This window comes from Danio aesculapii, chromosome 23, assembly GCF_903798145.1.
Source record: "Danio aesculapii chromosome 23, fDanAes4.1, whole genome shotgun sequence".
Taxonomy (NCBI): Eukaryota; Metazoa; Chordata; class Actinopteri; order Cypriniformes; family Danionidae; genus Danio; species Danio aesculapii.
This window is the reverse complement of record NC_079457.1, coordinates 27,168,300-27,306,795: the sequence shown is the minus strand read 5'-3', so window position 1 is coordinate 27,306,795 and position 138,496 is coordinate 27,168,300. Positions and strand designations below refer to the sequence as shown.

Here is a 138,496-nt window from a genome sequence, read left to right as displayed (position 1 = left end):
CAGCCTCCGCTTCCTAGACTGCAGCTCTTTACAGGAAGTTTGGCCAGAGGAGAAAGGGTTGTGCCCAACTGAGCCTTGTTTCTCTCAAAGTTTTTCCTTAACTTTCATCAATTGGTGAAGTTTTGTTCCCCACCACTGTCGCCACTAGCTTGCTTGATTTGGGACTTGTGGAGCTCTGCATCAATGGATTTGCTCTTCAGTGTTTGGATTTTCAGCAGTGGAATTAAATCACACTGAACTGAACTAACCAAATGTCAAATCTAAAAACTGGACTGACACAGTTTCAATTTACTAGAACTTCTATGTTAAGCTGCTTTGACACAATTTTCATTGTAAAAGTGCTATAGAAATAAACATGAACTTAATTATCATGTGCCTTATATTCACGTGCCTTGGACAGTCACGAAACATTGTTAAATTGAGCTGAAAAAGTGAGTTTCTTTACACCTTTACAGTTTGATAGGTCCATTCAGAAAAAACTTTATAGCGGTCAGCAATCAATAATCTGAAGGAGCACAACACTAAAACCTTTGTGTAAATAAGTCATGTGCTGCATTTGTCCAATCAATGAGCAGCGTTTAAGACTATGGAGTATAGAACCACACCATGTGAATAGCCAGGGTTCGTTGTTATCCCCGGAGGAAATTATAAGCAATGTGAAAGGTGAAGAAAGATTGAGGAAAGAGTAAAGAAGAACCCAGGGTCAACTATTTTAAGTGTGAAAAACCCTGCTGAGTCTCATTTTAGCAAGAGAGGCTAAAACAAAACACTGGCTACACGATCACATTTCCCATATAACCAATTGCAAGAAAACTAAAGGGTGTAATAAAAAACAGCACAGTCTGACATTTTTAAGAGTAATATGTCACTTTATGTAAATAGAGAACTAAATTATGTATTGACTGCTTCTTATGAAATGTGTTTGTCTGATTCTCAGACTCTGGCCCTGTAGATGTGTTGTCCTTTGTGAGATGCCTCTTTCAACACCTGAAGTAATCGCATGAGGACAAAGCTGTAACATGCTTTTAACTAAAAACAGCCAGCTGCCAACAGCCGCTGAGTACTTTTTGGCAGAGAACATCCTTCTGGCAAAGGCGTTAGCAGACATAATTCTTGCTATCTGCTAATGGTGTAGGGAGGCATTTCAAGCAGGGAAACAAGACTGACAAGATTCATTTTGAAGAATGGAAAGGATTTACATAGAAGTCCAAAGATGCCTGTCTGGGGAAAAAAAATCCTGGTTGCAAAAGTAATGGAAAGGAGGAAGGAAGAAATATAAGGAGTCGCATGAGAAAAGTTGAAGAGTTGCTTAAAATAGAATGAAAAAACTAAGACTGCATGGTCCAAAAAAGGAAAAGTAAATAGACAGACAAGGGAAGATGAGAATCGAAGTGAAAAGTCCAGACAGTGTTTTTAAACAGACAGTCCTAGATTGGCCAAGATACCACAGCTAATTGCAGATGAAATCAAATTAAATGGAAATGGTCATTAGAAACATGTTGGAAATCTCTAACCATTGACTTCCATAGCATTTGTTTGTTTTAACTTTGGAAGTCAATGGTTATAGGTTCCTACCATTTTTCAACAGAAAAAGGAAACTCATCAAGGTTTGGAACCACTTGAGGGTGAGTACATCTTAATTTTGAGGTGAACTATCCCACTACGCACAACAGTCACTGTGTCAGATTATGTAACTTTGTCTAGAATAAATGTTGACATGTCATGGTTACAAAATACACCAGCATACATGTTGCTTTTCTATAAATCATGACATGACATCTACGATATGTCATCAGGAAGCCACGTAAATTACAAATGTCTCTGTACAACATTTGACTTTCAAGTGTTTCTTACAGATGGCAGTTCCTTTAATACACAAGTGTCAAACTCAGTTCCTGGATGGCCGCAGCTGTGCACATTTTAGTTCCAACCCTAATTAAACACCTGACCAAACTAATTGAGTGCTTTAGGCTTGTTTGATATGTACAGATAGATGTGTTGAAGCAGGGCTTTTTGCAGCTCTCCAGGAATTGAGTTTGACACCCCTGCTTTAATATATGAACGAAAACCGTAGATAGGTGATTCCTTTTGTGGCAAAAAAAAAGATCTTTTGGAGCCAGCAGTAACTGTACACAGAGCAGCCCGACAGTCACAAATGCTAGCATTGCTACAAATGAAAATGAAAACAAACTTTTCAGTAGACAGCAAGTTACCTTTAAAGATTCATACAAAATTGAGGTTGCTGACGTGCCTCGTCTATCATTCATCAACATTTATCTTTTTATTCTGTCATGGTATTCCCTTGATCATACAGGCAAGCACACCTTTGCCATATGTCTTACTCTCAATCATTGTTGACCCATGTTATGATTTGCTCTGTAAAGACTGATGCCTAATTGTACACATAATAAAAATATGACACTTTGAAATCTGGATGCACACATTTCCTTAAGATAAAAATGTATGCACTACTGTTTTACATTTGGACTTTAACCAGTCTAAATGAAAGGACTTGGGGAAATCACCCTCCCTAGACACTTTGGATGGCAGTAAATTCCTAGCAATTCCCAAGACCTTCATGGTCATGACTTTTGGGCTCTGTGGCGCACCTGCATCTGGCTTGCAGGGGAGCACGGGGAGGAATCATCTCAGACCAAAGTAAGTAATACGAATCAATGCCAAAAGTATTGAATTAAAAGCTTGTTGAATAGCACAAACTGAAAAAAATAATATTAACTGAAATAAAATTAGCTCAAAATTGCCTTTTGAATACTATACATCGTGTTTTTAAAGAGTATTAAATATTTTGTCAGTGAAATCTGGAAATTGAATATGAATTATAGAATTTATAAGTATGAAAATGTGTTTGAAATATTTTAGTTGAAATATTCACAGCTCAAATAAACAGCTTTGTTAAATTTCAGGACCTAAAAATACAAAGCCTGGAATTCAAGTCATTAAAATGCAAGCACTTGTTAATTTGGTGTATTATTTTTTTCAGTTTGTGCTATTCAACAAGCTTTTTAATTCAATATTTTGGCATTCATTTTGTTCCATATAATACATTCAATATGAAAGAAAAAAGGGCCATTATTCTGCAAGGTTAAGCTCTAGTAATGAAATAAAACTGAACCCTTTAATGACAGTTTCTACAAGCTGGTAGAAATGTTCAAATCTACAGGATGGAGGTAAGCTCTCCAATATATTATGCCTCCAGAATGACAAGACATCCCTGGAATAGCCTATTCAAAATGTTCCAAGGGCAGAATATTTGAGCCTGAGATCTGCAATCCTGTTCCTGAATAGTAAGCGTTTTGTACAGTTTAGCTCCAAACTGCCCTGACTCACTGGAACTGGAAGTTTCTACTAGTCCTAATGACTTACATTAGCAGGTTCAGTTGAACATTTAGGACTGGAGTTAAACCCTGCAGGATAATGACCCTCAATCTCAGCCTAATAACACTTTATAGCAGGGGTGTCAAAAGTATTCCTGGATGTCCACTGTCCTGCAGAGCTTACCTTCAACCCTAATTAAACACATCTGACCCAGCTAATCAAGGTCCGCAGACAGACTCGAGACTTTCAGGCAAGTGCATTCAAGCTGGTTCGAGCTCATTTAACTTTTAAAGCAGTCATGCGGCCCTCAGCATTTGCTCTAATAGCTAAAATGTGGATCTCAAAACAGGTCCCACTTACAGAGGGTGTGTGAGAGACTCTCAGTAGGACATCTATTGTTTATACAACACATGACCTCAACACCCTCGGAGTTTACAAGAAAATTTCCAAGTTTACCGCATTGTATTTCACAGTCTCCTCCTAAACAAGTGGTCAGTTTTCACATGCTGTCCTGCAATCTTCCAGGGCTTGGTTTGCTTCTGTATTTTTAGACCTCTACACCCTTGAGCACGCTGACTTAGAATGAAACCAATTGTGCCCAAAACAGGGTGGGTGAGTGAGATCTCAAAGTCCATAATTTAGTCACTTTTTCATAAACAGGGGAGACTAAGAAATCTTGCCAAGTTCTAAGAAATGTTGCACCACACACCGCTGACAAATAAAGCTTAACACGCCAGGCATTTAACCTCACAACAACACACTTTTAGATGCACCAGAAGTAAAACGTATTTTGTTACCTCACAAGTTGTTTGTTTACCTCCTGTAAGCACTTCCACCGTCAATAATAATAGATTTTAAAGACATACCTGGTCAACAGAAGTGACTTTGTGGTTTCTGTAGTTTCACAGGCTATATACTGTTAGCAATTTGGGGCCACAAAAATGGTTTCCATATATATGGTGACCAACTTCAACTGATTAACCTGTAAGTGTGTCATAGAACAATCAAGCAAAATCCTTTCAGCTCCATTCACTATACCGAAAATAGTGCTTCCAGTACACTTTAGAGTTGAAGATCTGCACATAGATTAATTGTAGGCTGCTGCAGGAGTGAAAAAACAATGTTTGAATTTGCTTAAATATCAGCAGCCTTATCAGATGAAGATACAATCTTGTGGTTTAAGGAAATTTGGCAGAAAACTGCCTCTAAAACAGCTAGAAATCAGATCTGAGTGCCAGGAAGGAAAGGAAAAAAAGTAGTTGGTAATACTCGGTCGCTAAAGCAGAGCACAAAAGATGCGTTGTGCTTCAACTTAAGAGTACAAAGGGAGGATGTGCGGCATTTGGCTATTAATAATGTCTTAAGAGAAAACATGCAGTGAGGGAGATGTTGGGATGCTACAACAAACATCCGGTGTGAGAGCTAATTTTTGCACATGGTCAGAAGTTTTTGGATTAAACTTAGTTTGGTAATTCGGAGGAAGGAATGGATATTTGATTAATAATAATGGTGTTGGTTTTATCAATACGGCCTAAACTAATAATAATAATTCCTAACATTTATATAGCGCTTTACTAGACACTCAAAGCGCTTTACGCATTGGGGAATCTCCTCATCCACCACCAGTGTGCAGCATCCGTCTAGCCAATTATAACATGGGGATGGTTAGGAGGCCAATATAGACAGAGGCCAGTGGGCAAATTTGGCCAGGATGCCAGGGTTAAACCCTTTTTTGAAGGACATCTTGGGACTTTTAATGGTCAGGACCTCAGTTTAACGTCTCATTTGAAAGACGCGCACAGCCCTGCTCAGCTTCAGTGGGTGACCATTTGAGAGTTGCAGAGAGCTAAGTTTGATTTGAGTTGGTTTCGGTAGTTTGAAACAACTCACCAAAGATATAATTTGGAGAAGTTTTTTTTTGGCTCCTAAATACCTTTGTGCTACTATTGGTTTGTGACAATTACACAACTGGTGGGTGTGTTCTTGAACTCCGCATTCTTTGACCTGTGATTTCTTTTCCCCAATTCGTTTCTCATTCCACAGGGAGAACAAGAAGACAGGAGAACAACATCAAAAACAGCACTATCCACATGAATACACTGGAAGGTAGAGTGGCAGAGCAGGCACAGATGTATCCACACCTGTACAAATGCTTGTGTAGAGATTTTAAAGACTCAGAGGTGGTCACACCAGATGATAAAACCACTTCGTCGCGCCACATTCGTGGGTCCATGGCAAATAGAAAACTATGTAAAGCTTATCATGGAGTAGGCTGTTGTATGTTTATGAAGCTGTTCTTCTCTCTCAGCTGCCATTGTACACTCTCAGAAATAAAGATACAAGAGCTGTCACTAAGGTGGTACCTTTTCAAAAGGGACAAATTTGTACTTGAAGTATTAATATGGAGCATATAAGGCCCATTTCCACAGAGTGGTACGGTACCATACGGTACTGTTCGGTATGCTTTTGTGGTAATTTCCACTGTCAAAAAGTACCAAAAAGTGAACCATACCACTTTTTGGGTTGCCTTTGCAAAGGGTACCTAACACAACAAAAGGATACCAAAAGGCGGCGCTAGACATGCAGCTGAATGCTATTGGTTTACAGGGAAACGTCTCTAGCGTGCACAAGCCAGGAGAATGAAAATAAAGGAAGCACCATTTTTAAATACACAGCAGAGACATTACATCGTTATACTATATACATATAATAACAAGCCATGGTCGACCCAAGCTCAAACAAACCTTGTTGTCGTCCTGGTGAACAGAAACAAAGCCAAGAAGAACAAAATCTACAGTGTCCTGTTTTTGTTTTACAAGCTGTCTAAAAGTGTAAGTGGTTTTACTTTCTCCTGAGAGCTCGTGATCGCTTGGTTGCGCGTCTTGAAATAACAAACTTCTTGAGCTGATGATAATAATCGATCCTTTTAGAAACTGACAAACGTGAGAGTAAAGCATGAAAAAATAAAGCAGAAAATGATTCTTTCTGCAACCTAAAACATGAACAGACTGCCATGTTTAACTATTATCATCACCTTTTGGATTATTATGAACTCAGAATGATGGAATTACTTTCTAAAAGGAGGTTACATGTGCTGCTGAAGATTAAAGATACAGATGATAGGTTTGATACAGATGTTGCATGTTCTTTTTTTTTTTACTCAAATAAGGACTAAATGTATGCTGTGTGTAGTTTTCCTGCAATTGGTAACATATCGGAGACTGTAAGGGGTTGTATGTGTTCATATATGTTGCATTTATTTATTTATTTTATATAATCGCAGACATTGCAGTGGGCTGTTTCGCACTGTCATTGATCTGCAGTTTTAATCAAATCATGTTCATAGAAAGGTTAGTAATGAACATTTATACACAAACATTTATGTGTATAAAGCAACTGTTTTGTGAGAAGTGCTTTTCATATGATATGTGAACGACCAGTACAGCTTTTCTGTAGACATGTCCTTGAGCGAGAATAGCGTCGACTGCAACTTTTTGTCATACAACACACCCACCAAAAGGGTACCATTGGTACCCTTTAGACAGTGGATACGCAAGCCTGATAAAGTTGACAGTAGAAACGGGCCATTAGGTACAAGTGTGTCCCTTTTGAAAAGGTACGACCCTAGTGACAGCTCTTTATTTCTGACCTTTCAACCTTCATTTCTGAGTGTAGTATTTAGGAGTACATGTGAGCACCCGTGGCACATTTACAACCCTGCCTACTGCAGAATGGGGGTGTTGGAGTGTTCGAAAACAGTATATCACCTTCTTGAAGTTTTGTTTTCCCTCAAACTAAAATATAACAAGAACTTAATTTGAAGTATATCGACCCTTTAGTGAAGACATCAGAAAAGTTGATAGTTGAAATACTGCAAAGACAAAGGATTTTAACATTTAGAAAGAAATACACTGATTAGGGTTTCTGCAGGTTTCATCAAGTCAAATTTAAAACTTTTAAAGACCATTTTAAGACCCTTGTATAGTTTTGACTGGGAAAAAAGTGTAACAGTCAATATGGCGAATGAAGCCCCACCTTCTAGTACAAGAACCAATCAGCGATCGATATAGACTGACATTTCTCCAGGGCAGGGTCTGGGACTAGATGTGAATTTCTGCAGATTCTGTGTGACTCAAACGTTTAACACTGAAACTAAAGAGACAGATGTTGCTTAATGTATATAGAAGCATGTGAGTAGCATAATTCATTTCGAAATGTAATATGCAAAATGGCAATGCAATATGTTAAATGGCAATGTATTTCTGTATTTCAATTTGCATTTTCTAAGACATATGTGCAATGTTTAGTGCAGAATGAAAATGAAAATTAAATCCCATCATTTGCATTTTTCATTTCAAACACGGTTTAATATGTAAATTGGATCCACATTTTAATGCTTTATAGGTTGCGTAAGAGTTTGATGTGTATAAAGTACAAGCAGAAACCATAGCAAATGATCATTTAAATGTTATTTGTCCTAAAATTCATTTTGAAATGTAATACACACACGATTATGCAATATGTTAATGAAAATGTATTTCTGTATTTCAGTTTTACAGCTTTACTTCATCACCACAGCCACGTGTCAGAACAATTATAAAGAAAGACACTTCAATCCCGGTTTGTGGAGGTTGAATCAGGTTTATTTTGTACATTAACATAACAGATATCCATACAGCAGTGGAGATTAACCTGTAGCCTGTCACATATGCGTGCAAAAAGAGTGCAAAGCTAAAGCTAAACGAGCGCACTGTCTGTGTCTCTGCGTGTTGTGTCCGCGCTGTCTCTGTGTGTGTGTATCTCTGTGTGTGCGTGTCGTGTCCGTGCTGTGTCTGTGTATGTGTATCTGTGTGTGTGTGTGTGTGTCGTGTCCACGCTGTTTCTGTGTGTGTGCATGAACTTTGTAACGACATTGTGTGTGACTCATCGTAGCAACTCTACAACAAATACTAATTGGTAAAGTTCTCACTGTAGTATTTCTCACAAACGTTACATAAGATCTTCTTTCTTTATGTCTGTCTGTTGTCTGAATCTGCCGAGGGAGGAGATTAAGGCACGCTGAAAGGCACATAGAAACGGTAGGCGGGGACAACTAGCCTTAAAGGAGCAGTACACCAAAACCGCCTCCTGGTGCAAAAATGTATAAATTAGAATTTAATAAAAGGTATAATGAAAAATCTGATGGGTGTTTTGAGCTGAAACTTTACAGACACATTCTGGAGACACAAAAGACTCATTAAATCTGAAAAAGTGGTAACCTAGGTGCCATTTAAAAGGTAATCATCTTTGAAAGTTGTGATTTCCACACATAAGTTCTAAAAATTCATTATATGTACTCCAAAAATATCCTAAAAGTGTCTAAAAATATATAAACTTAAGAAATTATCTCAGTATATTCATGAATAAATAACAAGCTGTGTCATATTTATTATGTGAATGATCAAAAGTTGATATTTCTCAGCAAACTGTCCATTCAGACTGCAGAAATGCATGATATGAAATCATTAGTTTTGCTTTTCTACCTTTACCATAAAGTGACAAATCAATGTCACTAAAGTGACAGATTTCAATGTAGAAGCAATGTTGTTGACGAATGCTTTTGATTGAGTTAGAGACAACTAGTGGATTTTTTTGACATAACATACTTCGACCAAGTGGTAGAGATGGCTCAATCAGGTTTAGTTAAGTTAGGTACTCCTCTCAATAAGATATGGTCAGTCAAAATACGGTCAACCATTTGGTCGAGCAGGCAGTTAAAGGGATAATATATAAATATTTATATATATATATATATATATATATATATATATAGATTTTAATAAAAAAAAATATTGTGTTGTGAAGAAAAAATCTAATTATGTATGGAAAGCATCGTCCAAGCTTAGATATCGAATTGAACTGAATCGATGGCATGATAATCGTTACCGAACCAAACCATGAGACCAGTATAAATTCACACCCCTACTCGTTACAATTATAGACCATTTTCTTGGCTGCTGCATGGAGGGCGCCATAGCGACCAGCGTCTTCCGGTAGAATGTTTAGAACTTCCGTTTACAACCGATAATTTGCACTCCGAAAATGGGTTTCAATAGCGTTTTGAGTGAGAGAAAAACAGTATTGTACGCCAGGTTACTTTTCGTTCTGCTTAATGACGTGCCCCCAAAAAGATATTTACAATAAACAAAACAATATGATGCTTTTGACTGCTTTCTTTAATAATTACATTACACAATACTTGTGCATTTACTTTCAGTATTTGAGTAGTAAATTTTGAAATAAACTACTTGCAATACTTAAGTACAAAAAATGTTGAATACTTTAGTACTTCCACTTAAGTATGGTGCTTAAAGAGCACTTCAACTTCTACTCAAGTCACTTTTTGATAGAGTACTTCTACTTTTACTTAAGTCTGGGTCTCTAGTAATTTATACATCTCTGATAGAGTGTGTATGTGTATCATGTGTGCAAGCAAGTTGCCTTTCGTTGTATGTGTTCATCAACTCTCAGTAGCTCAGTGGTTACGTGACTCATCTCTCACGCCAGAGACCCGGGTTCTATCCCAGACCCTGACTTGTGTGTATATGTATGGTATATCATGTATTTGTATGGAGTGTATCATGTGTGCATAAGTATGGTGTGTATATGTATAGAGTGTATCATCAACTGTATGTATGGAGTGTATCTTGTCTGCATATGTATAGAGTGTATCGTGTGTGCATATGTATGGAGTGTATATGTATAGAATTTATACATGAGTGTAACATGTCTGTATATTTACGGAGCGTATCATGTGTGCATATGCATAGAGTGTATCATGTGTGCATATGTATAGAGTGTATCATGTGTGAAAGCAAGCCTTACGTTGTATGTGTTCATCAACTCTCAATAGCTCAGTGGTTACGTGACTCTCACGCCAGAGACCCGGGTTCTATCCCAGACCCTGAAATGTCTGTATATGTATAGAGTGTATCATGTATGCAAGCACATTACTCAAAAAACATTTAGGTGCTTTAGCTGATGTGTATGCTTATGACAGGAGCTATTGCCTATTTCTGCTTTGTATGTACAGTATAGTGAGAGGTATAGTATCCTTGCTATCTGTAGTAAATCAGTCTGGCCTCTAACCATTTACTGGAATCTTCTAGAAATACTTACTTCTGCTTTGCGTTACTGTGCGTTTTGGTTCTGTCAATGCAATTCGCAGATGATCCCTAAAACTGCGTGCGCGATTGTCTGGCCAATATCAAACCTAAAACCAACTTTTCTGAGCTAGGAGGTGATTGGTTTTCTGAAGTATTTCCCAGTTCACGCTCGAGGGCGTGTGCAGCTTCATGAAGCAGCTGAGGAACAGACTTCACCCTGTTTATGCTGCCAAATGTCCCAAATAGACCTCGCTGCAGCCTTGATGACATAATGTAATACCCGTCTTGCAGCAATGACCGCCATATGTGGGCGTGGCCAGGCCAGAATGCATTTTCAATTTCACATCGGCTTTCATTCATCGCGATGTATTAAATGAAAATTGATTCTCTTATTTTTTCATTTTAATATTCATTTTGCAGCAAACATTGCACATATGTCTTGGAAAATGCGAACTGAAATACAGAAATACATTGCCATTAACATATTGCATAATCATGTGTGTATTACATTTCAAAATGAATTTTGCTACATGCATCCCACAGTGTTATGCTGAAAATGCAATCCTGCGTTTCCTACACATGAGTGTAAATGCATTTAGGACAAATAACATTTAAATGATCATTTGCTACAGTTTCTGCTTGTACTTTATACACATCAAACTCTTTGTTTGTGTATTGCATTTTCAATTTAATTTTGCAACCTATAAAGCATTAAAATGTGGATCCAATTTACATATTAAACCGTGTTTAAATGAAAAATGCAAATGATGGGATTTAATTTTCGTTTTCATTCTGCACTAAACATTGCACATATGTCTTAGAAAATGCAAAAATTAAATACAGAAATACATTGCCATTTAACACATTGCATTGCCATTTTGCATATTACATTTCGAAATGAATTATGCTACTCACATGCTTCCATTAATGTAACTGTTGTTTCATAATATGAAATGTAATAGTAAGCTTGGCAAGCAGTTTTGGAGAATCTGATGTTTCTCCATTTAAACAGAATGCTTGAGCATACTTCCCGAGAGGTTTCAAAGATGGCCACCAAGTGAAATGACTTGCCTTAAAAGAACTTTGCTTCCACAGGGCTAAATGCTTAAGATTTTTTTAATGGCCATGTTCAAACCTTAAAAAAACATTAAAAACAAATGTTATTGTGAGGAAGATAAATAATCCATATGAATAAGTAAATAGAGTTAATAAATAAACGTTTCTTAACTTTCATTGAAATATATTGTTAGTGAATAGATGGGTGTTGGCCCAATTGGGTAGCCTTTGATGGACATAGGAAGTTAAGACCTGTTTAAAATGATTTAAGACCTACAACCCAATATTTTAGTGGATTTAAGACTTTTCTTTCATTCATTCATTTATTTTCTATTCGGCCTAGTGCTTTATTAATCTAGGGTTGCCACAGCGGAATGGACCACCAACTTATCCTGCATATTACACAGCGGATGCACTTTCAGCATCACTGGGAAAAAAAGGCCTAAGATTTGTTTTTAAAATGTAAGACTTTTTAAGACCCCATGGACACCCGGACTGATAAATAAACTGAAACAATTTTTTTTTCACATGGAATTCCATCGGGCCCAATATTTACCGCTACTGAAGGAGAACAAAGCTGACACTCTCCACAGAAAAACCTTTCATTTTAGCAAATGATACGAAAGACAGAAACCGAAAGATGCGGAGAAAATGTCAAAGAGACAGACCACATGCACAGATCTTCAGAGAACATGGAGTTCCTGTTCTCATGTCCGCATCCCACGGCTCTGTCTGCTTCCTGTCAGGGTTTTTGTGAACGAGGAACAGAGACGACCCTTCAGGGCCAGCACTTATTTAATGAGGCCTGAAAGGTTGGGGGTGAGGGGCACATTCTTTGGCTTGCGTCCAGCAAAGGTCACAGGATAAAGGCGGTGTGCACAGCATGACCGAAGTACTATTTTTCATAGTTTAATGCATGACGTTGAATAATTCCAGGAATTAAACATCTTTTCAGCTTCCTGTAACTCCCTACAGCAAATCCATCACTGCCTTCAGCTAATTAGTGAGTATAAACCTGCACCAGCCTCATGGTGTATTTTAATTGAAGTACTTAGTTATGCTTCAGGGTGTTATTTCTTGTTCATCCTGTAAACGTTTGTAAAGTATTCCCTAATTTATAACATCCTCATAACGCTGTGATTAATGAATCCATGTTCCAATGGAATTTTCATGGGAAATGGGAATTGCCAGTCCTCCATGTTTGTATCCTGAATACACACACAAACAGTGACTGCTGGGGTTGTTGCAGACGTCATGCCTTGCAGCAGAACATTTTTTGGTCCTTTGAACTTAGATGCAGGCCAAAGCCAGACTGGACGACTGGTGACTTTTGACCTCAGAGTATGCCAATGGCCAAACAGACAGAGATTTAGTCTAAAAGTAGGACTAAAAGAAAAAAGTAATTCCTATTGATCATTTGTTTTAGCTGAATCAAACTTTTCTGGTCATCTCAAACTGACTAAAATATTAGGTTAAACTTAAACATTTCAATGAAACCTGAATAACTGAGTCAAATTCAACAAAACATTTGTTGTAGTGACTTTGTCATATTTTTTTACAGTATAAGTGCAAAACGTAAAAAAGAAATTGTTTAACAAGAATATTCTTCACATTAAGGATTTAACATTTAATTGACATATTCAGAACATTATAATCAAATATTATAGGTGTTTTGCTTTAAAATATAACATTTAAAAGTAATGGTAACAGCATTCATAATGTTACTAAAGATATCTATTTTTTTTTTATTAATTCCGTTTTTGTGGAATTTATTTTTAACAAAAAATGCTGAATTTTAAAAAAGTCTACAAGTCTAAAACATTATTAAGCTGCACAAAAACAAATCTTTTTTTGAACATCAAATCAACATATTAGAATTATTACCGAAAGATCATGTGATAATGTAGATTGGAGCAATTATAGATATGTAAATAGATGCTGCAGAATGTTATTATTCAAGGAGTTTTCCAAGATGGCACAAAAACGTGTCGCACTTGGTTGTAAAAACTGCAGATATTTTCAATGTGTTAGCAAAGTCATATGCTAACGTTTACTGGTCATGCAGATTTTCACACTTGTATAACTTCGTTTGCAGACACAGACAGCTCTCTATCATTTCTTGGATTGGTTAAAACTGTTTCGATATGACAGACAGTATGCTTAGCGGCCCATAGAAACAGTTGGCAATGAGGCATCTTTGTATATACACATTTGAAGTCAGAATTATTAGCCCCCTGAATTATTAGCCCCCGTTTACTTTTTTACCCCAATTTCTTTTTTTCAACACATTTCTAAACATAATAGTTTTAATAACTCATTTCTAATAACTGATTTAATTTTATCTTTGCCATGATGACAGTAAATAATATTCTACTAGATATTTTTAAGACACTTCTATACAGCTTAAAGTGACATTTAAAGGCTTAACTAGGTTATATAGGTTAACTAAGCAGGTTAGGGTAATTAGGCAAGTTATTGTATAATGATGGTTTGTTCTGTAGACTATCAAAAAAATATAGCTTCAAGGGGCTAATAATTTTGACCTTAAATTGGTTTTTAAAAAATTAAAAACTGATTTTATTCTAGCCAAAAAAAAAAAACAAATTAGATTTAGATTTAGATTAGATTCAATTTATTGTCATCACACATGTACAAGTACAAGGCAACGAAATGCAGGTAAATGGAACCCCCCGACCGTGCACAGACATCACAACTCCAGGGAAGAGGTCACGGGAGGTGGAACAGGAAATAAAATAGTCAGGAAAAAGAGGCAAAAAAAAAGTCCCTCTCACCTTGCTCTTAAGTTAGAGCACCGTGAGATCAGGGATAAGAAAAAGCCCCAGCAATCTAGCACAAAAACACACCGACAAGACATAACATTGCCACAGGGGATGGGAACAGGGGGTGTGGAAATAGTCCGGTAAGGGCGGGCAGCCATCAGGTCCTGCAGCCATGGAGGCGCTGGTCGCAGACCTGCTCACCCCCTCCAGTGGGTGAAAGCATACGAAGGCGTTGGATTGGGGCCAGGAAGTGTCGTGCTATGTATCTGTGTGTGTGTGTGCGTAAGCCTGTATAGTCCAACAGGTGTCCTTGACGGGGAGCAGGAATTTCAGAGCGTCTCCTTATCTTGCTATCCGGGAGAAGTTGTTTTCCTCCAGCCGAGGCCGTCTGGCAGGAGAAAAGAAAACACAGGGAAGCCGAAAGAGTGGAAAGATACTTCAACTTTAGGTCAATACCTGCCAATTTCACAGATATTTAATGTCCATCACATGTCTCCAGATCTGGCCAAATTTTGTTGCAAAGCTGCTAACTTCACCCCGATGTTTTCCAGTTTGCGATCTAATATTGCAGTCTGATTATTAGCAAGCCTGCCCATCAGCGCTTCAATCAAGCCGGCCAGCCTGGTGGGGTTTTGAGCAGCACTGACCGCTTTCATCATTCGTCGATACGCCAGGGCCCCGCATAAGCCCATCAGCAGAAACCCTGTTATCAAAGTTCCGAATAGGTAAATGTCTTCAATATCCTCCAGAGACAGAGCAGCCAGGCACAGGACGCGCCACTTCTCCCACCCGTCCATCACGTATCCAGCTGCAAACGTCCCCGCAGGACATGTGGGCTCTCCCGAGCCCAAACTTCTCGTCGAGAAGATGGTGTCAATCGCATTCAGAGACCAGTTGATCAAATCCATAATTCCTTATTTGTTTGGATAGCAGGGCACGGAGAGTCTCAGAGATAGAATAAGACAAAGACAAGAGGAGCTAGCGAGGAGAGATATGGGACGGAGAGGGAAAAAGTGCGACCGCCTTCGCCGAGAGCCAAAGAAGATTATTTATAGAGCTTTTATAGAGCATAGAGATACATTTATAGAGCTTTTATTTATAGAAATAAAGCTTCCTCCAGAAGAAAAAATATTATCTGACATACTGTGAAAATTTCCTTGCTTTGTTAAACATCATTTGGGAAATATTTAAAAAAGAAAAAAGAATTCAAAGGGGGCTAATAATTCTGACTTTAACAGTATCTACAGAAGCAATGGTCCCAGAAACATTACTTTCAACATTTTTATTGCAGAAATTATGTAATAAAATTTAAAATGTAAACAAAAATTAATACAAGTTATTGTTTTAATCAACTGAAACCTTGATGAGTATAAGATTTCTTATTTAAAGTCCACATGAACCCGAAGCTGCGACAGTTCTTAGAGAAACGAAACAGTAAATGTGAAAACAGTGGGCGTGGCTTGTTTTTTTTCCTACTGCGAGCTGATTGGATGTAGCAAAGTAGACGTTTCATTCAGAAAGATGGGGAGAAGGGTGTGGGGTGAGTTATTACAAACCTAACAGACACCTCCTCTTCATCATTCCTGTTTGTTGTCAAATTGACAGTTGGAGGAGTGTGGTTAGCCATGCCCAGTGCCTATGATATACCTAATCTGAGAATTTAACTGAAAAAAATAAAATAAAAAATCAGAAAGCGCATTTTCAGGTTTCAATTAAAGATCTGAAGGGCAAACTTTTTTTATTTCTTAATGACATGCACAGATTGCACCAATTAGATGCATACTGACTCACTATAAATAAGCAGATTTTTCCACTTCGGTCATCTTCGTCTTGAACAATCCCCTATTCCTCCCCTTCTCCCGACTGGGCAGCACGGCGGCCCAGTGGTTAGCACTGTTGCCTCACAGCAAGAACGCCACTCGTCTGACGCCTCACTGGGCCAGTCGGCGTTTCTGTGCGGAGTTTGCATGTTCTCCCCATGCTCGTGTGGGTTTTCCCCGGGTTTCCTCCCACCATCCAATGACATACATCATAAGCAAATTGACTAATCCAAAGTAGCATCTTAAGACAACTCTTATCTTAGCTATTCCTGACACGTTCACAAACAGGGGAGTTCTCGATACTTACCTGAGCTCAAACTCCGCTCTCGCCCTTCAAACGGGAGGGAGCCCCGAGCTCGAGGGTATTCTGAGCTTGGGGCTCTCTCCCGGGACAACATGCCAAACAAGCTTTATTATCAATCATCAGCCAAGTGTCAACTCTTAAAACATCTTAAAAACACTAATAATTGACATTCTTAAATGTACTATTTAGCAAGAAACCCTAAAGAAATATAAATTAAATAAAAAAAATGCTTTATTTTGACCAAATAGGTATGTATTGTCAATAAGAAAAACCATTGCAAAATCAAACAACAACAAAAATAAAATGATCTGTATTTTGTATTAATAATATATTCCTCAAAAGCTTTCTTCGCACCATTGTAGACTGACAATTTTTTTAGACGCTAGTACATAACAACACACTAAATATAACCCCCTCAGAAAGCTCTTTCTGCAGTATTTCATCACATATTGACTAATAATATTTAAATTCTGGGATGCAACATGATTGACGATGTCCTCCAAACCATACATGACTCAACATAGTCTTTTATTGGTGTGTTTTTTTTTAAGATGGTACAGTTTAAATCAATAAGCAATTCATGTCACTACCTTTAGATATATGCTCAACCCAAAGCTGCAGCAGTCTCTGTTGTTGAAACATGGAGATTCAGAGGAATACTTCAATTCCTATTGCACATCAGTCCAAAGGAGTGGCTTTAAAAAGTCCTCGAAGGATAAATGAGAAGAAAACGGGAGACTCCTGCTTAAAGCCGCACGGAGAAATATCAAACCGAAACTAACAGGTTCTGATCCGATCTGAATGCCCCTGAATGCAAATCACGGGACTGAGACATGTCTTGAGTTTTAAGACATTAAACCAAGGTTGTGAGATTTATAACCAACGCAGATCATAGACCGCTTTACCTGGCCAGAGATCTCGGTAAAGCATCAACTGTAAACGTCCTTTAAGAAAGCTCAGGAAGCCCTAAAGATCAGGAAAAACAATCGTCTTGTGGCACTTTCCCCCTGATTTTACATCTTCCGGCCGGTCAACGTGCGATCAAGCTAAGGAGAAAATGCACTCTCAACTTACGATGTATGCAGGATCCTTTTCCTGTGCATTTTAATGAGTCAAAATCATTCATTCCTCCACACTCTCTCTTTAAAACAAGTCCTGGATTTTCACACAAGGTTTTCGGTTCAGTCCTGAAGAGGAAGGGGTTGCTCTAAAATGTTTTTTTTTTTTGCTCTCAAAGGGCTCATCTGGGTCCTTCGGTGCTGCATGAAACAAAAGCTGTAGGTTTAATTGGTAATTAAAATTGCAGTCTGTCTTAATTTCCACCATCCTCCTCTTCTGCCTGCTCTCCGTCCATCAGCAAGGCTGCGTATTTACTGGCTGAGCTGAATTTCTGTTAAAACAAAAAAGGGGATAGTGAGAGGCCATCAAAACACTGCTGGTATTTGAGGTTTTTCAGGTTATTTTCACTGGAGTTGTTATTTTCAGCAGGTCTTGCACCGCTTAATGTGGTGAAACTAAAATTTTTCAAATCTAAATGATTGTAAGGGCTCAAAATTGGTGTAAAAGTAGCCGAATGTAATATTCATATAAACCACCTGAAATTAAAATACCATACAATATGGAAGCCATGCTGATTGTTTTTAACTATTCCCAAAAATAAATAAATAAAATAAACTTGTGAACGAATCTTTTTGCCTGCTTTTGATGTGTATTGCTTTTTTCCTTCCAAAATATATATATAACTTTTCTAATGCAATGTAACTAGTAGGGGTTTCTGCTGGCTTCATCAAGTCAAATTTAAGACTTTTTAAGACCATTATGAATGAAATTTTAGACCTATACAGGGCTAAACACTAATGATTATTTCTAATGCTTGCCACAAAAAAATCAAATGTAATTTTACTTTAATGTGTACTTGTTTACAATATTTACAACACACACACACGCACGCACGCACGCACGCATGCACACACACACGCACACGCACACACACACACACACACATATATATATATATATATATATATATATATATATATATATATATATATATATATATATATATATATATATAAAACTTAAGTTTCATGCCTATTTATAAATATTATGTCTTCTCGCCCTTATTTCTGTAAATAGTTTTTGTAAGAGTAGAAGATAACGTAAAGGGATAACTTGCTCTTTTATTATCATGAGGAACTGTGTAATTGTTTTTAGTTTTCTTTCCCTGATTGTATTAAGATGGATTGTTGGTGATTGGATGGATGTCGGCCCGATTGCGTAACTTTACTTTGACAGAGAAAAATTAAGACCCGTTTAAAATTAAGACATACAACACAATATTTCAGTGAATTTAAGACTTTTTAAGGCCTAAACTTTTTTTGAAATTTAGACATTTTAAGACCCTGCAGATACCCTGATGTATATATTAGGGTATCTGCCCTGATTTATACATCAAGGTATATATATATATATATATATATATATTTATATATATATTTATATATCAGGGTAACTTAGTCTGAAAAGTTACTTACTTGACTAGATGAAAAAAAAAGCCCATAAAATACATATAAATCTCAGAAATTAAATATAAATAGTTTTATAGAAATGAAACTATTTTCATTCTTAAAATGTGAGTCAAGGGCCTTTTAGCTTAGTTAAAATGTATACTAAAGTTAAACATCATACGTATCAAAACATGAAACGTAACATTTTAAAGTAATGACACAATGTTTTACACCGTGTATTATAATACCATTAATTTCCTACTCAATTCATTGTTTAAGCATGTTTAGTCCTCTTGATCAATGTAACCTTCTTTAGTTGAAATATTTTTGTATAACAAAAAGTACCGTTACTCTTCTTCTCTAAATTGATTTATACAGGACTGTTATATTCACTTACACACTGTGTAATATTATATATGTAATATTATATAATAAAATATTATATGACAAAAAGTCATGACAAAAAGGTTTATGTTACTTTAACATTAGCTGCGTCCCACATGGCAAACTTTCCACTATGCACTTACACACTCAACAGCATAGTATATGGTAAAGTCTAGACCGCATACGCAGCTGGCTGGAGGTGTCGTAGACATTAATAAAATACAATAAATGGGAAATTTAATAAATAATATAAATAATTCTCATTAACTTCCGGCTGCAACTATATCCGATCTAGCAACAGCTATAGTATATGTATGTAGTATCGTCCCAAATAGAACAATAACGTTTTTTTACTAAATGGAAATTCAAACCGTTTCCCTGATGACGTTTGACGACTGCCAAATTAGTGAAATAAATGACCAAACTATCAAATAATACCTGCCATAAGTATAACACCATCAGGAGGCGCTATAATCACTCTCGTAGGAGAATTTTGCTTTCACCATCCAAAATAAATAAAGTAATCTAACGTCAGTGTCCGAAAGCTCCGGCCCTTCTGCTACATGAGCAAAGCTGTGGCCGATGAGTGTGTGAAGTGTTCATCATTCCACTTTTCATTTTAACGGTTGATGGGTAATTGAAGTGCACTTATTCCTTCAAGAGATTTCAGTGTGAATGCACTACTTACACTATTTATCCTACAAAATGACGTAGAATAGTGCATAAGTATGCGATTTGGGACTCACCTTTAATTCACTAATATAATCAGGATTCAAATCAATTTTTTAGCTATACAAAATGTAACTTAATATTTTTAGTCAGTTTGACTGATTTAAGTTTTGATAACTAGAAAAGTTCATTTGGTTCAACAAAAAATAAATTAAGGGATATCCTTTTTTTTTTAACAGTGCAGTACTTTTTTAATGGAAAGTAATTTAATTAAAGTAGCTAATTACTTTGTAACTATTTACAACCAAATCTGAAATGCATGTGATTGCGCATATTCATGTTGATGCAATGAGGTTAAGTGTTTTTTTGTTTGTTTATCTCAAACATTTTAGAGGAAAACAAGCCCTCACTCAGAAATAGCTTGACATAAAAAAAGATCCATTTAAAATGTAAATATCAGTCCTACAATAAAACAAATACATTATAGTACAACTGAATAGTCTAAATCTTTAACCTCTAACCTTGTTAATTCTAGGGTATACAGGAAGGACTCAGCATTATCAATGTTCTTAAGTAAAGAACTCTACTTCAGAAGACATTGTTTGACTGAATGATGAAAAATGGCTCCTGAACACCTGGCTTATTTTAAGGTCTGCTCCATCTGGTCCATTAAGTTAGTTCATTTGGCTTAGCGTGAAAGCCCCTTCCAAATGGAGTTCCAGCTCTGTGTGTTTATGTAAAAAGGTCTGTCATGGTGAAAGCCCAGATGGAGCCCAACGTGAACAGAGTGTAGAGGAACTCGATTACATCTGTTTATTCATAAGCATGCTGCAAGTGATGCAATAGAAATCACAGGAAATGCCCAACAATTACTGAGATGACTCAAGACTTCATTCAATTATAAATGCCACACACACATTCATGAAACATCTTGAAGATTTAAAAGGAAAAAACAGGTAAAAAGGTTTACGGGAAAGTGTGAAATATTACACTGTAAAACCCAAAAGTCAAATTTATCAAATGAAATGAGTGTAGTTAACTCAAACTTTACTGAAAGTTAATTCTACTCATTTGAAAAGAGTTATGAACTCAGTGTTGAAGGTAATGAGTTAATAAATACCTCATTACTTCAACTTAAACAGAGTAAGCTCACAGTACTCCTATAGATTAGTTTTTGAACTTAAATGGTTTGTTGCAATCTGTTTCCTCAAATGGTTTGAGTTGCCTTAACTTATTGAGTTTTACAGTACTCAGTTGGTCTGAGTTCTCTTGATTTATTGGGTTTTACTGTGCTAAAATTGCTTTGTTTACTCAAATTGATTAAGTTCACAGTACTCATTGGGATTAGTTTTTGAACTTAAACGGCTTGCTGCAATCGGTTTTCCTCAATTGGTTTGAGTTACCTTAAGTTTTTGGGTTTTACAGTGTATTACATGAGATTCATGTAATTTTGAATGTTAATGCTGAAGCAAGAAATACCACAGGAAATTCCAAACAATTACAGAGACGACTCAAAAAATGCAAATTAAGAAAATTCTAATTAAGCAGGCAAAACATTTGCATCTTTAAGGCTACATATGGATTAATTAAGATTGATTTGAAAATGAGGTTTCTTTTAACTCTGTATTCACTTTCCAATATTTTTGTCCACAGTGAACATTTTTTAAAAGCTTGTTCACACAGGAATTCTGTTCTCCTGGATCAGTTGGTCAAGTCCAAAAAAGAAACCAAAACTGCCCTGGTTTACTTAGTGTTCGTATCATACTTCTTCTACAGTTGAAGTCAGGATTATTAGCCCCCCTTTGATTTTTTTTTTTTTTTTTTTAATATTTCCTAAATGATGTTTAACAGATTCAGGAAATTTTCACAGTATGTCTGATCGTATTTTTTCTTCTGGAGAAAGTCTTATTTGTTTTATTTTGGCTAGAATAAAAGCAGTTTTTAATTTTTTAAAAACAATTTTAAGGTAAAAAATATAGCCCCTTTAAGCTATATATTTTTTCGATAGTCTACAGAACAAACCATCACTATACAATAACTTGCCTAATTACCCTATCCTTCCAAGTTCCAAGTTCCAAGTTTTAAGCGTTTAAATGTGACTTTAAGCTGTATAGAAGTGTCTTAAAAATTATCTAGTAAATTATTATGTTCTGTCATCATGGCAAAGATAAAATAAATCAGTTATTAGTCTATTATTATTAATCTCAGTTAAACAGAAATTAGGGGAAAAAAATAAACAGGGAGGCTAATAATTCTGACTTCAACTGTATTTATAAAAAAAATATTACAGAAAAAGTATATTTCCCAACAGAACTTGTAAAATATCCAAAGCAATGCTGGTGGCATGATGTATGCATGTATAAAATGTTATTTTTTATTATATGACAACTTGTGACGAGTTAAAAAATCTACAATTTTACTATAAATTGTGAGTATAAAATTGTGCTAAGGAGTCAAAACAGCAGCAATGTCTCTTACACACACAAACAAATGAAGATCTGCTGCAGAGACATTTCCAATGCCTGTTGTGTACTTCAATGGTAAAATAAGTTTGCTTGAGCAAACTGTCCTTATCTGGGTTACATATTGTGACATTGTTTTTCCTTGATTTAGATGGCGTTGGACTGTGTTACAGTCATATAAACCAGCTAAACTGCAGCTATTTTATGGAATTTATTGAAAATGGTCAGAGACCCAACTTACCAGAGGTTTTGGTTTGCTTGTATGGTGTGCATGAGGGTTCAAAAGGCAGCATTTCCACTTATTTAAATGAATCAGACTAGAGCTAGCTTTAATCTGTATATTTTGTTTTCTCTGTATATGTTGACTCTTGGGTTAATTATTCAAAATATATCACTTCTATGCAGATAATAGAAGTATATATATATATATATATATATATATATATATATACACACACACACACAGTATATATGTAGTAATAGCATGTAAAAAAAAGAGTATTAAAGAACTAAGAGAGTATTTTCTAATAAATTATTAAATGATTAAAGCAAAGGTCAACTCTTCATGCATGATTTGGTAAAAAAGTTATTTTTGCTTTTTCATACGTTTTTTTTTATTATTTTAATCCTATGTATGTTGGTATAAATCATTATTTAAAGGGATTGTTCACCCATTGTTCTGTCATCATTTACTCACTCTTCTTCCAAAGCTGTTTCAGTTTCTTTCTTCTGTTGAACATACAGAAACTCCATTAACTTCCATAGTATTTGTTCTTCCTACAGCTCCCTTAGGTTTCTTAAAAAAACAACCTTTATTAATGCGCAACAGAATAAAGAAACTAATAATGGTTTAAGACCATTTGATGAGTAAATCTTCAGTTTGGATGAACTATCCTTTTAACCGCTGCTTTTAACAGGTACTTTAAAGAGACCATATCACCCTCCTGTTTTGAGACTGACTGAGAATTATGAGCCAAAATGGTATTAAAGGTCAGCTGACAATGTCCCCAAATGATTCACAGAACTGAATAGAGTCTCCTTTACATAGGAATGACTTACCTTTCTCTCATAGAGCAGCACCCACAATAAAGTGCTTTTAAATGCCTTAAAAGTTTAAGGAACACCTCCTCACATTAACATAAAATAGGGTAGAAAAACGTCTTTGTAATATAACTTTGGGGTTAAAATGTGTGCGTGTTTTATTTTGTGGTTTTATTAAGGGTGCCAAAATTAATTGTTTCTTTGGTGCACCACGATGCAGAACCAGACAATTCGGTATCGGTTCAGTAGTAATCATAACCGGTTATTATGTACTGACATCATTTTTCTGATATGCGCTATGTAACTTACTATGGCGAGGGAGACGAGCACGAGTATTAACAACACTCCAACTATTTAAAAACACAGAAACTGTGCACAGTTTCACTGCATGTGCGTTTACTGGACAGCCTTTCACTGCCACTTACAGCAGAAGCCCCTATTTCACTGCGATTGAGAGAATGAAAGTAAACTCCATTTCTCTCTCTCTCTCTCACTGTGGCCCATTTGACCTGCTGGCATGACTTTTCCTCTCCTTTCAGCTGTTTTACAGCGATACTTCTGGATACAGACATGAGCGCATGGCTGCAATGTTTTCTCCACCGTGTCTATCAAGGATTAGCTGTGATCGCCACTGCCGTTTATCAGTGTCACTCATCTGTGAAGAGCGCAGCGCGCAAGAGCCAATCGCAGCCCTTTTTGTTGAGCGTGTGACCAATCAAAGGGGTGTAAGAGAACTCGGTAGACAAGGATCAGAAAGCGAGCGGGATATTTATGTGTTTATTTGCTCTAAATGCTTGTGTTGTTTAAAGGTAAAGTTTATAGATAAAATAAATTATATTACAAATAGTATATAAATATAAATATATGTATACATTTTAATGCAAGAATTGCTGTGCTGTGAAGAAAATATAAAACTGTGTGTGGAAAGTATCATCAAAGCACTGAGATGCACCGAGATATCGAATTGAACCGAATCGATGGCATGATAATTGTAACCGAACCGAACCATGAGACCAGTGTAGGTTCACAGATCTAGGTTTTATTGTCTGTATGGCTGTGATTGTTTTTCTTTAATGTGTATTACATATTGCAAAATACTTACACTGACTTTGTTCAACAGATTGTTATTTAAAATGGCTTAAAACGTATAAAAAATACAATCATGTATTGAAGAGGGTTACGCCAGTATTCTCAATGCTAAATGTAACCGATGTTCAATCCTATGGCTATAATTCAGTGCTTGCATCCAATTTAAATGTCTAGACTCAAACAAATATTTACATTTTTCAAGTCATGTATCTTCCAAATGTAGCCCACAATTACAGTACAGTCTACAATCAACAGTGTAATTTCCATTTCAGTAAGTAAAGCATCTAAAAAAAGCCTTCAGTAAAGAATTTCTTCATTTTAGAAAGCCAGAAGGTAAAAGCACAGGGAGCTGGGGATCATAGGATCACACCCAGAGAGAGTGTTAGCTGTCACTCACAGGACTGGGAGACTCCTCAAATTTCTTTGGCTCTGGTGCTGGTCTGAGATCTCGCTCTCTTCTTGCGTCCTTTCTACAAGGAACCCACAACAGAGTCTCACAAGGACTTCTACACTCATTCAGAAAAACACTCCGGAGCAGGGACGCAGACCCCAGTGGGACAAGAGGTCCAACTTTTTACATTACAATCCATGAGGTAAAATGTTTTTCTTGTTGAAATGAGATCAAAGCCCCTGCTTTGGAGAATACACTACTGTTCTTGTTCCTGAGGCCAAATGCATCTTGCCTAGAGATTTATAAATATTCATTTCAAAGCAAAAAACTGGAGTTGAAATAATGTATAAATAGCTGTGTTTCCATCCAAAAGTGCAAATTGGATTAATGCACAAAATCTGACTATAGCAAAGAAAGCATCATTTCCATATCATTTCAGTCAAAGAAAACATAATCTTCACTTTCTGATAAACTGGTGCCAAATATCAAAAAGAAAAATGGAATTTGCTGCAGTAGTAGAAGCCACTGTTGGCCTTTTTCTTCTATAATAAATGACCTGCGCCTCTGAAGATATAGCTGAAATGCAATGAAAGTGTGGTGGCTTTTGGAGGTGAGAGACGGCTCTTTTGGGAGCTTAGACCAGGGGTGGGCAAACTCGGTCCTGGAGGGCCGGTGTCCTGCACAGTTTAGCTCCAACTCTAATCAAACACACCTGCTTATAGATTTCTAGTGATCTTGAAGACACTGATTAGCATGTTCAGGTGTGTTTGAGTAGTGTTGGAGCAAAACTGTGCAGGACATCGGCCCTCCAGGACCGAGTTTGCCCACCCCTGGCTTAGACGCTCAAGACAGTTTTGGAGGTAAAAATATTAACTGTTAAAACAAATTACATGACCTTTATGAAGCGTCTGCTAGAATTTTTTCTGTAAATGTGTTTCAATTGTAGTTTGCGCATTTTTTAATCTAATAAAAAGTTAATCCTATTCAGTTATGCACACGTTTTTATGAACATTTTCAAAATCTATGCACATCTTGGCGTTTCCATTAAGCAATTGTTATGGTCTAATCCAAAATTTGCATAAAAATGGGTGGATGGAAACACAGATAGTGTTTGTTTCACTCCATTGTCTGTGTTTGTTGTAGACATACTGTCCATCTGTGTGTTAAAGCCCTGATATACTCGTATCAATATTTTTTTTGTTTTTCGCAAAGGGGTAAAAAGAAGTTTGAAATATTTATATAGAGAATAACAGAAGAAAAGAAAAGGAAATTTTCACCTCAAAGTACCTTTAAGGCAAGTCATTTCACTCGGTGGCTATTTTTGAAAAGCCTTTTGGGCATGCAAGTGCAGCTTCAGTCTCTTTGAATGGGGAAACAAAATTCTCCAAATCAGTTTTTTTTTTTATTATTCATCAATGACATATAAGCCCAATCCCAATTCTATTTTTGTACCCCTACCCCTTCCCCTTGGCCCTTAAAACCGAGTGTGAAGGGGAAGGGCTTCAAAATTTACCACTAAGAAATGGGACAACACTACAGCACCTGCACATGTCATAGTGATCTCATGCTTCATATGAGATCAGATGATCGCGACTGCTGTAGTTATTCCAGTTGTGTTATTTTTTGGTATTTATCTTCAGGAAATCACTCAAGGCATATATTATGTTATCATGACGATCTAATGTGGCAATAAGATCGTAACTGTACTGTGCATTTACACAGTGGCCATATTCATCTATGTAAACACACCAAAAACAACATTAACATTATAGCAGACACTGTAAAAGGTCATTCCCAGCAACTAGACATTTCTGACAGGGTATTCGGCGTCAATTGAGTGTCAGAATGTTGTGGGACCACTGTACGGGAGTAATGATTATGGATTATAGATAATGAAATTTAGCGGTTTTAATTTTAATTTTTTTTTTTATTACAGTAAAACACAAACACAGTTATGAATAAATTAAAATGTGCTTGTTTGTTGTAAAATTTCGGAATAATGACAAAAAATACTAATTTGTGAATCTCCTTACCTCCGGGTGCAGCGATCCTGCCATTGTGGCTGGTGTTTTCTGGGAAATTTTCTAACCCCTTTGTTTCGAGTGTGGTCCTGAACAATCTACGTTCGAAGGGGTATCTACCTCTTCCCCTTAGACGTAAGGCGAATGGCTAAGGGGTAGAATTAGGATTGGGTCTTAGCATCTGTATCTTAAATCGTGATTAAACGTCATCCTGTCAGTCAAACTATGTTACTACCATTTAAATCAATAACTTGCATGTTATGCAGTTTCATTGTATGAAATATGCCACGTCTAATCGCGCTTATTTTCTAATGTAATTGCTCAACTTATGCCTGAAAGTGAATCTTCTCACAACAACAGCGACCTCTTTGTTTACAAGTTTTTGGCCATTCAAGTGTTTACTGACATTAGATATGCCTTTAAATGTTGGAGGCGGGAATTATTTTTAAATAATGAAGTCAAATGTGAAATATGTATCTTGCGTTTATTTCATACAGATTACAAAACCAGAGAACATTTGTTTTCTAGTGTAGCTGATATGTTTAAATGCAGAGATTTAAAGCTTTACGTAGATATGGATTGTCCATTCATTTAAGAACTAAATTATTTTCTGTGGGTAAGTCCTGTTATCATTTGTAATTAATAGCAAATGTGAAAAAGTTATTAATGATTTTTGATTTTACAAGGTTAATTACTGTAATTCTATGCATGTTGGTATAAATCATTGCATTCAAATGGATAGTTTGCCCAAAGCAGAAAATTCAGTCATTATTTACTCATCCTTCAATTGTTCCCAACCTGTTTGAGTTTCTTTTCTGCTGTTGAACATAAAAGAAGACATTCTGAAGAATGTTGCAAAAACAATAACAATAAAAAACACCATTGGCTTCCATTGTATTTGATTTCCTATTACGGAAGTCAACGGTTTTCAGCTTTCTTCAAAATATCTTCTTTACTGCTCAACAGAATAAAGAAACTTATAAAAGTTTGGGCCCTTTGATGATGAGTAAATTTTCAGTTTTGGGTGAATTATCCCTTTAACCACCATTCTGTCCCAATGGGCCTTTTTTGTTATCACATGATCTGTTAAAACAAAATCTTTATGATGTACATGTTGGAATTGGAATACTTATGTACATGTGATTTTTCAGGTTTTTTTATATTTAATATATTTGCAACAATTTCAAAAAATATTTTGTCACATTGTCATTATGGGTTATTGTGTGTAGAATTTTGAGGAAATAAATTAATTTAATCCATTTTAATTAGGCTGTAACATAAAAAAAAGTGGAAAAAGTGAAGCGCTATCATTACTTTCCGGATGCACTGTACATTTTAAAGCAAAGACAATATTATTTAGCTTAACCCATTGGCAGATAACTTAGCTTGTTTTAAGGGAAAAACTCTTCATTTTGACTTAATTATTGTGAAGGTAAAAACAAAACAATATTTTTACTCGTTCCAAGAATTGTTTGATATTTGCACAAGAATTGAGACAAAGCAAAGTAAGAAAAGCATTTTTTTCAATTGTGATTAACCAATTTCTGTACCTAAATACTGTTAGACCCCACAGGAAACCAACTATCGAAATAGTGCTATTCAAACTAGCTTGTGAAACTGTTTTCATATCGCAGGAAAATAAAATATCGCAATATCTGAGGTTTCTAATATTGTGCAGCCCTAATCATCACAGACTAATGGTAGTTTAAAGGCATTTACCAGTGGTGCAACCTTTCTGTCAAGCGGTTTACGACTGATGCAAACGTGGTTTTAGCCTGATTTGTGTATAATGACATTCCACCAGCACGTTCACTGATTTCACTTGAAGTATATCAGGGCCTTTAGTGCTCTGTATTTTTTCAGTGACTCGTTCTGCAGGTTATACCATCACAAGTGGCTGACTTTCAGAGCTAGTGACTGAAATATCATTCAGCTCATCCTAAAAACGAATAAAGCAGCATTTTAGGCAAGATGCAAATGGACACAATGCTTTACAGGCTAAACTAGCACAGAGACTGTCCAACCACCACCCTACTATGACATTTTTAAGAGTTATTACTAAGTATATCCTTCCAGAAAGAGGTGGTTTCTCTACACTTATGAGCGGTAGGGGTGCCAGAGAACAGCTAACCTGTCTGTCTCCTTCCTTCGGTCTCGGCTGGCTGCGTCTCCACGCCCCCTGCCTGCTCCAGAGCCCGAGGCCCCACCGCGACCCCGAGAGGGGCCCCGATCCCGCCGCACCCCATCTGCTTTGTTTTCATCTGTAAGGAGAGCCCAGTGTTCAGCAGAGGACAACTCTACCAAAAAAGGAGCTCCTGAATGTTACAGACTTCTATAAAAGATTTGAGCAGTTTACTGCTTTTAAACTGAACATTTCTAAGGGGCTGTTTTTAGAAAGGTCATTTTCTCTTGGCCCAGCAGCTGCAAAGCACCAAAACTCCTCAACGTCAATCCACTAAGATGTTATACGGGGTTTACAGTTGTGTTTTGTGTGTGAAAACACAGTATATGCACTGACTTTGCCTTCTACACCTCCTACATTCTTTACTTTTCAAGTTTTAACCAATTTGCACACTTATAGATCTTACCTTTATTTCTTTGAGGAACATCACCTGAGCCTGGCAAGCTGAAAAATAAAGTACATCAAAAATGTAGATCAATAATCAAGAGCTCAAAACATGTTTATGCAGAGTTCAGATGCAAAAACCTCTAAATGCCATCTGGAATTTTCTTCGACAATGAGCATTTTTCTCAACCTCTTATGTTTATGTTGTTATTTTATGTTAAAAGTGATGAAAATAACCTATTCTCTGCCATAAAAGTGAAATTACTGAACGAAGATATAGAAATATATAGAAAATGCTAATATTTGAAGAGAATTTCAGATCTAAACTCTTCATATATAGATATATACTCACAGACACCCTAAAGTTATGCAAAAAGATTTAGCTTAGCGATCATGTAAAAAAAATTATATCTTGTTTTATCAAATGTTTTTTCTTTTTATCTCTATTTTATCTTATTACATCTAATATATTTTTAAATACACTAAAATACTGGTTATAAAACGGAGAGTTACACACATTGATTCTAATTGGTTAAGCTGCGCACAAACATACACCTCTGACTGTTTCTTGGCCAGTGTTGCCAGATTGGGTGGTTTTAATTGTGAGGGTAAAAAATGGCACTGATGGGTTGACAAAATTTGGGCAGTTCTGAAAGGTAAATTTTACCTGGAAATTATTTAACCAAACGTAACTGTGCGCTCCTACTCCATTCGGTCAGTAGTGACCAGTGCGTAGGGCAAACTGTGTGGGCCCGCCCACAAAAAAAGGTAAAGGAAAGCTGTATCAAAATCAGTATCCCCAGACAAATCTGACGCCACGCAGCGCCTGCAGTTAAACTCACAGTGGTTAATCATAAAACTTTTATCGATCTTTTTTACTGCAACTGACAGCAAGAACGAAAATAGCGGCATTGTCTGAAAGAGGCTCCTAAATATGTTCAAAAAAATTTAAACCGTCAAATGGGATGAATTTATACCACATTTTCAAAAGTAAAACATACTCTAATATGTAGTGTAATCCACACAACAATAAGTGCACTGTGTGGGTGAAAGGGGCACAGTGTTTTGATGTGATCCAGTTATGCTGTAATTTTACTATTGTGGTTCTGTGACTGCTGCTGTTGGTTGCTTTATGGTTAAAAATTATGACAAAGTAACTAGGTTGTTTTCTGATTTAAATAAATCAAAATTAAATAAAATATTAATCTAATATTTTTGGCATTTTTTGTGCGTTTGGGTGGGGCTTGGGCAGCTTTGGTTTGGAAAAAGTCAACTGTATCTGACAACACTGTTCTTGGCAATCATTCCGCTATCAGTACAGAGCCAAAGAAATTGTTTTATGTTCAGTTTTAACGTTACATGCAGTTACTACATTATGAGTCACTACAACCCTTGCAACAAATATAAAATAATCATTATATAACAACATTAATCCCCAAGATGATATGGCTTATTGTAAATTTATTACAGCTAAAGGGGCTTTTGTCCCCTCTAACAACAATGCCTCTAAGTAATTATAAACTCACATGGCTTTTTGGTGCTTAATGCTTTCTTTTTATTGTATTATTGATAAATGCAGCATTGGTGACCATAGAGCACTATCAAAAACAACCAAACAAACAATAGTGACTGGCCTAAACAATACTGTCAGTAAATGAATGAATGAATTTATGTTAAATAAACAATATTTTAAATTACACATGCATTACAGGGGTCCTCAAATAAAGTTGAAAGAGGTAAAGCCTCTATATTTTTTTCCCAACAACGGTTAGACCAAAAGATTGGTTATAATAATCATTTACAAATCCTTAACAGTAATCAGAGATGAGGCTATTTGGGCTAAGAATGCAAAGCAGTTGTGTCAGAGATTTTTGCTTTAAAAAGTCATCTATTTCATCAGCTGAGCCTAATTGGATATGGTAAAAGGTAAGAAAAGTTTTATTGTTATTAATTATTATTATTATTATTATTATTATTAAACTTATTTTGTTTATTAATCAAAGTCATATATGAATGAAAACTAAAATGAATGTAAAAAAATGTGTATTAGCTGCATTTGTGTTTTTGTAGATAAATTATTTAGAGAAAAGTATCTATTTATTTATTAATATGGTTTTTGCTTATGTTAAAATAGCATAGCATCGGCATCTCTTGTAGGGTTTTTGATTTTTAGTGGAGGAGAAATGCAACACATAAAGAGAGAAAAGGGTTTGAATCAAGTCCATTTGGTGCTAGATATAAACATTAAGAAGTTGCAAAATCATCACCCTGATCATTTGTGGTGTGTACAGCAGAACAGAAACTGTTGTCAGTATGTCCACTAGTTCAAGATGCTCTTTGTTTTATATACTTCACTAAGATGATTCATTCATTCATTTTCTCTTCGGCTTAGTCCCTTTATTAATTTGGGGTCGCCACAGCGGAATGAACCGCCAACTTATCCAGCATATGTTTTACACAGCAGATGCCCTTCCAGCTGCAACCCATCACTGGGAAACATCCATAAACACTCATTCACACTCATACACTACGGACAATTTAGCTAACCCAATTCACCTATAGTGCATGTCTTTGGACTTGTGGGGGGAACCGAATCACCCGGAGGAAACCCACACAAACACAGTGAGAACATGCAAACTCCACACAGAAATGGCAACTAACCCAGCCGAGACTCGAACCAGCGACCTTCTTTCTGTGAGGCAATTGTGCTACCCACTGCGTCACCTAAGATGATTCTATAACAATATTAATATGAAAAATATGAACTGGGATAGATACCTTCTGGGTGGAGCGGCGTTGCTGGGAGAAACGGCGGGTTTACTATCGCTCTCAGTGGATCCTGCACTAATGGCGCTCCTCTTGGCCCAAGCGTTCTCTTTCGGTGGCGGCGCTGGAACAACTTTTAGCGGCAGAGCTTCCTGTTTGGAGGCAGGAGATTGACTTCCATGAGAGGACGGCTCCTCGTCACGGCTGCTGAATACCTCGTTTTCTACAGAACGTTCACTTTCCCGACGCCTCTGCCCTGTTGGAAGTGAGAAAAGGATTGGATTCATTTTTAGAACCTTCTTCTAGATGAAAAAACGTACAATGTATCAGTATCAGAACTACCACACTTCTATCACTGCTAGACGTTTACATTTGAAGCTTCAATTGAGGTTCTTAAGGAACTTAATAATGTAAGTTGATTGTCATTATATTTTATGATAATACTTTATTTTGAATAATTTTTTATTTTGTAAGAGAAGCCTCCCCCAAATGTGTGTCTCTTAATTCAATGTTTATTGATTTCTCTTCTGCTTTTAATACTATGAAGCCACATTTGTTGGTTGAGAAATTCATTTGTCATTTTTAATTTGGATCTTAATATTTATCGATGAATTCTGGATATTTTATTAGGACGTCTGCAGTGTGTCAGAGTCAATGGTGCTCTTTCTGACGTTCAGTATTGTTCCACTGGTTCCCCTCAAGGTTATTGCCTCACACCTCTTCTGTTCATCATGTATACTAATGATTGTCGGAGTATGTACGGAAACTGTCATATCATAAAATATGCTGATGATTTTGGGATTGTGAGTCTCCTTTACGATCAGGATTTGGGTAACGCCCCATTCACACGGGGCTTCAGCGTCAAAGCTTGATAGAGGGCGTGTCTGAAGTTCGGGCTGACGTCATCGTCATAGCAGCGTCAGCCAATGAAGTTTGTCAGCAATAGGCCACTGCCTGAGCTGGTGTATTTGCATACAGCGATCTGATTGGCTGACGCCTCCGTCGGTGCTTGAAAAGTTGAGCAAGTCCCAACTTCTGCAGCGAGCAATGCCTCTGAAGCGGCGCCGACGGATCCACAATGCAGTTCGGCAACGCCTGACGTCACCCATTCAAAGTGAATGGGAAGCATTGAAGCTGACGCCTCATGTGAATGGGGCGTAATGGTCCAATTGTGGAAGAATTTACTTCCTGGTGTGATAGTTTCTCTCCAGTTGAATGTCAAAAAACAAAAGACATGTTAATAGATTACAGGAAGGTTTCTCATTCCCCCAGCATAACAAATATTAAAGGTTTGGACATTGAAATTGTTGACACATAAATATCTAGGTGTCATTATTGACAATATGTTGACAATTCAACCTAACACCCAGGCTGTCTATAAAAAAGATCAACAAAGACTGTTTTTTTTTTAGGAAAACTTAGATTGTTTCAGGTTTGTACCTCTATGATGACACTGTTTCATAAACAAGTTTTTGAATTTGTTTTATCTTTCGTTTTATCTTTGTAGCTTGGTATGGTAATCTGAGTTTGTCAAATTAAAACAGGTTAGCCTTGTGAAGGTGGCAGGCAAGATCATCGGTTTTAACCAAACTGGTCCAATGGTAATTTACCATAATTATGTTTTAAATAAAGCTCAGTGTATCTTATGCACCCCGGATCACACATTGTATTCTGTATTTCAGCTACTGCCATCAGGACGTCGTTTTAGAGTTCCTATTTGCAAGTCCAGCGGGGAGGGAGATGTGTCTAAAAAATGATGTGCTGTATGTTGTGTGGTAATATTTTGATAAAGTGTACATAGAACTTCGCCTGTGTTATGGCACCTTGCTCCAATTTTAGTTTCCCTAAACAGGATAATAAAGTTGAGTCTAAGTCTGTAGGATATATGCAGGAATCCTAAAGGTAATTTCAATACCTTTTTAAGACTTTTTAAAGACCTCAGAATATTTTAAGACCACATCGTCACTTCAAGTTCTAATCAGTATCAAACCTTTAACTTAATAAACAGTTGTTTATAAACAGTTGTAGTTAAATAAATCAATGGAGCACAACCATGCAACAGAACTCAGATAAGCTCGGAAGAAACAAAGCTAAAAGAATAAATTATGTGGCTGCTTTCAGCAACAGGCTTTAGCCACTGTTTAATTTTGACTTTCTCCAACCAGGAGTACGCAAACTTACATTTTCCCATTTTGCCATCTGTTTCGCTCTATAGTTTCGCTACATGTGGAGAGCATCGCATCACCTTCCTACGTTTGTTGAAAATTATGTGACATCACCTGGACAGAGGGGCTTGGCTGGATGCTACCCGGCCCGAACCAATCGCGTTGATAGAGCACAGCGTTGTTAATATTAGGAGGAAAATAAATATATTTATGCTTTTTTTGGGGTCAAATACTTTGGACAACGCTTGCATAAAATTTAAGACCTCGAAAAAACGTGATTAAGACTTTTTAATACCTTTCAAGGGCCTTAATTTTCTCAAAATTGATTTATCAATTTTTAATAACTTTTTAGAACCAGCAGACACCCTGGTCTGAGTCGCATTGTGTCCGGCAAACAGAAGAACAAAATGGAAACCTTTTTTTGAAAATCTAAATGCCAATAAATATAGACTCAAGCTAGTAGTTTCAGTAGGTAAAATAAACAGGAAGAGTAAAAGAGTAGGGGTTTAACCCCGGCATCCTGGCCAAATTTGCCCACTTTCCTCTGTCCATCATGGCCTTTTAACCATCCCCATATCATAATTGGCTTCATCAGTCTGTCTCCTCCCTAACAACCAGCTAGTGTGTGGTCCTGTGCAATATATCTGCCGTCGCGCCATCCAAGTGGATGCTGCACATTGGTGGAGGATGAGGAGATACCTCCTAATGTGTAAAGCGCTCTGAGTGTCTAGAAAAGCACTATATATGTAAGGAATTACTATTATTATTATTCATTATTTTAATATTATGGCCGTTCAGGATAGAAATCCTCAGAACTCTTGTGTATTTTGTCATATTAATAAAATTGTTAAAATAATGTTAAAAGAAATGAAATGCACATGCAGAAAAAAGACTGCCTTTCTAGTTCTGTTTAAATGTGTCTACATCAGGTTTGTACATAAGCACTGGACAGTGATCACTCACCCCTGCTCGGTGGGTTTCCTGTTTGTGATGACTCACTTCCTGTCCGCGAGCGCTCAGTTCCTTGGTCCTCACTACGCCAGCTGGGATGCCTGAATGTAGTAGAAAATGTCAGTGAAACTATTTATTTGAAAGAAAGGAAGACCTGTGAAAAAAAATCTCCAACAAGTATTTCCAACAAATAGATAATCATCCCAGTAGTAGTATAGACAATATCTGTATCACAGAGAGGTGCGATAAATGAATGAAGTCAGAATTATTACCCCCTTTTAAATTATTTTTTACATTTTTCCTAAATTATGTGTAATAAAGCAATGGAATTTTCACAGTATGTCAGATAATATTTTTTCTTCTGGAGGAAGCTTTATTTGTTTTATTTCAGCTAAAATAAAAGCAGTTTTTAATTTTTTATGAACCATTTTAAGGTCAAAATTATTAGCCCCTTTAAGCTATATATTTTTTTCGACTGTCTACAGAACAAACCATCTTTATACAATAACTGGCCTAATTACCCTAACCTGCCTAATTAACCTAATTAACCCAGTTAAGCCTTTAAATGTTACTTTAAGCTGTATAGAAGTGTCTTGAAAAATATCTAGTCAAATATTATTTACTGTCATCATGGCAAAGATAAAATTAATCAGTTTTAGAAATGAGTTATTAAAACTATTATGTTTAGCAATGTGTTGAAGAAATCTGCTCTCCTTTAAACAGAAATTGGGGAAAAAATAAACAGGGGGGCTAATAATTCAGGGGGGTTAATAATTATGACTTCAACTGTATGTGTTACATGCATAGGTTTTTTTTATCCAAATTTGACCAATTAGATGGGGCTTTAATATCTCTAGACACAGCTCTTGGTGCTGTTATGCTATTGGCTAGAGCAGCCCAAAGGTGAACCTATAGTGCCTCAGCAGAGCGCGGAAAAAACATACTATAGGCCGGGACACACCAAGCCAACGGTCGGCCAATGGGCTTCGTTGGGCCGTCATTCAGCATCGGTCAGATGCCGGCTGAAGAGAGAGCTCTGACTGGTTATTCAGCAATGAATCAGAGCACTAGTGTAACGTAGTGATGTAAACAAGTAAACAATTCAAAAGACAAAGAGGAACATTGACTAATTTTGCTACATTTCTGAAATATTTACAAACAATATAAATCATTAGATTGTCAGACACATTTGCAGGAGAGAATTGAGCGAATTGACCTCCATGGTGAGTGTAAATTACTATGATAATGGTACTAAATGCTGCTTTGTATAGGCCTTTTCTGTGTCTGTCGGAAGTTTCGGTTTCCTTTTGTGGAATAAGAAAACCAGCAGAAAATTTCTCTCGTTCAGAATGCATCTCTCGTTTTAGTCAGCTTTCCTCCATTGAATGTGTTTACAAGCAGCTTTTTGGTCAAGACAGGATCAGACACGAGACAACAACAGTTTAGTTTCATCTGCACTAGTTGTTTGGCATCTGATTGGTGTGTCCCGAGTAGAGACAACAGCAAATAATAATCATAATAGCTAACAAGGTTTTTATATTCAAGGTTTTAAAGTCTAAATGTTTGCAACCTGACAGCTTTTTTTTGCCTGAACTAGAATGAATTAGATTAAAAACATCTAGTCTATTCATATATCTCCTGATTTTAGTATGATTATAACAAATAATGCTAATTAAAAGCTAATAAAGAAAGCATTTCTCTCTGTAAATCTTACATCGCATTGTCCAGTGTTGTGGAGCCCTTATCCCCATGTGCCATTACTTTGATGGTGGGTGGCGAAGTTTTGAATCCCTCAATTACCAATTTAGATGCAACTCAAGTCTTTTGAGCTAATTTCAAACAAACTAATGTTAAATTATAGGATCCTTATGGCTTCTGCAATACTATAAAAGGGGTATTCTGAAAGTCCACGACAGCAGCATTTTAGCAACAACTAGTTTAAACGTAATTATATAATTTAAGCATTCTACAATCTATTCAAATATATTCTTAAATTCAGTGATTCTTAAATGCATTAAAAGTGGCGGTTTACGCAAAAATGTATATTTAAGCATAATTTAAACAATTCACATTGAAATGTTCCAAATCTATTTGACTTTCTTTCTTGAAACACAAAAGATATTTTAAAGAATGATTTTAAATCAACTGTTATTGTTCCTATTGACTTCCCAAATCACTAAACTTGTTTTGTTTATTTTTAGGGACTGAGCACCGGAACGTTGAGGGTCTAAACATAGCCGAAAACTCACAAAAATTAGCACACACATCAGAAGTTGTGAAAATTTACCTTTGTTATAGGTTTCGGAAGAAGGTGTGGCAAAATGACTCGACAGCGCCACCTATGCACTTTTGACGGACAGACACCCGAGCTAAGTTTCACCCACACGTACGAAAATTGGCACACACAATTGAGGCGGCCTCTCAAAAATTGATGATTCATCATTCTAAGGCCACCAGGTGGCGGTGAGCCTGGGTGCGAGGTCCCTTTCATCGCTGCTTGAAGCTTTAATTTTTATTTGTTTTTTTTGCAAAGAGATACAATTTACAATAGTAACAGAAGAATCTATCCCTTTGCATTATCTTACATCATTTCTACCAAAACTATTTACAGAAATACTAAACAACAATTTTAAAAAATCAGCTTTTGCGTTCCACAGAAGAAATAAAGTCCAAGTCAGGAGTGAGAAGAAGATGCTAAAATGATGATAGAATTTCCAGTAAAGCTAGGCTGGACAGTGTGAAGCTGTACCTCTCTCTGGGTTTGCGTTCAGGTCCTCTGTTCTTGTCCTCCTCCAGCTGTCTCTGCAGTCTCTCCTGCTCTTTCTTAAGCCTCTCCTCCACCTCTCTCTCTTTAGCAGCAGTGTCCACCGGTTTGGCTCCACCAAAGATAGACGCGGCCCGTCCAGAAGAAGCTGAAGGCCCCCGGGACTGCTCTTCATCTTTAGGAACACTCCGAGGCTTCAGGTTTAGCTTGGGCCTCTGAGGGGGACCTAAAACATAGACCAGATATGTCTCCATCACTCTGTTTTAATGCACACTTTAAAGCAAGTTTGATAGAAAAAAATCTGCTTCACACTCACTATAAGTGGTTTCTCATAAGAGCTAAAGGGATAGTTCATTCAAAAATGAAAATTTCCTCACACTCAAGCAGTTCTAAACTGTTATAAGTTTCATTCTTCTCTTTAACACAAAACAAGATGTTCTGAAAAATGTTGAAAACCAGCAGCAATTGACATGCATAGTAAGAACAAAAAAAATTCAAGAAGTCAATGGCTACTGCTTTCCAAAATTCTTCAAAAGAAGAAAGAAACTCAAACAGGTTTATAACAATTGGAGGAAAAGTAAATGACAGAATCTTCATTTTTGGGTGAACTATCCCATTAAAGCTCCCATATACTGCATTGATTCCATAAGTTAAATTGTTCTCTGAAATCTACATCTACAAGTTCAATAATTGTCCAGAAACACTACTATATGCTCAAAAAAGAGACAACAGACACATAAAGGGATGTTTTTGAAAGCTGTGATGTAAATGTCAACACACCCAGGAATTAATATCAACCTCTTCATAAACAGATGATGTTTCCTAAAGTGTAGTGAATTGAGTATTGCGAAATGAAGTGAGTATTGAGCTGAAGGATAAAACATGATGCTTAAACGTGCATTAAACACAATTCTTAGCAGTCTATATGTGTTTGTTGCCTTACATTACAATCATATCCGGCAAATTTGGCAATAAACACAAAAAATTAACATAAGGTAAAATTAAACATAACGTATGGCTCTTCAAAGTGGCACTAAATAAACATAATCTGTATATCCTGCATTTTGCATTCTAATGAGCTATAAAGTAATGGCTGATGGAGTCGTTGCTTAGTAACACAGAAAACAAACTTCTTGATTTTTCAATCTTCTTTTTATTATTATTATCTTTAATGATCCTTCATTATTATTATTATAATTACTTATATTATTATTATTGTAATATTGTTTTTTTTTCTTCGTTGTTCTTTTTAATATTATTTTTACTTTGTGTTCTTATTATTCATATACTAATTGTAATGTTTTTTCTTGTTGTTATTCTTATTGTTTTGTCTGCTGCCCCTTATTTTTCGACTTCTTTTCTTCCCTTTCTTTTTCTATTTTCTTCTTCTACCCTTTCTTCTTCTATTTCTTCTTCTACTTAGTATTACTATCATAATTATTTGTCCTCTTCCTGATTTCCCATCCTCCCCTCACCTCCTCAAAATTAGCATTAATATTATTACTTGTACTTTTGTTATCATTATTAGTATTACTGTTCTGACTTGTTCTCCTGTTATCTCCTCATTATTATTAGTATTTCTACCATTGTCATTATTCAGGTTGTTGTTGTTGTTGTAGTAGTAATAGTAGCAGTCGTTGTAGTAGTAGTGATTGTTGTAGTAGTAGTAGCAGTAATAGTAGTAGTGATTGTATTAGTGGTTGTGGTTGTTGAAGCAGTAGTGGACATTGTAATAGTAGTCATCGTCGTTGTAGTAGTATCAATAGTAGTAGCAGTGGTAGTAGTACCAGTAGTACCAGTTGTAGTAGTATCGGTAGTAGTAGACATTGTAGTAGTAGTAGTCGTTGTTGTTGTGGCTGTAGTAGCAGTAGTTGTAGCAGTAGTAGTAGTAGTAGTAGTAGCAGTAGTAATAGCAGTAATTCGTATAGTACTTGTTGTAATTATTATTAATAACTATTTAATATATCCATATAGTTGTAGCAATTAATGTCCTGCGAGTGTTTATAACGGGCGCGCTCGTAAAGGAGGATCTAGCGGGGCTCAATTGTGTTCTGCCATAGAATGTAAAATAAACTTGCAAGTGTCATCATATCAACGCGTTTTGACAGATTTAGGCTGTTTTATGGTATTTTACATTTGTTTGTATATTATTAAATATTAGATATTAAATAGTAGATATTCAGTCAGTCCAGAAGCTGGTCTTTTGAAATAGTTTTAATATATAATATATATTTTATAGTTTTAGTTTTATACATAATTAAATTAAAAAAATTATATATATTTTTTTATAAAATGCTGATATCAAATATATATATATATATATATATATATATTTATAGTTTAAGTCTTATTATTAGCCCCCCTGTTTTTTTACATTTTACCAATTTCTGTTTAACGGAGAGAAGATTTTTTTCAACACATTTCTAAACATAATGGTTTAAATAACTCATTTCTAATAACTCATTTATTTTATCTTTGCAATGATGACAGTAAATAATATTTTACTAGATATTTTTAAGACACTTCTATACAGCTTAAAGTGACATTTAAAGGCTTAACTGGGTTAATTAGGTTATTGTATAATATTGGTTTGTTCTGTAGACTATCGAAAAAAAAATGAGCTTAAAGGGGCTAATAATTTTTACCTTAAAATGGTTCCGAAAAAAATTAAGCCAAATTAAAACAAATAAGGCTTTCTCCAGAAGAAAAAATATTATTAGACATACTTTGAAAATTTCCTTGTTCTGTTTAACATCATTTGGGAAATATTTAAAAAAGAAAAAAAATCAAAGGGGGCTAATAATTCTGACTGTATATATTTCTAAATAATAAATGTTTAAATGAGCATTTCATACAAACATTTTAGAGAAAATGTCAGATAGTGGGGCCTTCAAAAATTGATTGGAGAAAGAAGTGGGCCCTGAAGTGAGAAAGGTTGAGAACCCCTGATTTAGATGATCTGATGAAAGTCTTCCTTCAGGTTGGATTTCTGCAGTGACCCAGATAAAATGTATGCAGCAACACACCTTTGTCCTCGCGTCTCTCATCCCGCCTCTCAAATCTCTCCTCACGGTCACCATATCGGTCTCCACTGCCCCGAAAGTCGTCCCGCCGGTCATCATAGTCACGCCGAAAGCCGCTTCCAAAGGGCCGTCGTCCACCACTGCGTGAATCAAATCCTGAAGTAATGACAAAGACTATCAAAGTTATGAAAATGTAAAAAAAAAAAAAAAAAAAAAAAAAAAAAAAAGAGTCTTTTTGGTTTTAAATGACCAATACAATCATTTTTAAGAAAGCCCTGTTTTTTTATGTTGCATTACTTTGAGCAAATGTGGCAGAACAGACTTTTACACAGTTATAATGGAATTTCTATTTTAAATATATCCTGTTTCATTGCCCTACTTTGGTCCATTCCGCAACTTTCTTTTACTTTGTGAGTAACACCCATCTTTCAACAAAAAAGTGCATTGTAACCCACACGTGAGTTCAGCTGCACTCTCATAGCGGGGAAATGAAAACAAAACCTTCGTTGCAGCACATTTATCAAGAAAACACTGACGACCCATGTCTACAAATTCTTCTTCTTCCACTTGTTTTGGCAACACAACGTGGCGTCTCTCTGCCGTCTGAACACTGTAACAGGTAAAAACTTCCTTCCAAGCTATCGTGCATATTAATGAAGTTGCACCTCATTCAGAATAGAGTGCGCTGATTGGTTTAAACCAAGTCTTTCTCATGAACTAATGCTGCACACTCAGAGACGTTACGATGTACTCGCAGATAGAGACATCCACTCTCCATGCTGGATTACACGCAAGGATCTCATCGCTGTGACGCAGCTTCAAAAATTAGTTTCAAACCGGATGAGCGAATTTGCTCTAAATAACGCAAAAACAACCTATTTTTACTTTTTAGTGAAATATGTGTCCTAAAAGTGTTTTTAGCAGCGTGGGACACATATATGACTGTCAACAGCTCATATTTTGGTGTTTCGTGACCCTTTAAGTGATTTGTCAGTGCAGAACTGTTCTAAAGGTGTTGTATACCTCTGTCGTAGTCTCTGCGTTCTCTGTCATCATATCGTTCCCGGTATCTGTCTCTTCCTCCATCGTAACGATCATTTTCCCACCGCTGGCCTTCACGGTGACGGTCAGAATCATATCGATCTCTGGATCCTAAGAAGTAGATGGTCAAATAACACAACAGATTCCTATTTCAATTATGTTTATTGTGCACGATGACATAATATTAATTGTTTTTCCAATATATAAGCTGACAATTAATGTCCCAAATTTTTTTCTAAGATACGATACAATACAAACAAGTCATATCACACAAGAAATCATCACACAAATATCAATGTGTGATGATGTTATACAGATTTTAAACAACACTTCAACAATCAAGAAGTTTAAGCACAATATTGTGTGTGTCTGTTTTTTTCTGTTTCACCAAAGAAAATAATTCCAAAGCTGGAGCGTAACATTTGTGCATCTCAGAACTGTGATGTTTATATTTAAGTCAATGGTTTAGTGATTTATTCATAAAGGCAGTCGTGTGTTCACTTTCTAAATAAATCAACAACTTTAATCCAAAATGCATGATTCAATCAAGTTTATCCATGACAGGCCTACACCATACAAAACAGACTTAACAAAACATTGTTTACTATTAGAAAAAGACCTGTAACATATTGAGGTTACTTAAACCAAAGTGGCGTGACTGTTATGTAGCTAAAAGCTTTATTGTTGCTCTACTACTTTAACTTTTGAACTTGGCTGAAGTATTAAATAACTACTTACGCTCTGCAAATGCATCATCTCTGCGTGGTCCGTCGTCAGCTTCAGATTTAGGTCTTGCCCTCCAATCTGAATCGGTTTTATCTGGGCCCATGTCTCGCTCACTGCGGTTACGATCCCGGCCGGACATGGAGCGATCGTCTCTCTCTGAGCAAAAGAAAACAAAAATAATTGGAGACGTGGAGATATTGTTTTGTTTTTTTTTGCCCAATAATAGAGCTTCACAAATAGATTGTTTTCTCAGACCTTTTTCATTGGACTGGTCAGCGATGTCTACACGGATCCTACGATTTCCAAGGTTCTAGAAGGACAGTAGGAATACAGGGTACATATGAGAATACTTTTGTGTATAACAGAAGCTGTGAGAGTGAGTGACTCTTGGCTTTTTAAAGCTTAACAGGTAACATGCGCCACCATGTGGCCACCGCTGATATTACATAAACACCCATAGTGAGCGAACCAAATGCATCTATGGAAAAAAATTAAGGATTCTCAGTTTCTCTAGATTTATGATTTATAGTTTTGCTTATGTAAAATGTTTTTTAAAATTCTGTAAATGAATAATAACATTTCTTCTAAATATAAAATAAACATTTTATAATTTGTTTTGTTTAATAAAATATCAAACAGCACCATGTTTATATTCATGCTTACACGCACCTAGGCATGGGACGATAACCATTTTCAAGGTATACTGCAGTTTGGAAATCAAGGTATTAAAACTGCAAAAATGTTTTGCTATGCCCTTTCTAAGGTATATGTAGAGTTTTTTAAAGTGTTTTTTATGTGTTGTACGGAAATCTGTGTTTCTGAAGCTAATGAAGATAGTAGAGGTCAATGGTTTATTTTAATTATGTAGCCTGACATGTTTACTGTTCCAAAATATTATAATTGTTTCCTGAAATGTAATATATTGTGTTAAATGGGGAAAAAAGTAGTTTTTTACTAAGACATTTAAAAATAAATTATTTTACATCAGTAAAAACAATACCGTGAAACCGTGATATTTTTATGCAAGGTTATCATACCGTCAGAAACTTATACCGGGCCATGCCAAACATGAACACAGAGAGTTTTGTGTTTATTTCCACATCATCTTTTCATAGAAGTCCGTTCCCAAAACTGAATTTAAAAAAGTTTTTGCAACTTTTTACCTCAAAATTGGATGATACAAAAAAAATTCCCAGAATTGTGAGAAGTAAACTCGAAATTGTGAGTTATTAGGTCAGAACTGGCAGATATAAAGTCAGAATTCTGAGAAATAAAGTAACAATTGCGAGATATAAATTCCAAATTCTGAGAAATAAAGTCAAACTGAGTGATGCAAAGTCCGAATTCTGAGATAAAAAGTGAGAATTGCATGTTATAAAGTGGTTTCTTGTTATGGAAACTGACCCTTAAATTGAATTCTGACTTAACTCACATTTGCAACTTTTTTCAGATTTCTGCGTTTATATCGGGCAATTCTGACTTAATAACTCGCAATTATGAGTTTGTATCACAAGATTATGAGGAAAAAAAGTCGCAATAACCTTTTTAATTTTTTTTATTCAGTGCCAGGAATAGGCTTCTATAGCTTCTTTGCTATTGCATGGCAAAAACAAATCCAATTTACAACAAACAAATTCTATAATAAATAGGTTTATAACAATAAAAAGACATTAACATATATAACACAGGAAATAAGACAAAAATCTCATCATTTCTCATCATTATTACAAGGCTTTAGCTGTATGTATTTTCTACATGTAAAAAAAATTTATTAATAAATAAATAAAAAACTAGTTGCCCATGACAGGGATCTGAATCTCACCTCTTCATTGAGACTGAGCGCTTGTAACAGAGACTCTACATCATCAAACTCTGCATAGCCGAAGCCTTTAAGCCGCTCTGGGTTACTGGGCTCTCTCGGGAGGCGAACAGCACTGATCTGTATTCAAAAAAGAGACATGTCATGTTATTTACAGTTAGTATTATCTATCACTTTTTTTCTAACTCAATTCTTCCTATTATAATCTAAATGCTGTTTAAAGAGGCTAGTTTCACACATATCCTGAAGCATACGTTGAACTGTGCATTCCAAACTTACATTTAAATGTTTGATTCAATTTAAGTAAAAAATGCTGTGTTTTGAACTCTGCACCAATCAGCTCTTTATGAACAAAAGAATGTAAGAATGTGATGCCAGTTTCACTGAGCCTTCTGTAATCAATGATTAACAGAGTCATTCATTTAAAGTGCAAATCAAAATTAACCATATGATTTTGTTAGCTCACATGGCCGGTTTTGTGGTGAACAATTCATCTGTGCATGTCATTAAGAAAAAAAAAAAGTTTGCCCTAGTAATCTAAGATTGAAATCTAAAACTGCACTTCCTGGTTTTGTTTTCAGTTAAATTTTCAGATAACGTGATTTTGAGGTATTGGGCTTGACTAACATACTTAACCACGCCCCCCCAACTGTCAGTTTTGACAACAAACAGAAATGACGAGGAGGAGGGGTCTGATAGGTTGTAATAACTCTCCTCAAATCCATTTGCCGATCTTTCTGAATGAAATGCCTACTTTACTGCATCCAATCAGCTCGCTGTAGAAAAAGCAAGCCACATCCACTGTTTTCTCATTTAATATTCCGTTTCTCTAGGAACTCCATCACAATACAGAAAATGGTCGCAGCTTCCCCAGATCGCAAAATGTCATAATAAACCTCATTTTACTCATCGGGGTAATGCTGAAACGAAGTCAGGCACTCCATTCAAATCTAACCTGAAATCAACCCAATTGGTTACTTACCCAACGTTAAATTGATTTAAATTTTCAGTCGATCGAAGTGACGTTACAAAATCCACACATTTTTAACATATAATCGACCTAATTAGTTTGTTTGCCTAACATTGAAAAGGCATTAGTTTTCAGTCGATCGATGTGACGTTACAGAATCCACACATTTTCAACATGTTATCAACCTAATTAGTTTGTTTACCTAACATTGAAACGATTTTAATTTTCAGTCGATTGAAGTGACAGTACAGAATCCATGCATTTTCAACACGTAATCAACCTAATTAGTTTGTTTACCTAACTTTGAAACGGCGTTAATTTTCAGTCGATCGAAGTGACGTTACAGAATCCACACATTTTCAACATATAATTAACCTAATTAGTTTGTTTACCTAACATTAAAAAGATGTTAATTTTTAGTGGATCGAGACGACTTTATAGAATCCACACATTTTCAACGTATAATTGACCTAATTCGTTTGTTCACCTAAGATTGAAACGATGTAAATTTTCAGCTGATTGAAACAACGTTATAGAATCCACTCATTTTCAATATATAATCGACCTAATTAGTTTGTTTACCTAACATTGAAACAATGTTAATTTTTAGTTGATCGAAACGACTTTATAGAATCCACACATTTTCAACAATATAATTGACATAATTGGTTTGTTTACCTAACATTGAAACAATGTTAATTTTTAGTTGATCGAAGTGACATTACAGAATCCACACATTTTCAACATAAAACTGACCTAATTGTTTGTTTACCTAGCGCTGAAACAATGTGGATTTTGAGTTGATTGGAACAACACTGAATCAACACATATTCAACATAAAATCTATCTAAATGGTTTAACGTAGAAATTAATGTTTAAACATGTAGACTTTAACATTTTGTTTAAAATGGCTGATTTGTTTAGAAGCAATGTAATAGTTTTCTTAATGAATGAATCATTGAATCACTGATTTGTTCAAAAACTGATTCATTTAGGAACAGAAATCTGCAGTATATATATATATATTTTAAAATGCAAATAATTTTTTGTAAAAGTTTCGTAAAGCTGTATATTCTGTATCATATCGCCAGTCTGACAATTCTGATTGGCTGATGTGATGCTCAAGAAACATTTTATAAGGTAAACATTTTAGTTTTTTCTTTTGTTTTATAATTTTTTGGGGGTTTTTCACCTTTATTGTATAGGACAGTAGAGAGTATTGACAGGAAAGCATGGGAAGCAGAGAGAGGGGAAGGATCAGCACAGGACCACGAGGCGGGAGTCGAACCCGGGCCGCCGTGAGCACTAGAGTGGACACGTCGACGCACCAACCACCATACCACCAACGCAGACGATGTATGCTTTTCTAGATTTTTGTTGTTGCTGTTTTTGATGGGATGAGATTTTTTATCAGATTTTTTATAAAACTATTTAAAAGTGAAAACACTAAATACTCAAACTGTCCAAATCCAGTAAAAAAACATTGATTCAACAAAAAGTAGGAAACTATACTGTGTGCCGTTTTCATAACATTTTAACTATATGTTGCAGAGGTCAACTAGTAAAGTGCTGTGCAGGTAAATCTCGACAGACCAGCGACAGACGCTGGAGGCTATGGTCTTTAGGCTCCTGGGTAGAGCAGCCGACACCAATGCGGAAAGTCGCCGGTTCGATCCCAGCTCAGAGCAGGTTGGGTGGTGTGGGACAGGCAGGGTTACATATATAAACGTAATGATTATTCTGTATTCTGTGTTGTAGAACTTGTAATGGCACGTGAAACTTTTTGGAAGCTAAGTACTAATTACTGATTGAAGTAACCAAAACTAGCATTGTGTAAGCTACATGTGACTTATTTATTGAATTCGGTTACCAATTCTGAAATGTTGTTTTTGATTTTCATTTTTGCATTTTCATCCTTGTGAAGCTGTTTTGACTCAACCTGCATTGTATAAAGCACTATAGAAATAAATATGACTTGAAAGTAGGGTTGGGTACCAAAACCCGATGCTACCTATAGAACCGGTATGTACCAAACTAAATCAAAACACACATTTCGGTGTCACTTAAATGCCTGCACACGAATGATCACTAGTAAACTGCATTGATGAGCTGTTGAGACAATGATAAAACTCAAGTGAACACTTGATGATACAAATCCAAGACATTTGTAGTAATGTTATTTTTGTCCATTTTGTCTTCACATTTATAATAAAAACACATATTGTCCCATATGAAACTATTCTCGAAAGCGTGTGACTGCAGCAACTAGACAGCAGTCCTCCGACAGCAGTGGTTAGCTAAGCTAGCTACAGTAAATGCGCTTAAACTATGGTCTTCGCTAGGCAAAATTTCCACTCAGCCTCCCTAAAACTGTTGTGAATAGTTTAGCGAACTCAGTTCACTTTAATTATATCTCCGGCTGCTTTCCATGTTTCAGCAAGATCTTCAATCTACAGATAGCAGCAGCACGGAAAAGAAATGGAAGAGAGGTGTGTGTATATCGATAGACTGTTATAATATCAGCATCCGAGCAGATCTTCGTCAGAAGATACACTTTACAACATTTTATTTGGAGTTTCTCAACTTCTGTAAAGTTTTACTGGGTCAGAGTGATTGACGAAGACAGAAACATCAAGAGTGGTTTTGTATTAAATATTGTTTTTTTAAGATTTTATAATCTTAGGAGTAAGGGTTCTTATTTCTGTATTTTAAAAACAACTTGATTTAGCGACATGGTTAATTTGTTTTTTTTATTAATAATGGAAACAAAATGTACTTAAGCACAGAAAAAGTTTGTACTTGAGCGTAGATCTGCAAACATTTCAATTTGTTTTGTACAGTAAACAGGTGTGTGTGTGTGTGTGTGTGTGTGTGTGTGTGCGTGTGTGTGTGTGTGTGTGTTTGAGTGTCACAGAGACATCTTTATGACTTTTTTAAAAGTATTGAAAAAAACAAACGGAACCCAACCCTACTAGATGGAAAAGTTTCAGTTTTCAGTTTCAACAACAAAAAAAGCCAACATAACTAATCTGAAAGAAATAGCAATTTCCATAATAACAGCTGTAATCAAAGTAGGTCTTAGACCTCAAATGGTGCTGTACCAGGTAATACAGAATAGACTAAATAAAATGCCTTATAAATCTTCAATCCTTTATGAAGACACTCATTATTTTTAGAGATACACTCTTACATACTGAGTTTTGATTTTGAAACATGCAGTGTTTACTCTTTACATTACTCAAAGCCAATTGGAAAATCTATTTGTGGAGGTTAGTTTTGATATTATGGTGGGCCACCAAAAATATGCGGGCTGCACAATATATCTGCACAAAATAGCATCGATATCGCAATGTGCACGTCTGCAATAGTCATTTCGCAGGATCTACAATGTAGTTGGGATTATAGCTGAAATTATGGAGTAATTTCAAATTGTAACTTTAGAGTGAAAGTTTATTATTTACATGTGTTCTTAAATCCTGACTGTAAGAATTTGAAGCAAACTTGAGCCATTTGGGCACAATAAATTAAATGTTTGTAGCTTAAAGATTAATTGAACATTATATAATTAAATATTAAATTCATTATTTAATTAAAAATGATACAGTGCTATTATTACTTTTTTTTACAATTCTTATTATTATTGTTATTATTATTATTATTATTATTAGAGTGATTATTTAATTTCTGCTTCTGAATACTGTTTGACTCCCCAGGAAATAATAAATGATTGTTTATTTGCATCATTTGTCTGTTGTATTTATCTAAGCTAAGCTATGTTTTAAATTATATTTAATGCAGATATGCTCCCCTAACGAATCATCCCAATTGATCTAAAATGATGAATTCTTTGCAAGCCATTCAAGTCACCTGGTGAAATTGCATTTATACGAAATACAGATCGAGGTGAATGAAAATATTGCAATGTCAGCTTTATCCAATATCCTGCAGCCCTATTGTAAACACTGCTTTTTAACAGAACAATGTGAGGATTCACGAGCATTTAACTCACATTTAGTCCGCGGAAGAAGTTTTTGATGGAGTCTTCGGTGACGTCGTAGGGAAGATTGCCCAGGAAGGCGGTGTAAGGAGGACTGCGGGGCAGACGAGAGCGGTCCACGTTGGGTTCGCGGGCGGCACGCGGAGCAGTCGGCAGAATTGAGCGATCGATAGGCGGCGCACGATACACCTCATCTTCTGTGTGCCAGGATGTAGTAACTGTGAAGCAAGATACATTTGATTAAGGACAATTATTCTATATTATTTTCACATTTGCAATTTACAGGATCAATATACAAGTTAACAGTATTGGGTCATACTTTATTTTAAGGTACAATTCTTGCTAATAACAACCCATTAACTATGAATTTTGCCAAAATAAACAACTAATTTGCTTATTAAGTTATTAAGGTAGTAGTTGGGTTTAGGTATTGGGTAGTGCAGAATAAGATCATGCAGAATTTGTACTTTATAAGTACTGATAAATAGTCAATATCTTAATAAGAGTCAGATAAGAAGTAACTAGTAGGGCCAGACAGAATCTGCAGACATTTTTTGCTTTTTCTGCCTAGAATTTGGTAAAAAAAAAAAATCTACGGATTTATGCAGATAGATTTTGGGAGTATCGTAACTAAAAACTTCATATATTAAATAAAAATAACACCTTTTGAATTTTTATTGAATGTTTACGATGCAAATCCAATTAGCTTCAATTATTTGGGAAACAAAGCAAGTGTCTCTTGTAAATCAATCATGATTATTTTCATATTAGTCAACAATATTACAGAAATTAGATGAAATAATGATGACTTCAATGATGGCTAAAATCAATGATGGGCTAAAAATCTACGGAAATCTGCAGATTTCTATGTGCCCAGATTCTGTGTGAGCCTAGCCACTAGTTATTAATAATGAGAATTGGTACGTAAATTGGTACTTAGATCCCATTCCATCCTTGCTAGACATAACACTTCAATGGACATTACTGAGAGGCACTGAGCTAATGTGTAACAAAAGGAAAAGACAGTTCAATAAAAACAGATTTTCAAAAAAAAAAAAAATAAAAAATACATAACTAGATACAACCCCAAATCAGTTGGAACAGTATGGAGCCTAAGCTGAACAACTGCGATCTCCAATCCATCTGGCGGCACTGCATTAAGAATCCTCATTCATCTATAAGTGATAGTACCATATGGGCTCAGGACTACTTTGACAAACGTTTGTCAAGTACCACAATACATATTTACATGCATAAATGCCACAAAACTATGGTATGCCAAAAGAAAGCCCTGTGTTAACAGTGTCCAGCCATTGACTTATCTGGGCTCACAGAAATCATGAGGAACGCATTAAATAATGTTTGTTGTATTGTCTACAATGAAATACAATCAAAGTAAATTTAGAATTCACTACTTTCTTTTTTTTGTGTGTTTTCCATACTGTGCCAACTTTTTGGGGTTGTAATAATAAGGACTATAAGAGGATAAAGCAAAAAATAAAATAAAATCAGACAACAAATGTACCATCCAAAATAATCATGTATGCAGTAAATTTGCCCTAGGGATGGGCAATATACTAGTTGTTTGCAATATACAGGTAAACATTCTCCCCATGATAAGAAAATGTTACTTACTGTGATAATAACGATAAAACCTATAACTGTTTATCCTCCTGCAGTGATAGCTAACGTCTTTGTCACCAACGTAGATGTAGAGAATGGAGATTAGGTATACTGTACCGTTATTATATATTTTCGCATTATTCATTAAAAAAAACGAACGGAGATTATGAGCAAGGGTGCCCTCTAGTGTACAGTACAAATAAAACAGAAAAAGCATTACAATGTAAAAACTCTGCTCACTTGTGTATTTTATATGATGAAAGAGCTTTAAATGCTTGACCTGGAGCTTTAGTGTGTTTAATTAAAGTTGAGCTCTGCAGGATCTGCATGTATTTAGGTTGAAGACCTTTTATTTTGTAAAAGAGAAATATACAGTTGAAGTCAGAATTATTAGCCCCTCTGAATTATTAGCCCCCTTGTTTATTTTTTTCCCCGATTTCTGTTTAACAGAGAAAAGATTTTTTCAACACATTTCTAAACATGATAGTTTTAATTACTCATTTCTAATAAGTGATTTATTTTATTTTTGCCATGATGACAGTAAATAATATTTTACTAGATACTTTAATTTTTCAAGAAATTTCTATTCAGCATACAGTGACATTTAAAGGCTTAACTAGGTTAATTAGGTTAACTAGGCAGGATAGAGTAATTAGGAAAGTTATTTTATATTGAAAAAAATAATAATTTTGGCCTTAAATGGTTTTTAAAAAATTTAAAGTGCTTTTATTCTAGCTGAAATAAAACAATTAAGACTTTCTCCAGAAGAAAAAATATTATCAGACATAACTGTGACAATTTCCTTGCTCTGTTAAACATCATTTGGGAAATATTAAAAAATACAAATTCAAAGGGCGCTAATAATTCTGACATCAACTGTATATTTTTTTTAATACATAAAGGTACATAATTTTTTTGTTTCTTATTGAACATTTACTCATCCGTTCAAAAACCCACGACTGACTGAACAAGCTGTTCTATCCCATTCAACACGAGCAGTAGTGACCAGGGGTCGTCAAGCACATCATAATATTAAAGAGCGCCATAATTATAGTCCAAATGACTCATGCATTATATTCCAAGTCTTTTGATCCCCTTTTAACAGCACTGTGTGAGGAACAGAATGAAATGCATTCAAATAATCCTCCAAAATTCAAATCAAGCAGTGATGTGCCAGGTTTCCATCATTGACGGAAAAGACTGCTGGTTCAGGCATAAAATGAGAAGTGGAACTAACATTAAAGTGGAAATAAAATTAACATTTAAATACAGTGAAGAAGAACATTACCAAACATAATTAGCCTTATTAAAATGTATTAATATATTATCATATTAAGTAGCTAAGAATTTTTTTTACTTAGTTTGTCTTCTATCACTTTAAACGTTGTGCTGGTAAATATTTGCGTCACTGTATACTGTGCTGGATTAGACCCTACTGTGAAGTAGGAGCTAATTTAGTTTCCCTAAATGGCTTTTGTACAATTCTTAGCACTAGAAATGTTCCCAGTAGTGCAAACACAAAAAAATCAAGTCATTTCTACCAGCAGTTCTATGTACTGTGAAAAAGTTCCTTCGATGGAAAAGCCTCTAGGGACTGGCCTTTGGCTCATTGTGAGAGAAGGTTTGAAAAAGTAACTCAAGCACTGAGAAATTGCTCCAAAGCAATTGTGAACACATAAGAAAATGTAACATTTTTAATACGTCATAAGCTCCCATTATGAGGTGCTTTGTGCCTACAGCCTATATACACTGTTAAAATAGACCATTTAGAGGGATGTAAACAAAAACAATGGTCCCAACGCATTTCCATTTTTAATTTCTATAGCTTCTGAAAATCCAAAAAGAGCCACATATTCATAATTAATGCTATGATAGCTGTTTTAACATTAAGTTATGATTGAATTGCCTCTTGTTACAGTTATGAAATAGTTTGATAACAGGCAGGAAATGTTCATTGGCCAATGACGTGACCACATTGAAACGGTTTATAGAAAACTTACTTTAACTTGTAACACCTTAAAGAATTGGTAAAGAAATATAAAGTTAATTTATCACACAAATAGGTAATTAAGTTTAAAAGGTATTTTAGATGTAGAAAAGCTAAACTCATTAATGTTTTTTAGTGCAGTTGTGTTGATGCCTCTATAAAATGGAAAAGAGCAGCATGAACGTTGTGCAAAATATAGCTTCATGTGTTTCACAGAAAAAAAAGAAAGTCTGAAAGTCCACAACTTAGACAGCAACTATAAATACTAAGTTTTATTAATAGCTCTTTATTAATAGTTTCTACACCACAAGTTTTTCTTTAAGAAAAATTTGGGCATCTAAAAAAACTTTTTAAAAATTTTGGAGATTACAGTCAATCAAAGAGTATAAATTTATATTCAATTGGCAACAATTCAAACGTGGTATTAATGAGACAGTTCACCCAGAAATTAAAATTTTGTCATCGTTTACTCATCCACACTAGAGTCTCTTTCTTCTGTTGAACACACAGGAAGATATTCTGAAGAATGTTAGAAAAAACTGCCATTGACTTCCATAGTATAGTTTTTGACCATACAATGGAAGTCAATGGCTGATTTTTCCAATAATCTTTAGTGCAACTTCTCTTGTGTTCGTCAATAGAAGAAAGAAATTCATAAAAGTTTTAAAATACTTGAGGGAGAGTAAATAGTGAGGAGATTTTTGGTTGAAATATCTATGTAATCTCTTATCTGAATCTCACCATCTCCCTCCAGGTCATCGGTCTCGTCGGCCCAGCTCGTTGGCTTTGGGGGTGCATAACTGGGTGGAGCATTTCCACCACTGTCCTCCGCTAAAAAGTCAGTCAGGGTAAGGGTCTTACCCTTTTTCTTATTCTTTTTAGCTGTAAAGAAAACAAAAACAAACAAAAAACAGACAATTAGTATGAGCAGAAAACTGCATGAAAGTGTCTGAATTTATATATATGTATGTATGTGTGTGTGTTATTAATTCTATAACTGCTATTAAAATATTTTATTAATTAATCTTCACACAATTTATTAAGTTAAATAAATAGTCAGGCCCATAGTCAAGGGTGGTTTGACAGACCAAAAGTTGGATTATTCATATTTGTAATAGTTTTTTATTATTCAAATGGCCAAATTCATGGCCAAAGGAAAGTTTAATGTTCTGGCCAGTTTTATTTACCTATATGCATCAGTTTTTAATAAAAATTTAATAGATTTCTAAAAAAAGTAAAAATGCAACGACAGATGATAATAAATTTGTATTTTAAAAATAAGTATCTCTTCAATATTTATTTATTAAAAATTTTCATTAGTTGTAAAACTGTAATATAAAACTTACAATTTAAATCCACAGTTGTAAATAAACAAATTTAACTTTAACTTAAAATAGTATGCTAAGCAATTTTACAAAATGGTTGGTACATCAAAAAGTGTGGTTATGATAACCAACCAACAAGATAATCCAGCAAAAATTAGTTCTTAATATCTCACTAAAATGTAATATTTATATCTCATAATTAAATAGAAAATCAGGCAAATATCTGCAAAAAAAAAGGTTCAGTTTTTTTAGGAAAAAAAATAACCATCTCTTTCCATAAGCTGGCTATGGGCCTGATAGTGTAATGTTAAAAGAATGTTTATTAACCGATAAAGAGAGTTTAATAAAGACTTCCATTTATTTAAGCCATAGTGCAAACGAAAAAGGTCTCATATATCAGTATTATGCCTATACACAGGCTGTATTTTTTCTGACAAACTGTTTCAAAAAAAATTGGACATGCTACTCTGAGAGATTAAAGAACTGGCAGGGATCATATACTTTTACATTTAGCTGTTAATACTGCAGTTATTTTTCAGGCCATATTATTCACTATATCACTCTGCTTTAATGATAGACTGTGCATTAAAGGGAGAGAAAACACGAGCATTACCTGCATTATCATGATGAATTCATTTAGTGGCGAATTTGTTTATGTGACTTACACTTTTCCTTGAAAAAACCTAATGACTACCTTTTTATTCTGCCACCATCATCGCTTGTGTGTGTCACCCAACACGCCTCATTCTTGAACAAGAAAAAAACAATCCACTGCATTTGGAGCTGCTTGTATCTAAATGCAGCCACACCCCCTCACATGACAGCAGGAAAAAAGCACAGCCAATCACAATGTCCATATGTGTTTTGGGGGCGGGAGAACTCGAGGAGAGAACATCATTTAACCCTTTCTGCATGTCTAAGTTAACATTGATAGCGCGATTTTTTTTGAACGGATTAAATTATTGGTGGGGATATTTCACTGGTCGGTGGATATTGATGGGGACATGTCCTCTCGGTCCACCCTAAATCTACGAGCCTGTCATGCTAAATGATGCGATATTCAATATACAACATGATATATTTTTTAAAAAAATGCTATAATCAACATGTTTTTGTATAGTTTCAGTAAAAATACAACATCACTACAACTCCTGAACGTAAACAGCCATGCTTTCCTATTGCATAAAACAAATAAGAAATTTTAACAATGTCAACAAACAAGCAAACAATAAATAAATATCGCTATTTACACAAATACACTTTGCTCCACGGCTATACTTTTAAAAACAGTCAAATAAAGGGTCCGGTGAAGTGCTTTGAAATGTGCATTTTTATATTCAATGTTTGACGTAACCTCAACGGAAGAGAAAATGAAGAGAGGGCAGGACAGCCAGTAGCGTTTTGTTTTTATCACAGCTCTGCCAATGAGTGGTGTGCATTGAGTTTTCAAATAAAAAGCCAATGGGAAGCGTCTTGAAGGGGGCGGGGCATGTCAGATACTAGAAAACATCTGATGAGAAACTGAAGGATGAGGTGATGTGAAAAAAATGTTTGTCAGGTCCATTTAGGTGGACCTGACAAACTGCAAGCTTTGGATGTTTATATCAGTTTTATATTTTCTAAACGCAAATTTTGTCACTGCTTTGGTACACACTAAATTACAGATATGAATTAGATAAGACTAAAAGACTGAAACCAACACCTAAAACTTCTTTATTTTAATTTCACAGGACCTTTGATAAACAAAAACACTTGAAACAGAGATGAGTTCTTTGCTGTCTTATTGGTTACTTAACACGGCTTGATTGCCTGCTAATATTTTAGCATCTATATTAAAATCATTCGATTTTTCAACAAGAAAACTAGCATGTCCACTCAGCTTGGTTTCAGAGATCCGTGTTGGTATGTAACTATACTGCCTGAAGTGCTTTTAAAGTCTTTTAATGGGTGCGCTTGTGTCAGGCACACAAAGATATTTCAATCATTTTGATACATTGCGCAGCCCAAATTAAAACATTATATAAACCAAGATTTAAACCAGCTGATAACTGATTTGAAGCCGAAAGAAAGAACTACAATACAATGAAGCACTGAAAATAAACATTGTTTTTCAAATTTTTTTTAAATATGACTGTTTAAAAGAGAAGCTAGAAGACATTTATGAGAACAGAAAGGTTCAACACAAGCATAAAAAATCAATTTACAGAAGAGCTGAAACATTAATCAAATTATTCAATTTTACTGATTACAAAAATCTATCAAATTAATTTGTAGTAATCGATGCTTCATTTAAAAAAAATTTGAATGAAAACATCACTTTCTGTCTGTAAAACATTTATTTGATTTGCTCATTCTATTTATTTTAATTAAGCAATACGCAGCTTGTTTTTATTTCATCCTGTATTTATATTATTAGTTAATATAATTTGTGGTGAAATATTTTAGACTTAAAGGGTCACGAAACACCAAAACACATTTTTTGAGATGTTGATAGTCATATATAAATGTCCCACGTTGCTACAAACACTATTAGGACACATATATTTCACAAAAAAGTGAAAATTGTTTGTTTCTGCGTTATTTTGAGCAAATTTGTTCTTCTGGTTTGAAAAGAAATTTTGAAGCTATGTCACAGCGATTAGATCATTGCATGAATTCCAGTGTGTAGATTGGATGTCTGTACTGGCCAGGGTCGTCAGAGTTGCTTTTATAAATGTGCTGCAAGGAAAGTTTTGTTTTCAATTTCCCGCTATGAGAGCGCAGCTGGACTCACATGTGGATTATAGTTGTCTGCTAACATGTGACAAAAATATGTTTGTAAGGAACATTTTATGCCAGAGAGCTTTTCGCATCTGGAAATGGTAAAATCCAGATTTGCAGATCGTCTTCTTTTTTTCTCTAAAGATTTGGTAAGTGTGTGATGAATGTTCTATGTTTATGGATATTATGTATTTCTGTATATGTTTATGTACATGACAAAGTTAGTTAGCATTGTCAGCAGTACTCTTAGTTTTTAAAGACATACCTTAGTTACTACGTTTACAGTAATATTATGGACTGAAAGATCCTCTGCAAATGCTGCTCTCCAAATGTAAACATGTAAACACCTTAATCAAACTATTACCGTTGTGTAGGATTTTCGCCACATTATGTGGGAGGATAGTCTATACACATATGGCTTTCTGACGCTACCTACCGAGTGCATCTAAGTTACAGAAAAAGCGAAGGTTTTTTTTTTTTATCTCCCATTCGCCATGCGGTTTCAAACATTCCATTAAAACTACACTCTTCCAGCAGTTCCTCGCATCCAATATCTCGTTTGTCACGGGGGCATGCATGAAATGTTCCTGAATGAAAATGAAAGTGCCAAACTGCAGTTAAAGTCGAAAAACTAAGAATTTGGCAAATAATTCGATGTAATTCGAAATAAGTCCATGTAAACACAGGCCCCGTTTACACTAGTACGTTTTAGTTTTAAAACGGCGTTTTAGAATAAAAACGATCCGCGTCCACACTAGCGTTTCATCCAGCGTTTTTGAACAATTCTGCGTCTACCTTACACAGCTGAAAATGCACATCACGTGACCACGCACACACAATGGCATGCACTGCAGCATATATACCCAGATGAGAGCTGTGCTCGTCGGACTGATCATCAAAGATCTACCGCTGGATCTAATCCGCTATATTTGTTAAACGTGATACTTAATTCATGTTGTTGTCTATATCTAACAACATATTCCCCGACTTTGGTCTTTTGTATCAAAGAAAAGTTAATTAATCGCGTACACTGATTCTGCACATTTGACTGATTGCTTGCAATAATTTCCTATATTGTATAAACTTATTGTACTTTATACTTTTATAATGGCCATTATTGATTATTAAAACTGATATTCAGAAAAAGAGAGGGTATGTTTTGTATTTTCAATGAAAATAAAAGGAGGCAGTAATGTTATAGGCTCCATTTCGTTATAAATATGCATACAGTTGTAACGCTCGTCTTTAAATCAACGGGATACACAAAAAAAAAAAATAAAAAAATGGTTCAATTCTCTAGTTCCTGTTTACAAATTTTATCATGGATTGATAAAGGTTACACAGTTCTCTGAAAATGTCCTTACATTCAAACAAAAAAAACAAACAACATTCGTACAATAACACAATACAAAAAAAATGGTGAATCCCCGTGTGTGTGTGTGTGTGTGTGAGTGTAAAGTCCAAAAGTCCGTGGATGTGTACGTGCAAAATGGTTCGCGCTCACCCCAAAGTTTGAGTCCAGATAATTGGAACCACGCCTTGTTGCTGTACGTTAAAGGTCCTCCTAGGATAGTCTTGACTGTGGGTCTGCAAGACTAATGAGTCCTAAAAGTGCAAAAAATCCACGCAAAACAATTGTCCTTTGCCCACGAATCAAGAAGAAAAATACAAGGTAGTTTTGGCAAACACCTCACTCCATGTGCTCCTCTGGCTTCTTCAGATGTCACCTTGAGCAGTGTCCATGTGCCCACTATCTCCCCCTTGTGGTGTGTATGTTATGTAAATGTGTATTTATGGAAAAAAACAGCAACAGTTGGAACAGGAAATAGATTAGACACATTCACTTCCCCTCATCACTTCAAAATAAAAGACTGTAAAATAAGACATTACTCATTATATAGTTGGGCTACAAAAAAACTAAGTGTGAGTATGCTGAACTGCATGGCCTATTCACACATTTAATGAATTTTTCAGTCAGCATAACTCAATTATGTGGCAGCGCTACATAGATCCCCCCCCCCCAGCCGGCATCTCGGAGGAAGAACGACCATAAAAGCGTTTTAAATTAACCACATTAAAACAATCAGTTCTTGGTGGATCACCCCATGATATAGAGTAATTTATTGGCCCTTTTCTCTTAGAAATCACCCCAGGTCCTTCCCACTTCGGAGCTAATTTGGAGGTGAATTTACTGACTGCACTGGATATAGGATGAGTTTTAAACCAAACTAAGTCACCCACCTTAAATTGTACATCTTTCCTTTTAAGATTGTAGTACTTAGCTTGTTTAGCCTGGTTCATCCTCATTCTACGCACAACCTCCTGTTGAAGGTGGTGTTGTCTATCCAGTACAGTGTATGATGGTTGATCAGGTGACTGAGGCAAATGTATGAGTCTTTCCAGAGGTCCATGGATCTGACGTCCTACCATAAGCTCCGCTGGGGTGCAACGCGTTGTCTCCTGTTGAGCAGTGTTGATAGCATACCTCAACTCGGGCAACCACTTGTCCCAGTTCTGGTGTTGTTGGCCTACATAGGAAGCGATCATTGTTTTTAGAGTCCTATTTACCCTCTCAGTCAGATTGCTTTGTGGATGGTAAGCAGTAGTTAGTTTTTGTATGCAGCCCCAGGATTTACACACATCAGCCAAGATGGAAGAAGTAAATTGTGGACCTCTGTCTGAAACTAAATACTTTGGGACACCCCATCGGGTAAAGATTTCCTCTTTGAGAATCTTTGCAATCTTTTGGGTCTTACTGTCTCTCAAGGGGAATAATTCTGTCCACTTTGTAAAGTAGTCCATAATCACAAGAATGTAAGCATTTCTGTTCTTGCTTATGGGGAACGGTCCCATCAGGTCAGTTCCTAGAGTGTGTCCTGGTTCAGTAATTAAATTACTCTGCAAAAGTCCAGAGGGTTTACTGTTACTGGGCTTGTACTGCTGACAGAGCTTACAACTTTTAACATAGCTCCAGACCTCTTTTCTTACAGATGGCCACCATGCCACTTCCAAGATCTTCAGAAGAGTTTTGAGTTGACCCAAGTGACCAGCTAGTGGATTATCATGGAAGTAGTGAAGAAAGTTCTTAGTGAGTTCTTCAGGTACCACAAGCTGATACTTATTCCCTTCACCTTTTAGGGGAACTTTTCTGTACCAAATACCCTGAATATTCTCAAAGGTAATGGCTTGATCTTTGGCAGCACAGCGTGATGGAGTGGATGTTAACTGGAGTAAAGCTTTATCATCTTGTTGAGCTTTTTGTATTTCATCCAGACTGATAGGCAACTCTGATGCAGTTGTTGAAGTGATGGAAAGACAAGGGTTAGGTACTGACTCACCAGCTCTGGACAGAGCGTCAGGTACCAAGTTTACACACCCTTTACGGTGTTGAACTCTAAAGTCAAACTGCTGCAGCCTCAGGGTCCAGCGTGTCAGACGAGAAGAGGTCTTTGGGCAATTAAATGCCCAAGTCAATGCAGAATGATCTGTGAAAACATCAAAAGGCATCCCTTCCAAGTAATGTCTCCACTTTTCTACTGCCCAGACCACCGCCAAACATTCTTTCTCTGATGTACTATAGTTCTTCTCCGCTGGAGACAGAGTCCTTGAAGCATAGGCGATTACTTTCTCCTGGTTGTCACAAGTTTGAGTGAGTACAGCTCCTAGTCCCACATCACTAGCATCTGTGTGTATCTGGAAAGGCTTAGTAGTGTCTGGTTGTGCAAGTATAGGTGCATGTTGTAAGGATTGCTTCAGAGCATTCACACTTGATTGACATTCCTCATTCCAATCCCATCTCACTCCTTTTTTCTTCAACTGATTTAGGGGAGCGGTGATATCAGCAAAATGAGGAATATAGCGATGATACCAACCTGCTAACCCCAAAAACCGTTGGAGGGACTTCAGGTCAGATGGTGTAGGAAAATTCACGATTGCTTGAATCTTCTCTTTGTCCATTTCTATCCCTCTTTCTGTGATCAGGTGTCCAAGGAATTTCAGTTGTCTGGTGAAAAACTGACATTTCTTCATGTTCAGGGTGAGGTTGGCCTGAGTAAGTCTCTCTAATACTTGATGTAAGTGTTTCTTATGTTCTTCTGGGGTTTTTGAATAAATGATGATATCATCGATGTAGACAAAGCATATCTTACCCCTCAACTCTCCCAACACTCTCTCCATTAGTCGTTGGAATGTTGCAGCAGAGTTTTTCAGTCCATATGGCATCGATTTAAAATGGAATAGGCCTTTGGTGGTGATAAAAGCAGTCAACTCTTTGCTTTCCTCTGCCATCTCGACTTGCCAATATCCAGATCTTAAATCCAAGGATGTAAACCAGGTAGCTCCCTCCAATGACTCCAAGATGTCCTGAATTAGAGGCATGGGATAAGCATCAAAGATGGTCTTTTTGTTAAGACGCCTGTAGTCCACACAGAAACGATAAGTTCCATCTTCCTTGGGGACCAGGACCACCGGAGAAGACCATGGTGAGAAAGAAGGCTCAATGATGTTGTTCTCCAGCATTCGATCTACCTCTTCTTCAATAATGCTTTTCTTTAATGGAGATACTCTATAAGCTCTTGATGTTACTGGAGTATGGTCTGTGAGGGTGATTTTGTGTTGATAAATCGATGTATGCCCAAGTTTTTCTGAGGTGGTAATTGGCCATGCAGTAATCAAGTCTCTTACTTCTTCGGGATAACAGATGCTTGGTGTATCAGATATATAAGCAACCTTTGGCTGATAGTAAGGTGGAACAGCACAGTACAGGTGGAGTGCAGCATGTCTCACTGAGCAAGATGGACTTACAGGCATTTCCTGAGAATAGGGGGGTAAAACAGATATGAAGGGGAAGTACCTACAGTCTTTTCCTCTTCTTACACCATATCTCCCTTGTTCTAAATCCACCACCACTCTGGCGAGCTTCAGAAAGTCAAGTCCAATAATCACTGGAAAAGCCAAGTGGGAATCTCTCATAATGAAGGCTCCCATCTCATATTTTTCTCCATGCCACTCAACACTCATTGACTGATGATCCCTAGAGTGGTGTATGGTTCCATCAGCCATGATGAATTTCTGAGAGGATAAAGTCTTTGATGCTTCAACTCTCTTAAATCTCAGTCTCTTCCACACACTCTCTTGAATTAAAGTAAATGTACTACCTGTGTCCAGGACGGCTGTTATCTCCTGTCCATTCACTTTGATGGTTACTCCCAACAAGAAAGATGTTGGATGATGTTGGGTTATAGTCACACCAGCCAGATGTTTGCGAGAACCAGCTTCAGATGACTTCTTGGTCTTGTCTCTTTCACTACTACTTTCCACTTTCTTCCAGTACTCCTTTGTCCCCATGCAGTCCTTTTCCACCAGTGCTCCCACTTTGACCAGTTGACTAACAGTATTAACTGTCCCCCTCATGCATCCTGCAACTCTGGGGTTGATGTTATTCAGAATCCTATTCACCAGTTCTTCTTCTGAAGCATCTGGTTTCCATTTCAGGCATAAAGCACGATAATTGTATGCAAAATCCCTGAGCCGTTGATTGGGCTGCTGTACCATATTTCTTAGTTTTTCTTCTACTTCAGACATATAGTCAGCTGGTAGAAAAGCATCCATTAATGCTCTTTTAAAGGATTCCCAGTCTTTCACCTTTCCCTTTTCAGCCTTCCACCAACTTAAAGCTGGACCTTGCAGGACAGTGCTAAGTGTACCCAATAGCTCCAGATTGGACAATGGTCTCACCTCTAGATAGTCTTCACATTTCTCAATGAAGTTGAATACATCGGCTGTCTCACAGGTTTCACCGAAAGAGGGGAACTCCAGACGTACTGGAGGTCGAGCGAAAAAGGAGGATGAACCAGGTAAAACGTTAGCGTCAGACTGTGTCTGGTGACCTGAGGAATTAGGGGCAGAAACATGGTAAGTAGCATCAAAAGATGGTTTGGTTATAGGTGACTGTGCAGTGGAAAAAAGATCCGAACGTGTAACCTTTGTCTGTATAGTTTGTCTTCTAGAAGGATATGGGGTGCTTGTTGAATAAATTTGTTTAATTTTACTTTCCCATTTTTCATCTCTCCTTAGAAAACAATCAATGACAGCTTTTTCTAATTTCTTCAATGAATCCTCAAAGTGTTCTTGCATACTGTTCAGACGATCATCTAATGCTTGTCTGAAGTTTGTTTCACGATTCACTGTACTCTCAAAAGCTTGGTTAAAGTCATATTCCATATTTTGAACTTTATCAGAAAGAGCCAATAAATCCTCCTTTAACTGAAAAACTTCATCATAAATACCTTGATTTCCCACTTCATCAGAAACACCAGCAGTTTGATCAGTATCTGATATATACAATGAACTAAGCAGTGATGTTAATTGTTCAGTTGGATTACGTCTAGTTGTAAATTGTTCACCTGTATAATCAGTTTCATTTCCTTCACATGAATCAACAGTGTGTATTACAGGGTTGATTTGTGTTTCTGTATTTTCAACCTCATCCACAGTTGTATATTCATCATCCATGATAATATATGAAACTAGAACTAGTGCTAAATATAGAATTTACCCGTACTGGCCACCACTATGTAACGCTCGTCTTTAAATCAACGGGATACACAAAAAAAAAAAATAAAAAAATGGTTCAATTCTCTAGTTCCTGTTTACAAATTTTATCATGGATTGATAAAGGTTACACAGTTCTCTGAAAATGTCCTTACATTCAAACAAAAAAAACAAACAACATTCGTACAATAACACAATACAAAAAAAATGGTGAATCCCCGTGTGTGTGTGTGTGTGTGTGTGAGTGTAAAGTCCAAAAGTCCGTGGATGTGTACGTGCAAAATGGTTCGCGCTCACCCCAAAGTTTGAGTCCAGATAATTGGAACCACGCCTTGTTGCTGTACGTTAAAGGTCCTCCTAGGATAGTCTTGACTGTGGGTCTGCAAGACTAATGAGTCCTAAAAGTGCAAAAAATCCACGCAAAACAATTGTCCTTTGCCCACGAATCAAGAAGAAAAATACAAGGTAGTTTTGGCAAACACCTCACTCCATGTGCTCCTCTGGCTTCTTCAGATGTCACCTTGAGCAGTGTCCATGTGCCCACTATCTCCCCCTTGTGGTGTGTATGTTATGTAAATGTGTATTTATGGAAAAAAACAGCAACAGTTGGAACAGGAAATAGATTAGACACATTCACTTCCCCTCATCACTTCAAAATAAAAGACTGTAAAATAAGACATTACTCATTATATAGTTGGGCTACAAAAAAACTAAGTGTGAGTATGCTGAACTGCATGGCCTATTCACACATTTAATGAATTTTTCAGTCAGCATAACTCAATTATGTGGCAGCGCTACACAGTGAAGATGATGGTCATATAAATAAGCAACTATATGATGCCTCAACATGTTTAGTGTCTGTTAAGTTGCTAAAATCAAATTAAAAATAGGCAGCTCCTTATATCATGGTTTCAACTTTTTTTTCAACGTTTTCAACTTTTCAACTAAGACAGTGAAACAATGTAGCCAGGGTGATGCAAATTAGGTTATAAAGTACACTGTTCCCTTTGAAGATTTACCTGACATGTCCTCGGGATTTTGTTTTCCATATCAAACTTGCGAAGTCTGAATTTACAAGGACAGGATGCAAGACTGAACTGTGTATAGGCTACTTAATATTGAGGAAAAAGCCCCAATCAGTGAGGCGAACGTCTGCAGCCCCGCCTCTGTTTTCAGATGTCTCTGTTTACCCCCGTCTACATTGACACAGAGCAGCAGCGTTTTAATATGAAAATGGCCTTTTCAGCATTTTCAAAACGCTTCGTTTTCGGCGCTCAAAAACTCTGGTGTAGTGTGGACAGATGGCATAACCGTAGCAAAACATATGCGTTTTAAAACTAAAACGTATTAGTGTAAACGGGGCCACAGTCACTGTCTTTCTCCCCTGCATCTGTGTGTTGTTTTGCCTCTGTGAAAATCAGTGCGTGCTCAAACCGAAAACTCCCATTTTTATGCAAATCCTTCCTTCTTTCCCTCCCCAACACTCCCATCTGAACAGAGCTGGATTCACCAACTTTCAACTTTGACTTTTTTCAAACTAGAGGTGTGAAAAGACCCTGCTGAGACAGTCGGGGTTAGTGGAAATGCAGCTAGTGGGGGTTTCATGGCCCTTTAAGTATTCATTTAGTTGTTCAAGTGTAAAACTAGATGAAAGATTGTGTAATCGCTAGCACCATCAGGATCAGCAGGCTAACATAGAAACTCCATTGAAAATACTGGGATATAAAAAACTGGCGGGGGGAAATGGAATTCAATGCAGTGTTTCTTGTCCAGTCTGCGACCCACTTTATATCGTATATCTATCAGACAGTGAAGATCACTGATTCTTAAAGAAATCAGACCTTAAACATGGCAATTTTACAGCTCGTTTCCACTGACTGGTATGGTACGGGTCACCTTTATCAGGCTTGCGTTTCAACTACCAAGGGTACCCTTTTGGTGGGCGTGGCGTATGACAGAAAGTTTCAGTCGACGTCATTCTCACTCGAGGAAATGTCTACAATAAAGCTGTACAGGTCGCTCACATATCATATGAGAAGCACTTCTCACAAAATAGATGCTTTACACACATAAATACTTGTGTAGAAATGTTTATTACTAACTTTTCTATGAACATGAGTTGATTATAACTGCAGATGAATGACAGTGCGAAACAGCCTACTGTAACGTCTGTACTTATATTAAATACCTAAATAAATGAACATATATAAACACATACAGCCCCTTACAGTCTCCGACATGTTACCAACTACAGAAGAACTACACACAGCAGACATTTCGCCCGTATTTAGGTTCAAAAACAACACAAAATATAGCCCACAGTCAGTGAAAACCTCTTATCTGTGTCTGTAATCTTCAGCAGCACATGTAGCCTCTGTTAGACAGTAATTCCCTCATTCCCAGTTCATATTAGTCCAAAAGGTGAAGATAATAAGTTAGTTATACATGGCATTTTGTTCATATTTGCTGAAAAATAATGTGCTCCTTTTTTTCCGGCTTCTCCTTTGCTTTTTCGTGCTTCACTCTCGTGTTTGTCAGTGTCTGACAGGATCGGGTTTTAAAAGCCCGTCAATAATCAAGCGCAGGTTATTATCATCAGCTCAAGAAGTTTGTTATTTCAGATATAATGTTAGACGCGCGGCGAGCGCAAGCAAGAAAGCGAAACCACTCGCGCCTCAGACTGGCTCGTAAAAAACTACGGGGCACAGGGTAAATCTGCTCTTCTTCTTGGCTTTGTGGCTGTTCATCCAGACGACGACAAGGTTTGTTTGAGCCCGGGTCGACCATGGCTCGTTATTATATGTATATATAATTCCGCTGTAATCTCTCGGCTGTGTGTGTATTTTAAACATGGCGGGATTTTTGTTTTCATTCTGGCTTGTTGCGTAAGCGAATGACGTATCTCTGTAAACCAATAGCGTTCAGCTGCGCGTGTGGCTCTGCCTTTTGGTACCTTTTCTCGTGTTTGGTACCCTTTCGAAAGGGTGCCGAAAAAGTGGCACGGTTCGGTTCGGTACGCCTTTTGACAAGGGAAACGGCCATAAAAGCGTACCAAACCGAACCGTACAGTACCATACCACTCAGTGGAAATGGGCAAAGAGGCGTACAGAACCGAACCGTACCATACCGTACCACTCAGTGGAAACAGACCATTAAGATAGAAAGACAGTTCACTGGACACGCTGAACCTGGCTGGCTGAAATTAAAAGTCTTTGCGCATATATCCTATTCAGAAGTATTCTGTCCCTCAAGATTTAAGGATGTTTGATAGATCACAAACCAGAAGCTCCACAAATGTGCAGTTAAACTATGTCAAATTAGGTCCCCTTTATTTGCATTAAAAGTAATTCAGTGTCAAAAGGAATCGGCTCTATATAATTTGCATGTTAGACAAGCTGCTGCATTTGGAAAACAAGAATCTCTATTTCCAGGGCTGACTGATTTTCGCATGTTGTGGACTGCTGCGGTTAACACGTGGAGAGAGGTATTGTTGTGAGCTACTACAAGCTTCGGAGCTCTTTTGTGACAAACTGCAGCATCAGGACATTCCAGCTCTGTGCAACTGAATCTGTGTGTACTGTAGAGCTATGGCGTCCCGCTGCAAAACCAAAACAAAGACTCAAACGTCTGTCAACATTATCCTTCAGCTCAACACATGAGCAAGACTGGCTTTAAAGCGGCAGTGACCTGTGAAAGCAGAAGGAAAATCTCTGACAACCTCTTTTCTGAATGATTATAGTGTCTCTGATGCCCATTGGTTATATAAGCACACAAACATTTCAATTGCAAACCACATTTGAATCTTGGAACAGGTTTAAAGTTCGACAATAATGTGTTTTCTACCATTTTGTCGTAGGAAAGGTGCATGGGAATTTGAGATTTTTGTTTGAACTTATGATTATGAACTTGATAAACGATATTAAATCGAATCGCAATAAAATTTATGTCAATAACAATGATAAGCTCTGGACTTACTTACTCTATATTGATCTAAGAGCCAATCACACAGCAGAAATGTGCAACAATGGGAATCTAGAAGTGTGGTGATATTAGAAATGCAGCAAATTTTCGTCCGCCAAATATTATGGTCCACTGAAAATAGGTTATTTAATGAACCAACTAATTTTTGTGGCTTCAGCCATTGTTGGGATTCTCTTTTAAATATGGAAGCATTAACAACTGATATCGAAATATATATCATTATTGTTCAATATGGAAAATAATTGATCAAGACTGCATTTTTTACATATCGCCCAGCCCTATTTGAACTACAATATTTTATGGCATTTTGGAGATAACAGATCTCATAAAATATCTAAGAGTCACATATGCATGCATATGTTTCATATGTTTGAAACAATTGTGCAGATGATTGATCAACAATGCTGCTGACAGTGTTTACCCTGGAATGATACATAATTTGGTGAAACAAGTGGCTATTTAACTTTCTATAAAGGTTAAGTAAAACAGGCAAATAATGTGCTTAAGTATAAGTAAATGGCATTGTGTCAACTCGTGCTACATTTTTATAGGCTTTCAGAACAGTAAATAATTCTTTAAATATCACTTAGGATAATTAAAAGAAGACAATATTGATTACAAAGTGATGAGGAATAAGAATCAATAGTTAAAACTTGTTGGAAGTAGGCATGGGACGATAACCTGTTTACCACTGTTTGGAAAAGTCAAGATGTACAGTTTTTTTTTTTTTTGCGATTATTTTAATTAGTTTTTTTAGGGAAACAGTATCTCCAGCAGAAAAGCACTGTCCACATCAAAAGCTACTGTTTCAAAATATTTTAAATGTTTCTAAAAAATAAAATATATCATGTTCAACGGAAGGAAAAGTTGTTGTTTTTACCCAGACATTTAAAAAGAACCTATTTTGGAGCAGCATTCACAATACCGTGCAACTGTTAAACCGCGATAATTTTATCCTAGGTTATCATACCATCACAATCTTATACCGGGCTAGTTGGAAGTTTCAAGTGCATAAATTTTCCATTTTTTTAAATATGAACTAACCATGTAACTTAAAAAAAAAAAAAAAAACTAAATAAATAAAAGAATAAAAAATTAATTAAAAATAATAAAAATGTTAACTTGACAATAAAATTGTCAAAAAATTATAATATAATTATAAACCAATAATAAAAATTACTTTTTACATGCACATGAAGTATTTTACAAAATAAATAAATCCTGACATTAGAGACAAACCTGATAGGGTAAATAATAATGAAAATTGGAAAACAAATAAATATATAATAATATTTTCTCTTTAAATATTATGAAAATACAGAAAAATAAATAAATATGAACAAAAAAAATCCCAAAATATTAAATCAGAATATGGTAGATAACAACAAAAAGGAAAATGCTAAATAAAAACAATAAAAGAATAAAGAAAGCAATGCAGTAAGATACATATTCATAAACAGAGGTGTAAGTTGGTTAACAAATCAGTTAAAGTTTAAATCAGGGACAGAAACGACAGTAAGAGTAGAGCAGCAATAAAGACAATCGCCTGTCCTGGGAAAGTGCAGAAGATCAATCAAGTGATTTACAAAGAGATGAGGAACAATGAAAATGAAAATGAAAATAAAAATAATAATGTTCTCTCATTCTCTCTTTAAATTTTACACTAAAGGGATATTTAACATTTACATTTTTCCATTTGTGTATGAACTAACCATGTAGCTTTAAAAAAGAAGAAATTAAATAATAAAAATAAATAAATAAATAAATACTACATTTTTACTCGTGCTACATTTTCTACATTTTTATATGCTTTCAGGAATCAATAAGTCTTCAAAGATCACTTAGGATATATAAACGAAGACTATATTGTTTACAAAGAGATGTGGAATAATGAAAATGAAAACAATAATAATGTTCTCTCATTCTCTCTTGACATTTAACATTTAAAGCGATACTGAACCCCAAAAAAACAACTTAATTGAACCCTTTTGGAAGTTTCCATTGCATAAGTTTTCCAGTTTTGTATGAACTAACCATGTAGCTTTAAAAAAGAAGAGAAAATTAAATAATGAATAAATAAACAAAATAATGAATAAAATTGATAAATAAATAAAATAACTAATAAATAAATAATAAAAATTCTAAATAATATATATTTTTAATTTGACAATACAATTTCTAAATTATAATAATAAAATGTAATTAAAAAACAATAATTAAAATTACTTTCTACACGCACAAAGTAAAAAAATTTTTACAAAATAGATAAATCCTGACAATACAGACTAACCTGAAAAGGTAAATATAATGAAAATTGGAAAACAAATACTAGAGAAATAATATAATAGTATTTTTTTCTTCGAATATTATGAAAATACAGAAAAATAAAAAAAAAATTTTAATTTACATAACATAAAAACATCCCAAAAATAAGTCAGAATATGGTCAATAATAATAAAAAAGGAGAACGCTAAATAAAAACAACAAAAGAATAAAGACAACAATACAGCAAGATGTATATTCATAAACAGAGGTGTAATTTGGTTAAAAAAATATGTTAAAGTTGAAATCAGGTATAGAAATGACAGTAAGAGTAGAGCAGCAATAAAGACAATCGCTTGTCCCGGGACAGTGCAGAAGATCAAGTGTTATGCCTGGGACAGTGCAGATCAATGCGTGCAGCCTAGCAATTACTTAAATCAATACTGACTGAGCACTACGTTTGCACTTATACAAGGAACAGGAACCAATGCGCTCCAATAAATATTAGTTATTTATGCATGACTGTAAGACAAACGCGGGAAAGTGTTTATGAGTGTATGAAGTTACAGCAGCCCCTCCCTCAACTCTGCGCCTGCGCTTACACAACTACTCACTCGTACATGGGCTTCAGACAACTGTTTATTTCGTTATTGTCTTTTAGTAAACAAAGCAAAGCAACAGTGCATTCATGTGTCGAAAAACAAACAGTTAACATTACTATGGGGTAAAAACAACACAGAGCTGACACACAGACACGGAACATGCTTCGTGTGCTTCATTTTCGGTTTGACAGACGAGTAGAGTAAACCTGTGAGCAGAGTAGAAGCATACATCGCTTCCGTGAGGTCTAAATAGAAAGTAAATAAGCTGACTGGCATGTTTTCGTGCATGAACGTACAGCTGTTGGTGCAGTTTCTGCGCAGCGTCCCTTCACAACTCAAGATCAAGCTTTTACAATCAGTGCCCTGCGCTAAATCGCCTCCATCTCGGACGGGGTCATGTCGGACATAGTTAATCTGCCACTGGGATTAATTTGCCTGACATTAATGACGCGTCACACCCGAAAATTCCCAACCGGCCCAAGCAGAAATCTATAAAATCCTCACCTGAAGCCGCCATGCTGGAGAAGGAGTGCGTGTCATATGCCCGGATGGGGGCGTGGCTTGCTACGTGACGTCGACGCGTATACAGCACTGCGCACTTGGAACTTTGGGTAATGTAGTTTTGTATACCAGATCAAAATTGTGGGAACAAGGATAGTTTAACCAAAAAATAAAGATTTAGAAATCACGTATAGATTTTTGGTTAATATCTGATAGTTTGATTTCATCTGTTAAATCTTGCAGTATCTCCACTCCCCCATTAACTGATCATGCAGGTATTGAATTAGACATTTCAAATTTCATCTGTAGTTCATCAAGAAAGCCTGGACATTGAAAATTATCACCTCTCTATTACAGAACTCTGAATACTGTTTGGGGATTAAAAGCATAATTGACTCTTTAAAAAAACACAATCAACTCTCATATCTTAAATTGGGAATTATTAAAATTTGAGTGTCGCAATTTTTCAATAAAATTTAGTAGAAAATTGTCAAAATCTAAGGGACTATATTATGAATCCTTAGTAAAGGAAATTAATCATTCTGCATGTATTACTTCCCCATCTGATACAGAGACAGAAAAATTATACACATTAAGAGAAAAATTAAACACTTTCTATATTGAAAAGGCAAAAGGTGCCTTTATTAGATCTAGAGCCAAATGGTTAGAAGCTGGCGAAAAAAATTCAGCATACTTCTTTAACTTAGAAAAAAACGGGGTGTAACAAAAAATAATAGTTCTTTGTATATTGATAATAATGTAGTAACAGATGAAAAAACTATTTCAAAATTTGTTTCAGATTTTTATCAAAAGTTATACACATCTCATTTTTACTCTGTCTCAAGTGATCTTTTTTTTAGTAAATTAAAGCATTTTATTCCTTGCATAAGTAAGATTAATAAAAACCTCTGTGAAGAGCAAATGTCTTTAAGGGAATTGGATGATATCATTAAAAAAACGCCTTCCAATAACAGTCCAGGACCTGATGGTCTGCCTTTTGAGTTTTATAAAGTTTTCTGGGAAGATATAAGAAACTTGATTTTAAATATGTTTAACGAATGTGCTGCCAATGGAGAACTTGCAGAATCAATGAAACAGGGAGTAATTACTTTGATTCCAAAACCAAATAAAGACAATCTTTACTTGGATAATTGGCGTCCAATTACGCTACTCAACTCAGATTACAAATTACTAGCATCATTATATGCTACTAGGTTAAAACCATGTTTGGAGGAAATCATATCTCTCTCCCAATCTGGATTTATGAAGGGAAGAAATATCTCAAATAATATTAGATTGGTATTAGATCTGCTGGATTACCCTGAGTTAGTAAATGAGGAGGCTATAATTTTATTTTTAGATTTTTACAAAGCCTTTGATACAGTTGAACATAGTTTAATGTATCAGAAACATAATTATTTTGGTTTTGGCCCAACTTTTAAAAAAATGATGAAGACATTTTATTATAATATTTCAAGCAGTGTTTCTTTATTCAGTGGTACTTCTTCTCGTTTTATTATTTGGAGAGGCATAAGACAAGGGTGCCCAATTTCACCATTTTTATTTTATTAGTTGCAGAAACCCTAAATCTTTATACTGTATATTGTTCCCAAATTGAAGGTATTGAAATAGGAGATACCACATTAACTATCAGCCAACTTGCAGATGACACCTGTTTATTCTTAAAAAAATAAAGATCAGGTCCCAGTTATTTTGAAGGCTTTTAAGCTGTTCTCTGATGCATCAGGTCTGCTAGTTAATCAATCCAAAAGTGAAATAATAACTATACACCAAACAGATGATCTAAGCATAGCTGGAATACAAGTTAAAAATGCAGTTAGATATTTAGGTATTGTAGTTAGTAAATCAACCTCAGAACGGATTACAAAAAACTTTTCACAAAGGCTACAAAAGACAAAAAATATCTTTAATTGCTGGCTCCAAAGGAATTTATCTGTTCAAGGTAGAGTGCTGATCTCAAAAGCTGAAGGTATTTCCAGACTTGTATACCCTGCACTGTCCCTTTATGTAGACTCTAAGATGTGTACAAGAATTGACAAAGTTTTATTTAAGTTTATTTGGAGAGGCAAAACAGAGTATGTTAAAAGAAAAACAATAATTAGGAATATATTAGAAGGAGGATTAAATGCATTAGATTTTGAAACTATTAACAATATCTTTAAAATCAATTGGATCAAGAATTGCCTTGATAACAATAATACCTTATGGTTCTCTATCCCTAATTTTATCTTTGAAAAATGTGGTGGCCTCCACTTTTTACTAACTTGTGATTTAAGTGTTCTAAAGTTCCTATTAAGATGTCCAATTTTCATAAACAAGCATTGAATACATGGAAACTGATTTATAAGCATAACTTTTCCCCCCACTCATGTATTATCTGGAACAATCAGTATATTTTATTCAAACACAAGTCCATATTTTGGAATGATTATGATAAAAAAGGATTAATTTTTGTTACAGACTTATTAAATCATGTAGGGGATACATATAATTACAATGAATCTATTAAAACTTTTGGTTTAAAAATTACTTTGAATGAGTATACAAAAAAATGTATTCATTGTATCTCCCCAAAGTTACTTCACCTTATTAAAACCGCAAAAATATATAACCATGTATCTGGTTCTCTTCCAGAGCTTACTATTAAGGGCCTTTCTATCATGGATAAAAAATGTAATAACAATTATATCAGGAAAATCCTAACTGCAGATAAAAGTGTTCCTCCAATAGCAATGGTTAAATGGAAACAAGCATTCCCTTCATTCTTCTTTTCCCCAAAAATCTGGACAGCTTCATTGATCTAAAATTTTTTTACAGAGTAATACCAAAGCTATTAAGACATCCCAACTGCTAAAAAAAAATACTTAATGTCCATGATTAATTTTTGTTGTTAATTCTCTTATATACTGTTTTATGTATAATCCTTTACTCCCCTGTTTAATCAATAAATAAAAAAATAAATAAATAAAAAAAAATAAAGATTTACTTGCAATTTACTCACAACCAACTGGTTCCAAACTTTTGCAAGCTTACAAAAATATTTAGAAAAATAGCTAAGCCTATTGGTGAATTGGAAGAAAAAAGGACTGCAACCTTTCACACTTGGTTAAAATATTTCACGTTATTTTAGTTGTAATTATTTTTGTTTATTTAATAACTTATTACTTTGACATAATTTTTTTATTGTATTTTATCATTATTGTTGTTGTTTTTCTTGTACCTCGGGAAGAGTAAATAATTCTAATGTAAAATTTTAATATAGTAATATGTGTACCGATAATTTGAATTTTCTGTTCTTTTGCTCTTCAAAAATTAAAAAAAAAAAAAAAAAAAAAAACAACAACAACAAACAAAACAAAACAAAACAAAAAAGGCAGAAATTCAAATAGGTTTAGAACAAATGAAGGGCGCAACTGATCTTTTCTTTTTTACACCCCAAAGTGATGTAAAAGTTGAGTCTTGGCAGAATAATAAAGGGACTAAGCCAAAAAGAATATGAATTCATTTATTTACATTAAGTTTTGATTAACTAGGCTATGTGTCCTTCCCAGCAGAGGGTTCACAAGATAGAGAACTCATATGTGAGTTTGCTCCCGCGCATGCGTAAACGTGAGCTCTGCCGTTTCATGAGGCTGCGGAACTGTTATAATAATATTTAGTGCTCGGTTTCTTGCAAGGACAGACAGGTTTTTTCGCTTTATATGTGTTCTGGCATTAGCCATCAGTGCTATTGCTGTTTTGTTTGTGTGCGTTTTTTTTTTTTTTTTTTGTTTGTTTGTTTGGTTGATTTGTTTAACAATTTGCTTTGTCTGAATCACCGAGGCCCAACGTTTCGATGTAAAATCTTCTCAATGTTCTGCTGAACAAAAAAATGGCCTAAGGGTGAGTAAATCGACAGCAACGTTTGATTTCGGATGAAGTTTTCTTTTAAAGGACTTTTGACAAATTGTTTTATTATTAAATATTATATTATTATAACACAACTGAAAATCATCCTGTAACAGTGATACAAAAGTTATTTATTGATACGGAAAGTACATTAGGAGAGGTGACACGGTGGCCCAGTGGTCAGCACTGTTGCCTTACAGCAAAAAGGTGATTCGAGTCCCAGCTGGGTCAGTTGGCATTTCTGTGTGGAGTTTGATTTTTCTCCCCATCTTAGCGTTATCGGTTTCCTCCGGGTGGTCCGGTTTCATCCACAAGTCCAAAGACGTTGTATAGGTGAATTGGATAAGCTTAAATGCCTATAGTGTATGAGTGTGAATGAGAGTGTATGGATGTTTCCCTGTACTGGGTTGCAGCTTGAAGAGCATCCGCTGCGTTAAATATATGCTGGATAAGTTGGCGGTTCATTCTGCTGTGGCGACCCCTGAAAAATAAGGGGACTAAGTTGAAGGAAAATGAATGAATGAATAAAAAAGTAGAAAATGTGTGAAATTCTTTGTAAGTCAAAGTCAAATATTAGTTAAATGCTTCTGTTTAGGCAGGAAACAATGTAATCAAGTAATACACGTGGGCTATCAATGAATATGAAAATATATAGGCAACATAATTTCTAAAGTGGCTCTAAGCGTAAAACTTTAAATTGTGTCTGCATGAAACACAAGGTGGCAGTGTTGTCATTGACAAAAGTAATCAGTAAGCCCACTACTGAAAAAGTTCATCTGTCTTTTCCGGAAGGCTGATACTAAATGAAACATGACGCACACAGTTCATGGTTGAAGTGTAAACCAGATGCTAAAGTGAGTGAAGCAGTCAATACGTGTGTGTTGAATATGTCATGACACCAAAAGTCTCTTTCTAATAGTTTCACATAGTCAAGTCAAGAGTCTTTGAGATGATTAAAAACCATGGACTAATTGAGGTCATATTTCAGAATTATAGCAGTAGGAAGCCGATGCCACATGACACCATGCCTCATTTAAGTGTAGGAATAAGCGAGAGAACATCAGGCATGACTGTAATGCTTTTCCCCTATTTTATTGGTTTGTTTTGACCCAAACTTCAGACTGGTAACCCGAGCAACGGCTTCTGCGTGTCCGATAAGTCTCTGAAGGGCAAGGCCGGAGCATGTGGGAGGACTGGATTCACTCCAACTTTCTGGAAACATCCCACAGTTCGACAGCTATGAGACGGTGGGAAGCAAAGGTGACGCCCACATCTTACATTCATCTTTTTTTTTTTTTTTTTTTTTACAGCACAACCTCAATAGGACGTGTCAAAGATAGTGACCAAACAGCTCATTCTTTGTTTTGGCAACAGGGACTCTCCCCTCGTGCTCCACACCAGTAGCCATCATATAGTATGTTTGTGAAATCATTCTTCAGAAGTGGCGGTATACTATTATTGAATGCTGCATGGCTGGTTTCAGTTCAACTTTGCTTTCGACTGAGGTGATGATATGAGTTTGAGAGTTTTTTTTAAATCTGTTTTATTGGTTTTTGTTTGGAAGTCACCATGTTAACAGGAAAAAGCAGTTTTTATCAGATGAGATAGCCATCTACTCTATCACTGTTGTTATTGTTGACTAAACAAACAGTAAAATACCATGTTTGGTAGTTTAAATAAAGCTGAGGTTAAATATATTTAATTAGACCTATTTGATGACAAATTGGTAACTTACGGAATCATATATATGTAGGCTACAGTAATAAACTTACTAAATCCAATTAATATATACAGTTAAAACTAAATATAAATATATTAAAAACATGTTCTAAGAAACATGACAAGCACACAATTAAGTTAGTAAAACTTAAATTTATATCTAAAAATAAACAAAAGATTCCAAATTTTGTTTTAGTTATGGGCGATGAACATTTTGCATTTTTTCTTATACAGGTTATATAGGTATTCTCATCATTTTACTGTAAATGTAAACTATTAAATAAGAATAATAATTTAGAACTAAAGAACTGTATAAGTTATTCATACAGTTAAAAAATAGAGTTATAAAATAGCTAATAAATATTATAAAAACATTGAATAAAACATTAATAAGCCTTAGGTTGAAAAAAAAAAAAAAAAGAAATCTAAAGTTTTAATAAGGCAGGGATTGTTGGTGGTGGGAGTAAGCTGAGGTGAGCAAGGATCCCTGTTGCTCCCCGGGCGCCAAATTAGCTTCCCATTGTTCCAGGTGTGTGTGTGTGTTCACTTCGGTGTGTGTACACTTGAATGCTTTAAATGCAGAGCACAAATTCTGAGTATGAAATTCAGACTACTTAGCCAAATGTAACGACTCTCCCCTTTCCATTTTCCTAATTTTCATATTGGCCAGAGAATTCTGCCATATTCCTCTCATTTATTTCTCTTACTTTGCAAGTGTGCTCATCTGGCACTCATTAATGATGCACAGAAATTATTTAATACTGTATCAATTAACATTAGCTTTTAATCTCAAACCATATCCCAAAGTAACATTTCGGTCACAAAATTTGGGTAAATGGTAGGGCTACACTGTTAACATTTTCCTGTAGAATCTACTGTAACTTACAGGCAGCATTTCACCAGTAACTTACTGTAAATTTATTTTGCATTAGAGCACCATTTATTTTGCTCTATATGTATGTACAGTATTGAATATGTTTACTAGTAATTTTCACAATGCAACTTTGAAATACAGTAACATATCGCATATCTGTCCTACAGTAAAATACAGCTCACATTACAGTTAAATACTTAATTCCGATTAATAAATTATTTTATTTTAAATAAATATTTTTTTGTCAATTCTTAACATTCATTTTCCTTCGGCTTAGTCCCTTATTAGGGGTCACCACAGCGGAATGAACCACCAACTATTCTGACATATTTTACACAGTGGATTCCCTTTTAGCTGCAACCAGGTACTGGGAAACACTTATACATATCACATACACACATGCACTCATACACTATGGCCAATTTTGTTTATCCAATTCATGTCTTTGGACTGGGGGAAAACCAGAGCACCCAGAGGAAACCTACGCAAACACGGCAAGAACATGCAAACTCCCCATGGAAGTGCCGCCTTTAGCAAAATTTGAATCTGTAAATAAATGATTTTGCAGGTAGAAAGCTCTAGCTGTTCCTTTAAATTAATAGTTCACCCAAAAAAGATCATCTACTCGTCCTCCACTTGTTCCAAACCTGTTTGAGATGTCAGGTGACCAAAATTCAATGTCTAGTCAGCGTCTAAGGACAATGTAATTTTATGTCCAATAATGGCGTCAAATGACATTGATATTTGTCCGATTTTAGATTAAAGTGACCAAAATCCAACGTTGAGCCAACCTCTTAAACCAACGCCATATTGACGTCAAATACTAACATTTATTTATCAGGTATGGCAACCAAAATCCAACATCTGATAGATGTTAAAGTGGTAACGTCCATACATGTTAAGCTGTAACATGTAGTAGAAGTTGATATTTGATTGCAAAGCCATGACACTATATAATCATGCATTCTTGATTATTGGTGGTTTTCCCTGATGAGAATATTTGTAATTTTTACAGCAAAATCAGCCATCAACATAACGAACGGGTAAATTTGCCCAAGAGTGTATTGTTGAGTTTTTAAAAACGTCCAAAGCAATTTCCCAAAATAAGGTTTGTCATCAAAAATAATTCTGCTAGCTGAAACACAGAGAAAGTTGTGGCCAAATTAAAACTCAAAATCACCCCAGTGTGGATGAAAATATGCCAAACAGCACACAAGGGTTAATATCTAAGACACATACTGTCAAATCTGACATGAGAGATGACAAATTATCCATAATTAATCACATTTTGATGACAAACACAGATTTAGTTAATGATTATCCTCTAAAACTATTATAGCTGATGATTCATGTTGTTTTTACAGTTTTACCTGCACTGTAAAAAAAATCCGTAATTTTGCGGTTTATTTCTGGCAGCTGCGGGTGCCAGAAAACAATCGTAAAATAACGGCTGTTAAATTAAAGAAATTTACTGTAAAATAACAGAGATTGAACGACAGAAATTTACCAGAAATTTAAATTTAAGGAAACTTCTGTGATTTAATGTGCATTATTTTACAGTACATTTCTGTAAACTCCACCTGCTGGAAATAAACTGTAAAATTACGGGATTTTTTTTACAGTGTGAATATTCATGGTTGCTGAAGTTTCAGTGCACATGTAGAAATTATTAAAGGGCAGCTATAATGAAAATCAACGTTTGTGTGTAGGTATAGTGTGTCCCCTGTCATATAGGAGTGACATAAACCTAAGAAGTTTCTTTTTTTAAATTTCCTGACAATAAAATCGGACATAAATCCCAGTGATTTTGAGGCCCACTGCAACGTGACGTAGGAGTGCGGTTTCCCCCACCAACTGAATTGATTGACAGGTGCCATGTTTCTATAATAACATGTACTGCAAACAGCATTTATGTGAGACTCATTCCAGAAAGGCTTAAATAAACTCCATCACAAATACATGAAATAGACTTACTTGGTATTTTTGACTAATGAGCTGTATTTGAGCTTCATCCGAGTACGTTTACATGGACACCAATAATTCGATTTTAATGCGATAATGACAATACTCGGATTAAGAGTCTACCATGTAAACAGCGATTTTTGAATAATTTAATTTGATTAAGGTCATAATCGAACTAAAGAGAAATCGAATTAAGACGTGTGGAGTATGCCGATTGTAGTTGCGTTATTGAAGTGCAGTACAGATGTGTAAACACCTTAATCGAACTATTAACGTCATTATAGGACTTTTCCGCACGTTTTGCGACAGGATAGTCCACACACACACACATACACACACACACACACACACACACACACACGGCTGTTTGACACTCTCTGCACCTACCGAGTCAGTGCAGACCACAGACACCTGCATCGTGAAATGCGGAGGCTTTTTTCTTCCATTCAGTATGCGGTATGAACTTCCATTAAAACAACACTCTTCCGGCAGTTCATAGTTGCATCCAATATCTCGTTTTTCACTGGGGGCATGCATGAAATAATCCCGAATGAAAGTGAAAGTGCCAAACTGCAGTTAAAGTCGACAAATTAAAAATGAAACACCCGAAATTATATGAAACTCTGGAGGAAATGTGAATAGTGTGGTGACGCGATGACATTAATCGAATTATGTGCTGTAACATGTAAAACGGGATCATGAAAGGAACATTCAAAAAGCAACTCATGTAAACACAATCATATTATGGTCTTAATTAGATTAAGGCAAATAATTCGATTACTGATGTCCATGTAAACGTAGTCACTGACTGCTGTTTATCTGATTTAACACATGATGAGAAGCGGCCACACAGATGGGAACGGTGGGCACCGAGAAGCAGCTTTTTTGAATTTAAAGCTTCAGGCTAGAAAAACAGCTACACTGCACTCAAGACACCAAAATGAATATATTCTGGTGGCTATAATAAATTATCTGATGAATATTTTGAGCTGACATTTTACAGACACATTTTGAAGGCATATCTCACATCTTGTAAAAGGTGTAAAATAGGTGCCCTTTAATTCTAGTGTTGTACAAAAAACATAACATCATTAGGAAGAATCAGCCTAGGGAGAGTTGCTGAGCCATGGAAAGTTTTGAAAAAAAGTGCAAACTTGCACCTATTAAATTGCAGCCTGCTGCGTTGGATGTTTGGTTTCCAGGTTGTGATCTGGTAAGTCAGTCGAGTGTTTACTCTCTGGGGGTTGTTTGCCCACCTGAGTGCTTTATCAGCGCTGATGAAGGGAACTATAGACCGGATCCTTTAGAGCAGATGACAGGCATTCTGCAGATCAGAGAATAAAAGTCCTGTCTATCACGGCCTCGTCATAAACACACACAATTTGCAGTGGTGGATGAATAAGCGGAAGCTTTTGAGAAGGCTGACAAGAACGAGGTGTGTCTGATTGTTGACCTCGCTGTGTATATACAGCTGTGACTGTGTGTTTGGCTTTCATAAGGAGAAGTATAAATCACACCCTCTTTAGGATCACTTTTAATCGACAGTATTAGCTTTTGTTTGTTTGGTTTTTACAGACAGTAACAGAATGACTCAAATTATTGGAAGACGATGAAACATTAATGACTTTTGGAGATACATGTGGTGTTTATATTGGTACATGATTAGTGGTCTTTGTTGATGTTTGTGATGCAATAATTGATACACATTATAGTTTTTATTGAGAGTTTTGAGTAGTTTTTAAAATTATTTTAAGTTTAATTGATTAGTTGTTTTTAAATATGTGTAAATAGCTTTTTTATTTTAAATTATTTCAGTTTTAATTGGTTTGATTTTAGTTCACCGGGTTAAATTAAAGTTTAAATAATTGTTTTTAAAAATAGTGCAGTGGGTAACGCTGTCGCCTCACAGCAATAAGGTCGGTGGTTTGAGTCCTGGCTGGGTCAGTTGGCATTTCTGTGTGGGTGCTTCCTCCCACATTTAAAAGACATGCACTATAGGTGAATTGGAAAGACTAAATTGTTTGTAGTGTATGTGTGTATGTCCTGGTCTTACAGATTGGTGCTTGAGCGTTGTGTTAACAACTCACCTGATAAAGACTAGATCAGTGTTTCCCCTAGGTTTACAGTTTTTGGGAGGAGGGGGGGAGATTGGGGGTGTGGCGCGGCGCGGCGCTACTGTTCAGACTGACACAAGAAGTCATTATGGTGTTAATTTGTTTCTTTTAATGACAGCAGTAAAGAACTGAACAATTGTTTGAACTTTACAAGCGTTAGCCTAAAAATTAACATTTATTTGTGTATCTCACGAAATGTGCAGCTTTTGTCACTGCAGTGTATTTTTCTGGGTGTCCGGGAGATAGATATTGATATTAGTATACTTAATAAAGTATACTTTTATACTTGACCTTTACTTAAGTTTACTTCTTTTTCCTAGATGTGTATTTGCTGACTTAATTACTAAGATCAGTCTTGTACAGCCAGAGGGAGTATTGTCGCTCTGACAGCCAAGTTGGGTCAAAGCTAGGGATACTCCGATCAGGTTTTTTGCAGTCGATACAGAGTACTGTTTCCTTGTCATGGCGATCGGCTGATACCGAGTAATGATTCTAATGCTTTAAGCTTTATAATGCATTAAGCACATTTTTTCTCCAAGTATGAAGCTTAAGAGAAGATCTTGTCTTACCTTAGAGAATAAATGAAGGATGCTGCATATAATTCTTTAAACACATCTCTTATAACCATTTAGGTGTGAACGAGTCATGACCAGAAGCAGCTTTACAGAAAATAATTCATCCATTCATTTATTTGACTTCAGCTTAGTTTCTTATTTAGCAGGGGTCGCCACAGCGGAATGAACTGCCACAGAAAATAATAAAACACATATATAAACATTGGTAAGAAAAAATACAAACTAAAGAAAATAAATGAATGAATGAATGAATGAATGAATGAATGAATGAATGAATGAATGAATGAATGAATGAAATTTCAAACAATGCAATTTGGAAACATCGCAAATGATGAAAAAAAGAGTTCAACATGTCTTGGATGCTCAACAATGTTTGGAGCTCACATTTGATGCATAAGAAATAAAATGCACACCTATAAATCTAATACTTCTTTACTTAAAGGAAATAGGTCTACACTGTTAATTGCAATAAGTATATTACAAGAAGTTATATTATTAATCATTTATGTTAAAAATAAATTACGTTTTATTTATCTAATAATTCCAGCCAGCTTTTAGTAACTTTGCAATATTGTCAAAAACACAGAACTTTCAGTTGTTATATGTAAAAAGGCCTAAATACATGCAAGACCATTCAAATATTTTGCTCTCTCTTTAACCTAAGAAATGAAATGTTTAGACCATCACTGTGCCTCTCGCAATCTGTTCTTTTGCTCATTCACTCGCCTCGCCATGATTTCCGGGTATTTTAACCCCTTTTTGGGGATCACGGAGCTGGTATAAATTTGCGGGACACTCGCGGAGCTTCCGGGAGAGGTCATAAGATTGGACAAGACACCAGATAGCGGCGATCGCTCTGCTCGCGCCACAGCAGCTCAAAACACTGAAAATACAATGGCTCCAGTTGCAACAAAGAGCATCACTCAGGCGAGTCGCATTAATAAACATGCATAATATACAGGAGCACACGTGCATCTTTGGTCCTGTCAGGTGTGGCGCGCGTACTCTCATTCCCATAGAGCTGAAAGTGGCTGTGTAAACTCCACCATGCGCGATTCAGAGAGCAGGAATTTGTAATCGCGTGACCATGTAGAGACATAAATAACATGCTGTTGTGTAAATAAGATATTACATATTTAGCTATTTAGGCTGTTTATTAAAAGAAGTTGTGATAGAGAAAATAACATTAACTTGACTTCATAGGGGGGTGGGAAAAGCTGTTGGGATGGTGGGGATGTTACGGAACACCAATATGGTAGGGTAAATATCAACTTCAATGTAAATGGCCCTAAAGAGGAAGTAAGTAATATTTATTTAATTTAGAGTCATTCCGATTATCAAAGATTTAAAAAAGTGTGCATATGATGCTAAATTATCTATTGAAAGAAAACAACAAAGCAAATAGCTAGAAATAGAACAGACATATTTCTTCAAAGTTATGATAAAGTCATCCATAATTTAGCAAATAATTTCTACTTTTAAAAGATTTAAAAAAAAATGAATCATTGTTATTTCAAAAATATAACACATTAGCACATTAGTGAATCAAGTACTACTGAAGACTGGAATAATCGTATTTCACGCTACTGCTGTTTCACTTTATTTTTGATCAAATAAAGTAGGCTTTGTGCAGTGTTGCCAGACTGGGTGGTTTCTCGCACAATTGGACGGTTTCGATTGTGTTGGTAAAAAATAGCATTGGCAAGTTGACAAAATTTGGGCGGTTTTGAAACGTAACTTTTATATGCAACTTATTTAACAAGACATAACTGTTTGCTCCTACTTCAATTAGTTAGTAGTGACCAGTGCATAGCGCAAATTGCGTGGGCCCACCTGCAAGAGTAGGTGAAGGAATGCTATATCAAAATCAGACTCCCTGGACAAATCCGACTCTCCTTCGCGTGCAGGTGCATCACGCTGCACCTGTAGTTAAACTCACAGCGGTTTGTCATAACACTTTTATCGATCATTGCTTCCACAATTGACAGCAAGAACAAATGAAGAAACATTGTCTGATTGACAAGTAACACCTAAATATGTTCAAAAGAATTTAAAACGACAAATAGGACGAATTCATACCCCATTTTGAAAGTAAAACTAATAACTAATTTGAAAGTTACACTAATATGTAGTGTAATCTATACAAAGTTTGTGGGTGGGAGGGAGCAGTGTTTCTATAAGACCTGGTTATGTTGTGGTTCTGTGACTGCTGGTGTTGGTTGCTGTATGTTTAAAATGATGACAGTTGAAGTAACTAGATTAATTTTGATTTTTTTGTGTTTTTGGAAGGTTTTGGACAGCTTTTGAGCTGGAAAAAGTCAGCTATATCTGGCAACACTTGCTTTGTGAGTATTTTGATTCTTTAAAAAGTCTAAACATTTGAACAACTGTGTATATTTTTATTTTTAGAAGCTGTCTTTTTAACCTCCAGAAATTGTTCTATGTTTCTGTAATATTGCATGTTCTAATATTTGCTTTGGTAATGTTGTGTCAACATTGTAAAAGTTATAAGTCAACTTATTTAGACATAATTTCTATCTCTATCTCCCACATTTCTCCCACTCTCAGCTTTAAACAAACTCTGCAAACACTTGAGTGTTCAGTACAGTGTGAATGCTGACTTTTGTAGTCAAGTTGAAGGATGGCTCTTCACTTTTCACTTTCACTCTCAGGAATGTATTGTCAGTCATTCTTGAGTACTTACTGGAAGAAAGATTTTGGGAGAAAGATAAGAAATGAATGTTTATGTTCAACCCAGGTTTGGGAGTTGGAATGTCCAGCCCTGTTCATTCTGTGATGTAATATCAAGTGAAACATGAAGACAAAGTGGGACATACTGTATTCAGTAGTACATTCAGTATATCCAACCACCACTGAATATGATCTGCTCTGTGCTGTTGTGTCTCTTGATCAGAACAGTGTGTGAGATAGTAATAGTGAGATAGTGTGTGTATTGTGTATTTAAGTTGTGGGAATCCGAGTTGCATGTATTCTGACTGTGAATATGGGGGTCCAATGCCTTTTTTTCCTCTTTCTGCCCTTGCCTTATACACTTATATATGAATCAACATGCACACACACACAGTGTGTTTCAGCATTCTGGATTTTTATTATTTCATGCACCTTTTATCCCCTCGTTGTTATAACTAAAGACAATGGAGGAGTTCATATCAACACTGTCACGTATCCTTTATTAATTACATATGTGCAAGTGTTTATGTGAACCCTCAGTACGAGCGCTTAGTTACATGAGAATAAGTGACTGATTTCAGTTGCATCTTGTAGGGTTTGGGAGACCTCAGATGTTAGAGTGCATTTAATTAGATGAGAAGATAAAAACCTTTAGTACGTGTCTTAAAAGTCATTGATCCATTTAAGCTTTACATTTTGAATGCTAATATTTTCTAAATGCTAATTCTGTCATTGTTTTAAAGCATGCTAACTTATAGATAACCTTCAGATTAACATTGATACCATTCATTCACTTATTTTCCTTCGGCTTATTTATCAGGGGTCACCACGGTGGAACGAACCGCCAACTATTCTGGCATATATTTTATGCAGCGGATGCCTTTCCAGCCACAACCCAGCAACCCACACATACACAAGCATACACTACGGCAAATTTAGTTAATCCAGTTCACCTATAGCACATGTTTTTGGACTGTGGAGGAAAACAGAGCTCCAGGAGAAAACCCACGCCAACACAGAGAGAACATGAGAAACTCCCCACAGAAATGCCAACTGCCCAGCCGTGACTCGAACCAGCGACCTTCTTGCTGTGAGGTGGCAGTGCTAAACACTGAGCCACGTGCTCTACATTCATACCAATACAATAAAAAACTTCAGTTTTGCAACTTTTATTAAATTTTATGAGAACGTTTGTGGAATATTTTTGAAAAATAAATAAATAAAACAGCTACAGCATCTTTTAAATTTGACTAGTGAATTCAAAGAGGTGCTTAAAAACATAGAGGACCAATCTCAAGATATAAAATATGGTTAATTGTTCATCCGCTTGTTAAGTGTGACATCACGCGAAGCGGCTTCCAGGTCCAAGCGGTATAACAAACTGTATGAGGAGATTCAACAAATGGTAATAATAAACGTTTACAAAGCGATGTAATACTTTCGAAAATCACAATCGCAATATATATATATATCCATGCTTAATCCAATGGCCAGAAAGTGATTAATCTTTTATACATTTAAAATTAATGTCTGTGATGCAGCAAGTCCAGAGATTGTTGTGTACACTGTGTTTTTAAAAAAAAATCACTCTAATGTGTGATATTACTTCAAAGTGTTCATAAACAAATATTTTCTCAATTCAAATGAGCAGAGGCTTGGACCTGGAAACAGTATTCCATGCGTCACGACTTTTACAAAGAATTTTTCCCTTGCATTTTTTGAGAAAAGTTTCATGTATACTCAACAACGTTTTTGAAATGATTCATGGGACGATAACCGTTTTCAAGGTATACCGCAGTTTGGAAAAGTCAAGGTTTTAAAACTGCCAGAATTTTCTGTTATACTCTTCCAGTGTTATATATAAGATTTTTGTTTAAACGTTTTTTTTTTTAGTTTTTTAGGACAATAGTGTCATATCTGCAGCTGAAAAAAATATCCAAATATGTCATTTTAAATTGTATAAGGAAATCTGTGATTTGGCAACTAATGAAAACTAAATTCAATGAATTATTATTATTTAGCCTGATATGTTTACTGCTCCAAAATATTATAAAAGTTTCTCAAAATAAAATATATTGTGTTCAAAGGGAATTTTATTTATTTATTTCTTACCCAGACACTTAAAAAGAACATATTTTAGAGTAGTAATCACAATACCGTGAAACCGTGATATTTTTATCCAAGGTTATCATACCATCTGAATCATATACCAGCCCATGCCTAGTTTACACTGAATTGATAATGGTGATACTTTTTGCACACTGAAAGATGCATTTTAGTCCTTAGTATACTGCTTTGTGTAAAAGAGAATGGATTAATAGTTCCTCATTTTGGCTGAAATGTTGTTTTGTAAAGGCCCTTTTGGGGTAAACTAAAGTTCAAATAGAGTGAATGAACCAATGAACCAGAGATTTCTATTTCAAAGAAGGTGGGCCCTCAAAGCCACACATTACTCAATAATTACAGACCAATAATTTGATGTAATTTGAAGTTGTTTACTTGCTGCAACAAACTTATCAATGGTATCTTTGGCAAGCTGTTTCATTCTCTAGAAACACTTTTTTGGTTTGGTTTTGCTTGAAATCACACCATCACATTTCTGTTGAAGTAAGGTGGAGCAAATAAGTATTGAACATGTAAAATCTTTTCTTAAAAAATCATATTTCTGAAGGTGCTAGTGCCCTCTGCCTTTTGTCATTGTAAATTAATGTTAGCTGCTTCAGTCCAACATCTACATTATCAGGATGATGAAGATGAAATCAGGGTGGACATTTTAGCAATACAATGATCCAAAACACAGTCAAGAAAACTCTCATATGGTTTCAGAGAAAGAAAATGAAGCTGTAGAATGACCCAGCCAATCACTTGACTTAAATCCAGTTGAAAATACAAATTAAAGATCAGATTTGATAGACGAGACCCACAGAACCATCAAGATTTTTACACACTGTTGAAGTCTGTGAAAAAAAAATCACACCAGTAATGTAAGTTCATGTAACTTCATTATTTATATGACAATCATCTTTAAGCTGCCATCACCAAAAAAAGCCTTTTACATAAAGTATTAAATACATTTCAGTGGTTCCTTTAAGCTAGTTTAAAACAATGATGTTATCTGACAAATGTATAGAGATGGGCATCAGCTACCCATTTACTCATCATCATAAGTCTTGAAGTATAATGTCTTTAGGCAATGTCAGTAAAATAATAGCAGGGCAAATTTTGACATGCCATCAACACCATGTCATGACGCTGGCATGAATGAATTCGATGATATCAGACTTCACACCCTTACTCATGACAGAACCGTAGCTCTCAAGCCAACGTTAAACCGAAGATCTTCCCACAATGCATTACATAATCATGTCTCAATAGTCAATGAATCATGTCTACCGCCCGACAGATTTGAGCAAACTAATGATGTCATGTTATCGGATGTTGACTTAGCATACTTCTAAATACTATTAGCATGATCTTATTGAAAAGCATGAAAAAAATCTTTTGTTCGGAAGAAAGACGTCAGCCCCGAGAGTCCCATTATTGTAAAATCCTGCTCAGGATATCAATTTGAATGATTTATGTTTGGTTAATGGGTGTTTACTGAATACCAGCAGAAACAGTTATACAGTACATTTATGTAATTGAGCGCCATCAAATCTAACAAATGAAAACCACACAGTGAATGAGCAGAAGCACAGAAATGAACAGGCTTAAAGAAACATTCTGGCTTCAGAGCAAGTTAAGCTCATCTAACAGCATCAATATGCAGATTGCAACAAACATGATTTTTTTTCTTGTTTAGCCTTTAATTTTATAAAAGCTAATATTTGGGATACAGAAACTGACTTTAAGTTGTAACTCAAGCTATCAGAACTGCACAAACATTGAAATATTCGCACATCCAAAAGTATAGCAAGACTTAAACATTATCCATGTTTATGGGCTTTTAGTGTAAAAGAAGAAAACTTCAGTGACACCAGTGGCTGTTGTTAACACGACAAAGGCGGCCATTTGGACCTTTTTATTTTTTGCGATTTAATAACTTTGTTGAAATGAAACACACATACACCACCTGACAAAAGTCTTGTCGCCTATCTAAGTTTTAGGAACAAAAAATAGTACCTTGAAATCTAGTTGATAATTTGGGATCAGAAGTGGCTTATATGAAAAACAAAGGCTTTAGATGACGCTTATTTCACCAAAATAAAATATGATCATGCCTTGATATGTAATTATTAAATAAGGACAGTAAGGTCTGACTTTGCTTAGAAAAAAGTCTTGTCACTAAACAGAAATAATGTCCAGTATAGAATATAAAGTCATGGTGCAGTGGAAAAAGAATTAATTTTGTGTACGACTCCCATGAGCTTGGAGGACTGCATCCATACATCTCTGCAATGATTCAAATAACTTATTAATAAATTCATCTGAAGTGGCAGAGAAAGCGTTCTTGCAGGACTCCCAGAGTTCATCAAGATTCTTTAGATTCATCTTCAATGCCTCCTCCTTTATCTTACCCCAGACATACTCAATAATGTTGATGTCTGGTGACTGGGCTGGCCAATCCTAGAGCACTTTGACCTTCTTTGCTTTCATGAACTTTGATGTGGAGGCTGAAGTATGAGAAGGAGCGCTATCCTGCTAAAGAATTTGCCCTCTCCTGTGGTTTGCCATGTAATGGGCAGCATAAATGTCTTGATACCTCAAGCGGTTGATGTTGCCATCCACTCTGCAGATTTTTCCTTCACCAAACTTGACTGATTTCTGTGAGAATCTTGGGTCCATGCGGGTTCCAATAGGTCTTCTTCTTTAATAAATAACAGAAATAATTATCATTAACTTCCAGCCGCAAACGTATCCGATCTAGCAACAACTTTACTTTCTAACTTTACTTCAGATAAGTATTTCAAAACAGCATATTCAAAGCCTTCACCCCTCTTGTGAAGGTTAAAATAAAAGTGAGGCGCGTAAATTTTGCAGGTGGTGTAATTTAGCCTAACTAAACATTTATAGGCTGCATTACCAAAAAGATCATATTTTTAGGATGATGACTCAATTAAATACAATGACAGACATTCAAAGCTTTGTTTTAGTATCTCAATAGAAGGTTTGAACGTGAATATGCTATGACAATATGATGTCTTATAAGATAATGGTCAGAATAACTGCTATGGTAATTCTAGTAATAAAAGAATTCTGGTAGTTCTAGTGTTAAATCAACTGTAGTTATCTCATACTCGAACTTGAGATCACTTGCTGAGATCACACTAAACATGGAGTATGAAATATGAGCATGTCACTTAAGATTACTCATGGGATTTTTTTTCAACTCAAGTGAATTTTCGGTTTGTGTTGAATTATTTGAACTTAGTGGAAAACTGATCACACTTTATAAGAGACACTTTAAATAGACATGCTGACAAAAGCCCATTTCATTTGTAAATGCTGACTGTTTTATCTGCAGTACTCACAATTGTCAGAAACTTGTCAGTGCATCTGAAAAGGAAACAAAATAACAGAAGTTACAAATTGTATCTATTGAGCCTGGAAACACAAAATATTACACTAAAATAAGTGCACATAAGCACTGATCTAAATATTATAATCTTTAAAATGCTTTCTGAAAGCTGGCTGAGAGAGCTTATAAGTTAAGACACATGCATATTGGAAAAAATATTCAGCAATTTGGCAACAAACGTGCTTAAAAATACTTCCAACACATGAAAATACAGAAACGTACAAATAGTGCAAACCACGACCCCCCCCACCAAAAAAAAAATAGATTACAGTCATCAGTTCCTTTAATGTTAATTGTGCAATTTGTCAGATTATTAGGACTGAAAATATACAAACAGCAAAGAACTGTATGACCAGGGTGTGGAGAGGTAAGCATGATCGAACACCCAATGAGGGGGGAGAGCAGGCTTGGAGCCCGGCGGCTAATCAGCAGGCCAATCAGAAATAATAAATAACACCTGTTTATTCTAGTGATTGGGCCGGAGAGACAACCTTCTTAAGGAGAACAGAAGGAGCAGCCGGGAGAAGAGGGAGAGAGCACACACACACATACGACGAGTGTTGTGCACTCATTACCTGAAAAAAATAAAACTTTACTGTTTACCTGAATCGCCGACCCTGTCTTCTTCTTCCCTCAATAACGAGCTTTGCTACAGTGGTGCCGAAACCCGGTGAGAAGAAGAAACTTTGCTGCCAGAATGGTTACTCCGTCTGCCAGTCCATGTGCGGAAGTCATCCAGGCGCTCGCGGCCCTCCACCAACAACAACACCATGCGCTGAGGGACCTGAGAGCAAATCTGGAAAGACGCTTCCAAGTCCTCGTAGAGGCCCAGCGGGAGGACCGCGAGCTAATCCGGAGTCTGCTGGCCCAGGAGATCCGGCCCGCTCCGACATCTGCCACCCACCCTCCCATCTCGCTACAGAAGATGGCACCGGAGGACGACCCGGAAGTGTTCCTGAACCTCTTCGAGAGGTTGGCGGAGGCGTGTGGCTGGCCGCGGGCCGAGTGGCCGGTAAGAGTTATCCCCCTGCTGTCAGGCGAAGCCCAAATTGCCGTGCAGCAGTTACCGGCCCAGAATCTCCTGGAGTACGCTCACCTGAAGCGAGCCGTTCTCCAGCGGGCCGGCCGCAATCCGGAAGAGCAGCGTCAGCTCTTCCGCTCCATGGAGCTGACTGCCAGTGGCCGGCCCTTCGTGTTCGCTCAGCAGCTCCGTGACGCCTGCCGCAGATGGCTGGTGAAGGATGGCCGGACCACCGACCAGCTGGTGGATGCCGTGGTGCTGGAGCAATTCATCACCCGCCTCCCCTCCCGAACATCGGAGTGGGTCCAGTGCTACCGGCCAGAGGATCTGGACACGGCCATCCGGCTGGCGGAGGATCACCTGGTGGCGAGGTCCAGGGTCGGCGAAATAACCTCTCTCTCTTCTCCCCCTCTCCCTCTCTCTCCTCCCGTTCCCAGGCCCAGACTGCTGGGACCGCCCACACCAGCACCCAGATGGCGGTGCACAGAGGCGGATCGGCCGAACGTCCCAAGAGGGGCGGGTCCATATCCGGACGGCGGGGTGGAGCCACGACCCCTGGCGGTTCCCCAGACAGCGCCAGGTCTCTCTCCGGTTCAATCAGTTGGTCTTGCTGGCCCTGGGGGTATAGTGAGAAGGGCTGGGCCGATGCATTGGCGCCGCGGGGGCGAGAATAGCACACCACAAATCTGCTCCATGAAGGAGGTGAGTGCGCTGATTCGGGTCCCCGCCACGCCAATCGTCGCCCCCGGTCGCGACGGGCTATACCGGATACCAGTGAGTATAAAAGGGGGGTACATATCAAGCTTTGGTGGATTCGGGGTGCAACCAAACCTCCATCCACCAAAGCCTGCTTCAAGACCCGGCATTGGATACGAGCCGCACAGTAAGGGTAAGGTGTGTGCACGGGGATGTAATTCACTACCCGCTAACGGCGATAGACATTCAATTCCGGGGTAAAAAGCATAGCGTTGAGGTAGCAGTTAACCCGCACCTCAAACACCCGCTAATTCTGGGAACCAATTGGCCTGGATTTAATAGATTATTAGGGGTCTTATGTGCGGGTGTGTCTTGGAAGACGAAATCGCCGGGTAGGGGGTGTGTCGCTCAGCTGGGGGAATCCCAAGCGGTGACGTCACGCGCTGTCTCAGGGGAAGGGCTGGGAATTTCCCGGTGTAAAGACTTTCCCCTGGAGCAGTCTCGTGACGACACGCTAAGACATGCACTCGAAAGAGTGCAGGTGATAGATGGGGAAAACCTCCAGCCTGACCGGCCCCTCTCCTATCCATATTTTGCGATCATTAATGACAGGGTGTATCGAGTGACCCAAGACGCTCAGACAAAAGAAGATACTACCCAATTATTAGTACCAAAGTGCCGTCGGGAAATGCTTTTCCAGGCGGCTCATGCTAATCCTATGGCTGGACATTTAGGTCAGGCGGCCACATTAAATCGCCTCATGACCCGATTCTTTTGGCCGGGCATTCACGGGGATGTTAGCAGATGGTGCGCTGCGTGCCGTGAATGTCAGCTGGTAAATCCACCGGCCACCCCAAAAGCGCCTTTGCGCCCGTTACCAATTATGGAGATGCCCTTCGAGAGAATTGGTATGGATCTCATCGGGCCATTAGAGCGATCCGCACGCGGGCACCGGTTTGCACTAGTCCTAGTGGATTATGCAACCCGCTACCCGGAAGCAGTAGCGCTCCGCAACATCTCAGCAAAGAGTGTTGCGGAAGCTCTGTTTCGTATAATCTCCCGAGTGGGAATCCCCAAGGAGATTCTCACTGATCAAGGCACCGCGTTCATGTCACGCACCATGCGCGAACTTTATGGATTATTGGGCATTAAATCCATTCGCACCAGCGTCTATCACCCACAAACAGACGGGCTGGTGGAAAGGTTTAATCGCACGCTTAAATCAATGATCCGTAAATTCGTTCACGAGGACGCGAAAAATTGGGATAAGTGGTTAGAGCCCTTGTTATTTGCTGTGCGGGAGGTTCCCCAAGCCTCCACGGGGTTTTCCCCCTTCGAGCTTCTCTATGGCAGACAGCCCAGAGGGGTTTTGGATGTCATTAGAGAGGCTTGGGAGGACGAGCCTTCTAAGAGTAAAAATGAAATTCAGTATATTCTGGACCTTAGAGCAAAACTCCACACACTGGGGCGGCTCTCTACGGAGAATTTGCTTAAGGCTCAGGATGACCAACGCCGGCGATATGACAAGGGCACTAAACTACGTAAATTTGCACAGGGAGATAAAGTCCTTGTACTACTACCCACTTCCAACTCTAAATTACTCGCCAAGTGGCAAGGGCCGTTTGTGGTCACACGACGAGTCGGTGATCTCGATTACGAGGTTGTTCGTTCGGACAGGGCTGGTTCACGTCAGATTTATCACATTAATCTGCTGAAGCAGTGGAGGGAGCCGGAGGAAGTGGCGCTGGCTACGCTCGTTACTAACGAGGATGACCTGGGGCCAGAGAGCCCCGGCCGGGAACGGCCGGGCGCTCTGGTCACCGGAGGGGATCATCTCTCAGCGAGCCAGCTCCTCGATATCCGGCACCTCCAACGTGAATTCTCTGATGTGTTCTCACCCCTGCCCGGTCGTACTAACCTGATTCAGCACCATATCGAGACCGAACCGGGCGTGGTCGTTAGGACCCGGCCGTATCGCCTACCTGAACACAAGAAAAAAGTGATTCAGGAAGAATTGAGTAATATGTTGAAAATGGGAGTAGTAGAAGAGTCCCACAGCGACTGGGCCAGCCCGATTGTCTTGGTACCCAAGACTGACGGCTCGGTCCGGTTCGGTGTGGATTATCGCAAGGTAAATGCGGTGTCAAAATTCGACGCCTATCCAATGCCGCGTATTGACGAGTTGCTCGACCGGTTAGGTGCTGCTCGATTTTACTCGACTTTGGATTTAACGAAGGGCTATTGGCAGATCCCCTTGACTCCAATATCCCGCGAAAAAACGGCTTTCACAACGCCGTTTGGATTACACCAATTCGTGACACTTCCGTTCGGGCTGTTCGGGGCACCGGCAACGTTTCAGCGTCTGATGGATAAAATACTCGGCCCTCACGTGGCATATGCCGCTGCTTATTTAGATGACATCATCATTTACAGTAATGACTGGCAGCGGCATATGCAACACCTGAGGGCGGTATTGTCGGCGCTGAGACGGGCCGGGCTCACGGCTAACCCACGGAAGTGCGCAATTGGGCGAGTGGAAGTAAGGTATCTGGGCTTCCACTTAGGCCACGGGCAGGTGCAGCCCCAAATTGATAAGACTGCAGCTATTGCCACCTGTCCGAGACCTAAGGCGGGCGGTGGGGGTATGTGGAGAGGTAAGCATGATCGAACACCCAATGAGGGGGGAGAGCAGGCTTGGAGCCCGGCGGCTAATCAGCAGGCCAATCAGAAATAATAAATAACACCTGTTTATTCTAGTGATTGGGCCGGAGAGACAACCTTCTTAAGGAGAACAGAAGGAGCAGCCGGGAGAAGAGGGAGAGAGCACACACACACATACGACGAGTGTTGTGCACTCATTACCTGAAAAAAATAAAACTTTACTGTTTACCTGAATCGCCGACCCTGTCTTCTTCTTCCCTCAATAACGAGCTTTGCTACACAGGGAATTAAAAAAGATCTCTGACAGCACCACTGACTTTAAACAGGAAACAGCCAGGTTCATCATTTTTTGTGCTCCCCGATGCATTTCCTTTATGGTCTAGCTGAAAGCAAGCCATAGTGTTGCACTAGACCTCAAATGATATATTAACCACTGTGCCCCGAGATATTTTTTTTTAACATTAACAGATGTTTGAGATAAGATGTCATGACCCGTTTTTCGAATTCTTTCATGCAAACCGCTACATCAGCGCAATGACACTGGCACAGCATTTAGTCTTTCCCAACATTTACTTTTTCCCAACACCTTGACAACAGGCCAACAGATTGACAAAAACTGAGATAAAACAGCTTTTAAAAGAAAAATGATTTTAGTTTACATAAATATTGGATTTTTAATGACTGAGACATATATATTTTCTTACTTTATCAGTTTCTACAGTCATATTTTATTGCATTCACATTTATTTTTCAGCTTTTCACTAGCTTCAGACCAAATTTCCTCATTGGATTTGTTTTACTTAAGTCCTGTTATGCAACACATTAATAGATGAAAGAAAAGTGTCAAGGACTATCTGGTTAATGAGACATCCACTGGCTGGCTTGATATAACCAAAACTTCAGATCTCATGTTTCTCAGACTGCAGCTGATGGTTTGATGGAATTTTACACTGTTAAAGTAATGATCTGTATGTGTAAGCATTTGCATGCCTCTGAGTTCTGAAAAGTTACACATTCTCATTGACCATAAATTAGTCACATATTAACTTGTCACATGGTCGCATACTTTGAGTTTCTTAAGATTGGATTTGGAAACATGAGTTTGATGCAATGACACTGAGATTTATATGTCCTTGATGATAACAGACACATCCAAGCCTCCACCCGCCTACAAAAACCCCTCCCAGCTGAAAGCAGCTCACTGTGAATGAATGTAATGAGTATCTCTTAGGGTTTATAGTATTTTTCCTGAGACATACCAGCACAGCTGTGTCATTTGGCTAGACGTCTAGTAAGCAGACACACTATACTTTCAGGAGAGTGTCATCATGGTCATAATATTCAGTAAGTAGTAGGTAAATATTTAGCCAACGCATTGCCCAAAACAGAAGTGCACTTATTATAGGTACAGTCAACCTGGAGTGCGTTTATAAAAACGCACATAGTTACAAACATAGGGGAGCGCAGGGCACAAAGTAACGTGGGGTTAAATGTAACACAGAGTTTTAAGGTATTTGCTCAGGGTTAACCATGGCATGCTTCCGAGGTTTTCACCATAGTGTCTGCAGACGTCTTCCTGCCAATTATTGAAAAATTTTGGCGAAATTTGGATGAGAAACACAGGAGAAACCATTTTTGCAGCATAAAAGTATTTTCTATTATACTCAATATTTTTTTATTTAAAAAAATTTTGTGAAAATATGTAAAATCTTATATTGTTGTGATCACCATCTTCTAGGCTAAAAGATGGAACCATTTTGAAAGATGTAAGAAACACAGTGACTGCCAGCCAGTTTTGAGGAAAACACAACACAGCGGGGTTAGTTGTAACAGGGTGTTACAATTAAGCCACACACTGTTGGACACCAATTAAACAAATAAAATAATTTTTTGAATGTTGAGTGTAATGTTGGGAACTTTTTAAATAAAAATGTTTTTTTTTAATAGAAAAAATTGTTTTAATAGAAATAAAATATTTTATTGCTAATAATGCAAATAAATACATTGTGTAATAATGGATAAATGGATAATAATGCAAATAAATTCAAATGTGTTTATTCAATAAACAAATAAATAACTAAATAAACATACTGTGCTATGTACAGTAAAAAAGAAATGAGCCAACTACTGAGGAAATATAGCTACTATTTAAAGTAAATAATATAATTGTGTGAAATCTGCCTTTAAATGCATGTGTTACAACTAACCTCTGTCTGTTACAACCTGCCCTTGCCATTTTTACTCCTGACACTTTTAGCATTACTGCACAGAAACCATAGGTCCGGCCGTCATAATTCCAGTGCTCATTTGTAGAAGAGGCTTGTGTGTTATTGGTAAAAAAAAAACTATGCTTTGTCTAACCCTATTACTTTGTTCATTATTTGACCAAAACCAAAAAGTGTTACTTTGTGCACCGCTCTCCCCTAGTTCATTGATTTGGCGTTTCCCAAAGCCATCGTTCCAACTAACATTCGCAAACTGCGCCACAAACTTGTCTGCTTGAGGTGTGTACGCAAACTTGTACACTTCTCAACCTGTAGTTATAAGCATAGTTCGGTTGTATTCTGTTCACAGTTATCCCCCTAAGCCATATTCCTTTCGAACCTTCCAACATTTAAACTTAGAATGAGTTAAAGAAAACATATCTTTTAGGTGTAATTTGCTTTCAAAGTACAGTACTTTTTTACAGTTAAATTTTAGCGATATTCATATTGACAGTTGTGTTCGCTTCATAGTGCACTTTGAAAATATTTATGCCATCTTGAATGCAACTGTGGCTCATGACGAAAGCTATAGGTGACCTATTATTTAAAAGTGGAATTTACGTTACGTCTCCGAAGCATGTGAAAACAAATATTTATACCATACGTTAATGCTTTTATTTTATAGTTGGTCTCTGTACATTTCTGCATTCATCTGTCTCTCCATCCGGACTAGTCTTCCAGTTCATGCTGCTGAAAAACATCCCCACAGCATGATGCTGCCACCAAAAATGCTTCCGTGTAGGGATGTATTAGCCAGGTGATGAGCGGTGCTTTGTTTTCTCCAAATGTAACGCCTGGCATTCACTCCAAAAAGTTCAATTTTCAGACCAGAGAATTTTGTTTCTTATGGTCTGAAGGTCTTTCAGATGCATTTCAAATGCCTCCAGGCGGGGAGTGGCTTCCGTCTGACCACTCTACCATACAGGCCTGATTGGTGGATTGCTGCACAGTTCGTTGTCCTTTTGTAAGGTTCTCCTCTCTCCACAGAAGAATGCTGGAGCTCAGACAGAGTGACCAGTTATTGATCACCTCCGCTCAGCTTAGATGGATGACCAGGTCTAGGAAGAGTCCTGATGGTTCCAAACATCTTACACTTACTCATGATGGAGGCCACTGCGCTCATTAGAACTTTCAGAGCAGCAGAAATGTTTCTGTAACCTTCCCCAGCCTTGTGCCTTGAGACAATCTTGTCTAGGAGCTCTACAGACAATTCCTTTGCCTTCATGCTTGGTTTATGATTGACATGCACTGTCAACCCAGGGACCTTATATAGACAGGTGTATGCCTGTTCAAATCATGTCCAATCAACTGAATTTACTACAGGTGAACTCCAATTAAGCTGCTGAAACATCTCAAGAATGATCAGTGGAAACAGAATGTACCTGAGCTGTACATGTATTTTTATTAAATTTGCAACAATTTAAAAAATTTTTTTCGCTTTGTCATTTTTAATGAATTTAAATTAATTGAATCCATTTGGGAATAAGGCTATAACATAAAAAAATGTAGAAAAAGTGAAGCGCTATGAATCTTTTCTGGATGCACTGTAAGTATAAATAAATATAGATAAATATATAAAAAAGTCAAATAAAATGTTAAAAATGGCCTAAGAATTTTCTATTTGAATAGAAAATCTATTATATTATTTATAATGTCTTATTTGAAAGCTTATAATATAATATAATATAATATAATATAATATAATATAATATAATATAATATAATATAATATAATATAATATAATATAATATACGCATTCATATGGACTACAAATGGCTCAGTAATTCACCCACTGTCGAATTTTGCTATTGGTAATAAAAACCTGGCAAATGTACTGATATATCTGCTTCAATAATATTTTTGCTTCTGTGTCTTTCAGTCATATCTCAGAAATTCTTGCTTGCAGGTTTGTTTTCATGCCAGGCTAAACAGGCAGGGGCTCTCTTCCCTTTTCTTTAGGACTTAAACATTCTCTTCTTCTGAATATTTGTAATAATACCAATGCCGTATTTACAGCATTCTTCCCACCGTGCCCCATAAGGAGTAAGTTATTTCATTTTGCCTTTGCCGTGGGAGGAGCAGTGGGATTTGCAGTAGCACTGAAATCCCTTTTTTGGTCATATCTGTGCTAGACAAGATCAGAGGCCAGTGAGGAATATGAAGCTGTTCGCATCGTATCATTACAACAGCTTGGCCCCTGACCTTGTGCCGTGTCATTTGGCTAGAGCCGCTGTATGACTGGAATTTTAGATCTGTGCCAAGTAGACGGCGACTGAAACAAAGCCTCCTACAGAGCTTCTGCTTCCTTACATGCGCTTGTTTTTTAGTGTCTGTAGTGAGGCTTGTTTTATTAGAGTTCGCTCTTATTACTGAATGTCTTATTATAACCCCTCTGAGAGCGGTTTTAATTATACCTTGACTAAAAATACAACACTGCACAAAAAAAAGGAGAACTAGCATTTTGTTCCCATAACGTACCTCTAGCTTATCTTGATGACTCAGCTCTATAAAGATAACGCTGTAGGTTTTTTTAACGTCAAAAACCTGAAGCTGTATAGGTGGAAGCTTTCTATAGGTGGTAAATGAGAAATAGAGAGTGGGATATGTGTGTGACAAACTAATACAGTTGAAGTCAAAATTATTAGCCCCCTTGTGAAATATACAGGGCCCTGTCTTACACCTGGTGCAATAAGGCGCAAAACGAGTATGGTGTGATTTGCTGCTATTTTCAGACCAGCGCAACCCTATTTTTTACGTTTTTGCGCCACCTTGTTTAAATAGCAAACCCATTTGCGCCACTTTGAGGATGCATGGGTGTGCTGGCCTAAAATAGAGGTGTGTTAATGCGCATTGTGGGCGCGTTGCTATTTTGACGAACTGAAATAGACCGCGTCATTGACCATCTAAAAGTTTATCTAAAGTCGCTTACACATTGCTTAATACACACAGGATGTACAGCAAAACACAAATGTCTTTACATATAAAAAAAAATAAAGGATGAAAATGTTAAAAAAAAATTTCTACATATAAAAACCACTGACTCCATGCCTTTTTTTTTTTACCTCGTGGGGATTATTTTAGTTTATTCAGGACTATTTGCATTTGTATAATGTTACTATTATTGGTAGTATTATTTATTATATGCATATTTGTATTAGTTTTTATAAAAACAAGTTTAGATTTGTCCACCTGTCAGGTTTTGGAGTCGTTTGCATCTGGCATAAGAATACCACGTGTGTTTTTTCACCACACTTCCTTATTGTTGTTCATTTTTTGTTTGCTGGAAATTAGAACTGAATTTAGAAATAGTTTTGAAACAAATCTTTGTGCTTAACAAACTAAATTAAATATTTAGGCTAATGGATGTCTTCAGTGAAGTACGTACAACACTGTTTCCTTATCCACGAAAGTAAAGGAGTAAAAGAGTGTAAGTAAATAAAGAGAAAGTAAAGAGGCCAAATGGAGGAGGCTCATTCTTTATCCTCGTGCTGCAGATGGTCTGTTTAACTGTTTTCTCGCTAGTAAAGCGTTCAGCTATTTTACTTACAAAGTCGGCCATGTAAATAACGAATGTACCACAGCGTGATGCAACTGACTCTTAAAATGAATGGGAGATGAGACTCTGATTGGTTTAATGCATGTTATGCTCAAAATACACCATGACTCATTAAGAGAATAAGCACAACCCTGTTAGACAATGCGCCGTGGCGCAAACAGTATTTTTTCATCCTTAAAATAGCAAAAGTGGATTTGGACACACCCTTAATGCTTTTACACTATGCGCTGTAGACTTTGCGCCTAGATCGTTAAAAGTGGAGGCCTTATTCTTTTTCAAATATTTCTCAAATTATATTTAATGGAACAAAAAATTTTTTAACTGTATTTCCAATAATATTTTTCTTTTAGAAAAAGTGTTATGGTCACTTTACAATAGGGTTCATTAGTTAGTGTTAATTAATGGATTTACTAACATGATCAAACAATGAACAATACATTTACTACAGTATTTGTTCATGTTATTTAACGTTAGTTAATGAAAATACAGTTGTTCATTGTTAGTTCATGTTAACTCACTGCATTGACTAATGTTATCAAGCATGGACTTGGATGTTAATAATGCATTAGTAAATGTTAAATTATGATCAATAAATGCTGTACAAGTGTTGTTCATGATTAGTTCATGTTAGTAAATGCATTAACTAATGAACCTTATTGTAAAGTGTTACCAGTGTTATTTGTTTTATTTCGGCTAGAATAACAGCTGTTCTTAATAAAAAAAAAAAACATTTAAAGATTAATATTATTAGCGTTCTAAAGCAATATATATTTTTTCGATTGTCTACAGAACAAACCAGTGTTATACAATGACTTGCCTAATTACCCTAACTTGTCTAGTTAACCTATTTAACCTAGTTAAGGCTTAAAATTGCACTGTAAGCTGAATACTAGTGTTTTGAAAAATATTATGTACGGTCATCATGGCAAAGTTAAAAGAAATCAGTTATTAGCATAATTCTGACTTCAACTGTATATAAAGATATATTTATTTACAACAGAAACTGGGAATGGCCTGAAATGAATGTAAGTGAAGATGTGCTGACAGCTTATCGTGGCTGTTTCAACACCACTGTCATGGGTCAAGTGTTTATGAAGGAGGTCACCCTTGGGTAATGAACACTTGACGAGAGATGTAAACACACTTAACGACAGCTACTTATCATTAACACCAAGAATTATATAAGACTGATAGGAAACCAGATGTAACAAATCTTGGAATGGTTTAACAAGTAATAAAAAATGTTCCCATTGTTTGTCATTGTTACATCTTAGAGGTGTAGAGGTTCACAAATCAAAATGTCTCAAAATGTAATGATAAAACCAGACTGAATCATCTTGGTTTTATCAAGTTACATTTTGAGACATTTTCATTACAGTAGGGGATAAATCTTTTGTTGTTCATTGAACTTATTGTGGATTTGTCTTTTAAGTAAATTTACTTTACCTTGCAACTTGCTTAAAGAAGAAAAACAGATAATGCTGTAAATGAGGGAGCTCTATTACTTTTACATTAAGATAATATTAAAGACCTATAAACCTGTTCAATTCAACTGCTATTCCTTTTTGAGTGAAATAACAAACATTGACAATTTTATGTGGGGATGGTAATAGTCCATATGGCAGGTTTTTACATAATTAATGTCTGAATTTAATCTAATTTAATTAATATTATTTTTCTACTCCAACGCAAGTTCAAGTTTTATTGTCAAGCTTTATTGTCATTCCACTACATGTGTGGACATACAGTGGAGTGGAATCTGTCATGCTGGATTACGGTGCTATGAACACAACACTGTAAATAAGAGCTGTTTTAAACCTATAAATAACTAACATACCAGAGTTATAATCAAACTGTACTAACTACTAACTGTACATAATACTTAAACTACACACATAAGACAGATTATACAAGTACTTTAATGTATGACAGAACACTAATGTGGAAGATATTGTGCAAAAGCTGGATTTTAAGGTTGAAAAAGTAAGTGTTACGTATTTTTAGATGTTAATATTAAACTAAGGGTATTTGACATAACATATAATAGTTTAGTGTGTGTGACAAATGGACAGAGAAATAAACAACTGAAAAGCAAATATCAATGCAGTTGATTTATATTGCCCATACCTCCAGTAAAAAACCAGTGAAAAATATTGTACAGTGAAGGAAAATATTATATAATATAATAAATATAATTTACCTGTAAGAGAGGAGGTTGTTAGTTGTGCTTAAATCAAGAAATAATATAACAAAACACATCAACTGTATTAAACAAACTAAAGTAATATCAAAACGTCTATCAAACATCTACCAAACGTCTTAACTAAACCACTCTAACCAAAAAAACCAGCACACTCTCCTGAACCTAATGAAACAATACAAAAATGAGTGTTGTATGTAGGAATGGGACAATAACCGGTTTCAAGGTTTACCACGGTTTGGAAAATTCAAGGTTTTAAAACCACCAAAATTTTCTGTCACACCGTTCCTACCGTATATTTAAGTTTTGCTTTTTTAACAACTACTTCATTTAGATTTTTAGGCTTTTAACCATTGATTGCACACAAATTTAGTTTTATTTACTTACTGTATTTATTTTGATTAATTAAACCAAATATAAAGTAATTTTAGAAACATAAGAGCATTTGCAAACACCTTGTACCAGCTTCTTGCATTTGTGTTTTCTTTCTCCAGACAGAAAAAAAAAATCTTTTTCTGTGATTGGTCATGCCTCACGCTTATTTGTTTTACTTTATCTCAATTTACAGCAAATTAAAAATACTGTATTTTAATGGTGCACATTTACTGTTAATGACATGTACTGTTCCACATTTTTTGGATGTTTCTTAAAATAAAGTATAATGATGTTTAATGAGGGAAAAATTGTTGTTTTTTAACCCAGACAATAAAAAAATAGATCTTATTTTAGAGCACTAATTACAATACCGTTAAACCATGATATTTTTAACCAAGGTTATCATATCGTCAGAATCTCACACCGGCACATGCCTAATTGTATATGTATATTGCGCGACTTGCTCACATATACACCCTCTCCGAGGAATTACTCAAACAGGTATCAGTTAACTGGACGAGTTCACAAGCAAACACATTTCAATTTCAAATCTCAAACAATTTTAGACAAGAGCATTAATCATAATGAAAACACATTCTCTCAGACTAGTCCTCGCAAGAGAGACTGTCCTCACAGAGATCCACAGAAAGAGTGAGAGCGAAAGCACGGGAGAGTAAAAGGAGAGAGAAAGATCACCATTGCAGTTTGGGCCGGCTTTTTAAACGCTACGCCGACCAGCGATTGGTGGCGCGAACCCAGCATCAGTGGCCAACATCATCAGCACAAAATGCGGATCATCTAATGCCGCTTGTACCTATAACAGAAATATAAAACGACACACCCACATCCAAACAAACGCACACACATATCCCCAAAGTATGTTCTGCAAGCGCACGTATCAATAATTTATGTACATTCACAGGTAAACATTGTTTTCCTTATTAAGTCCTTGAGGAGTTCAAGTAAAATGCCTGGTGCATATAGAGAGAAGAGTGTTTCTACGGGTGGTTTGTCAGGCCCACTCACCTGTGTGAGGCAGACTTGGAAATTCACAATGCTTTTTTTTTCTAGAGATATATGGAGTGATTGTAAGAAAGTGTGTGGTACAAAGTCGCAAACTGCTGCAAGTGTCGATTAAAGTGTCAGAGAGATGAAAGAGTTAGTTTTCTACAGGTGGTTTGTCAAGCCCACTCACCTGTGTGAGGCATACTCATTGTCAGCATAACATTTTACAAGATGGCGTTGCTTTCTTGTTTAATGTACTTTTTACATAAGACATGACTTACTGGTTATGTAAAATGTAGTGAAGTTTTCAAACTAATTTCGAGAGGAGCACGTGATATGATTGACCGCAGCTGGCCACTCATTTACATTCACTAGTTAGCCAATCAGATTAACCCCAACTCACTATAAGTAGCCTAGCTAGAACTACTCTCTTATCTTCGTTTTCCGAAGAAACTAACGACAAGTCCGCTCCAGCTCTTCCGAAAGCTACTCACGGACAAACCAACCTCCTACTATTTTTAATCATCATCATCATCATTATCATCATCATCATCATCATCATCATATCGTCGTCAACTACAACGAAAACAACAACAACAACAACAACGGAGGCGACGGAGATCACAACAGCGCAGCAACGGGCAAGAAAGAAAGCTCCGCGCTCCCTGAAACATCAGCCCCATCTCAACAACACCCAGCTCAGCCTGGAAGCCTGCCCGAGACTGAGGCTCCAGTAAGAGGCCAAAGGCCTAGCTACTCCAGCCGGAGCACAATGTTTTATACAATCCTCATCTCCCGCTACTTCAAACCGCCACGTACCTTCTCCAGCGTCATCCTACGTCTCTCGTATCCAACAAACGACAGTCACAGAACTCCTCCAAACTCCTAGACGCCGGAACTACAAATTCCATACTGCTGCAATAAACCCGAAAAGACCTTACGAATCCACATCTTCACTGACTCCGCCCCCCTAGGACATTACAACCACACGCTCCTGCACGCCCCCTAAACACTACGTACTACAGCCTACAACACTGCGCCACCCCAGGCCACCAAAGAAAGCCCTAAAGCAATCTCGGAATCTCCCGGACAATAACGCAACTCTTCTAGCCTGCAGCTCCCCAATCCAGTGCAAACTCCAGCCCTCCTCTTCCAGCAATCCTTACCACTCAAAACCCTCTTCAAGGAGAACCCTCGCCAAATCTCCTACATTAACCAGCTCATAAGAATTTTCCACCCTAAGATCCACCGGCTACGTACCCGCCCATCTTCCCTGCTAAAGACAATATCACAGCTCTCCCTCCTCTCACTTCTACACACTTGCTACTACTGCGGCGACACGCACGCCGTCAGCCAAGTCTAAAGAAACAAATTACTTGTCAACATTTAAATCTTTATATTGATTTACGTTTGCACCCTGACCTAATTTTTCTGAATTTCTCATTCCAGGTCTGTATAATGGATCCAAGCCCGGTATCTCGGCGCTCCCTTCCCAGCCCTTCACCAACGCTGAACTAGAAATCACAGAGCTATTATAGAGAAAGAGATCGACAATAAATTCATGTTCGATCCCCTCATTCTTGCTGCGTCAAGCACATTCACATTAGCCCTACTGAAATGGGCATTAGAACGTTTCTAAAAACGTCTAATAACGGATCTTTCATCTTCTCATAATTCCGCCTTTTTCAGCACTATTCACCACGCCGAACGAAGATGCCTTAATTACCACGCCATAAACCAAGAAATCTCTTTAATTAATCTAATCTGCTGCAAGCTGGCTCGCAGTCGACATCACCCCCGCCTTTTAAGTCATTCCTGATATCTGGTATCTCTGATTTCTGGCATTAATCAGACAATACAATTCTACTTCGCAGTCTGTCTAACATTCGGACGCAGAAGTAACCACATTTATACTTCTGAAAATATTTGCGGGATTCTCGCCAATAACTACGGCGTTCGCACGTAGTTCATCTATTAGATGTTTACACGTATCTCTTAGTGACAGAGATATAAGTTCTGAAGATATAATATATCTGAAGATATAAGAAAATTTAGTGACAAGTCTTTCTAATATTGGCATTTCCATCATGGAAGAACCTCCGGCTCAAGCACTTCTATAAAATTCCTAAGCATCAATTTGGATTCGCAGAATTGCATACATGCATGCATACCTAAATAAATATATTGAAATTTAGTTCCCTTGTATATTCTTGAAGAGAAAAGATTGCGCTAAGCACAAACTGTCCATTTTAGGACATCAAAACTCACACGCGCATTATCCTGCAGGGACGCCTTTTCGTCACTCACCTCCTTCAACTCGCAGCATCAGTCCCCGGATTAGATGAGAATATATCTCTATCCGATCTCGGCCATAACACTCGTCGCGCACCGGAGGCACCGCTCAGAGCGGCGACGGGGTGCGCACATGACAAGGGAAAAGAGTCCTGAATTGTGACTAGGCACTGCGGACAGCCCCCGACGCGCACCCTGATAGAACATATGTTCAGAATCCTAAATGCATGGCGCAACGCAGCACGTCACCGAACAGCGCTTAGGCATGCGACCGGCTTATGCTTTCCTTCCTAAGCGCTGGAATTGCTGCCCACTCATTCATAAACGATCCAATTTCATACTCAGTTCATATCTTTAATACACAGACGCCGCCCCCGCCGTAGGCTTAGAGGGATGTTATCAGGACTGCCGACGCGCTACCAACGGACCATATCGCGGAGAAATTAAGTCCGCCTCCAAAATTCTCAATTACTGTGAAGCCGCTGTCCACTGCACTAACAAAGGCGTTATCATTATCATTATCACAACTGTTGTACATGTTCCTAATTATATAAGGAAATTGCTGATTCCCTTTCTTGCTTTTGTTTCTAGAAACTGGTACCAGAAGCAGAGCCGCACCTGACCTCATCCCTCCTTTGAAGATGACATTCCCACTTACATGATTTGCATCAACACCCATAAATACATTTTAGGAAGTAACCCCAGAAAGGATACCTATCCTTGCATACAGACCACACTCTAGATGCAATGTTTATTGTTTTTTTGAGTTTTTCAGATGTTGTGAAATTACAGTAACATCTAATTTGATCCCAACATCCACCCCACCATCAGATCTAACTTTGATTGATGAGGAAACTATCAATCAAGATAAACAGATCAATCCAGAAAGGATAATGCATCTACATATTCAATATTCCCTCCCCCACAAGCCATTCCAAATACTCCTAGCATACATACACTATAAGAAATGCTAAGCTTAAGTCCCCCTGCCCCCCCTTTTTTCACAGATGACTCACACCACCCAGTGACACGCTTTTGGTTCCAAAAACACATCAAAGCAGTCCTCCACCATTCAGGCTTCCCACCAGGATCATACTCCAGTCACTCATTCAGAATAGGAGCCGCCACCACAGCTGCACACAAAGGGCTATCTCAACAACACAAACAAACACTAGGAAGGTGGTCTTCCGACGCCTTCAAATCCTACATTCGACTCAGTCATAGCCATCTAAAGGAAGCCCAAAGGACCCTCACCAGCAGACACCTTAAACCCAGCGGCCAAGGGCACGAGCCCAATCCAGGGATAAGCCTAGACACAGCCATCCCAGCTCCCAGAGGGCTGAGGAGCTCCTCAGCCACCCAAGGGCGCGGGCACGACCCAGCCACCTAACCCTCCTTTCTTCCTTCTGGCTCTGAGTCGCACTCAGCTTTCTCTCCCTATTCACGCACCTAACTCCAGCAGGAGTTTTTCCCGCCCAGGCACCCCCTGTCACTCCGCCCCCCCCCTGGCCGCTGCCACAGAAGTCTTCACCACCCCTCCACCTTTCCCTGACTTCTGTAGGACCCTGCCCCCCACATGGCTCTGACTCCCGCAGGAGTGTTACCCCGAGCTTCGGTTCCCGCAGGAATCATCTCACAGCCCCTCCCCCAACCCTAGCTTTTACATATTATAAGTAATTTTAACAATGACATATAATATTGCCTTTTATTTTTCTCTCTGTTTGATTTTATTTATATAAATTCATATCTATATGCACCCACGCATATAAATATTAATTTATATATAGCGCTGCCACCATCACGCTCTGTTCCCGCAGGAACACCCCCAGAGCACCAATTCTGCCCGTCACCCTCCAGCAGGAGTCTTCACCTCCCCCTCATCTCTCCCGACTCCTACTGGAGCTGGCCAAAATAGCTCAACCAACCCCGAGCTGTGACACGAGCACGAGTCACGTCACCGACCCTCCCCGGCCCTAGCTTATTTTATTTTCTTATACATTTATTTTACACATTTACCTTTCATTTATTTTATTTAATTTATATATATGTATATATATATGCACCCTCGCATATAAATATACATTTATATATAGTGCCGTCACCCTCAAGCTCTAACTCCCGCAGGAGTGGTCCCGAGCATCGACCCCCGCAGGGGTCATCGCCCAACTGCCATTCACCCTTCAGCTGGGGCATTCACCTGCCCTTCCTCTTCCCGACTCCAGCTGGAGATGGCAAATACAGCTCTATCTCCCGCAGGAGTGTCCAGGAGCTTCGACTCCCGCAGGAGTCCAAAAAATCGCCCCCCCCCAAGGCACTAGATTACCCCATTATATATTTATATATCTATATATTTTCATATATATACATATATATTTATATATAGCGCTGCCACCTCCCAGCTCTATCTCCGCAAGGAGTGTTCCTTGAGCAATTCACTCCTTTGGAGTCCATGCCCCACCCCAGCCCCCTTCACCCCCCACTATCCAGCTGGAGTCCTCACTTGCCCTTCCCCATTTTTACTACCCCAGCAGGATTCCTGTCCACCCCATGGCTCTAACCCCCGCAGGGGTCTCCCAGAGTCTATACTCCCGCAGGAGTATTCATAGCCCACGCCAACCCTGCTCGGGCTCCCGCAGGAGTCTGTATCACCCTTTGCTCCCACAGGAGCCCCCTTTACCTTTCCTTCTGAAAAACCACTATATCCAGCAGCCGGATATAGCCATCCAAGCCTTTTGGGGAGTTTCTTCGAATACACGGCTGCTGTCCCGAGTCTCCTGCATTTTGGGGAGCTCTCGAGAACCACCTGATCTCGTACTCCCCGCATATGCTCTATGGACCAGGCGGGAGCCCTGGGCTCACCTATCTCCGAGCTCAGGGTTCTCTCCCGGGACAGCATGCCAAACCTGCTAACAGTTGTCAAACAATATCTAAGTGTGAACTCTTGAAGTGAAGTTTTCAAACTAATTTCGAGAGGAGCACGTGATATGATTGACCGCAGCTGGCCACTCATTTACATTCACTAGTTAGCCAATCAGATTAACCCCAACTCACTATAAGTAGCCTAGCTAGAACTACTCTCTTATCTTCGTTTTCCGAAGAAACCCCCCATCCACCCCTTCTCCTCCTTTTCTTCCTCTTACCACGGGGAGCTCTCGAGAACCACCTGATCTCGTACTCCCCGCATATGCTCTATGGACCAGGCGGGAGCCCTGGGCTCACCTATCTCCGAGCTCAGGGTTCTCTCCCGGGACAGCATGCCAAACCTGCTAACAGTTGTCAAACAATATCTAAGTGTGAACTCTTGAAATGATTATATGGATAATATAGTTGTACTATTTAGAGAAGTGGTCTTCTTCAGACTTAATTCCTCTGATGAACTAAAGTTGTGGACACAATAGCCCCTTTCACACAATGATACCGGTAAATATCCAGAAAATTACTGGAACGACTTTACCGGTAATTCGTTCTCGAATTTTTCCATCAAACACCGTTCACACATCCATTCCAAAATACTGGTAAATTTTGACATCATTAACCAGAAATGACCTCTAAACGGCTGGGCTTGAATTTGTAAACATAAAGGGGTCGAGCTTTTGTTGATGGTACATAATATGTGTGTGTGCTGGCACTCACAGGCTGCTTCACGTGCACATGCATCAATCAGAGCTTGAAGGTCAACAAACAACAGTTTATCATAACTGCATATTATTGATAATTTTTTACACAGTTGGCATTAAGAAGGAACATAGAAATGTTATCTGACTAACATCTAGCAGCTAAATGTGTCTGGAAGAATATTCAAAGGCTTTTGTTTTCATAAACAGCGCAAATGCGTCTGAGTGTTCTGATTGGCTGGAGTAGACGTCTCACGTCAGCGTGTTCTAATCATGAACGTGCTCTTTCCGGCAATATTTCTTCTGCGTTCACACAGAGTAGCATTCCGGCAAATTACAGATAATGTTACAACTTCTCTTTTCGGAAAATTGCTGGAACGTATTTACCGGTATTTTAAAAAAGGGCCTGTTCACACATGATCCCTTTCCTGTATTTTTCCGGAAAGGTCTGCATGTGTGAAAGGGGCTAATGACTTGCCTGAAGTTTCTGTGACACTTTTTCACAAGTTGTTTTATTAATATGTTTGTGGTGTTAAAAGTGTTTACATGTTTACCTGAGGGTTTACATATTTACCATTCTGTGAAAGAACTATTAAAGAGTAAGGAATTGCAGTTTTCACTCATGCTCTACAGCTGTTTAACACAAAACAGCATTTACTGTTTGAAATTCTTGATAAAATGGACATATTTTGTAAGATAAGACAAAGCTTCTTGTGAAAAGACAAGGTTCCTGTATAAAGGTGGCTGTGAGTTCACAAGGGGATTTTCCTGTGGCTTTTCAAAGGGAAAGACTGTAAATACGAGTGATGGATATGAATGACGTAATGCAAAAAGAGTGCGTTTTTCAACTGTCAACAATACCATCAATATGGGAGCTAAATTTGCATTGCCATTGTTATTCACCAATGTATGAGGCTGTATTATGTCACATACAGTAAATGCATATCACAAGGTCAAGAGGAAAGTATAAAAGGAAATGAGCTGATTCTGCAGTTGACTCATGAAGGACTGTTAGTCAAAGGTCTTGTTAAATTAATTATAGGGGTGTTTTCATTGAAATATCTGTAACTCTAATGTTTATCTAAACAAAATTTCTCCTCATTTACTCGGCATGTTCTTCATGGTGTGAGGAATTTGAAGGACATTCAAACAAAAATGTAATCAACAAAATATTATTTACTCATCACAAATCAGAATCAGAAAGAGCTTTATTGCTTTTTTTTTTTCGTTTTTTTATTTCAAAGTGCAACAGAATAACAGTGACAGGACAAAAACACACATAATAAATGTAAAAAAAAAATTACAAGTAAATAGAGAATAAAAGTAAGAAGTTGACAAATGCAGGTTTTTTAATCATTTGTTCAGCTTAGTCCCTGCATTCATCAGGGGTTGCCAAAGCGGAATGAACGGAAGGAAACCCACACAAACATGGGGAGAACATGCAAACTCCACACAGAAATGCCAACTGGTCCAGCCGGGACTCGAACCTTTTTGCTGTGAGGCCAATGTGCTAACCACTGAGCCACAGTGTCACCTACAGGTATTTTACTATAGACAATATTGTATGTACAACTATATTATGTACAAAGTGAAATGTAAACTAAGTATGCTGTTTATATAAGTAAATACCAACACAATCTCACGGCAATTTGTAACTTTTTGATTTAGTGGCTAATTTGTACGAATTTGTACGATCTAATTCGTACAATTTAGTACGATTTGCTCATCCCCCAATGACGATTGGGTTTAGGGGTGGGGTTAGGTGCCACGCCTCCTTTTTAAAATCGTACAATTTCGTGTGACTGAACTTGTACGAATTCGTACGAATTAGCCACTAAACTGACAAAACGTAAAATACTTACGTTTTCTCGTGAGATCAGGCTGGAAAATACATGTAGTAATAGTGTTGTACAGTATAGTTCTTGGATTAGAAAGCCCTAAAGCTACCTATTGGACAGAGTGGTTTGCATTCCACACATTGGATCCCACACATTTAGGTGTTACAGTATAAATATGAATTGATCATTAGTCCATCTATAATCCATGCTTTTATTACCACTAGATTGGACTATTGTAACTCACTATACTTTGGGATTAGTCAGAAAACCTTATCCCGGTTACAATTAGTTCAAAATGCTGCTGCAAGGCTTGTAACAGGCACCAAAAAACATGACCACATTACACCAGTTTTACGCTCTCTGCACTGGTTACCTGTGCTCTATCACTTTTAAAATGCTTCTCTTGGTTTTTAAATCTCTAAATGGCCTGGCACCTTCTTATCTGTCAGACATGTTAATTGAGCATCAGCCTGGTCGATCTCTTCGGTCATCCAATCAAAGACTGTTATGCATTCCTTAGTCGAGGCTGAAATGCAGAGGTGACCTTGCCTTCGCAGTAGAAGGAATGCTCTGCCCATCTGTATTAGATCTGTTTCATCCCTGTCTGTTTTTAAATCTAGGTTGAAAACTTACCTCTTTGATTTGGCATTTTATCAGTGAAAATTGTCTGTTTTAGCTATATATATAATTTTTTTCTCTGTCTTAATTTGTACTGTGCAGCACATTGGTCAACCTCTGGTTTTGTTAAATAGTGCCATATAAATAAAATTGACATTGGCATTGACATCAATCAAGAAAACTGGCAAATCTAAATAAAATGTATGAAATGAACATTTTATTGATCTCTCTGAAAAGCGCACATATTGTATCCTTGTTGGAACATAGAAGAAAAGCCTTAAGATTAGATTCAATTTTTAGATTAGATTCAACTTTATTGTCATTACACATGTACAAGTCAATGAAAGGCAGTCTAACCAGGAGTGCAATAGCAGCAAGTGCAGGATATAGGTAAGGCATAAAGTGCAATTATAGAAAAACTATGGGTAATATTTACAGATGGGCATTATATACAGGTTGTATTAGCTAAGAACAGAGATTAACAATACATGAATATATGTACAGGTTACTATTAATAATCAGAAGCATGCAGATATATATGAACATGGATACAAATGAAGGACACATTTAAATAAAATAATCATAAAGAATAAACAACACAAAATGGACAATTAGCAAATCTTCATTGAGAAACGGCAAAAAAAAAAAAATATATATATATATATATATATTCATCTTAACCAGATGAATTAGGTTAACTAGTCAGGTTAGGGCAATTAGGCAAGTTATTGTATAAAGATGGTTTGTTCTGTAGACTATCGAAAAAAAATATAGCTTAAAAGGGCTAATCATTTTGACCTTAAAATGGTTTATAAAAAATTTAAAACTGCTTTTATTCTAGCTGAAATAAAATAAATAAGACTTTCTCCAGAAGAAAAAATATGATCAGACATACTGTGAAAATTTTCTTGCTTTGTTAAACATAATTTGGGAAATATTTAAAAAAGAAAAAAATATATATAATTCTAACTATAATTCTGACTTCAACTGTATATAGCACATGTACAAAGTATAGTGAGTACACGAGAATGCATTCTTTGACAGAAATGCATTGAATAACATTACATGAAGATACAAAATGCTGCAATGGTATTGGTATTTTACAGTATTTGTATAATAGATCCATTATTTTGTTAGTCATTTGATGCATATCTGTGTATTGTAAACAGGCCTGTCACAATAAGAATTTTTGTTGTGCGATATATTGTCACCGAAATTGTTGCGATAAGCGTTATTATTGTCATTTTGAGGTCATTTTATGCTACTGATCATAAAATGATTATACAACAGCATAATAACTCAAATAGCCTTACACACTTTCAAGAAACTAAGACCTTTCATTCTTATGGTTATTTTAAATCTGTAATTTGACGTCCAAATTATATAAATGTCCTATTCTATATCCCATTAAATGTCTGATTATTAAATTTAAATATTCATCAAAGCTCCAAAGATACAAATTTATTAAATTAAAAAGGCTGACACAAAGCATGTGATTATTAACTTTTACACACACTACCAGTCAAAGGTTTGGGGTCAGTGGGATTTTTAAATGTTTAAAATAGGCTTCTCCTGCTCACCAAGGCTGCATTTATTTTATCAAAAATACAGTACAAATTGTGAAAAGTTATTGCAGTATAAAATAACTGTTCAGAAGTAGTTTCAAATTTAATTTAATATTTTATTCCAGTGATTTTAAAGGTGAACTTTCAGCTTAATTATTCCAGTCTTCAGAGTCTCATGATCCTTCAGAAATCACTCTAATATCAATTATTAATTATTATTAATTAATTATCATTATTAATATTATTGTTATTAATGGTATTAACAATAAAAGCAATATTGACTGTAGTAATAATTTCATTTGAAACTATATACAATAAGAAAGCAGTTATTTACAATTTTAATAAATATTTAACTTTTTAAATTTAATAAATGATGAACCGAATAATTTTCTTTAAAAAAGCATATGGAAAAAAATGACCCCAAATACCAAACTTTTGACCTGTAGTGTAAGTGAGGTAAAATGTAAAATGCTTGTAAAATGGCTTTACCGTTATTTGTAAATGTATATAACACCACAAATTATTGAGGTCAAATATTGCTCGATAAGTCGATATATTGATTATTGTGACAGGCCTAGTTACACACCTGTTATTTTGCAATAACCCTTTGCTTGGATTGACCTTCTTAGAAGTGAATAGCATTTCATGACTCGCCAAACTCTACTGGCTGTTTGATGATTTCCTGAGATATACAAAGCATAAAGGAAATCTCAGTTGTTTTGTTTAGGGTGTGTAGGTAAATCTTTCTTTTGATTTGGATGGCCATTCAGGGCTGTTCAGCTGAGCTTTATTTGTGCAACACCGAACTTGAGACACTCGAGACACTGATTTCACTGTGACTTCTCATAAACCCTGTTTTTCTAAAAACTCTTCCAATTTATTGATGCCCCTGGATCTTCCCCACGCCCAAAGTAAGCCCTCAGTGGCCTTGTAGAATAAAAAGGGCATTCTCAGCTCTTTTTTCTTCATTGTTAGAAGCAAAGATAAAACAAAAAACTATAAAGTTACAGTGATTTTTTTGATGGTAACAGATTCTGCTTTGAATGTAAAAGGCAAAGAGCTGTTTCTCTGTGTGTGTCTGTTTAAATCGAGCAAAGGTATTTAAACCTTTAAAAAGGGTTGTTTGTTTAGCATAATATTTATCAAGAAATGTCAAGATATTAAGAAATAAATGTGAATAAATAGTTTTATAGTTATATATAAAAATAGTTTCAAAGTAAATCATATCTTTCGTTATGTCTGTTATATATATTATTTGCGAACTAAATGAGAAAAGGATATTTTTAAACAGCACTTTAGTTAAAAAGTCAAATCAAGAGGCAACATCTGTTTATAGAGATTTGATTTTGTAGCCGCTGCAAGTTGTAAACTCCCTCAAGAGTGTGGTTACTAAAATGCTGTATAATAATCTCAAGAAAATGAAGTGTAATTTGAATGATGTGTAATTTTGGCTGCTGGGGCTACTCCTACCGCTGCTTTATATATAGCTCACTGAATAAGCTCAGTCTTTCTGTACTAGCATCTGATGACTCGTATTCCCCTATACGTTGGCCAAAGTTTAGTTTCCATGGACTCACCACAGTCTGGTTTAGATTTGTTATTGGTTGCCATGGTTTTACTGGTAAAAATTCCTTTGGGTTTCCCCCTAAATTAAAAATGGAGGTTGCCAAAACAGTTGGCTGCGTGCTGTTTGCCACATTACGCTCTGAAATCTTCAATGCACATGGGAAAATCTAACGGCCATGTGGTTTTCAGCATTTTTTTCTTGCATACTTTTAGGAGATTACCAGTAGCCCTAGTTCTGTTGCTTACTGTATGACTGGCTGAGAGAAGTCTTTGGAAGATTGTAGGTCTATGTTGGATAAAAATGTAAGCATCGTGTAAACTAGATGTTTAGGATGCAGTTCATTACTGGTGCTTTCAAACAAGTTGCCTGAAAATGGAAGTTATTCATTCATTCATATATTTTCCTTTGACTTTCGGCTTATTTCCTTTCCTTCGGATATTTCTGTTTCGGCTTAGTCTCTGTTTAAAAGTTATTTTAAGGGATACATATAATTGTGTATTATTGTATATATGTAGGCTGCTTAGTAGCATCTTTAAAGTGTTAGTTCATCCCAAATGACAATTCTGTTATCATTTACTCGCCCTTATGTAATTCCAGTCCCATGTGAATATTAGTTTATTCTCAGAGCATGAATGAAAATATTTTAAATCAGATTTGATAGACTTCTGTTCCTCTCCTCAAAGTCAAACTAAAACTCTGACAGTTCATGCTGAAAAACATCCATATACATTAGGTTTATTTTATTTCTTCATTCTTATTTCAATCATATTTGATTGAAGCTGTAAAAAATGCTGGGTTCCACACGATTGATTTTTGTTGGGACAACACGAAGGAATTAATTTAGCTTATTTTTTATTTATTTATTTATTTTTAATTTATATGGATTGAACATAAGACAATTAAGTTGTCCCAACCCCCCCCCCCTCCTCAAGAATTGTATTGGTTCTATTGTGGCTGAGAAAGCTTAACATGCATCAATTTAAGAAAACACATACAATTACAAAAAAACACCAGCAAATTATGAAAAGATTGCGTGCTGCAAATCGCCACAACGCCAACATATTTTTTAAAAACGTGCTGCACTTTCTCACATCGCAAAACATTTTCTGAAAACGCGCTACATTTTCTCACAACACAAAGGAAATGTTTCAAGGAGACCCTAAAAATACGAAAGACACGAGAACCGGGATATTAAAATAAACAAACAAAAAATTCAGCTTTTAAAGATCACCTACAACTTCACTGAGCAATAGTCACAGCACAGCACAGCAGCACCCATCTCGTTTTTGGGTCCCCTTGAAACATTTACATTGTGTTCCAATTTTTTTGTGTTGTGTGAAAATGCTGTGCGTTTTTTAAAAATGTGTTTTTGTTGTTACGATTTGCAGCACGTGTGCTGTCAAACTGATGAAGATCTTTTGTCAGTTTGCTGCCATTTTTTGTAATTGCGCGTGTTTTCTTAAATTGCAGCATGTTAAGCTCTCTTGGTCACCATATGTTTCTGCTTATTTTAATTAAGTAGTTTGAACAAACAGCAAATGTAATTTTTTCAATATGTAGAGACACTGACCAGTTATTAGGTTAGTTCTAAAACGTCAAGTTGGTATGGCTGAGCTACTGTTTATCCTTGCTGAACAATGTTTATATGTGAATAAAACCTACATTTCTAATTATTTATTTCACGGCTGTCTGGAATAATCCATTCTGATTGAGCAGTTTCGACATTCAAAGGTATGTTATTCCGATATAAAAACCACTAAATAAAACAGATTCATCCGGTAACTTCTAATCATCTTGACGATCAATAATATTGTTCAAGTCTATATACTTAAAAGCATATGTATCTGCATTTTTTGGCGCATTCATTTGAATAAATAACACATTGGTTAGTATATGCTTTATTCAGCCAAATTCGTTTCTGTCAGCTTTGTGTTTTTTGACAGTTTGGCACCATCTTGTGACTGTATAAAGCACAAGTTAGTGTATACTCCATCAGCTGTTCGTGTTTCTGTCAGCTTTGCATTTAGTTAAAGTATTAATAAACTATTACGGCTCAGAACAGTTTTGTGTGCAATTTCTATGTTTTGTGGCAAGTATCTGTGTATTAAGTGGGATACAGTACATCCATCATGATTTTTTACAGAATAAAGACCTTCAGTCCTATACAACAGTTGTCAATAAGCCTGTCAGGCTTCATTCTGCGATAACAACCTCCAGGATGTACTTTATCCCTAACTCTTCAAATGAAGCAATCATGTCTCTTCAGAAGACTTGGATTCATTTGCTGATTTCACATAGATCATAGGTCTCAAACTTGATTCCTGGTGTGTTGGAGGTGGTTGAACCTAAACTATGCAGAGCTGCGGCCCTCCAGGAATTGAGTTTGGGACAATTGATATAGATTTATTTATTTTTTATCTTTTTCCCAGTGTCAGAGTAAGGATGGTGTGAACAGGTTTTAAACAGAAATCTTTCATATTTCATTAAAATGATCTTCATTTGTGTTCTGAAGATGAAAAAAAGACTTAACGGATGACACGAGGGTGAATAAACCTTAATTTTAGGATAAACTAAGCTTTTACGAAAAGTGTAATTGTCGCTGTAGTCTTGTCTACTTTTAAACTCTCTTTTTGGTAATCCTCACCTAATTACAAAAAAGGGGGCATATGTTCAGTAGGGGTGGGAGAAAAAGTCAAAAAGTCAGAAAATGTTGGTAAAGAAAAAAACCTTTTGGAATCAGATCGTGACTCCTAGAAACTGATCGGATCATGAAGTCCCTAATGATTCCCACCCCTGTGTTCAGAGCACGAGCAGGAAGGGGAAGCGGGGCTCAGGTTTTATGTAAGCTGCACCTGTGAGGGATATCTGGAGGTAATCTTCCATCCAGGAGAGCAGACTTGAAGAATGGGAGTTATGTGGGATACAAAAGATAATCTCTCTCTCTCTCGCTCTCTCTCTCTCTATTGTTTATATGCTCGGAACGCTGTCCCTGCTGTTTTGTTATTTTCAACAGGAGTCTCTTGTAGGTAAAAAGTACTCAGGAAGTAGTAATAGGAAGTCCAAATGGGAGACTAAGAACATTTAAGTGAAAGATTTGAGCTGAAGATAACACTGTTGTCGCTGCATCCAAAATTCTTCTTGTTTTTTAAGTACTATAATTGAATTGAACTTTCGCAACCCAATCAGTCATGGTGCTCTCTTATCAATCGTTGCCCTCCTGTTGAAAATAGTGAATCATTTCTGGAAAAATGACACTGATTTTAGACAGAAGCAGACATGAAGGTCTGCAATATGCATACGAGGGATATATTTAGCATGTGAGAGTAACTTGAAATTAGAGCTGTGCAATTAATCGAAAATTCAGTTTAAATTTCGATTTTGGCTTCTAACGATTATGAAAAAATTATTATTGCATCATATACCGCCCCCATTCCAGTTGTACACATTTGTTTCCCTGCAAGGCTCAGTTCCACGTGAAAATGACTAAAAGCATACTGTAATGTAACGTTTGCAGCACTGGATGCGCATCATTCATTGATGTACATTCGAATCAATCATATTTTCAAAAGCGCTTATGAGCGCATGCTGTTGTGCGTATGCACTCAGCCTCAGAGATGAGCAGAGCACACACATCTAAAGCCATCTTAATGTGAGCGCTTTAATGGTCAAATACATGCAAATTTGTGTCAAAACGCTGTGTTTAGTGATTATTCATATTAACCCTCATTTATGTAATAAAAAAACGAGTTGAGAATCAAAAGACTTGTGAAAGTGAAACCATAAATCAGAACCGTACTGCTCTTAAAGTGACAGCGCACAATATTCCTGCTGCCGACTGTTTTTTATCATTAATCAAACAACAAAAGGACAAAATCACTCACTGCTCTTGACTGAAGGACTTTTTTAGCTATAATTAATGTTTTTTCTTACAGTGAAGATGCTTAAAGCACAGTTTGTTTCATATTTTTATTCTATTGTATTTATTTCCTTTTCCTTATTTACAGGGAGGAAATAACTCTATATATAGTTGAAGTCAGCCCTCCTGAATTATTAGCGACCCTTTTCCCTTTGTCAATTTCTGTTTAATGTAAAGAAGATTTTTTTCAACCCATTTCTAAGCATAATAAATTGAATAACTCATTTCTAATAACAGATTTCTTTTATCTTTGCTATGATGTAAAGTACATTATATTTTACTAGATATTTTTCAAGATACTAGTGTTCAGCTTAAATCCAACTGCCTATGAAATGTCAACTGTTACTTGCTTCACAACCATCAATATTTTTTTGTCCTACAATATTTTGTCCCATCCTGTGGCTGCATGGGATAGTAAAATGTCTATGCTATGTGGACTTAAGAAGACATTTTGTGTTTAATAAATGTTTAATAGAAATCTAAATATAGACGCCCTGGCTAAAACAATACATTTGGACTGTCAGTGAAAATTTAATATAATATGTTTAATAGAATAGCTCCAAACTAGACTAGTCATCAGATACACAGATAAGATAGATTTAGTCATTCATTCATAAGTATTTGATGACTAATCTAGGTTTGGGCTTTTCTTAGACGTATATTAGATTTTCACAGACAGCCCAAATTTAGCCTAATTTTAGCCAGGCTGTCTATGTTTAGACTTTAGATGTTTAGATTTTTTAAAGAAAATGCTTGTTGGGGGGTGGGGGGGATCATCATTCTGCAACATTTCATTTACTGTAATAATACTGTAATTCATGTACTGTCATTTACAGTAATAAACATTCTACATAATTGGTTTTAATACTTACTGTTTTGTCTCTGTACTGTGCAGTATGGAACTACATACAGTTGAAGTCTGAATTATTAGACCCCATTTGATTTTTTTTCTTTTTCTAATATTTCCCAAATGATGTTTAACAAAGCAAAGAAATTTTCACAGTATGTCTGATAATATTTTTTCTTCCAGAGAAAGTCTTATTTGTTTTATTTCAGCTAGAATAAAAGCAGTTTTAAACTTTTTAAAAAACATTTTAGGGTCAAAATTATTAGCCCCTTCAAGCTATATTTTTGATAGTCTACAGAACAAACCATCATTATACAATAACTTTCCGAATTACCCTAACCTGCCTAGTTAACCCAATTAACCTAGTTAAGCCTTTACATGTCACTTTAAGCTGTATAGAAGTGTCTTGAAAAATATCTAGTCAAATATTATTTACTGTCATCATGGCAAAGATAAAATAAATCAGTTATTAGAAATGAGTTATTAAAACAAATTGGGGGAAAAAATGAACACGGGGGCTAATAATTCTGACTGCAACTATATATTTGGATGCAGAAAGTGAAATCCAAGCTTTGATTTCTGATTCTTTCTAAGGTTTACAAAATACAACCCAGGCTTATAATTGATACGTATCCCTGTATACATTTCTGGACAGCGCGAAATAAATCCCAGAAGCACGTTTTTTTTTTTACTTTTTGTTTACGCGAGTCCACCAGAGGCTGCTGTATATACTTTTTCAGATCTCAGATTTTTCTCGCGAGTGCCATTCACGCCTGCTGTTCTCGAATAAATCCCTCAGAGGCTGCGTCTATATTTTTTTCCTCCGGGTGCTCCGGTTTCCCACCACAGTCCAAAGACATGCGCTTTAGGTGAATTGGGTAAACAAAATTGGCCGTAGTGTATGGGTGCATGTGTGAATGTGAGAGTGCGTGGGTGTTTCCCATGGGTTGCGGCTGGAAGGGCATCCGCTGCGTAAAACACAATTAAAGTTATTGTTTACCCCAAAATTACAACCTCTTCTTTCTTCTGCTCACAAACAAAAATATTTTGAATAATGTTGAACAATTGATTGCAATAATGTTTGTTTTTCCTACTATGGTAGTCAATGGTTTCTAGTTTCTAACATCTTTAAAAATGTCCTATTTTGTGTTTAGCAAAAGAAAGAAACTCATAAAGGTTTGAAACTACTGTCCCTTTAACAATAAGCAACCACAAAGTATGTGCCATGACAACCTAGCATTGTGGCTATTTTAGAATACATTTTGCATGCACAAGCACTACTGGTCATTCTTTTAGAAAAAGTAAACATCCTGTTAATATGTAGCACAAGTTTCTAGGAGATCATTTATGCAGTGAGATTTTAGTGGGGCGTAAAGATAATTGAAAATACCCATACAAGGGTGCTAACGTGCATTCCAAGTGCCCTGGGAAGCATAAAAAACAAATGTTGTGCAGTAGTGAGTAAGTGCAGTAGTGAGTCACTGTTCAGTAGGAATGCAGAGGTTTCCCAGAATTATGGGAAAATGGTGGAAGTCCAATTAAAATGTTTGACTAATGCAAAAAGAAAAAATGCACCCCTCTAAGCAAAGACCAACAGATTTGGTACCAGGTTTGTCTGCACTGTGAATACACTGGCTTTGATATACGGTGTTGCTCAATTGCTGTTTTGCTCAGACATAGTGTTAACAAAAGCGTTTTGTGTAACTGTCTGGACAGGGGAAAAAAATGAGCTGAGTGGGCAGCACAGAAGTGGGATTCTTGTTGTAGCATGTGACCTTCGCAAGTCGTTGTCTCTCACACAAATTCAATAAGGCACTGCAAAGAAAAACATCAATGGATAAAAGTAGAATTACTTCAGACTGTGTACACTTATTATAGACCTCTAGAATTTGATTTGAAAACGACCTTCACAACTTTTCTATTTTTGATTTTTATACCTTGGATATAAAATTTTATGATTTTATATATACCTCTTTCGTATTTCAAACTCTAACAAATGAATTAGCTTATTTTGGCCTGCACAGATCGTTTTGCACTCCAGCTCCAGTTTTCCATCCACAAATGTCTGCATTGACACCGTCATCTGCAAACCAACCGTCTCTGAATAGGCTCCTCCAGCCGTGACGAAGGAGGATTTGAGTGGAAACAGTGCTTCACAGTTAGCCGCAAATTCCCGCTTTTACAGGCCCTCGGTGGAACATTCTATACTTAGTCACTGTTCACTGCCGTTTGGTCTTTCGTTTGCAAGACAGTTCATGGGGTTTGCCTTCATAGGTTTGTGTAAAACTGATCTTGCTTAAGAAGTGAAGCTTAAAAATAAGAAAACATGAGATTATTTTTTATCTGATGGGATTTCCCAGTAAATGTGACTTACTGGCTGCAGTACCACATTGTGTTGGTTATGAATTTTAGTACCATACAGAAGCTGCATTCTCAGAAATAAAGGGACAGGAGCTGTCACTGGGGCAGTACCCTTTCAAAAGATACATATTTGTACCCAAAGAGTCCGCAATGGTACCTAAAAGGTGCATATTAGTACCCAAAGGTACCTAAAAAGTACCATTGGAGAACCATTATGGAATCTTCTAGTACGAATATGTACCATTTGAAAAGGTACTGCCCCAGTGACAGCTCCTGTACCTTTATTTTTGAGAGTGTGAAGTTGAATTTCAGTCGGTCTGGAAAGTCTTTTTAGGAATTAAAGTTTGCTATTAGATTATAGGGGGTGGCATGGTAGTGCAGTGGGTAGTGCTGTCGCCTCAAAGCAAGAAGGTCACTGGTTTAAGCCCCGGCTAGGTCAGTTGGCATTACTGTGTGGAGTTTGCATGTTCTCCCTGTGTTCGCATGGGTTTCCTCCAGGTGCTCTGGTTTCCCCCACAAGTCCAAAGACATGTTCTGTAGGTGAATTGGGTGAGCTAAATTGTCGGTATGTGTGTAAGTAAGTCAATATTAGATAATTTGCATCAGGTCAAAAAATGCTGAACACTTCAGAGTTGTTTTCCAGTGTTTGTTCTAAAACTCTTCCCTGGAAATCTGACCCACCATGCCTTGGGGGCAAATTGGTGACAGTTTCTAGGAATGAACATTTGACAGCTTTCAGGTTCCACAACAGATTAACTTTAGATAAGGGTTCTCAGTCATTCATTTTATCACCTTTCTAGAATAGCCTAATCAACATCAAACATGTAAGTACAAAGAATTAGTTTATATTTATTGTCATTAGGTTGAAGTACAAAATAAGATCTCTTTCAGTTATTATGAATAACTGTTGTTTGTGTTAAACAAGAATGGAATGGGCATCATTTGCTGTTTTCTTTGCCAGTTGAAATGTTTATTAAACTTTTAGGATGATCAATGAGATTGACATATGACAGTATGGTTTGGCTTTCCAGCATGTTTTCAAAATCTGATTCAAAGGAATTACTACTCAAAGATGTTATTAATTGATTCAGAACATTTGTTGTACTTGACGTTGTATTTTGACAGCTGGGGTGCCGAAAAAAAAAAAAAAAACATAAAATAACGCCTGTTAAATTACAGAAATTTCTTTAAATTAAAATTTTACTGTAAATTTAATGACCGTTACATTACATTTTTTTCCGGCACCCCAGCTGCCGAAAAACCCCCCATCATATTACAGATTTTTTTTACAGTGTACATTTCAACTCAGATATTTCTTTTGTGTTATCTTTGATTAACACAAGTGATTTTCTTCATATCAGTTTTTCATCACAATATTTTCGTTTCCACCGTCGTCCGGGTGACCGTCTCCGACACAGACCTGTTCTGGAGTCTGTAAAAATATTTCATTAACATGATGAGGAAGATTTCAGGGAGTAATAGAAATGATTAAAAAGTACAATGCTCACGTTTCTTCTCCATCCAGAAGTCTCCTGTAGGTGGCTATCTCAGCTTCCAGTTCCATCTTGATATTAAATAGGACCTGATAGTCTAACGACTGCCTCTGAATGTCATCACGCAGCTGTTTAAGCTCAGATTCTCGTGACAAAATGATGGCATTGTATTGCTCCACCTGCATGCCATTCCGCAGCTTTGTCTCATTTAGGGCTTCTTCCAGAGATGCTCTCTACAAGGAAAGGCCAAAAAACATGAGCGTAGATAGTATGTTAAAAATCAGACAGTTTCATATGTGGACAAAATATGCAAACAGAGAATGCTTTTCTTTCTGAACTGTCATAAATAAAACTTATTTGACAAATAAAAATCAGGCAGCTTCATCGAGGTGTTTTAGAATCTCTTACACTTCCAGTCAGAGACTGCAGGTCAGTTTCTAAAGTCTGCATCTGCCTGCGGCTCACACTGAGTTGTGTGCTGGCTTCCTTCAATCCTGCAGTGTTCTCTGTCACTTGAACCTGCACCACGGATATCTATTTAAAAAAAAAAATGAGTTTGACACTTAATTTCTTCTCTTTAAAGCATAAATAACTTTGCATTGAGAAATTATGCCCTACTTTTGATTCATGCCAGGCTTTAAGCTCTTCTTGGTTTTTCAGCACAATCTTTTCATAGTTCGCTCTCATCTCCTCCATTATTTTAGCCAGGTCCTGTCCCTTGGGAGCATTTACATCCACTTGCACTCCTGATTGGGTAATCTGACCGTATAGTGCTGACAATTCCTGAAAAATAGGTGATTTGATGTTCCACAGGGTGATATCTTGGGCCCCTTTATTTTTATGTGTTTTTACACCTTCTGATCCAGTCAGCTCTGTGTTTTTGCTAATTCAATATTTATGCATGACATAATCATTGCATTTACCAGTTGCTGTTGTTTCTTTAACTCGATGAGCTCTACTTTCAATCCTTCAACATCGTTTTCCAGATGGAGTCGTGCCACATTGGTGCTATCCAGCATCTTTCTCAATGCATTTATGTCTGCCTCAACAGACTGTCTTTGCTGAAATTCATTTTCAAACCTATAAACATATTTCATTAACGGGGATTACCATGTTGCATTAAGAGGAGGGACATTCTTGATTTTGTTTTTCATCAGGCAAATTTAGACCCAACATGATTTATCGGTATGTTCCCATGCTTGTATCTGCTACACAATTAAATTTTGAAGACTATGCATATAAAACTCCAACAATTAAAATATATAAAACTCCAACAACTAAAATATATAAAACTCCAACAATTAAAATATATAATACTCCAACAATTAAAATATATAAAACTCCAACAATTAAAATATATAATACTCCAACAATTAAAATATATAATATTCCAACAATTAAAATATATAAAACTCCAACAATTAAAATATATAATAGTCCAACAATTAAAACATATAATAGTCCAACATTTAAAATATATATAATAGTCCAACAATTAAAATATATAATAGTCCAACAATTAAAATATATAAAACTCCAACAATTAAAATATATAAAACTCCAACAATTAAAATATATAATACTCCAACAGTTAAAATATATAAAACTCCAACAATTAAAATATATAAAACTCCAACAATTAAAATATATAAAACTCCAACAACTAAAATATATAAAACTCCAACAATTAAAATATATAATACTCCAACAATTAAAATATATAAAACTCCAACAATTAAATATATAATATTCCAACAATTAAAATATATAAAACTCCAACAATTAAAATATATAATAGTCCAACAATTAAAACATATAATAGTCCAACATTTAAAATATATATAATAGTCCAACAATTAAAATATATAATAGTCCAACAATTAAAATATATAAAACTCCAACAATTAAAATATATAAAACTCCAACAATTAAAATATATAATACTCCAACAGTTAAAATATATAAAACTCCAACAATTAAAATATATAAAACTCCAACAATTAAAATATACATTAGTCCAACAATTAAAATATATAAAACTCCAACAATTAAAATATACATTAGTCCAACAATTAAAATATATAAAACTCCAACAGTTAAAATATATAAAACTCCAACAATTAAAATATATAATAGTCCAACAATTAAAATATATAAAACTCCAACATATAAAATAGATAAAACTCCCACAATTAAAATATATAATACTCCAACAATTAAAATATATAATACTCCAACAATTAAAATATATAATATTCCAACAATTAAAATATATAAAACTCCAACAATTAAAATATATAATAGTCCAACAATTAAAACATATAATAGTCCAACATTTAAAATATATATAATAGTCCAACAATTAAAATATATAATAGTCCAACAATTAAAATATATAAAACTCCAACAATTAAAATATATAAAACTCCAACAATTAAAATATATAATACTCCAACAGTTAAAATATATAAAACTCCAACAATTAAAATATATAAAACTCCAACAATTAAAATATACATTAGTCCAACAATTAAAATATATAAAACTCCAACAATTAAAATATACATTAGTCCAACAATTAAAATATATAAAACTCCAACAGTTAAAATATATAAAACTCCAACAATTAAAATATATAATAGTCCAACAATTAAAATATATAAAACTCCAACATATAAAATAGATAAAACTCCCACAATTAAAATATATAATACTCCAACAATTAAAATATATAATACTCCAACAATTAAAATATATAATACTCCAATAAATAAAATACATCATAAATAATAGAAAATCCCCCCTAAAAACAGGGAGCTTAGTTTTAATGTGTGTTTGTAATTACGTACTTGATCTTGAAGTCTTCGGCAGCCAACTTGGCATTGTCGATTTGAAGATTCACATTTGCATTTCCCATAATCATCTCCAGGATCTTAGTGGACAATACAAGCCTATTGTCAGTTATCTGTCAGTTATATTGTCAGTTAGCCCATTGTCAGTATCTGATGTCCCTTTTGAGAAGCTTGTTCTCCGGAATTGTATGCCTTACTCAAGGGCCCGTTCAAAGTCCAAATTTTGAGTCATCATTACTTTAAACTGAGGCCTGCAACCCTTGCATTACACCAACCATACATTATACATTTTATAGTAGTAAAAATGAAATAGACATAAAACACCCCTGTAATAGAAGCTGGATGTCATTTGTTTATAAAATTTCCATTCAACTTCAAAGAAACAAAAATGTCTAAGCAAACGTAGGAGAATGTGTAAAATAATAATAATTATACTTAATTGAGACAAAAGACTAGTATTTCAGTGGATAGAATTACCTCTTTGCGTAGTTTATCAAGAGTGACTTGGAAGTGACTGTAGTCTGTTGTGTCTGGACCTTTTTTCTCCATAACTTGGCGGATTTTTACTTCTAGGTCACCATTGGCCTTCTCCAAAATCCTAACTTTCTCCAGGTAGGAAGCGAGGCGCTCATTCAGAATTTGCATGGTTACCTTTTCATTTCCAACGTTTCCAACAACTCCCATTTGTACATTGGTAGATCCAAAGATATCTTTGGAATAGGAACCCCTATTTCCAGCACTTCTCCAAGAGTAAAATGTTGGTCGTAGCCCACTGAGGTCCTCTGAAGACATTCTGTATGTTCTTTTGTTGGCACTAAAGCTTTGCATTTTTGCTAAGGATGGATCTTCAATGGAAAGTAGATCAGATGCAACCGCTGGTTCTGAGAGATGTGAGATTTTTATAGTTTTAAGGTTCACATATACTGTAGTAGACACATTTCTGTTATCTTTAGACTATGGACTTCCACCCCACCCACTGCTTGGTGTTATGGTGGTATTAACCATGTAATGAAACATAGGTTCATTCCTGACTTAAATTACTACTGAAATTGACACATAATTTGACACAAGCATGACAACTCTGTCATCATTTATGGTCACCACATTTATGTCTTTTCAGAACTATATGAACTATATATTCTTTTTTTAGACAAAATTGTAGGCTGTACAGTTGAAGTCAGTTTGTTCTAGTGTTTTAGTACCCCCAAAAGACGTTTGTTCTTCTCTGTTTCCATGAAAAACTTTTGTACAGGTTTGGAATTAAATGGATGTTTGGGCTGAACTTTAACCTTTAACTAATAACTTGATGTCATTTTTGGGTCTTTTAAAAAGGTATTTTGATGAGGGAAATGAGTCAGAAAATGTACTACATGTATTAAATTATTCTGTTCATAACCTCTTAAATTATATCCTCATCAGTGAATTATCAAAGTCAAACCCATTTTTTCACTTCACAATAGTTGTGAATCACTCTAAAATCATAGTGGCTGACAAAAATATTAGAAGCCTGCTTTCTAATTAACATCTCATCATTATGTATGAGTGGACTTAAAAATGTGGTTGTATTTCTTTCCTTTTTTCTTTCTTTTTTTTTTTTGTTTAAAATCAGCAGCATTTAGTTTGGGTAAGACTTTATTTTGATGGTCCATTTGAGAATTAGTAGACTGTCTGCTTAATATCTGTTGATGCTGATCCTTCAACAGACATTTAACTGACTATAAGAAACTTTGCAAGTACATGTTAACTTACACTAACCCTAACCCTAACCTAACAGTCTATTTATAATTTAATGAGAATTAGTTGGCATGTAGATGCAATGTAACTTAAACTCAAGAAATGGACCATCCAAATAAAGTGTGACCCTAGTTTGTTCTCCAGTTTTTGTATAATGCTTAGAAAACAACCAATTCTACATTTTTATTTAAGTTTAAACATGTTACTTTTGCTTTTGACCTGCTTTGGATGCAAAGAATAATGACAGAGGAGACCTAAAATGGTCTTTGATCAGGCTCAGTATATTGTCATACAGCTTAAATGAGAGAAGAAGAATGCAAAGATTTGTTAAAAGTGTCTTTTATTTGGAAAAGACAAGACATTATGACAACAACACAACATAGAACAAAATGGAACAATTGGTGATCGTAAACATTTACTGTCATTACAAAAATATCTAAAATGTTTTATTAGTGTTCTTTGACCTTTGGTTTTTTGGATATAGTTATTAAAATGGAAGTTTTTTAAAATAGTGTTGAAATGTACTGGCTAAATCTCATTGCATACAGCATGTGCTTTGAGATGCTTACAATAAGGCACTTTGGAATAAATAGATACAGTATCTAATGTGTTAAGCTCATTTTGTTTTAAGATCATTTTAACAATAGCCCATGAGGTTTTTCTGATGTGTTGTGGCTCTTCATCTGAAATTGGATGTTTAAAGTTTCCTCTCCTTGGTTTCTGTGCTTGATGACACCACCTTTCCATCCACCAGCGTCTGCGTGACCGTCATGACTTTGACCTTCTTCTGCTCTTCAAGAGCATCCTGGAGTCTGCAGGAGAGACAATATTTGTTACAAAGCACACAAAATAAATCTAAGCACTTTATTCTTCAGAGGTAAACTTACTTGAAGTCTCCACCGTCCAGTAGCCTCCTGTAGGTGGCGATTTCTGCCTCCAGCTTCATCTTCATGTTCAGCAGAGCCTCATACTCCTGCGTCTGTTGCTGGATGTTACCGCGCAGTTGTGTGAGCTCAGCCTCCAACTGCAGGATGATTGTGTTGAGATTCTCGATCTCCATGTTGTATCGCATTTCTGTGTCCCGCAGAGTTCCCTCCAGTGACCCTTTCTGGAGATCGAAACAAACAGAACCCAAGAGTTAGGATTGAATTCTTAATCCCAAATGTCTACAATGAGTACAAGAAAACAAACTCACCAGGTTCTTCTGTGATTCCAGCTCAATCTCCAATGTCTGAATTTGTCTGCGAAGTTCGTTAACCTCTGAACGGGCACCCTGGAGGGCCTCTGTGTTCTGCGTGACTTGTACCTGAACCTCTGTGATCTAGAGAGGGCATTTAATTTCACATCAGCAAAAGCTTCAACATATTACAGTTGATTGGAATGAAGGATTGTCCTTTAGGATGTACCTGAGATTCGTGCCAGGCCTTCAGCTCCTCCTGGTTCTTCAGGGCCATCTTCTCGTACTTGGCTCTGATCTCCTCCATGATCTGGGAAAGATCCTGTCCCTTAGGAGCATCAATGTCCACCTGCACTCCGGACTGGGAGATCTGGTTACGAAGCTCCATTACCTCCTGTTGGGTGGAGAAGCCATAAAATATGTCTTAAAGCAACGCCCTTAGCGGATTACAAGGTGGAAAAATGTTTCCAGATGTGCTAATGTGCTAGATGTGTACTCACATTGTCATGGTTCTTCTTAAGGAAGATGAGCTCTTCTTTGAGGGCCTCAATCTCGCTTTCAAGGTTCATGCGGTTCAGGTTGGTGTCGTCGATGACCTTTCTCAGGCCGGTGATGTCGGCCTCCACACCTTGGCGGATGGATAGCTCAGATTCATACCTGCAGGCACAACAAAGGTCAATGGGTCACTGTTGGTTTTCAGAGCTTCGCATGAGGTCAAAGTGAATTGATTGTTGCTACTAACTTGACTCTGAAGTCATCAGCTGCCAGGCGGGCGTTGTCAATCTGGAGCACTAGGCGAGCATTGTTTGTGGTGGCATCAAAGATCTAGAGCCAAAAGAGAAATCATCAGAGTCAGTTAAAAAAGTTGCACTAAAGAGATGGGAAGTCACCGTTGAACAATACAGTGTGCAGCTATGATATGCAAACCTCACCTGACTTGAACTCTTTGGCAAATTTGCATCTTTTAATGAATGACGGTCACTGATCAAATATTTTTTAACTGGAGCTTTATCATTCTTGGTTTGCTTAGATAAGAGCTACTGAAGGACAAAGTCCATTTCACAGTTTGTGGGATAATCATAAACCAACAGTTGGAGTGGCTGGTGTATGTGTGATATAGTTGTAAATTAAATTGTGTGATGGGAGAAACAGGGGTGGAGTTGGATTTCCTGTTTTTTGTCAGCTGATGTACTTTGTTTTGTAAATGCTTTCTATCTTTGTAAGCCAGCATATCCTAGCATCATGGAATAAGGCGGAGACATATAGCCGCAAGTGAGCTTAACACATTTTTCTATATGCTAATGGGTGTTGACTATTTATTATACTAACTGTTGTCCATAGTATGCTTTAATTTGAGTAAATGTGTGTGCCCCCCCCCCCCTTTACCTTAAAAAAAGAAAAAGAAATTAAACAGAAATTGGAAAAAAAAATAAGAGGGGGGCTAATAATTCAATAAATAAAATATAATATAATATAAATAAATATAGTAATTATATATATTTATATAGTTTCTCAAGTGTACTAATAACTTTTTTAATTGAAATACGGTTTCAGTGCCAAACGTCACATTTCTTTTCATCAGCATAATCTCTTGACTAATCCTATTTAATTTAGTTGCTCTAAGAAACCCTGAGAAATGAGAATTTAAGTATTTTAATTTAATCTACCCATAACTTCGCTACATAGTCTCTAAAGAATGAAAAATCAATCATTCTGATAACAGCGTCTACTTATCAGTGACATATTAGCTTTAAAAGTCAGCTTCAAGGGACAGCTGGTGTGAAACTGACCCTAATGAGTATTTTATCATTAGCAGTATCTGCTTTATGAACTCAAACTTTTCAAGATTAGCACTAATTTAGTACACGAAAGAAGTTGGTTATGTTTGTAATTTCTCTAAGACATTTTAGACTGCGTTTTCAGGAAAGTCTCACATCTGATTACATTTTGCCCTGTCTGAACTCCCTCAGCTTTTCCATTTCCCCGATGACACACACAGACGCTAAAACATTTCAGTTCCCAACTAATCCATCCTCAGGGAACAAACAAACATCTGTATGTGTAAAAGGACAATGATAAACACAGGACGGAGATGCTTACTCACCGGAATACCGGCTGTAAGCAGAAGTTACAACTGCCGTCCCGTAGAGACAGAAACCCCCTCCCCCATGCCTTCCCCTTCTATTCAGTTTCACCCATAGTTTTTTTTTTTTGGTTTTCCGCCAATCAGTGCTGGCCATCAGTAAACTCTCACTCAACGCTTTTAAATCAAGCCATCATTAAACGACAATGAAATGCCTTTGTTTTGTTACTCTATGTCCTGAAGCCCAATGAACATCCCCTAGACTGTTAATAAACACAACCCAGAACAATTAGACTGTCACATTAAGTTTTTTATAGAGGCCATAAAGCTTCTCTAGGCATTTCCAACTCACCTTCTTGCGCAGCTCATCAACGATTGGCTGGAAGCGGCTGTAGTCATGGACATCAGGACCTCTCTTCTCTAGGGCCTCCCGGATCTTCAGCTCCAGCTTGCTGTTGGCCTGCTCCAGGATCCTCACTTTCTCCAGGTAGGAGGCCAGACGGTCGTTCAGGTTCTGCATGGCCATCTTCTCATTGCCCATGATCTCACCCGTGGTTCCACTGGCACTCACTTGGATGGAGCTGGACATCGAGGGAACTCCCAGTCCACTGCGAACTCCTGAGTAGGAAGCAGAGGAGATGCGGGTTCCTTGACCTCCGGCGCCACCGTGGATGCTCGCAGCCCGGTAAGTCGGCACATTGGTGGTGCGCTTGATAGACACCTGGGACACTGGCACCTGGGAGGTGGAGGAACGCACGCTGTAGCTTGTTCTCAGACTCATGGTCGCTGTTGTGAGTGAGCAGAAGAGTGAATGAAGGCCTGGAGAGAGGTAGAGCTCAGTAACACAGCAGAGGAGAGCACAGGACATGAGACACACTCGCAGGGTTTATGAACTCGCAGCTCTCGGATAGTCCCGCCCTGAGCCCCTCCCCACAGCCAATCACATTTCAACAGGTCTAGCAAGCGGTTCTGTGGGTTTTCAGACTGAATGCCTTTAGGAAGTTTGTTATTACAAGTGGCTCCATTTTCCCTATATGAAATGTTCTTAGCATCTGGAGTTGTTTTGTTTTTTGTTTTGTTTAGAGGTTTTTTAATCATGCAGTCATGTTATCATCTAATTATTTGAACATCCTTGATGTACATCTCTCTGATAATGATGTACTAAGTTAAAAAGAACTAGACTTTTACAATAAATTTCTATACTTTGCCATCAGTTAACTAGTTTTCTATCATGAAACAAGACTCAGCAATACTTTATAAAAACTGTGAAAACTGAACTGAAGCAGTTGAACTGAAGTAAATCCAACAGTGAACTTTATCAAATGAAATGAGTGTAGTCAACTCAAAATACACTGAAAGTTAATTCTACTCATTTGAAAAGAGTTTTGAACTCAGTGTTGAAGGAAATGAGTTCATTAAATACCTCATTACTTTAACTTAAATGGTGTAAGTTCACAGTATAGATTAGTTTTTTTTAACTCAAATGGTTTCGTAGCAATCGGTTTCCTCAAACAGTTTGAGTTTTCTTAACTTATTGGATTTTACAGTACTCGATTGGTTTGAGTTCTCTTCATTTTATTGGGTTTATACTGTGCTCAAATTGGTTTGTGTACTCAAATGGATTAAGTTCACCTTATTCATATAGATTAGGTTTTTAACTCAAATGGTTTGTAGTGATCGGTTTCCTCAAACGGTTTGAGTTGCCTTAACTTACTGGGTTTTACAGTACTCAGTTGGTTTGAGTTCTCTTCATTTATTGGGTTTTACTGTGCTCAGATTGCTTCATGTACTCAAATAGAGTAAGTTCACAGTACTTATTAGGAATCGTTTTTGAACTTAAATGGTTTGTTGCAATCGGTTTCCTCAAATGGTTTGAGTTACCATAACTTAATATTATTGTGTTTCAACTTCATCTATGTTCTCATCTTCATCAAGAGCTTCATTAATGTTAAGCTGTAAATAAAGATGAATTGAATTAAAACTCAATATAAATTAGCATTAGTTGTGAAGTTGTACATACTAATGTATGAAACCTTTTCACGCTATGAACTCCAACTGTTTTAGGCACACTGAGAAATCAGAGATTAATATTTGCTTTAAATATATCTAACATTAAAGAGCTTTTATTAATATCAGTTAATGTTAATTTATAAATACTTTAGTAACTTTAAGTACTTTAAATGACCATAACTTTGTGTAATATGAATAAACATCAACTTTAAAATTAATAATAGTTATTTCTGAATAATACACGTAATTGATAAATAATTTTTCTTGTCAGTTTGCAGTAACAAATTCATTAATGTTAGCATTTGTTTTAAACAGTTTCTGCTTATGTCATTTTTCTATTAGGAAATGTCGTTTATCTATTAGTGTGAAATATACCTGCGCTAAGTAACTCTCTTACAGTAAAATTCAAACTTATTAGACACTCCTGTTGAGAAACCATTAGGTTTTGCAATTTGTCGACTCCTTTTTTTTCATCACATACTGTAAATGGAAAAAAACAAATCATGTTGCTGCAAGCTGTCTGTCTTATCTCTCTCATCTTTCTCTGTTAACCAAAAAGCTGCCAAAAATGAAGAGTTTAAGCTTGCAACCAGTTTCTAGTTGTGATATCTGATCACCAAAAAGGGTTTTCCTGCCTGCCACGCCTGTTAAAGGATGTGTGAACAAAGGAACAATTAGTCTGGCTCCTGAGTACACACACATGTACGGACAAAGAAATGAGCTAATCACTGAAACCTATCTAGATCCCCCCTAATTTTAAATCTCTTCAGATTCAATAAGATCCAATGCATGCACCCAAAAAATGAGGTTTGCTGTGTGTTCAAACTGCTTATTTTAAAATGAACTGAGGCTTTTTTGTGACATTAATTGTTTTATGTTTAATCCACTTCAATTTGTAAAAAATTATTAAGTTAACTTAATTCCCTCATGTTATCCCAACACAACTTTCGAGTTTGGCTACGATGAGTTTCAGAATAGAAACTGATACTGCATCAACATATTCCCCCCAAAATAATGTACAATGAGTTTGTGGGTTGTATTTATGGCTGTTTAGATAGAAAGTAAAATGCACAAGTGTTTTAAACCGCTCAACAATATGTCAAACGGTTTCCATGTGTGTTTTCAATGCCAGAACAAACTGTTCTTTTGTTTTTCAGAGGCATTTCCCACAAATTCATTCTGCAAATTTTAGGATCTATTAAACAGCCCTTAAACTGCCCCAGCGGCCCTTAAACTGTCCCAAATGAGTCTGAGTGAAGCAAAGCTGTAGTTTGTGAGAGTGTTTGGCTGTGAATGTGTTCAGTGGTGATCCTCCCTTATCCATTGTGTTGGAATGTGTTTGTTTGAGGCTGGAAGGGCAAATGAGGAATTTGATGTGAAAGAATGCAGATCAATGATGTTGCTCTCATTTCACATTCACAAGCTCTCAGTTTGTTTTTATTTACTTCAACAAATTATTTCTTTTGGCTGTATATATTATAAACGAAATTCCATATAAACCAATTTCTTCCGAATTTAAAGTATGTTGTCATTTAGAACCTTTTTATGTATACATTAAGACAACACCTTTGTTATTTCTTCCAGAGTATATTTGGCTTGTCTTCCAGTACAAATATCTAAACATTCGTGTTAATTCAGAAATGGATCAGAACTAAATGACTTGATGCCTAAAACGGACATAAATATATGCCATTGGGCAAAAGTGGAAAAAAAGGTTGTTTTTAAATTTTGTACTGCAGATATTTTTTCATGTTTTAAATGTAAAATCTTAATTGTGATGCATTTGTAAGTTATTTTGTATGTTTTTGCTGCATAATTGTATCCTAATTTAAGAATCTTTAGATATTTGTAATGTAACGATGTAGTAATACTGTGATTTGTAATTAAATACCATGATTTACAAATACCTGGTCTATCAGAACACTTGTTTTGTGTGCTCTAATGACATTATAATATTATTCAAAATGTAGATTGTTTTTTTTTTCACTTTAATTTGTGATTTTTTTTTTTTTTTTGATATTTAAATAACTTTACACTAAGGTTACATCATTATTATTATTATTATTATTATTATTTCAAATATATTTATTACATTTTTACTCTTTTCCCCTCATCAACTAGATGTATAAAAACAATGCAGCCTGTAGAACAGCACACAAATCAACGGCTACACATATTCAGATTATATTACAAAAAAAATTAAATAATAAAAATAAATAATTAGAAAAATAATAAAATTAAAACATTCATTCATTTTCTTTTCGGCTTAGTCCCTTTATTAATTCGGGGTTGCCACAACAGAATGAACCGCCAACTTATCCAGCATATGTTTTACGCAGCGGATGCCCTTTCAGCCGCAACCCATTTCTGGGAAACATCCATACACACTCACTCACACTCATACACTACGGGCAATTTAGCCTACCCAATTCACCTGTAGCGCATGGATTTTGGACGCAGGGAAAACATGCGAACGCCACACAGAAACACCAACTGACCCACACGAGGCTCAAACCAGCGACCTTCTTGCTGTGAGGCGACAGCACTACCTACTGCGCCACTGCGTAGTAAATACAGAGCTTAAGACATTCAAAGAGATTTTGATACTAAACATAACGAAAGGCCGATGCAGTAGGTAGTGCTGTTGCCTCACAGCAAGAAGGTCGCTGGTTAGAGCCTCGGCTGGGTCCTTATATAGACAGGTGTATGCCTGTTCAAATCATGTCCAATCAACTGAATTTACCACAGGTGAACTCCAATTAAGCTGCTGAAACACCTCAAGAATGATCAGTGGAAACAGAATGTACCTGAGCTCAATTTAGAGCTTCACAGCAAAGGCTGTAAATACTTCTGTACATGTGATTTTTCAGCTTTTTTATTTTAATAAATTTCCAACAATTTCAAAAAATCTTTTTTCACATTGTCATTATGGGGTATTGTGTGTAGAGTTTTGAGGAAATAAATTAATTTAATCCATTTTGGAATAAGGCTGTAACATAAAAAAATGTGGAAAAAGTGAAGCACTATGAATAATTTGCGGATGCACTCTACAGAAATACGCTTAAGGAAAATACAAACAAAAAAAGCTTTTAAGTGAATTAGCAAGGCCTAGCACTATTTGCAATGTTTTTCTTTATTTGTTATTTTATTTTACCTATTGGGTTTGTTATTTTATTATGCTTTTCATGTTTTTTTTTTGTACATCTCTTGCATTGTTTTGTATGTGTCATTCTTGTATTAATAACAAAAAAAAAAAAAAGAAATAGGACAAAATGATCATTTATACTTCAAGCAATTAAGGTTTTAAATGAAATTTCCTCACAGGAATAAATTAAGTTAACTAACTAACTAACTAAAAAGTATATTTGCTACATTATTTCTTTATCTTTAATTATAAACACACAAGGATTTATTGTCTTTTAAAATTCTAAATAAAGCTTTAGAATAACTTCTCAAAGCTGTAATCATTTTTCCTAAACCTAATGTAATCAGTGTTGTGGGTTTCCAAATCCCCTTCTCTCCACCCTTGGGAGGATTGTGAGATTATTGCAGCAATGTTATAGAGAATAGCATGACAAAACAAAAAGGTGGTCCAGTCATAACTCATCTAGGGTTTGTTTGAGGTGTGTCCCAAAAATAAAGAAAGAAAAACAAACATGCATTCACCCACCCCCGGTTCATAAATCTTTATGCTGTGCTGATTTTTGACTTGTTTTGCTTTCCTAATTCTTCGAAATGAAAATATTGCCTTCCACTTATCATCTTTAACAGCTGTCATGCGAATCATAAGGAAATAAAAAGTTTAAACATTGCGTAATTTAACACAGAAGAAGAGCATGAGACTGGGTCACCTGAGCTACGATAAAACGGACTCATTTGACTCATCATGGTGAAAGTATAGTGCCATATATGGGCATGTTTGAAATATACCAGCAGAATATTTGTGCTTGCGTTGTGAGTAAAGACAGGGATTACTGTTCATTTACCTATGGCAAGAAAGCT

General features: G+C 36.5%; 3 protein-coding genes across 5 annotated transcripts; all 3 read right to left on the bottom strand.

Annotated features, from left to right (window-relative positions):
* Positions 1 to 16,952: 16,952 nt before the first annotated feature.
* eif4ba (eukaryotic translation initiation factor 4Ba) lies at positions 16,953 to 71,432 on the bottom strand. Of its 3 annotated transcripts, XM_056448810.1 has the most exons (15): positions 71,390 to 71,432; positions 54,145 to 54,285; positions 49,806 to 50,011; positions 44,830 to 44,946; positions 43,263 to 43,317; positions 43,020 to 43,163; positions 42,264 to 42,392; positions 41,244 to 41,396; positions 38,203 to 38,443; positions 35,466 to 35,554; positions 32,350 to 32,593; positions 29,594 to 29,631; positions 29,137 to 29,266; positions 24,991 to 25,063; positions 16,953 to 17,831 (listed from the first exon to the last, which is right to left on the bottom strand). In XM_056448810.1, the coding sequence occupies exons 1-15, from the start codon at positions 71,400 to 71,402 to the stop codon at positions 17,754 to 17,756; spliced, it is 1,851 nt and encodes a 616-aa protein (XP_056304785.1). In that variant the 5' UTR covers positions 71,403 to 71,432; the 3' UTR covers positions 16,953 to 17,753. The 3 variants fall into 3 exon arrangements, with proteins under 3 accessions (XP_056304785.1, XP_056304786.1, XP_056304787.1); XM_056448811.1 differs by lacking the exon at positions 24,991 to 25,063; XM_056448812.1 differs by lacking the exons at positions 24,991 to 25,063; positions 29,137 to 29,266.
* A 52,654-nt stretch (positions 71,433 to 124,086) lies between these two features.
* Positions 124,087 to 128,409, bottom strand: krt18a.2 (keratin 18a, tandem duplicate 2). Its single transcript, XM_056449163.1, has 7 exons — positions 127,968 to 128,409; positions 127,488 to 127,570; positions 125,562 to 125,718; positions 125,257 to 125,421; positions 125,047 to 125,172; positions 124,654 to 124,871; positions 124,087 to 124,577 (listed from the first exon to the last, which is right to left on the bottom strand). The coding sequence occupies exons 1-7, from the start codon at positions 128,316 to 128,318 to the stop codon at positions 124,514 to 124,516; spliced, it is 1,164 nt and encodes a 387-aa protein (XP_056305138.1). The 5' UTR covers positions 128,319 to 128,409; the 3' UTR covers positions 124,087 to 124,513.
* Positions 128,410 to 129,547: 1,138 nt separating this feature from the next.
* Positions 129,548 to 133,354, bottom strand: krt18a.1 (keratin 18a, tandem duplicate 1). The gene is made up of 7 exons (XM_056449134.1): positions 132,837 to 133,354; positions 131,144 to 131,226; positions 130,902 to 131,058; positions 130,631 to 130,795; positions 130,420 to 130,545; positions 130,112 to 130,332; positions 129,548 to 130,036 (listed from the first exon to the last, which is right to left on the bottom strand). Exons 1-7 carry the CDS (start codon positions 133,350 to 133,352, stop codon positions 129,922 to 129,924), a joined length of 1,383 nt encoding a protein of 460 aa, XP_056305109.1. The 5' UTR covers positions 133,353 to 133,354; the 3' UTR covers positions 129,548 to 129,921.
* Between the last annotated feature and the right edge of the window lie 5,142 nt (positions 133,355 to 138,496).

Excerpts from the sequence above, each read along its gene's own strand:
- eif4ba (XM_056448810.1), bottom strand. Across the intron at positions 43,164-43,262 it reads TGACCAGTCCAATGAAAAAG|AGAGAGACGATCGCTCCATG; the intron begins GTCTGAGAAAAC and ends TCTTTTGCTCAG. Across the intron at positions 17,832-24,990 it reads TTGAGGAGTCTCCCAGTCCT|AAATTCAGCTCAGCCAGTAA; the intron begins GTGAGTGACAGC and ends TTGTTTTAACAG.
- krt18a.2 (XM_056449163.1), bottom strand. The coding sequence starts at position 128,318 with ATGCAAAGCTTTAGTGCCAACAAAAGAACATACAGAATGTCTTCAGAG. Across the intron at positions 125,719-127,487 it reads GCCGAAGACTTCAAGATCAA|GTTTGAAAATGAATTTCAGC; the intron begins GTACGTAATTAC and ends ATATGTTTATAG. Across the intron at positions 125,422-125,561 it reads TAAAGAAACAACAGCAACTG|GAATTGTCAGCACTATACGG; the intron begins GTAAATGCAATG and ends CCTATTTTTCAG.
- krt18a.1 (XM_056449134.1), bottom strand. The coding sequence starts at position 133,352 with ATGTCCTGTGCTCTCCTCTGCTGTGTTACTGAGCTCTACCTCTCTCCA. Across the intron at positions 131,227-132,836 it reads TTGATGAGCTGCGCAAGAAG|ATCTTTGATGCCACCACAAA; the intron begins GTGAGTTGGAAA and ends TTTTGGCTCTAG. Across the intron at positions 131,059-131,143 it reads GCTGATGACTTCAGAGTCAA|GTATGAATCTGAGCTATCCA; the intron begins GTTAGTAGCAAC and ends TTGTGCCTGCAG.